Below are 106,555 nucleotides of genomic sequence, written 5' to 3' on the forward strand. Positions count from 1 at the left end.
GTCTCTCCTTTAGTTACGGCCCACTCGTCTCGCACACATGCAGGTGATGCACGCAAACAAAGACGCGCTAAAGTGTCATTCCGATCCTGGCTGGTATGTGGATTTTTATTTGATTGACAAAATATTTTAAAACCGTGGCTAAATAACTTACATTAACCAAAATGATTAAATACATTTCAATTACTTTTCCAAAACTTTTTGAATTTGATCATTTTCCAAATATTTTCCAGGCCTGTAAAACACCATTATAAAACTCCATGAGTTTTCCAGGATTTTCATGACCATATGAACCCAGTCTATATGTTGAAGCATGTTTATAAAAAAAACAAGAGTTGTGGGTTTGATTGTTGTATGGGCCACATTAAAGCTTTTTCCACATTTTGTTAGGTTTCGTGCTTATTCTAAAATGGACTAAATCGTTTCCCCCCCCTCAATCTACCCACAATACCTCATAATGACGAAGCAAAAACAGATTTTTTCGAATGTATTAAATATAAAAAAACATAAATATCACATCTACATAAGTATCAAGACCCTTCACTCAGTACTTTGTTGAAGCACCTTTGGCAGCAATTACATCCTCGAGTCTTCTTGGGTATGACACTACAAGCTTGGCACACCTGTATTTGGGGAGTTCCTCCCATTCTTCTCTGCAGATCCTCTCAAGCTCTGTCAGGTTGGATGGGGAGCGTCGCTACACAGCTATTTTCAGGTCTTTCCAGAGATGTTAGATCGGGTTCAAGTCCGGGCTCTGGCTGGGCCACTCAAGGACATTCAGAGACTTGTACCGAAGCCTCTCCTGCGTTTTCTTGGCTGTGTGCTTAGGGTCATTGTCCTGTCGAAAGGTGAACCTTCACTTTAGGCCAAAGTGTTGAATCGTGGTTTCACCAGACCAGATAATCTTGTTTCTCATGAGAGTCTAAGTGCCTTTTGGCAAATTCCAAACAGGCTACAGAGATGGTTGTCCTTCTGGAAGGTTCTCCCATCTCAACAAAGGAACTCCGGAGCTCTGTCAGAGTGACCATCGGGTTCTTGGTCACCTGACCAAGGCCCTTCTCCCCCGATTGCTCAGTTTGGCCGGGCTGCAGGCTCTACGAAGAGACTTGGTGGTTCCAAACTTATTCCATTTAAGAATGATGGACGCCACAGTGTTATTGAGGACCTTCAATGCTGCTGACATTTTTTGGTACCCTTCCCCCTTTTCTGTGCGACACAATGTTAGCTAGCAAGTCTGTCTACACAAATAGTGAGTTAATGTTACCTAGCTAGCTAGCTAAATATCCCTTCACTGGTGGGCTAAAGCTAGCATGTCACCATGTGAAAAGGTATGACTACACAAACTGTGAGCTAACGTTAACTAACTGGTTAGCTCACGAAAGACACAGATCTGGTATCCTTCCCCAGATCTGTGCCTCTATACAATATTGTCTCGGAGCTCTATGGACAATTCCTTATGATTTGACATGCACTGTCAACTGTGGGACCTTATATAGACAGGTGTGTGCCTTTCCAAATCATGTCCAATCAATTTAATTCAACACAGGTGGACTCCAATCAAGTTGTGGAAACATCTCAAGGATGATCAATGGAAACAGGAGTGCATCCTGAGCTCAATTTCGAGTCTAGCAAAGGGTCTGAATACTTGTAAATAAGGTCTCTTATTTAATTTGAATACATTTACAAAAATATTCTAAAAACCTGTTTTCACTTTCTCATTATGGAGTACAGTGTGTAGATTGCTGAGGATTTTTTTTTAAATTGAATCCATTTTTAAATAAGGCTCTAACATAACAAAATGTGGAAAAGGTCAAGGGGGTCTGAATGTTTCATATAAAGTGAATTTGTGGAGGGACTAGATACATAAAGTGCTTTCATTTCTAAGCTGTAAAACATATGTATGAAAATACCATTGAGTAAAAGGTGAAATTATGTACTGTCGCCTCGTATATAAAATGTTCTCAAATAAAAAAAATACTGGAGTATAGAGCTACATTGAACAAATGTAGCTTCACTGTCCAAATAAATACAACGGGGAGTGTGATGTAGAAAGCACTTGGAAATGTAGTGAAACATGCTATTAAATGTAATCTATTAAAGCAGGGGTTTTCAAACTTTTCTTGACCAGGGACCCCCACCCAGGCAAACCAGGGACACCCATATATGTCAGCAACAACAACAACAAAAATAACGTCTTATTATCAGGTGGATGGTAATGGCAAGTAATCAACATTTTAAAATGAATAGATTTGGTAGACTCGTTATGTTGACCTCACTACAGCTCTAACAACTAGAAAGGTATAAGAAGATTGTGCAGTTTTGAAGCCAATTTTGCAGACCCCCTGCCCTAAGGGGCCAGTGACCAGTTTGAAAACCCCTGCATTAAAGCGTGTGTGTGTTCACAGGCCAACTCACTTGATAAGTGCGGCGATGATCTGGACGTTCAGTGCTTGGCCACCTATGAAGCGATCGTGCAGTGTTTGAAACCCATTTAACGAGCCAAATTTGTTTATTAAATCCACCAACCAGCCCTGTAAACAAAGAGCAAAAAAGAACACACATGGTAAAGACACTCACCATCCGACCACTATTCACTCAAGTTGTTGAGCTATACAAATATATCCCTCTCGTCTCGCAGCTATTACACAGAAAGGCTTGGGTTGATTGAAGAGAAAATCAGAGGAGAACTGGTTGGCTTCTGATTCAACCCACATGCCCATAGAGGCTGCAAGCAGTGTTCATATTGGGCTGCCTGCCATCTACAGCAGACAGGCAGCTGCCGCCTTGGCTTCCCTCCGCAACAATGTTCACATTGACCACCCCGGCCCACGCTCCATTCATCGCACTTTTCATAGAAGAAATCACACTCTCCCTGGCATGGCTCACTCTCATTTAAACTCGAGTGCATCCTTTTATTGTATTTTCATCCCTCTTCCATTTTCTATGCAGTGCACGGAGGGATCCTCCTCTGTTTCTGTGCGCTGGCCCTAAGGCGGCAAGCCCAGAGCAAACAATACTGCTCTGTAGATTTGTTCCAAGAAAATAAATTGCAGGCCAACAGATGACTAAAAAGACTGTTCTCTGTTCCTATGGCAATCGCAGATATCCAGAGGATATTTTATTTAGTCTCAATTCAAAAAATGTATTCGGACATTTCTCATTGTGCAGATATGAAGAGATTAAGATGGGAGAAAAAGAGACATTCACACAGTATCCCCAATATCAGTCCCAGCACATAAGTTTATTAAAAAATCCTCATCATGTATTTTAGTTGATCCACCTGGCTACAGGTAATTTATGTTTTATTTCACCTTTATTTAACCAGGTAGGCCAGTTGAGAAAAAGTTCTCATTTACAACTGCGACTTGGCCAAGATAAAGCAAATCAGTGCAACACAAACAACCCAGAGTTACACATGGGATAAACAAACGTACAGTCAATAACACAATAGAAAAATCTAAATACAGTGTGTGCAAATGTAGTGAAGTGGTGTTTATTGGTGATTTTGGAAAAAGATCTTGGCTAACAGGAGTAAGTTGTAGTGGTAACAGTCCCTGGAACCAGAGATGGGCATTTGAAATGTTTGACTGTTCCAGTACCCACGTGATATTTATTTGGAGTAATTGAATGGAGAAATATATATATTTTTTTTTAGAACAAGGGCCGCACTGGTTTTGTACTTGCAAACAAATCGCAAAAATAGCAAATGTATCATAACCATTATAGATAAATCCTAATTGATAAATTTCCCCACATATAAATTCAGTCAATAAAAAAAGCAAGTGCCATTTAAGATTCATTTATTGAAACCGTAATATCAACTGGTTATATTATATTGTGGAACTCAAGCTTAAAAAGGCAGTAACCTCAGAAGCGGCTCTTGCTTCTAGAAGCCTATGGCTGTGTAATAGCATTGCTCTGTTAATTTAGCAGACAAGACGCTCATAACAGTAGAACCGCCTGGTCTTTCATCCTGCAAGTACCCGGTAGAGAACATTGCCGGGCATCCCTTTAGCATATGCATCAGATGCATATCAAGGAGTACTATGGGAGAACAACTTGGGTGAGAAATAAGAAATCTTTGGGAGGGGCTACCTTGAATTCGGACCCTACCTTGGGGGAGCGAGGGTCAGGGGGGCGGGCGAAGAGCTCGTCATCGGCCAGCTGCACCCCGGCAGGCACCGTCTCAGAGGGCCGTGTGCCGTTGTAGATGTGGAACTTGCAGTGAGGGTTGGTGGCCATGGCCAGCAGCTCCAGCAAGGGGAACCAGTCCTGAGAAAGCTTGGCCACACACAGCTCCACCAGCCGGTGTGTGTTGTTGATGATACACCTCTGGACAGGGAGAGAGAGCGAGAGAGCGTCAACAGCAGTTAGTTTAATAATTTCAAAACAATCAGTGAGGTGATTTGCACTCTAACAGCACAAGAGGTCTATTTCAATCTTAACATACAAATGTAAGCAGTAATAGTTCTCTGATACACAGAGAACATTTTGAAAAAGCCTTGAAGTATAGTCTGGTGCCCAGACAAAACCCAATCCCTACTATAGCCCCTAACCCTTCAAGTCTTTGTAGACCTGGAGGAATCAGTGGCACAGCGGTCTAAGGCACTGCATCTCTGTGCTAGAGGCGTCACTACAGACACCCTGGTTCGAATCCAGGCTGCATCACAGCCAGCCGTGATTGCGAGTCCCGTGTGGCGGCGCACAATTGGCCCAGCGTCATCCAGGTTTGGCCGGGGTAGGCAGTCATTGTAAATAAGAATTTCTTCTTAACCGACTTGCCTAGTTAAATAAAGGTTCAATAGAAAAATTTAGCTGTCAGCAACATGGTGACGGCTCCACATAGCCTGGTTGACACTAGTTACCACAGCCATAAAGTCAAATTGGATACACCACAAAAATTCATGAAAACAAAAATTATCTTTGGTCTTAATTTAATGTTAGGCATAAGGTTAGCAGCAGGGGTTGTAACCGGTTTAAGGAACAGAAAACCAGGATCTATTTTTTTGGAGGGAAGGAAATGAACAAAAGTGATCTCTAACGTTCCGGAAGATAACCATTATTGTAAAAGCACCCCCCCCCCCGATAAAAAACATCAAAGTGCCTATGCAAAGCACTCACTCTGGCACTCAGAAACCTATCCTTCCAATGTCTGCCGGCCAGCATGATTTCTAGGTTAAGGACACTATAGTTATCATGTTTCACATTAGATTTATTAACAACAACAAAAAAGGTATGACGTGTTTTGAAGTCTGGTGTCGCTGCACACACACACGAGCTTGTTAGCTAGCTCTGGTCCAAAGCATTGAGCCAGCCTCGGTGATGAGCCAACTATCAGACGTTCAGATGTCCTCCATATTAGCCGCACCTCCTCAGGTATCTAGCTAGTACTATGTAATTGATAGGCTTACTACTAATATCCTAAAAAACAGTCAAATGCACATTATATCACGATGCCCAGTTTTTCAAGCCAAGCCTCCATGTCATGTCAACCCCGCAAAACTTCTGCCAGATCTCGCACCCTACGCTGTCCAAGCATGTAAACTAGCTTGTCCGGTCCATAGCAAGCAGCTCTATCCTCAGTGATTGGTAGAGTTAATTAATGAGCTAAATGTAAAAACTCTGTTGATTTCACAGGTTTAAAAAGGTACAATATAAACAGGTACTTTTTTTTCGTTCAAACCAGTTCAGAACTTTATAATGCTGGTTGGAACAGAACAAAACAAATGTTTTTATTTTATTTAACTAGGCAAGCCAGTTAAGAACAAACTCCTATATACAATGACAGCCTACCCTGGCCAAACCCTAACCCGGACGGCGCTGAGCCAAATTGTGCGCCACCCTATGGGACTCCAAATCATGGCCAGATGAGATACAGAATAAAATCGAACCAGGGTCTGTAGTGACGCCCCTAGCGCTGAGATGCAGTGCCTTAGACCGCTGCGGTTCTGTTCAGAACAAAAACTAATGGGAAATCATTTTGGTTCCAAACCCTGGTTAGCAGGGTGGTTAGGTTTAAAAATCAGATTTTAAGAAGAGAGATTACAGAAAAGGGCAGGGTTTAGCGATAATTATAACTTTGTGGCTATAGTAACTAGTGCCAGAAACAATGTACACTGCTCAAAAAAATAAAGGCAACACTTAAACAACAATGTAACTCCAAGTCAATCACACTTCTGTGAAATCAAACTGTCCACTTTGGAAGCAACACTGATTGACAATACATTTCACATGCTGTTGTGCAAATGGAATAGACAACAGTTGGAAATTATAGGCAATTAGCAAGACAACCCCAATAAAGGAGTGGTTCTGCAGGTGGTGACCACAGACCACTTCTCAGTTCCTATGCTTCCTGGCTGATGTTTTGGTCACTTTTGAATGCTGGCGGTGCTTTCACTCTAGTGGTAGCATGAGACGGAGTCTACAACCCACACAAGTGCCTCAGGTAGTGCAGCTCATCCAGGATGGCACATCAATGCGAGCTGTGGCAAGAAGGTTTGCTATGTCTGTCAGCGTAGTGTCCAGAGCATGGAGGTGCTTCCAAGAGACAGGCCAGTACATCAGGAGACGTGGAGGAGGCCGTAGGAGGGCAACAACCCAGCAGCAGCACCGCTACCTCCGCCTTTGTGCAAGGAGGAGCAGGAGGAGCACTGCCAGAGCCCTGCAAAATGACCTCCAGCAGGCCACAAATGTGCATGTGTCTGCTCAAACGGTCAGAAACAGACTCCATGAGGGTGGTATGAGGGCCCGACGTACACAGGTGGGGGTTGTGCTTACAGCCCAACACCGTGCAGGACGTTTGGCATTTGCCAAAGAACACCAAGATTGGCAAATTCGCCACTGGCGCCCTGTGCTCTTCACAGATTAAAGCAGGTTCACACTGAGCACATGTGACAGACGTGACAGAGTCTGGAGATGCCGTGGAGAACGTTCTGCTGCCTGCAACATCCTCCAGCATGACCGGTTTGGCGGTGGGTCAGTCATGGTGTGGGGTGGCATGCTTCTGGTGATGTCACTCCCCTTAGCAAGGCCCTGTTTGAATACTTCTAAAGAAATGCATCCTTCCCTTCTTGAGTTAATCACAATTAACACAATTGGATTCAACACAATTGGATTGGTCAAAAAACAGGATTTCCACTGGATAGGTTTCACCAATCCAATCATGTCAAATTAGTGATTACCCTAAGGAAGGGACTGTGAGGAAGAAGGGTTTTCAAAGTTTTGGAAGAGGGTCCGTGACTTCTTAAAAAACAATGACCATTATCCTGATTAAATTATATACAATAAAGAAGAAGACTCACATGGATCTCAAACTTCCACCCGCTGACGGCCTCGTCTGTAAGGATCTTGGTGAAGGAGATGGTCAGGCCATCTCGGAAAAACCTCTGGCACGCCTCACACTTCACATCAAGTCCTAAACAGAGAGAAAAGAATTAGGTGCATGGAGATATTGTACTCCCACATCAGTGAAGGCTCCTCAGGAGGAAGGGAAGGACCATCCTCCTCAGTGAATTTCAAAAATGTAAATAGTTTAACTATACTTCATATATTCACATCACAAAATAATGTATTAAAACACACTGTTTTGCAATGAAGGTCTATAGGGTAGCACAATGACACTGTTTTGCAATGAAGGTCTATAGGGTAGCACAATGGTGTAGCCGGAGGACAGCTCGCTTCCATCCTCCTCTGGATTCAATGACTTCAATACAAAACCTAGGAGGCTCATGGTTCTCACCCTCTTCCATAGACTTACACAGCAATTACGACAACTTCCGGAGGGCGGCCGCCAGCCTATCCAAGCTCTTGCAGCATGAACTGACATGTTATCCACCCAAGGATCAGAGAATGAATCTATTACTGAAAGCATAAGCTACAGCTAGCTAGCACTGCAGTGCATAAAATGTGGTGAGTAGTTGACTGCAGCTAGCTAATTTAGCCTAATCAAACACCCGGCTCAAAAGAGAGAGGGATATTATGTTAGCTAGCAAGTCAGGGTAAGCTTTTGGTTTTATTAATTTATTGCCACAGGGGCCCTCCGGTGTAACTGCTAAACTGCTTGCTGACTGTATACTGTACTGCATGATTCTAGCCAGTTTACTAACCTGTTCTAGTAGTTATGTGGTCTATGAAGTGTGCTAATATGGTGTCATGACTTTACCTCCTTGGTGAGGATCAAAGGTGCCAGATCAACTGGCAATGGCAGACAGATAGCCAAATCCCTTTGTTACCGTGAGACTTTTTCCGCCCCGAACTTCAACATCAAACAATGGACACTGGGACCACATATTTCAACATCCGAATGTTGGGAATGATGAGAGATGGAATATGGAAAATGTATGTCTATTTTGTTGTCATTAAAATAGTTATGAAGACACTATAACAAAAACATTGCAACTTGAAGAGCTTTAACACTGTGTATATCAGGTTTACATTATTTATGTTGTGTAGAAAATATCAAGGATAAAGGGAATGTTTTTGTGACGATAGGATTGTTTTTAGTTCCCTAACAAGATCATAGTAATTATGATGCCTTGCTTCGTAACTAGCCATGCCTCAGGGAGCGTGTCACGTAAACGCCCCTTTCTACCCGAGGGTATAAAACAATTAAGTTCAGAATTAATATAATCAGACTAAATGGATCAAAAGCTGCAGCTTGGTCCACATTAGTCACGAACCCGAAAACTCCAACACTAGGTTGAAGAAGACAACGGAACCTCAACTTCTTAAGGTATAGGGGGCAGCATTTTCACTTTTGGATAAATAGCGTGCCCAATTTCAACTTCCTGCTACTCATGCCAAGAATATAAGATATGCATATTATTAGTAGATTTGGATAGAAAACACTCCGAAGTTTCTAAACCTGTTTGAATCATGTCTGTGAGTATAACATAATTTATGTAGCAGGCAAAACCCTGAGGACTAACCGTTCAGAATTTTTTTATTTTAGGTCTCGGCCTGTTCAGTGGGTTCTCATTGGGAAACAATATTTCTTAAGAACTTGTTTTCAGTTCCTACCGCTTCCACTGGATGTCACTAGTCTTTGGAATTTGGTTGAGGTTATTCCTTTGTGCAATGGAAGTAGTAAGGCCATCTAGGAACTGCATAACACTGTTGAGAGTTGCGCAAGACTTGAAAAGTAGCTTGGTTTGTTGTCTTCCTGTATTGAACACAGACAGACCAGTCTTCAATTTGATCGATTATTAACGTTTAAAAATACCTAAAGTTGTATTACAAAAGTAGTTTGAAATGTTTTGGCAAAGTTTACAGGCAACATTTGAAATATTTTGTAGTGACGTTGCGCAATTTGGAAGCTGTTTTTTTCTGGATCAAACGTGCCAAATAAATTTACATTTTGGATATATATGGACGGAATTAATCGAACAAAAGGACCAATTGTGATGTTTATGGGACATATTGGAGTGCCAACAAAAGAAGCTTGTCAAAGGTAAAGCATGTTTTATATTTTATTTCTGTGTTTTGTGTCGCGCCTGCAGGGTTGAAATATGCTACCCTCTTTGTTTACTGTTGTGCTATCATCAGATAATAGCTTCTTATGCTTTAGCCGAAAAGCCTTTTTACAATCTGACATGTTGGCTGGATTCACAACGAGTGTAGCTTTAATTTAGTATCTTATGTGTGTGATTTAATGAAAGTTAGATTTTTATATCATTTTATTTGAATTTGCCGTGCTGCATTTTCCCAGGCTTTTGGCCAAGTGGGACGCAAGCTTCCCCTATACCATAAGAAGTTAACAGTTAGTTGAGTAGCTGTATCTAAGAAGGTGAATTTAACCTCTAGCGACGAGCAATCCCGTATCCGGGAGCGTAATCATAGCCTCAAGTGCATTACCATAACGCAACTTTTCCTATACATGAAAATCACAAATTAAATGAAATAAATATATTCAAACACAAGCTTAGCCTTTTGTTAACAACACTGTCATCTCAGATTTTCAAAATATGCGTTATAGCCAACGCTAGACAAGCATTTGTGTAAGTTTATCATGGCATAATGCTATGCTAGGCTCTACTGGCAGCAGGCAACATTTTCACAAAAATAAGAAAAGCAACCAAATTAAATAATTTACCTTTGAAGAACTTCAGATGCTTTCACTCAGGAGACTCCCAGTTAGATAGCAAATGTTCCTTTTTTCTAAAAATAATATTTTTGTAGGCGAAAAACATCCCGTTTCTTCACCATGCTTGGCTGAGAAATCGACTGAAAAATGCTACAACTATAACGCCAAACTTTTTTCAAAATTTGCCCCATAATATCGACAGAAACACGGCAAACGTTGTTTAGGATTCATATGTATTCGATAATATATCCGTCGAGGCAGTTGGTTTCTCATAAGAAACGATTGGAAAAATGGCTACCTCAGTATTTTACGCAAGGTTTTCTCCGGGAGACACCATGCGACCACTCACCCTATATGGTCTCTTACAGCCATTCTCCAATGGAAATGCCTAAAAAGACATCACAATGCTGTAGACACCTTGGGGAAAACGTGGAAAACGTAAGCTGACTCCTAGCTCCTTCACAGCCATATAAGGAGTCATTGGCATGAGGCGGTTTCAAAAAATGCGGCACTTCCTGATTGGATTTTTATCTGGGTTTCGCCTGTAACATCAGTTCTGTGGCACTCACAGACAATATCTTTGCAGTTTTGGAAACGTCAGAGTGTTTTCTTTCCAAAGCCGTCAATTATATGCATAGTCGAGCATCTTTTCGTGACAAAATATCTTGTTTAAAACGGGAACGTTTTTCATCCAAAAATTAAAAGAGCGCCCCCTATATCCAACTGGTTAAGTAGGACCATCCGGTTATTCTCTTCAAATCATCGTTGCCTACACTGTTTTTATCACCACTCTGGGATCCTCGACACGGCTGATTAGCCGTCCTCAGGAGACCACTTCCAGAACGAATTCAAATAAACAGACAACTAAGAAGAAGGACATTGTGACCTCTGGTGGACAATCAGAGACACCCGCGAACGAAGGAGGCCATTCGAAGAACAGGCCCCCTTCTCACCAAGCGGAACCGTGCCCACGAAGGCCTGGGCCCAACAAGAGATACCCAGCGAAGACCTTCAACACAGAAATACATACATTACCTCTTAGCCAAAAGAGCGGCAGTTCGGGCAAGGTATTAGGGCTACTGTAAGGATAGCTTCTAACTGTATCCAAGTGTTGCTTCTCTTAATCGCTCTCTCTCTCTTTAACTCTCCATCTTGTGTAACAAGTGTCATAGTGTTAGTCCGCTACGGACTTGTTGTCATCATATTAAGTTTCTTATCAATAATCTATACAGTGTGTGTGTGTGTGTCTTATGTTATCATTTAGCTAATTAGTAAGTAAATAATCAAATCAATGTGTGGTACGGTATGATCAGAGAGACACGGGTTTGTGCAGATTTGCGAAGTCTGCGACATTCAGAACGAGATTGATGAGGTAATAATTAATAATTGACTGTTATTGATGTAAGAGATATTTATATATCTTTAGAGTTTAAATCGGGAGATAATAACTCAAACACATTTTCCTGTGGTGCCCCAAATTCCAAATAAGTTAATTGCTACATGATTAATTTAATCTTGTACCAATTAAACATAGTAGGAAATTATTCAATAAATAACAGTCATCACATTAATGATAGTCACGTCAATGGTGATAACGATATAGGCTATGTGCAGCAGTTAACGGTTATGATATGGTTTGGAAGTTTTTTTTTGCCTTGTCAGACAGCTGATGTGTTGTGCACTGAAGTCCACAAGCAATGGGAAAACTCGAGAGGAGGAGAATGTGAAAATGCGAAAAGTAATTATACAATGAGCAAAGTGAACTAATGATTACAACCTAGATCTGCTAGATGCAGGAAAGAGTGTGCAAGAGTGTGATGGGTTTGGGCTTGGCGGTATAGGTATAGGTATTGGACTATATACACAACGGCTATATCGCATGGACCAGTTTAAGTTTTGACTTGACCTTTAATAACAGTAATTCAATGTTTGGTTTGTTAAATGTGATACTCAACTCCGGCTTGTATAATGTTAGTTTTAATAGTTTACTCCATTTACTACTTGAGTCATCTCTCTCCCTCTCCTCCTGCTGCTAACCACACAAAGCCCTGCCCCATCACTCAAGGAGAGAGCATTTGTTCAACCACGGAGTCACGAGCCCTTTCTTGCCATTCACTCTGCATGGTCAGATGGGCGCAACAATATTGCTGACATGCTGATTACACAAGTATTCTATAATTACACTATTAGTTTGTGCACCTTACTGTCTGCTAGTTAGTATTTTCTTAGCTAGGTGTTGCTAAAATTATTTGTTAACGCTAAATCGCATTTAGCAAGCCAGCTAACAGTCAAAGCAAACATGGCTAGTTGGCTAATACTGCCTGGTACCAGTACTGGTGTAGGCCTAGATAAGCATGTTTGTGCAATGGTATCTTATCAGAGAGGAAGAGGTGAAGAATGAATATGTTGGCTAGCTAGCTACATGAAGTAAGAAAACATGTAATGTAACGTCTAATTAGGGTGACCTGGAAACATTGACCAACGCTTTGGTTCCTACCCTGTCAATAATTCCTCACTGGCTTATTCATTTGTTCGTTACCATGTCAAACAACAATGTATTCAAGGTGCTGCCCACTATATTCCAACTATAGGATTAGAAAAAACATATTTCCATGATTCCAACAGTTAACTAGACCTAGATTTTCTTGCCCATATCATGCTGTGTGGCACAGTTTAGAAATTATAATAAAAGATGCAGAATTTGACAAAAATCATTTGTTTGATGGATTCAACAATATAAAATGGAGAAAGTCCCATTGAAATCACAATTTATTGTGATAATGGGTATAGGGAAAATTTTAGTATCATGTAGTAGCCTAAATCTATCAATTTTACATGAATGGAATATAAATGACAGTCATCCAACATGCTGTAATAGAAGTAAGCCCATGCTCATAAAAAATAAAATCACCCTCCCTCATCTTAAAAGTCAACGACCGCCACTGTACCACAGATTTTTTGGGAAGGGCTGCAAGTCAAATATCAATCTAAAGAGAAACTAAGTGGAGTCATTGACAAAGCGAAAGTAGAGTGAGTCAGCTACCAAGCAAGTCTAAACACCATACACTGTGGGTGAAATACAGTGCAGTCATAATATTTCAAATGTGTACATAGCCAAGCTTGCTATACCATCTCGCTTGCCATAGTTCAAAGTATTGAGGAGTAATTTGAGGAATAGAATGAATCAACATTCTTACCTTTTTTACTAAGCTCTATAGCAGCTTCTAGAAGAACCTCTAACTCTCCCTTTGGAAGAACTGGAACCACCCAGCGGGGTCTGGAAACAAAACATCCACATGAATACAGATACACACTCATTCCTTCTCACAACCACACACACCTCCTTATATTAACACACCCACCCACATAACTCAATGCCAAACATGCATACACCTGTTGTGTTTGTACCTGTTGATCATGTCATCCAGCTTGGCCAGGTCTGTGTGAGGGAAGGCAGGCTCCTCCTCCTCCAGCTGGGGGGGGCCATCCCCCTGACCCTGCTCATCCGGGGGGCTCACTGGAGAGTTCTCATTGGTGGAGTTAGGGGACGCCGTCTGAAACACACCATCAAAAAACAGAATTTAGGGCAGAAATTCCCCGAATCCCAATTTCGCAATAACCCGCCTCGAAACTAGGGGAAACACTGACTCATATATAACAGGAGAGCCAGAGAGCCTAGTGACAGTCATCTGGACAGAACCAGTCTATTCCCAGTTCCCACCAACATTCACTCTTCAACACAAGCTCACATCATTCAGTCCTAACTTGGGATCTGCACCAGTCACTCAGACTTTCACTCAAAATCATGCATTGATGACATTGGGAGATTTGCATTAAAAAAAGAGGTCCAGCCCATAAAGAGCTGAGAGACGATTTCACAAGGAGGCACTGCTGTGATAGAAAGATCTTATCTGAGGCCCCTGTTGCAGCCAGGTCTCAAAACCCGTGACTGTACTCGAACAATCTACAACAAATATGGGATTTTTACAAACAGTAGCACTGTAGGATAGAAATGATCAGCTATAGAACTCCATCTCCCCGAAACATACCCATGTGTTTTGTTTTCCTAATGTAGCCTAAGCTAAAGCCAATTAGCCAAACCTTGAGGTACAAACAACATTATACACAAGCGTGCACAAAATGCACATTGCACACACACTAGGGGAGGCATGGAAAATACTTGACACCATGTAAGTGTGTGTGTGTGTGTGTGTGTGTAATATATTAATGTGGAATATGCAGTTGTTAAGGAGAAATGCAGCATGTCTCTTGAATCTTAAGGCTGTGAAAATCCACAGATAAATTATTCTTTATTCCCATCATGTCTTCAAGAACTGTGTGTGTGTGTCTGACATATGTTAATGACTGTTCGTATGTATGAGCAGCAGTGGTAGCAGCAAGTGTGTGTGTCTGATGCGGGTAGCGGAGCAGCAGAACTTGGGAAATGTGGGGGTGTGTGGAGAAGGCTCTTTCTGCTTGGTTGACCTACATAGCCAGCTTGCCTCTCACGTCTGGGTGCTACTCATCCCTAGCCCACACACTCTGTCCCTAGCACACACTCTGTCTTTATCTATTACTCTGGGGCTTGTGTTCGTTGATTCCTACCTCCTCCTTCCAAGTCTCCCTGCCTTCTTTCTCTCTCCTTCTGTGTGCCTAGGTGTGAGCACTGACTGTCACCCCCCACAGTTTGATTCAATTAGATGCGTCTCTGTGCTGCTGCTGTAACAATGTGGGCCACTGGTGCAGTATTTGTAACAGAACAACACTCAAGTCTAAACAATACACCAAAACAGCATCCATCAAACACACAACTTGTGTTATGGTTTCAAAGGCCAATACAGGTTTGATTTATAGTTACCGTTAAATGAATCAGGACAGCTTTATGCCCCACAGGGCACGAGGAGGACGTTCATGTCATGCTATGTGCTTTAGCACAAAGAGGAGCAGGAGGAGAGGATGGGGGCAACGAACGGCAGAGAGGAAAGGTGAAGCGGGGAGAGTGAAAGGCGAGAGATAGAAGAGGATGTTGAGACATGAAGAAGTGAGAGGATAGAGAAGTGAGAGGATGGGGCAGAGTAGAGGTAGAAAAGGGAAAGAGGACTAGAAGAGGACGGGGCAGAGTAGAGATAGAAAAGAGAAAGAGGACTAGAAGAGAACACAAGTCAAAAACAGGATGTTGAGGTGAAGGTCAGAAATTAAAGAAGAGGATGGGACAGAGAGGCTTCTGACCTGGTTCTGTGGCAGCGGGGGCTGGCTCTGACTCTGAGCGTCGGGCGCCTGGCCTGCCTGGTTGTCGTTTCCCCCAACAGGAGAGCCACGCGTGGTGGCCGTCATGCTCGCTACGGGGCAGATCTTGGCAATCTTGGCCTCTTTTAGGGAGCACTGGCCAGGAGGGAAATCACAGGAGGCGCCTCAGCAACCTCAGAGGCAGAGCAGAGGGAGGAGAGCAGCGGCCGTGGTACGAGAGAGAGGGACAGAACCACCTGGAGATCTGGACGGGCCGCTGAGACCATTGCATAACCTGGAGAGAAGAGGGTTATAAAGTGTATGGGTTTTGTTGACTGTAGACAAAGATGGTGGGCTCACTCACAAAAAAGTACAAACACGATAGGAGACATTTCATGGGTCCATTCAATCAATGGGATCACATCTCCGTTTAAGGTCCGTTTGTGTGTTATATACAAGGTACGTTTCTTTTTTTTAAGGCCATTATGCGTTGTCAAATCGAACCACAAGTAGCTTGTTTGGGGGTCTCAGTGACCAACTCTGTCAGGTGAGCCTGATCAAGTTTTTGGTACGCAAAATAATAAACATACACCGAATTAGAAATGTGAAGACGAGCAGGTTTCAATTCTGAACGGTTCTCTGGGACCCATCAGATTGGAAGGGAACAAACTTTTGTATTTTCCCCCGACATTTGCTTGATTGGGTTCCATTTTTGCAGTTTGGAAGCTTTATTGTAGAGACAATGTGCGGAAGTAAGAAATAAACGCTAAAGCGCTGACGTAATAACAGGGAACGGTACAGAGAAACCTGTTAAGCATGCACCCTATGACTGGGCTGCTCCTGAGTCTGGGTGTATCATTTCCAGTCAGATAAGCTGAGAGCTTGGCATGGATTGGCCAGGTTGTCAGTATGACCATTAGTGAAGCATAATATGACCTAGCTGCCAATCCAGTACTTGTTAGCACCACTAGACATCTTTGCAAATCCTACTTTTCTAGCATTCTGGCCTGGTCTTGTTTCGTGTAAACACCCAGACATAGCTAGGCAGGCAGTGGAATCAAATGTTTGTCAGAGGTTAAAATAAAGTGTAGATAATTTCCTACAATGATATTGCTAGCAACAAAGAGGGGTAAGACAGTGGGAAAGATAACAATCCTCAACAGATGGAAATAATCTCTCTGTTCATCAGTGAGGCTGCCAACTAGCACGTATCAAGGGCTAAAGTCGGAGAGAGCAGGCAGCAGCATCTCCGGTTAAAACAGCATGACATTGACACCATTGGCCTGACTCTGGAGAGGAAGAAGCCTGGAAGACCTCTGACTGCTCGTACCGCATGGATCCAATTAAGGTTAGTAGTGGAAATGCCACTACTATTGCATAAGGAAATCTACAAGTGCACATTTTAGTCCCTCACTTTGTTCGCAAGCAAAGTTGTAGGCTATTTTACACAAACAAGCAAGAGAACAAGACAAACAGTTGTGGTTCAAGTCTTACTATATGACTACAATGGAGTGGAGTGTTACCTAGGGATGGCACAATTATCGTATAAATCTTGTAGCCGACAATTATGGATAACAACCGTGAACAAACCAAACAAAAAACATAATCGTCATACTGTCATTCATTTCAGGAGAAAGGGGATTCAACTTCATATTTAAGTAAACATAGTTTATCAAACAGCATTTCATTTTTGAATTTATTATAACATATGAAGTGGGTAAAGTTGGTAATCATTTTACATGCAGAATAACACTTTGGTCAGAAGTTCCAGGTGAAAATCATTCATTTTTCAACAGGGTCGCCACCAAGGCTGGTTGTATTCATTAGGTACTGTATGTCACATCCAATTTTCAAAGATTAATTTCAAGTAAAACATTTTTATTTTTATAAATAACATTTCTATGACAATTAATCATAACCCAAAATTCCATAACAGCCCTAGTGTTATATAAACGTGCTCATTCAGACAGTATAACGATCATCATGCACGCAGCATAACCGACATGCCAGCAAGAAAAACTATCAATAGTCAAGTGGATCATTAGCAAGATGGAATTGCCTGTGTTTCATAGTGCTGTTATGTCACCTATGACCCTGTCCACATTGTTCAGATGTTGGAATCAAGTGGGCTACCTTTGAGTGCACAAAACATTAAGAACATTAAGTTCCTAATGTTTGGTATACTCAGTGTATATTTCCCAGAATGAGAACGAGTTGCAAAAATCCTTATATAAATGTTTCATGCTTATTGCACATTTATAAAACAGACTAGACAGCTAGTATAACAGTCTATGGCTAAAATGCTCCAAGCAGAACGTGACGCAACAAACTGAACATTCATTTTCCAGAATCATTGGTCATTGATATTCACATTTTAGCAGTGTCTGCTCTGCGCATAATTTGTGCAGTTGAAACATTAGAAAAGATCACTTCTCTACTACAGTAAAATAATGTCTCTGTGTGTTTCGGTGTCCACCGTGCATTTGGAAAGTATCCAGACCCCTTCCATTTTACCACATTTTGTTATGTTGCAGCCTTATTCTAAAATGTATCAAATTATATTTTTTTCCTCAATCTACACACAATATCCCATAATCAGAATGCAAAAACAGGTTTTTAGAATTTAAAAACCATATTTATATAACTATTCAGACCCTTTGCAATGAGATTCGAAATTGAGCTCAAGTGAATCCTGTTTCTGTTGATCAACCTTGAGATTTTTCACAGCAAAAATTGAATGGAAGAAGTTTGGAACCACCAAGACTCTTTCTAGAGCTGGCCGCCTGGCCAAACTGAGCAATCGGTTTGAAAGGCCTTGGTCAGGGAGGATGGTTACTGACAGAGCTCCTCTGTGGAGATGGGAGAACCTTCCAGAAGGACAACCATCTCTGCACCACTCCACCAATCAGGTCTTTATGGTAGAGTGGCCAGACGGAAGCCACTCCTCAGTATGTCACGACAGCCTGCTTGGAGTTTGCCAAAGGGCACCTGAAAGGTCTCTCAGACCATGAGAAACAAGATTCTCTGGTCTGATGAAACCGAGATTGAACTCTTTGGCCTGAATGCCAAGCATCACGTCTGGAGGAAACCTGGCACCATCCTTACAGTGAAGCATGGTGGTGGCAGCATCATGCTGTGAGGATGTTTTTCAGCGGTAGGGACTGGGAAACTGGTCAGGATCGAGGCAAAGATGAACGGAGAAAAGTACAGAGAGATCCTTGATGAAAACCTGCTCAGGACCACAGACTGGGGTCCAACAGGACAATGACCCAAAGCAAACAGCCAAGACATTGCAGGAGTGGCTTTGGTACAAGTCTCAATGTCCTTGAGTGGCCCAGCCAGAACCCGGACTTGAACCCGATCTAACATCTCTGGAGACCTGAAAATAGCTGTGTAGCGACACTCCCCATCCAACCTGACAGAGCTTGAGAGGATCTGCAGAGAAGAATGGTGGCATACAGGTGGCATACATACAGGTGTGCCAAGCTTGAGTGTCATACCCAATTAGACTCAAGGCTGTAATTGCTGCCAAATGTGCATCAACAAAGTACTGAGTGAAGGGTCTGAATATTTATGTAAATGTGCTGTTTATTTTTAATAAACTTGCAAACATTTCTAAAAACCTGTTTTTGCTTTGTCATTATTGGGTATTATGTGAAGGTTGAGGGGGGAAATGATTTAATCCAGTTTAGAATTAGGCTGTAACGTAACAAGATGTGGGAAAGTTAAAGGGTCTGAATACTTTCTAAATGCACAGTATGAACAATTCTGTTGGACCAAACCTCAAATGCTAATAGCAAGTTGAAACCACTTTTCAGAGAAGAAGTAGTGATCTCTCATCTTTGTTGTGTGAGTGGCATGGTGTGTGTGTGTGCAAACAGAGAGGAAGAGGTGAAGTGAGAGGTTTCACGCTCGCCAAGAAAAGCCCAATACGTTTCTATTTGCTTATTTTGGACCTAAACTTCTTGCCTGCCTTTTCCCACCTTTGGGACAATGACTCCCATTGTTACGGTGGAGACATGAGCATCTTGCTATAATATACAGATCTCTGGTGTAAATGGGAAGGTGCAAACAGCACACTAGGAGGATAGGAGACGAAACCAAAAAGACAACATGAGAGCAAGCGGACATAAATGCTCATAAAAACGATTCTTGTGATAAAGGCATCTGGAATATCGCGCAAAACCATTCATTCAATATAGTCGCCCTACACTCCACTTGGAATAATCACTGAACAAGGAATAAACCGCTTAGTGACCAAAAGCCACACGATGGAAACTCTTACAATGTGTGCTTAGCGTGCAAGACTCATTTAGACAGGTAGCCCAATTCTGATCTGATATTTTTTTCACTAAATTGGTATTTTGACCAATCAGATCAACTCTCAAAAATATCTGAGGTGAAAAGAATCTGTGATCAATACCAATTAGGTGGAAAGAATATCAGAATTGGGCTGCCTGTCTAAACGCAGCCAAAGGGTTATTCCTACAAGACCACTGCACTCAGTATTCTCCTCCAAAATCCCATACATTGGCCATCCAGACAGACCTCTCCTAATGTTTTAGATTGAGCAACAACAAAAGCCATTGTTCAGAAAAAAAATCCAATCCTCGGTTTAATATTCATCCGATTGAGATCAGAAGGAAAACAAAGGAATAGCCTAGGCCTAAGCACTCAAAAATATTGAACAAAAATAAAAAGATTTTACTGAGTTACAGTTCATATATAAGAAATCTGTCAATTGAAATTCATAGGGGCCTTAATCTATGGAAAATAATACAGATATGCATCTGTTGGTCACAGATAACTTTTTTTTAAAGTAGGGGCGTGGCTCAGAAAACCAGCCAGTATCTGGTGTGACCATTTGCCTCATATAGTGTGACATCCACGCATAGAGTTGATCAGGCTGTTGATTGTGGCCAGTGGAATGTTGTCCCACTCCTCTTCAACGGCTGTGCAAAGTTACTGGATATTGGCGGGAACTGGAACACAACGATCCAGAGCATCCCAAACATGCTCAATTGGTGGCATGTCGGGTGAGTATGCAGGCCATGGAACTGGGAGATTTTCAGCTTCCAAGAATTTTTGTGTAAAGAACGTTGAGACATGGGGCCGTGCACTATAATTCTGAAACATAAGTTGAAGGTGGTGGATGAATGACATGACAATGGGCCAGGATCTCATCACCGTATCGCTGTGCATTAAAATTGCCATTAAAAAATGATAAAATGCAATTGTGTATGTTGTCCGTAGCTTATGCCTGCCCGAACCATAACACCACCGCCACCCTGGGGCATTCTGTTCACAACTTTGACATCTGCAAACCGCTCGCCCACACGACACCATACACGTGCTCTGCGGTTGTGAGGCTGGTTGCACGTACTTCAAAATTCTATAAAACAAGGGGGCTTATGGTTGAGAAATGAACATTACATTCTCTGGCAACAGCTCTGATGGACATTCCTGCAGTCTGCATGCCAATTTCACGTTCCCTCAACTTGAGACAAATGTGGCATTGTGTGTGTTGTATGACAAAACTGCAGATTTTACAATGGCCTTTAATTGTCTCCAGCACAAGGTGCACCTGTGTAATGATCATGCTGTTTAATCAGCTTCTTGATATGCCACACCTGTCAGGTGGATGGATTATCTTGGCAAAGGAGAACCGCTCAAACAGTTATGCAAACAAATGTGCACAACATTCAATAGAATTTTTTTTTGGGGCACATATTGAACATTTCTGGGATCTTTTACATCAGCTCATGAAACCAGAGCGTTTATATTTTTGTTACGTGTAAATAAAATAAAAGCCTGATGCTGATATCATATGAAAACATTTAGGCCTAGATTAGATTGGGAGAAGACTGAAGTTCATACAGTGCATTTGGAAAGTATTCAGAACCCTTTACTTTTTCCAAATTGTGTATAGAATAAGGCAGTAATGTAACAATCAATACACAATACCCCATAAGAACAAAGCAAAAACAAAACTGCAAAACTTTAACACAATTTCAGACCTTTTACTCATTACTTTGATGAAGCATATTTGGCAGCGATTACAGCCTGCAGTCGTATTGGGTATGACCCTACAAGCTTGGCACATCTGTATTTGGGGAGTTTCTCCCATTGTTCTCTGCAGATCCTCTCAAGCTCTGTCAGGATGGATGGGGAGCGTCGCTGCACAGCTATTTTCTGGTCTCTCCAGAGATGTTCGATCGGGTTCAAGTCCGGGCTCTGGCTGGTTCACTCAAGGACATTCAGAGAAGTCATTGCTCCCGAAGCCACTCCTACATTGTCTTGGCTGCTTACTTAGGGTCGTTGTCCTTTTGGATGGTGAACCTTCGCTCACGTCTGAGGTCCTGAGCACTGTGTAGAAGGTTTTCATCAAGGATCTCTGTACTTTGCTCAGTTCATCTTTCCCTCGATCCTGACGAGTCTCCCAGTCCTTGCCGCAGAAAAACATCTCCCACAGCATGATACTGCCACCACCATGCTTCACTGTAGGGATGGTGCCAGGTTTCCTCCAGACACGGCGTCTGGCATGCAGGCCAAAGAGTTCAATCTTGGTTTCAGACCAGAGAATCTCATTTCTCATGGTCTGAGAATCGTTTCGGTGCCTTTTGGCAAACTCCAAGCGGGCTGTCATGTGCCATTTACTGAGGAGTGGCTTCCGTTTGGCCACTCTACCATAAACGCCTGATTGGTGGAGTGCTGCAGAGATGGTTGTCCTTCTGGAAGGATCCCCCATCTCCACAGATTAACTCTGGTGCTCGGTCAGAGTGACTATCAGGTTCTTGGTCACCTCCCTGACCAAGGCCCTTCTCTGCAGTTCGGCCAGGCAGCCAGCTCTAGGAAGAGTCTTGGTGGTTCCAAACTTCCTCCATTTAAGAACGATGGAGGCCACTGTGTTCCTGGCAATGCTGCAGAAATGTTGGTACCCTTCCCCAGATCTGTGCCTCAACACTATCCTGTCTCGGAGGTCTACGGACAATTCCTTTGACCTCATGGCTTGGTTTTTGCTCTGACATGCACTGTCAACTGTGGGACCTTATATAGACAGGTGTGCCTTTCCGAACCATATCTAATCAATTGATTTTAACACAGGTAGACTCCAATCAAGTTGTAGAAACATCAAGGATGATCAATGGAACAGGATGCACCTGAGCTCAATTTCAAGTCACATAGTAGAGGGTCTGAATACATGTAAATAAGGTATCTGTTTATTTGTAATACATTTGCAACATTTTCTAAAAACCTGTTTTCACTTTGTCATTATGCGGTATTGTGTGTAGATTGATGAGGACTTTTTTTTTATTTAGTCAATTTTAGAATAAGGCTGCAACGTAACAAAATGTGGGAATGTTCAAGGGGTATGAATACTTTCTGAATGCATTGTATGTCATGGAAATGTGTGACATACTGAACTTGCTGCCTGCTTTTCCTACTGCCATAAACCCTGACCAGAGGAAAACTTGTCAATTATTCTACAAAACCACATATTCTGGAAATGAGTCGTACATCATTTCTAGTTGAGTCTTATTCTAGACATGTAGGCCTAAAGTGATGGTGGTGCACATGGTGTTGGAACTCTGGGCACCATACAGCAAAGACAACATGTCTTTCTGAGTTTCAGACAAGAGAGGAAAGGATTTCCTTAAGTAACCATGGGATTGGTTGGCCAGGAAGCCGGAGGTCTTTCATCCCTTTCGCGCTCACTCTTCAAGTCATTCCACCTCAAAAAACACAAGTAAGAGGATTTACACCCACCATCTCAGATAGTTCCTGTAGTTATAAATATAAGAATGGCATTCCTGAAACATTATTTTGTATAGGATTGACTGACTGCATTGGTTCTTTTTATAAGAAACATTGTTCTGGGGCAGATTTGTACCTTGTCAGCTCAGGGATTTGAACTTGCAACCTTTCTGTTACTAGTCCAACGCTCTAACCACTAGGCTACCTCCTGCCTGCAATGGAGCTGCTGCTTGGAGTATTGCTTTTTCAACCTTTGTAATGCATTCCTTTGAATCTGGTGATGATTTTTTTGTCTCTTGTTCAGAGAAATTAGCCATTGAAGTCACTTGCAGTTTTTAACATAAATTAGTCTGAAAGTACCAAGTTTTGCCCACCGATGCCGCTGTCCCTGCTACTGCCACCACAACCTTTTATACATTTTTCTGGTCTCATGTTTATTCAATGGATCACATAATTTTCTTTGCAACTTTGGGTAGAAAACCAACAGCTTTTGCTCATAATGAAAATAGATTGTGTGGTCAAGCCAGTCCTCCAAGGACGCAATTCAGTTTGTATTTCTCTTAGCAACCTAATGCGTCAACCCAAGTCTCATTGAATAGTCCCCCCCAAAAATGGCAGCTCTGAGAGGGCTATCCGTATGGTGAAAGTATTTTCCTACAAGCACAAAACTTTGATAGAGAAATGGACTAGTGACAAATAAAATGTGACAACCCTAATAAAATACAATGTGTTTTTCAATAAAAATTATTAGAAAACGTCTCTATACGTACTGTGGTTAGTGATATTTTCCATTAAATCCAACATCATTGCGAAACACTACACAGTGTTTTTGGGCCTTTTTTGGGATTAATGTAATAAAACACAAGACACCATTAAAATGAATAAAAGGGTGTAGTGGCAGTAGCAGGAAAAGTGGCATCTAGTGGGCAAAACTTGGTACTTTGACTACTTTATGGCTAAAAATTACAAGCGACTTCAATGTCAAATCTCTCTGAACAGAGGACAAAAACCATCACCAGATTCAAAGGGAATGCGTTAAAGGTTGAAGAAGCAATACTCCAAGCAGCAGCTCCATACTACTTGTCAGACAGAGAGCTGATACAGTATACTGGTTATTGGGGTGGGGTGATGTTGGCTTTTTACCATTTTATTGGGTTCTTCACAATTATGGTCGAAATCAGATGTTAGGTGCTATATATTTACTGAAGGTTATATGAACCCTATGAATTTAAAAAATGGCCAATTTAGGTGTAATCAATTAGCTTAATTTCTCAGAGATCAAATTATATTTCATATTTCAGGAATGCTAATCTTATGTTTCTAACTACAGAAACGATTTCTGCTGAAATGACATGGAATGACCCCTTTACGATTCTGTTCCAGACCAGCACAGAACGTCTGGACGAGATACGCCTTTTTTCTCTGTCTTTGGGAGACCTGCTCAACCACTTCGCAAATCAAAATAAACTTCCTCAAAAATAAAGCCAAACTGCAGACAAATATAATTTCAATAACCAGCCTACAGAAAGACATAACTTTATCATAGCTTCAACTTCATAGAATGTCTAGCTCCATAACTTTTATTCTCCCTCCAGCTGGACCGTACAATCTGGTTTATAACCACACACACTGACCCTGTATGAGCCAACAAAGGCCAGCCACAGCTCCAGAGGACACATAAGGCCATGAGCCATAATGATGAGTATTGTTTACTCTCTCGGTCCTCTCCGCCCAGCTGGAAGCCTGGGCACTGGCTAGTGCTGAGTCTGGCACAACTCAAATATAAATATATTGATTAGAATAGACAGACATGCCTTTCTTTGACATGTCAAATACTGAATCATGTCTGATTATCTATTCATGGCATTTCGATCTGCAAAGTCCAGTATGTTGCATCCTCCTGAACACAGGGACGACACCAGTCCTGCCTGGAAAAGATAGACAATATGACTGGAAATCCAATCCACACAAGTATTGGAACATGAGGGTTTAATCATGTATTCTAACATGATATTTCCTTCATAAAGGCCACCCCTGCTAAGTCATTGTCAACATCCCCCAAAAAATATATTGACATTTTTTGTACATTTTCTGCCAAGACACCCTTTAAAAGGGACAGTGTGAGATTTTGGCATTTCGATCCCTTTTTTCGGTTTACCCAGAGTCAGATTAACTCATGGATACAATGTATTTTTACAGTTCTAAGTTGCCAACTAGTGTTAAAGCAATTGCTAACTAGGGTTAGCGCAATGACTGGAAGTCTATGGGAACAGTTCATGTTGACTTCCAGTCAATGGAACAACTAGCATGTTGGCTGTTCCTGTAGACCAGGGGTCAACAACATAAGGCACACGAGGGAATTTGCCTTGGCACGCCAATGCTTGGCAAGTCACCCCATCCCACCCCCAAAATAATACAAATAATTAAATGATATAGGCGGCACTGACGATGAGAATAGTTTTCACATGGCTAACAGCTAGCAAACCTTAATTATTATTTTATTTTTTAAGTTCAGGGCACAAAATGTCATCAGCAAAGAAAAATAAGGCAAACGTCCGCTCATTTATTGCCTTCGATTCCTTTTACTTCAGGGCCAGGCTGTTTGCGCTCTGTTGTAAAACTGCTGTTTGTCAGACATCAAGTGCACATTGCATTTTGAAACGAGACATGCGGACCAGGCAGAAGGAATCAAGAGGTCCGTGCCCAGGTAAGAAAAGCAAGGCACTGTGTTAACAAAAGTAAAAAATATATATTTTTTAAATTGTGCAGTGCATTGCTAAACAAGGAACCATTTATTGATGGGGAATATATCAAGGAGGCTTTCCTCAGTAGTTGACAGGCTTTATTTGAAGGATTGCCTAACAGACACAATCTTCTCAAAGATAAGACATGCACGTGTCTGCCAGAACTGTTGAAAGGCATGTTCTCAAAATAGCTGAAAAGGTAAAGGAGTTGCAAACTGTAGAGTTAAAAGATGCACCTGTGTTTAGCGTGGCTCTTGATGAGAGTGTGGATGTGAATGACATTACACATCTGGTAATTGTTGCAAGATACCGTGACAGAGCAGGTACGTAAGTAGCTGCTTTGTCTAAAACCCATACATGGTAACACTAAAGGGGAAGGTGTAGCAAAAAAAGCCTTCACGGGTCATTTTGAGGAGATGTGTCAATATTAAGAACATATTCACTATTACAACTAACTGTGCCCCCGTTATGGTGGGGAAACAGGATTTGTAAAGCTGATTTAAGATATGATTGGCCACCCGTGGTTAAATTTCACTATCATTCACCAAGAGAATCTGTGTTCCAAGAATTCAAAATCCGATGTAGGTACTGTAATGGCTACTCTAATTAAAATGGTCAATTCCCTTGTGCTCGCTCATATGTCACAGTGTCAGTCACTGCTGGAAGAGCTTGAACAAATCCACAAAGACTTTCCTCTCCACTGCAGTGTCAGGTGGTTAAGTGGAGGGAAGGTTCTGGAACGGTTCGTGGAGTGTTTGGATACAGTTGAAACCTTTCTGGCTACAAAAAGGGCCAAGACTACCCAGAGCTTGAGGATTGGCTTGTAAAACTGGATGTTTCTCACTGACATAACAGGTCACCTCAATGAGCTCAACCTGTGCCTGCAGGGTGCAGTGATGGATCTGTTCCATGCACGTAAGGCATTCCCTGCCAAGCGAGACGTCTACTTGCGGAATATTCAAAGTGGAAAGTTCCGCTACTTCAAGCAACTCAAAGGGCGGTCAACGCGGCACACTATCAGTACATGGGGATGCTGTACAAGGGGGTGCTGAAGTCCGAGTTCTCTGTCCGATTTTCATTCAACATATTTTTTGATGAAGCCAGAGAACTTTGAGGAGAGCAACTTGGGTCTGTCTGTGTTTCAGTGGATAGGGACCGAGGACTCTGAAATGCAGCTGTTCAAGCTCAAGGCAACCTCCCTTTGGTCATCAAAATTCACAGTGCTGCGCAATGAACATGAAGACAGAGAAACCAAGGGGCCTCCATTATCCACTGTTGGGAGAGCCTGCCAGTGAAAGATGACAGTCTGCAGAAGGTTGCATGTGTAATGCTTTCAGTATTTGGATCCATATATCTTTGTGAACATATCTTTTCACACATTAAGTAAATCCCTTCACGCAGCCGGCTGACAACAGACCACTCGGAAGCCTGTGTGCAGCTAAGTCTCCAAATATGGTGCAGATATGTGGCTCAGCAATGGGAAGCAGAGACAAGAATCACACTATAAAATACATTTTAAAAATCGGTACGATGGGATGTTCAGTACAAAATTATATAAGCTTGTGATGTTCATTGCAGTAAATTTCAGTAAGTAGTACGTGAACGTGTGTGTGTGTCGCAGAGGATTTGGAATAAGAGACTGGGGAGACAGGAGACTGAGTAGGCTACGATTCTCAGCAGCAGATATGGACTTGATAACACGGAAATAAATCCATTTTTATTACATTCAGTTATGTTTAGGGCTGTTGGTAGGCCTAACAGTAACCTCTGTCGTTTTTGTGAACTGAACCTTGTATTTTGCAATAAATTGTTATTTTTAAATCACATTTATTACATTTACATTTACATTTAAGTCATTTAGCAGACGCTCTTATCCAGAGCGACTTACAAATTGGTGCGTTCACCTTAAGACATCCAGTGGAACAGCCACTTTACAATAGTGCATCTAAATCTTTAAAGGGTGGGGGGGGGGGGGGCGAGAAGGATTACTTTATCCTATCCTAGGTATTCCTGAAAGAGGTGGGGTTTCAGGTGTCTCCGGAAGGTGGTGATTGACTCCGCTGTCCTGGCGTCGTGAGGGAGTTTGTTCCACCATTGGGGGGCAGAGCAGCGAACAGTTTTGACTGGGCTGCGCGGGAACTGTACTTCCTCAGTGGTAGGGAGGCGAGCAGGCCAGAGGTGGATGAACGCAGTGCCCTTGTTTGGGTGTAGGGCCTGATCAGAGCCTGGAGGTACTGAGGTGCCGTTCCCCTCACAGCTCCGTAGGCAAGCACCATGGTCTTGTAGCGGATGCGAGCTTCAACTGGAAGCCAGTGGAGAGAGCGGAGGAGCGGGGTGACGTGAGAGAACTTGGGAAGGTTGAATACCAGACGGGCTGCGGCGTTCTGGATGAGTTGTAGTTGTATTATTCAGCCTTTTAGTTCTGTAGCCTGTTTTAATGGAACGGTTCTACAAAAATGCAAGTAATAAGGTTCCATTTATACACATTAACAGACGTATAACTCACATTTCCAAGTGTTGTAACAAAATTTCCATAGAAAAACAATTGAAACGTCTGATAAATGCAATTGAAAACGGCAAGGAAGAGTCCCATAACAACGAAATGATGAATCCATCTTGATGAAAACGCAAAGGAATATTGTCCAGAAATCAAGACACTAAACATATTAAAGCCACTAAATTCAGGCCATCAAGTCAAAATAAGGACAACTTCAAATGCAGATATCAAAATGACCATTGCATTAACACTGCTAGCCACAACAGCATATTTCAGGCAGATAGATATACATAATGCACGAAGAGGCATAACATCAAAGGAATTGCTTACAATCATCAAGGATGCATGCCAAACAAATTCAACCAAACAATGGCAAAAATCACTAAGTACAATACAAAGATCTATAAATGCATTTTAAAGGAGTGAAGACCACGCTGGATTCAACACCTTGGACAAAGCCTTGGTGCGGCTTTGCTCATCTGGGCTCCCGAGCAGTCTAAGACACTGCATCTCAGTGCAAGAGGCGTCACTACAGTTCCTGGTTCAAATCCAGGCTGTATCACATCCGGCCGTGATTGAGAGTCCCAAAGGGCGGCACACAATTGGCCCAGAATCGTCCGGGTTTGGCCGTCATTGTAAATAAAAATTTGTTCTGAACTGACTTGCCTAGTTAAATTTTTTTAAATCTAATGTAGGGAGGCCTATAGTTGAGCTCTGTGGTGCTAATAGAAAGCTCCTCTGTTTAACAAGCTATGGAATTCTCCCGTTTCTGGGCAATTAGACATTCAATAGACAATTAGTTGTACTGCACATATCATAACTGGAATGCATATCAGTAGAAATGGTAGGATAAATTCTAAAATTGGCACTAGACACAAGAGGTTGCTGTAGATTTAGTCATTACACCAACGCTAGATAGTAACGGGTTGCAAAACTACCTACAACTTCCTTCAATCTGCACGCAGAGACATAAAAATAGTATCCATGAGTTCATCTGACTAAGATGAAAAAGGGTTAAGTTGCCAAAATCTCTTCAAGATAGGAGTGACAAGTTGCAACTTATGTATAGCAAACAGCAAGCAGTGGCACAAATGAGAGCCAGGAGCACACAGCTGTCAGCCCAGCCAGTAAGGACATTTTGAGGATACTGAAACATTTCCTGTGCTTTCTGCAGGTGGCCACTGACGTCAGAAACATATTTTAGTAGAAGCAGTTTAATGGTATATTTCCTAGCCTAGAAAGCCCAGCTCAAAACAACATTATGTAGGCTACATTGGATTACAATCAGTAACTATGTATTGAAAATGAAACCATACTGAATGGCATTGTTAGACACGGTGGTCATCCTCTGTTCAACATCCTTCAGTCTCTCACTGGAAGGCTAATAACACAGAAATGCTGTTGCGGCCTGTCGGGCTAGCTAGCACTCTAAACATCACTGGCTGGCTATGCCATGTTATGAAATGGGCCATTAACTACAGCTATATCACAGATGACATGGGCCAAGACAAGACAGTAATGGTCAAACTGACAGTCTACTCCTAAATCAACCTCGGATATTAGCTTTGTCCATGATGACATTGGAGGTAACAAATAAATAAATAAATGCTACTGATCTAGTTAGCTAGCTGATTAGCCATGTATGTCTTCCATCATTATGGTAAGATCACTAGCTACGAAAACAATCACTGGATAGGTAGTATAACTATACTTTTTCAAGGACGTTGACCAGTAATTGATAAGCTTGTTGACGCACTCGTTTACAAGTTACACAAATAAATATCACAATTGACCCTACACGTCCATGATTATGCTGCTTCATCTTTGCTAGCTAGCTATCTAGACACATAAAATACTTATTACACGATCAACATGTCAACTTACCTAGCTAGCGTTAGGTTGGCTCTGATCGGAGTTGATTCATAAAAGAAATAAATATCTTATTCTGAAGTCAGAAATGGCATATCTTTAAACAACGCAAATCGAAAACGTTGGTAAAACACAGCTAGCTAAATTAGGAAGCTAACAACACTCTTTACGGCTAATATGACTTACAGAAAGCCTGATATCGCAGTGCGAACTGCCCCTTGAAGGCCTAGTTTCCAATCGCAGTTTTCCGGGCCTTTGGCCTGACCAACTAGCGTTAACTAACCGTTGATGCAAGTTCTCTTGGGTACGTATAGGTAGCTAGATATCTGGCTAGATTTACAGACAAATTACGAACTGCTCGTTAAGAAACATTTGCATTCAGCAGAGAAGAGGCTAGTTAGCTAACTCGATAACGTGAGCTAGCTAGCTGAGCTAACTGTAGGTATGTAGCTAACGTTAGCTACTGTGGTTGTTTTGGAGTAGGCCACGCAACCAAGTCCATAGATAAATAATTTTATGCGATACTAGCTAACGTTAACTTGTCAATGTTGGCTTGGTGAGCTATCTTATGTCACTGTGCGACATTTCACGATTGAAACCATATTAAAACTCAGACATTAGGGTTCAGGGTGAGGAAACGCCTGCCATTACCTAGATAACTTAAACGTCAACTAACTAGTAAGCAAACGAACATTATCTGGCTGATATCGACCCGGCTTTCAACAACGTTAACTATTTTGATCGCTAAACAACTAACTAACTCCACATTGAAGACCCGTTTTCCCTGCTCTGACAGTGGGTGAGTCAGTAAACTTGGCTAACTAGCTAGCCAACGTTAGCTACCTTCTGCCAGAACCAACTAACGTAGCATGTTTCCAATCCAAGTTGAATTATTCAATGATTAAAGTCGAGTATCAATGTATCAGTACAATAAAATTTCAAACAAAATAAATAACTAGCTAATGTTACTGCCATACCCACACTACACCAGTTGACACTGTTAAGAGCGCAAGCTAAGTTAGCTAGCAAACTAGCTGCTAACAACTTACCAGGAATTTGATAGGACTTCTCTATTCACGAACTACTCCAGCCTTGACGATTGTGTCGTGGTTTATGACATAAATGTGTCCTATATACTGCAATTTCATAATAAGCTCAACTGTCTGTTAGAATAGCCTGTTTTTTGGTCATATCTTGGGTGTTTTTCCTGCGTCACCAGCGCGGTAGCAGCCCCCCCGACTCTATCTAGTCGGTCCTAGCCAGTCAGTCACAACTTGCTGCTAGCAGAGAGCCGCTTCAACATGGCGGAAGCACAGCCCTGAACAACGTCGATGGTGAAACAGATGCCGAACTCCAACCGTCAACAGTAGTTAGTGAGCCAACTACTAGCTCCTCTGTGTAGAATCGCTTTGCAAATGGAACCCGTGCTGAATGGTCAAAAATCCATACAATGTAGATGGTTGACTCTAACCCCGATGTTGGATTCGCTTATCCAGGATTTTATTTAAACCCCGATTTCAACGCTTGTTGAACCAAAAAGGGGTTTTGTAGGCCTATATATCGCCTCCTACTGTCATGGATCTGTTGTTGAGTCTGTTGGTCAGATATTCAACAACAAAAATCAGCGGACATTGAAAACATATAAATTGGTCAGAGATGAATATGATCTATCATAAATTGTGTATTATTGGGCTAATAAGACATTTCAATTGGCCCAAGGAGTAAAAACTAAGGCTCTGTTCAAATACCAGTAGGACACTTTGAAATACATCCCTTCCTTTATTCTTTCATGTGGGTGATTACTGATCTGACATGATTAGTGAAATCAATGCATTCTTCAATGAAGCAATTATTTTAATTTGAACAAGGCCCCCAAAAGGTGTCCCCTTCCAGGGGCAGCGGATCCCCTTGGCCCTTCCCAAGAGTGGGTGCCAGAAGATACCAAACCTACCTTTACTATTTTTTATACTGTGTTGCACTGAGGTTGGAACGCAATCATGGTTACATTAAGACACCGTTTGTAATGGCAGTGTCAGCTAATCAGCTCCTTTGTTGTTCAACACGACGTGCCATTCCATATTTGCTGCTGTGGCTACTGCTCGTTAGCGTGAGGACGAAAAGGTCAGTTTTCTGGGGAAACTAGCCGTATTTAAATCTTCTCGGTAGAGCAAGGTGGATAAAGGTCAAATTTGGAGTCCAGTGGCATATCCCACCTCTGCATTGAGGTACATTTTCTTACCCATATCTCGTTCCAACTCCACAGTGTCTTAATGTAACCATGATTGCATTCCAACCTCAGTGCAGTTCAGTGTAAACAGTCATAAAGGTAGGTTCGTTATCTTCTGGCAACCACTCTTGGGAAGGGCCAAGGGGTCCCGCTGCCCCTGGAATCATCTGGCAACAAGAGGGCTAGCCCTTCCAACACGTATCTGCAGAATGTGAGGAGGATGCAGGTACATCAGCTCATAGACAGATGAGGAGGGGTCAGGTTACTAAACTTTGTCTCTCACTCTGTGTGAAAAAGGCAAATGTTTAGATAGTGTTCACCTCATTTGCTTGATGTATTGAGCCCCTCTAAATTGCTGAAGATCCCTAAGTTACAGTTCATATAATGAAATCAGTCAATTTAAATCAATTAGGCTCTAATCTATGAATTTCACATTAATGGGAAAACAGATATGCATCTGTTGGTCATAGATACAGTACCTAGGGCGTAGATCATAAAACCAGTCCGTGTCTGGTGTGACCACCATTTGCCTCATGCAGCGCGACACATCTCCTTCACATAGAATTGATCAGGCTGTTGATTGTGGCCTGTGGAATGGCTGTGCGAGGTTGCTGGATATTGGCGGGAACTTGAACACTCTGTCGTACATGCCAATCCAGAGCATCCCAGACAAGCTCAATGGGTGACATGTCTGGTAAGTATGCAGGCATGAAAAAAATGGAAAAAATGTTGCTTCCAGAAATTGTGTACAGATCCTTGTGACATGGGGCCTTCCATGAAACATGAGGTGATGGCGGCAGATGAATGGCACGACAATGGGCCTCAGGATCTTGTCACGGTATCTCTGTGCATTGAAATTGTCATTGATAAAATGCAATTGTGTTTGTTGTCTTATAGCTTATGCCTTCCCACACCATAACCCCACCACCTCTATGGGCACTCTGTTCACAACGTTGACATCAGCAAACCGCTCGCCCACACAACGCCATACACGTACTCTGCGGTTGTGAGGCCGGTTGGACGTCCTGCAAAATTCACTAAAACGACGTTGGAGGCAGCTTATGATAGATAAATTAACATTAAATTATCTGGCAACAGCTCTGGTGGACATTCCTGCAGTCAGCATGCCAATTGCACATTCCCTCAAAACTTGAGACATTTTGTTGTGTGACAAAACTGCACATTTTACAGTGGCCTTTTGTTGTCCCCAGCACCAACTTCTTGATATGCAACACTTGTCAGGTGGATGGATTATCTATGCAAAGGATAAATATTCACTAACAGGGATGTAAACAAATTTGTGCACAATATTTGAGAGAAATAAGCTTTTTGTGCGTGTGAAACATTTCTGTGATCTTTCATTTCAGCTCATGAAACATGGGACCAACACTTTACACGTTGCATTTTTGTTCATTGTAGAAGAAGATGAAAGGAAACACTCAAAGACTTGAAGTCCAGTGTCCAACCTTTGGTTGGGATCAGAGACCTGCACAGCATGAATGAATGAACTATGAACTACTGTTGGGAGACAACAGCTAGAGAAAGCACTCAACTGCTGACTCACTGGACAGCCATAGTCCAGCGGCTAGAGCGGGATTAACCCCTACACACACATTTTCCCTCTACAGCTGGGTGTGTGGATAATTGTTTGTGTGTGTTCCAGCACTTTCCCTTTATCTCCTCCTTTGTGCATCGACCCTCATGCCTGTCCTCTGTCATGTCAGTGGGCTGAAATTTCAGCCAGGGCACAGTTGTTCTTGAAATGTACAAGTAGGTGAAGCAATCTGGTAAATCCATAATCTGCTTTCTCTGTTCTCCTCAGAGCTTCGTCACTTTTCCAGACAAGGCAGCCATGTAATGCAAGAGACTTTGATAGTTATTTGAAGAGTTTATTTCCAAAACACTATGTCCATTTTTAGTAGGTATAAAATAGTTGATTTGGCCACATACAATGTTTTTGCTATCTCTCTGATGGGTTTGTTTATATTTTTCAGCCTAATGATGGCTTGTTTCACTGGCAGTGACAGCTCTTCAGACTTCATGTTGAGGGTTAACAGCAACAGATTCCAAATGCAAATGCCACACTTGAAATCAACTCTAGACCTTGTAACTGCTTACTTGTAAATGAACTAATGAGGGAATGATACACAACTGGTCATGGAACAACTGAGCAGCCAATTGTCCCATTACTGTTGGTCCCTTAAAAAGGGGAGATCACAAATAAAATGTGCTGTAATTCCTACAATGTTCACCCGATTTGGATGTAAAATTGAAGTTGGAAGTTTATATACACTTAGGTTGGAGTCATTAAAACTAATTTTTTAACCACTCCACACATTTCTTGTTAACAAGCTATAGTTTTGGCAATTCAGTTAGGACATCTACTTTGTGCATTACACAAGTAATTTTTCCAACAATTGTTAACAGACAGATTATTTCACTTATAATTAATTGTATCACAATTCCAGTGGGTCAGAAGTTTACATACACTAAGTGCCTTTAAACAGCTTGGAAAATTCCAGAAAAATTATGTCATGGCTTTAGAAGCTTCTGATAGGCAAATTGACATAATTTGAGTCAATTGGAGGTGTACCTGTGGATGTATTTCAAGGCCTACCTTCAAACTTAGTGCCTCTTTGCTTGACATCATGGTAAAATCAAAATAAATCAGCCAAGACCTCAGAAAAAAACATTGTAGACCTCCACAAGTCTGGTTCATCCTTGGGAGCAATTTCCAAATACCTGAAGGTGCCACGTTCATCTGTACAAACAATAGTACGCAAGTATAAACACCATAAACACCACTCCAAAACTGTGATAAAAAAGCCAGATTACGGTTTGCAACTGCACATTGGGACAAAGATTGTACTTTTTGGAGAAATGTCCTCTGGTCTGATGAAACAAAAATAGAACTCTTTGGCCATAATGACCATCATTATGTTTGGAGGAAAAAGTGGGAAGCTTGCAAGCCGAAGAACACCATCCCAACCGTGAAGCACGGGGGTGGCAGCATCATGTTGTGGGGGTGCTTTGCTGCAGGAGGGACTGGTGCACTTCACAAAATAGATGGCATCTTGAGGAAGTAAAAGTCTGTGGATATATTGAAGCAACATCTCAAGACATAAGTCAGGAAGTTAAATCTTGGTCGCAAATGGGTCTTCCAAATGGACGATGACCCCAAGCATACTTCCAAAGTTGTGGCAAAATGGCTTAAGGACAACAATGTCAAGATATTGGAGTAGCCATCACAACGCCCTGACCTCAATCCTATAGAACATTTGTGGTCCGAGCTGAAAAAGCGCGTGCTAGCAAGGAGGCCTACTAACCTGACTCAGTTACACCAGCTCTGTCAGGAGGAGTGGGCCCAAACTCACCCAACTTATTGTGGTAAGTGGTAAGCTTGTGGAAGGCTACCCAAAATGTTTGACCCAAGTTAAACCATTTAAAGGCAATGCTACCAAATACTAATTGAGTGTATGTAAACTTCTGACCCACTGGGAGTGTGATGGAAAAATATACAATTGGAAATAAATCATTCTCTCTATTATTCTGAAATTTCATATTCTTAAAATAAAGTGGTGATCCTAACTGACCTAAGACAGTATTTTTACTAGGATTAAGTGTCAGGAATTGTGAAACTGAGTTTAAATGTATTTTGCTAAGGTTTATGTTAACTTCCAACTTCAACTGTAAATATCTTCAAATTAAACCTGAAAGTCTGCACTTTCAGCTCATATTAATTATTTAATTTGAACTCCAATATGCTGTGGTAGACAGCTAAAATGATAACTTGGTCAATGTCCAAATATTTATGGACTTGACTGTATATAGCATTTGTCAAAAAAAAAACACATTTTAATTCAACACTAAAATCAATTAATAAAGATTCTGAGAACAGTAATATTTTACACACACATGACGGTACCCATAAGAAATAGTTTCTGATGACAAAAAAACACAGAATGTTGAACAATTTGTGGATGTAGCGTTTTGGAAATAAACATATTTGTTTATGATTATCTTGTTTCACATTTAGATTGTGTTAATGTTTTGACTGCCGTGTCATTTGCAGCCATGTCATATTGACATAAAGCTATGTATCATCCTGTGAAAATGAAATGGAAGGGATTGGAAAAGTCATTCCTATTTCCTGCCTCTGGGAATTGAGGATTCAGCAGTCATTCAAATCAGAATTCAACCCTAATACCTTTACCACTGACCCTGCCACTGCCAACATAATCCATGTCTTGTCATGCTTTTCTTTATCACCAGCTAGTTTCCGGTCCATGAGGAATTGAAATTAATTGCATCACATATACATAACTTTTATTTCATTTATTTTTCATTTATTACATTTATTTTATAGGGACAATACACATCAATCTTCAAATATCTAACATTTATACCAAGTGTGTGTCTATTTGTTTTGTCCTGTATTTTGTTTTTTCTGTGTGTTCTCCTCGGGGACAAATAAGGTGTATCTGTTATATGATCTATTTTACTAAAATGTCATGCACAGTATCCAATACGAAATGACAGGGCATCTTATAAACAAACAAATACCTTAATTTTCGCTCACGAAAACACAGGCGCTGATCAGGGGCCAGTTTGATTGTTTATGGTCTAACCTAATTGACAAATCTAGTGAATGAATACTGATCTTGGAACAGCAGAGTAAACTCTTACGAGCGACTCCTTATATTGTTTCTTTAAAATCCGTATCCGGGTCTTCCTTTCCACCAAACCGTGATCACTTCCCGTCAGACTGCAAAGATGGCGGTTGAACAGCATTGAATCTGGTCTGTAATAAGCAATTAAAACGCGGGTATTTGCGACTTTTTTATGGGGCGAAGTCGCCGAGCCCCTACTAAATAACTATTTTGCGCGAAATGGTGTAGAATACGTGTAAGATTGGTACCAGTTCAAAGTTATTGCGAGTCGATAGTTTTACATTTTTTCGGTCTCCATCCGTGGAGCTTGCGTTATTTTAAAATGGCTCCGGTGCAGATTGGATCAGATGGGCAACTGGTCCCTATCGGGGGTCCCACCTCGGTCACCCAGCCGCCACCTCCCGGACCCCCGGCCACCCAAGGGGTCCGGCTGAGCCTGCTGATTGAGTTTCTCCTGCAGAGGACCTACCATGAAATCACCCTGTTGGGGGAACTGTAAGTCATGACGAGACCCCGTTCAATGCAATGGGTATTTATTAGTTGAGATTCCTTCATTTTCATAGTGATTTCATAAATTGTGGTAAAATTACGTAATACCTGAAAGTTACCAATACTGTTTCTGTCTTTCTTGCAGTCTCCCCAGAAAAACAGACATGGAAAGGTATGCTCGTCTCTTGGTTCACTGGGTGTACTCACTGATGAAATTGACTTGTCAAATTAGGAATGTTGTTGTATGTGACATCTATTTTTGCCTGTATTTTCTACTGTTTCTAACAGAAAAATCGAGATTGTCCAGTTTTCCAGTCGGACCAGACAGCTGTTTGTGCGTCTCCTTGCCCTAGTGAAATGGGCCAGCAATGCCGGGAAGGTGGAGAAGTGTGCGGTATGTGTCCTAGAATACAGTACTCTACACCAAACACTCTCAAAGTGGGCATAGACAACCAGATACTATCTTGAGTTATGCACATAACTCTTACCTTTTCACATAAAACTTTTCAGGATTTTCCACACTGACATCAGTGCAGTGTTTATGTTTATCTTTGAGTTAGGCCTTCTTGCACATAATTCAAAATCATACTGAGTACGGTCATAAGCTAACCTGACCTTTAATCCCTAACCTTCTGTTTTCACGGTCACAGATGATCTCCAGCTTTCTGGACCAGCAGGCCTTCCTATTTGTGGACACGGCTGATAGGCTGGCATCGCTAGCAAGGGACGCCCTGGTGCACGCCCGCCTGCCCAGCTTTGCCATCCCGTTCGCAATCGACGTGCTCACCACCGGGTCATACCCTCGCCTGCCCACCTGCATACGGGTAAGACACTCCTAACTGGTCTGTGTTCATTTTCATTTTTTTCTCGCAGTCTATTGTTTTGACCTCTTGACCTGGCCTCTCTTATTTTAATTGAAAGCTGGTTCTCAGTTGACTTGCCTGGTTAAATAATGGTCAAATAGAATGAGACACCTGATGCCTTTGTGTTCGTAAGCCACTAGGATTGAAGTAGCCTCGGTGCCTGTCTAGTTTGGCCAAAAATACTGTTCATGTATGTACTCTGTCAGCTATGTGCGATGTACATTATGTGCACAAACACAGAAGTATTTAGTAGTGCGTTACTGCCACCAACTGGACTGGAGTGTGGAATAGGGACGGAGAAATCTGAAGCCCTGTTTGGCCCAGTGCATTGACCGCTGTGTGTGTGTGTGTGTGTGTGTGTAGGACAAGATCATTCCTCCAGACCCCATCACTAAGGTGGAGAAGCAGACAACCCTGAACCAGCTCAATCAAATCCTTCGACATCGTCTTGTCACGACAGACCTACCACCCCAGCTAGCCAACCTCACCGTGGGTAAGGATCTCACACACACACACACATATATAATATAATATATATATATATATATATATATTAAAATAAAAGCTCGCCAACCTTACTGTGTGTCTCGTAGCTAATGGGCGTGTGAAGTTCCGTGTGGAGGGGGAGTTTGAGGCCACACTGACGGTGATGGGTGATGACCCAGATATTCCCTGGAGACTGTTGAAGCTGGAGATACTGGTGGAGGACAAGGAGACTGGAGGTAAGATACACAACACCTGCTTGACCAAACACACAGAACCCGCTACTAACGCACCAAACACACAGAACCCGCTACTAACGCACCAAACACACAGAACCCGCTACTAACGCACCAAACACACAGAACCCGCTACTAACGCACCAAACACACAGAACCCGCTACAATTAAAAAACATAATTGGGAGCACTGATACTACTAACTTAAAAAGTTACGAGCACCACATAACATTTAGCATCACCAGAAAAAAGAGAGCCTACATTGGGCATATATGAATCTTAATTATTTGAAGCACATCATCTGAGAATATATCCTTTTTTCGTTTCTTTGCCACCAAATGTTTGCATAATGGTAAAGTTACCAGGTTGTTAAGGCGATATGGGCAAAATCATAGAAATAGAATGATTATTCTAATTATGTGATTGGTGTTTGACATGACGTTAAATGATAAGCCAGGTAAGAGTTATGACATGGTAGGAACCAAAGTGCTGGTCAGTGTTTCCTAGGGGACCGTAATAGCATTTGAATAGATGCATAGAAGTTGCATTTAGAAAAATATTTTAGAGTAGGCTGATTCAGGTCATGCCGTTGCATGAACTGTAACACGGGTCAATTGTAAGGTAACTTGGGGTAAAACGCCACCATACCTCAATCTGTTTTTTGGCGTGACTTACATATTTTTGATGAGATGGATACAAATTTTAGTTGAGCAAGAGTAGTGGTAACCAGGGAACGGGTTGGGGGGGAAATTATGGCATTAAGTGGTTTCTGTGAGAAGTACAGGCAGTGTTAACCCTGGTGGCGGTTTACCACAAGTTACCCTAACATTATTTTTACTATGTTTATTCAAGTTTTTTTTAGACATAAAATTCATCAATAGGATGCTAACTAGTTAAAAGATCACATTTGGGATCTAACTAGTGATTAGCCCAACAGGGTAAATGCAGATAGGCAACTCCATGCTTCAGCTTATTTATTTATAGCCACTGTGCTGCATCAGTTGGGCTAAACACAGATCCCACTGCTGACGCGACACAAACACAGATCCCACTGCTGACGTGACACAAACACAGATCCCACTGCTGACGTGACACAAACACAGATCCCACTGCTGACGCGACACAAACACAGATCCCATTGCTGACGCGACACAAACACAGATCTCACTGCTGACGCGACACAAACACAGATCCCACTGCTGACGCGACACAAACACAGATCCCATTGCTGACGCGACACAAACATAGATCCCACTGCTGACGCGACACAAACACAGATCCCACTGCTGACGCGACACAAACACAGATCCCACTGCTGACGTGACACAAACACAGATCCCATTGCTGACGCGACACAAACACAGATCCCACTGCTGACGTGACACAAACACAGATCCCGCTGCTGACGCGACACAAACACAGATCCCATTGCTGACGCGACACAAACACAGATCCCACTGCTGACGCGACACAAACACAGATCCCATTGCTGACGCGACACAAACACAGATCCCACTGCTGACGTGACACAAACACAGATCCCGCTACTAACGCACTAAATAATCAAACGCAGATCCCGCTGCTGACGCGACACAAACGCACAGATCCCGCTGCTGACGCGACACAAACGCACAGATCCCGCTGCTGACGCGACACAAACGCACAGATCCCGCTGCTGACGCGACACAAACGCACAGATCCCGCTGCTGACGCGACACAAACGCACAGATCCCGCTGCTGACGCGACACAAACGCACAGATCCCGCTGCTGACGCGACACAAACGCACAGATCCCGCTGCTGACGCGACACAAACGCACAGATCCCGCTGCTGACGCGACACAAACGCACAGATCCCGCTGCTGACTGGTGAGATGTTTGAAAAGGAAAAGTCCAGTGTTCAATTCTTACAATATGTACAGCAAATTATAATGATTCTGGTCCTGATGCTCAGGAGTAATCCAACTTGAATGAAATACATACTAAATACTAAATTTTAAGATTGCATTATTATTATTATTATTTTTTGATAACTCCTTTTTCAATATTTTGCCCTCCGTCTTCCCCCCGCCCCCTCCTTCCAGATGGCAGAGCTCTGGTCCACAGTATGCAAGTGAACTTCATCCATGAGCTGGTGCAGTCACGCCTGTTTGCAGATGAGAAACCACTGCAGGATATGTACAGCTGCCTGCGTATCCTTTCACTGTGTGTGTGTACTGTTTCTGTGCAGACAGTGAGCTCAGGGCCATGTCTGGCTTGAGCTGCTGCAGTGAATGTAATTGTGTCTGTGTGTGGTCACATACAATATTGACCAACAGTGACCATGCGTACAGCAAGCCAAGGGACCAACAGCATTTCAATGAGTGCCACAGCCAACAGTCACACTGTCTTTCAGTTTATCAGTTTGTTTCCATGAACCAAGCAGAAATATTTACATTTCAAATAGTATTTAGTGGGAAATGAGTGATGCTACATGTATTTATAATACTGTTATGCTCAATAGAACGCCAAGGATTTGTTTCTCAGTCATTTGTTGTATGAACCTCATTGTGACTTCATAGCAAGTATAACTGCCAGGCGCAGTCTGGTTTCATGGCTGAAGTCTGTCACCACACGCCCACAGCCTGGGTGTGTATGTATCACGTGTGCCTGCATTTCTTTATCTGTGTGTATTGTGAGTAAGTGTATGCCATCTTCCTGGACCATCCCTTCCTTAACCCCGTCCCTTCTAGACTCATTCTGCCTGTCTCTTCAGCTGGAGGTCCTCCACTCCCAGACCCTCATGCTGGTCCGAGAGCGCTGGGGAGACCTGGTGCAGGTGGAGCGCTACATGCCTGCCAAGTGCCTCACACTGGCCGTCTGGAAGTAAGAAACACACAACTACTCACTAAGAAGTTACACATTAACAGGCCTGATTGATTGGTTTGTTGAATGCATATACTTTTGTCATTCATCACAAGGAAATTGGTCCATCATTTGACCTTTTTCTTTGTCTCCCCCCTCTCTCCCACTCTCCAGCCAACAGGTCCTGGGAAGGAAGACGGGCACTGCGTCGGTCCACAAAGTCACCATCAAGATTGACGAATCGGACTGCTCCAAGCCTCTGCAGATCTCCCATGATCCTCCGCTCCCTGCCTGCGACTCTAGACTGATGGAGAGAGCCATGAAGGTGTGCCAAAGTCAAGTTCCTCACAGATATGGTGCTATACAATTTTTGTTGTTGTGATGACCTAATTTCCTGTCTTTATTCCTGCCCCCTCCTGTAGATTGACCACTTGTCAGTGGAGAAGCTTTTGATTGACAGCGTGCACGCCCGCTCCCATCAGAAGCTGCAGGAGCTGAAAGCCATCTTGAAGAGCAGCAACCCCAGCGACAGCTGTGAGTCTGTCCTCTCTGACTTAGCTAGACACTGACTAATCCAACCACACTGACCCAGAATAAAATGAACAATGTTGCGGAGAGAAACAACCATGTTGTCAGTGTGTGATGTTGTTATTGTCCCTACCTGTGTTTCAGCGTTCATAGAGACAGCTCTGCCCACCCTGGTCATTCCAATCCTGGAGCCCTGTGGACGCTCCGAGTGCCTGCACATCTTTGTAGACCTGCACTCAGGGATGTTCCAGCCCATGTTGTATGGAATTGGTAAGCAGGGAGGTGCACATACACACATGTGCACACACTCATGCATACACACATACACCACATCGGTAAGCTGGGACACACATACACATACAACGTACTCACTTCCACTGTGCCTGTCTGTCTCCAGATCAGTCCATATTGGACGACATCGAGAAGACTATCAACGACGACATGAAGCGCATCATATCCTGGCTGCAGCAGCTCAAGTAAATCCACTTCCTGTCTCTGTGACAACTGCCTGTCATGTGTCACATCACTACTCCTCAGAAGGCCTTCATACCGCCAAATCCACACTAGCACACTTTAGTATGCTAAGTGCTTCACCCTAGTACCTTAGTAGTGTATACTTTGTATACTGAACAAAAATATAAATGCAACGTGTAAAATGTTGGTCCCATGTTTCATGAGCTTAAGTAAAAGATCCCAGAAATGTTCCAAATGCACAAAAGCGTATTTCTGTACAATGTTGTGCAAAAATTTGATTACATCCCTGTTAGCGAGCATTTCTCCTTTACCAAGATAATCCATCAACCTGACAGGTGTGGCATATCATGAAGCTGATTAAACGGCATGATCATTACACAGGTGCACCTTGTGCTGGGGTAAAATAAAAGGTCACTCTAAAATGTGCAGTTTTGTCACGCAACACAATGCCACAGATGTCTGAAGTTGAGGGAGCGTGTATTTAGCATGCTGATTGCAGGAATGTCCACCAGAGCTGTTGCCAGGTAATTTAATGTTAATTTCCCTACCATAAGCTGCCCCTAATGTTGTTTTAGAGTATTTGGCAGTACATCCAACTGGCCTTTCAACTGCAGACCACGTGTAACCTCGCCAGCCCATGACAACGAACACAATTACTTTTTATCAATGGCAATTTCAATGCAAAGAGACACCGTGACGAGATCCTGAGGCCCATTGTGGCGCCATTCATCCTCTGCCATCACCTTATGTTTCAGCATGATAATGCACAGCCGCATGCCTCAAGGATCTGTACACAACTGGAAGCTGAAACTGTTTTCATGACCTGTATACATACCAGACATGTCACCAATTGAGCATGTTTGGGATGGCAGCGTGTTCCAGTTCCCGCCAATATCTAGCAACTTCATACAGCCATTGAAGAGGAGTGGGACAACATTCCACAGGCCACAATCAACAGCCTGATCAACTCTATGTATGAGGCAAATGGTGATCACACCAGATACTGTCTAGTTTTCTGATCCACACCCCTACCTTTTTATTAAAGTATCTGTGACCAACAGATGCATACCTGTATTCCCAGTCATGTACATATGTTAAAATCGATAAAATTGTTGCGTGTTTATATTTATGCCCATACGGATATGAGAACAGATCTTGTGCCCTTCCATGGAAATGTGCTTCTATGCAGGTGAATCGTTTCTGAAATGGCTTAGGGTGTCTGTAAATTCCGTAGACCAGCACTCTACTGTGTGTGTGGTTGAGTATGTCATTGTCTGATATGCATAGAAATGTAATTACTGGAACAGGGATTGAAGTCAATGTTCTGTGAATTTATTTCTATGTTGTGATCTGGCCAGGAAATGGCTTGTTTGTCAGTCAGGGAAAGAGTGTTAGCAGAGTGATAATGATGTCTCACTGATGTGTGAATGTAGGACTGTGAAATAGCTGCTCATTGGCAGAGTCTGGTCTATTTGGAGAATGTCGAATTTCAGTTTACTTATGTTTTTCTCTCTCTCTCTCTCACCCCTCTCCATCTCTTTCCTCACCACTCTTCTTCCAGGTTTTGGTTAGGGGAGCAGAGGTGTAGACAGTCGGTGAAACACCTCCCCACTGTCTGCACAGACATACTACACCTCTCCAACTCCATCTCCCACCCTGCCGGCAGCCTATCAAAACACAGGCTCTTCATCCGGCTAACCCGCCTACCACAGTATTACATTGTAAGTGCCTCCCACCTTATCCCAATTATTTGTCCCCAAAAACTGTTTGTTTATTGCAAACACAAGAAAATATAAAACAATATGTTGCCCGAGATGGCATAGCAGTTCAGACGTCTTTTGTCCTCGTCTTGTCGTGTCGTGTATATATATATATTTACAACTTTTTTCACATACATTTTATTTTTATTTTCCATCAACTCATCTTCAATACACTCTCCTGCAACCTGCCTCACCAATTGATATGTATAAATACGTATTATTTACCTCAAATCTGCAATCCTCCAAGAAGCTAGCCAGAAGCTAGCCAGGAGCTAGCCAGAAGTTAATCAGAAGCTAGTTAGCTTCTTTACTGGCAACTCGTTAGTATTCAGCTAACCACGGTTTGTGGTCATCAGCTATCCTTTAACTCGAAAATCTATCGCCAGTTTTGTACGGCGCAGCGCGGCTCGGAACGGAACATACCGGACCGATTTTTCTCTCCATGTCCCTGGATTTCAACTGCTCTCTGGACATTCACTCCCGGATCTCACAGCTAGCTGGCTGCTATCCGTGTGTCTATCTGCTTTCGTCGATTCCGGAGCAAACATCAATTACTCCGGAGCTAGCCAGCTCCGTCAATCACTCCTGGGCTGCAGTCACCTATCCGGACCCGTTTTACTGCCTACGCGGAGCCCCACCAGGCCTTCACAACTGGACTGCCGACGTTATCTACCCGAAGGAGATCCGGCTGGCTCCTCCGTCGCGACGTTACCTGAACGCCCATCTGCGGCCTGCTAACCGTTAGCTGTCTTACCGGCTGCTCTCAGAATAGACAATCGGACAATTTATTTATTTTTATTATTATTATGTTTCTTCTTGGGCCTCTATAACTATATCTATTGTTTTTTTGTTGTTGTTGTTGTGTGATTTGGACTAATCCCCTCTACAACACGGAACTCCACTAATCTACTGACGGAACGCAAGAGGTGGCTAACAACAGACCTCCATCCTATGCTAGCTTGCTACCGATGTCCTGGCTAGCTGTCTAAATCGCCGTGACCCCCAAACCAACCTCTCCACTCCCTGGACCCTTTTGATCACTCGACTAAGGATGCCTCTCCTTAATGTCAATATGTCTTGTCCATTGCTGTTCTGGTTAGTGTTTATTGGCTTATTTCACTGTAGAGCCTCTAGTCCTGCTCACTATACCTTATCCAACTTATTAGTTCCACCACCCACACATGCAATGACATCTCCTGGTTTCAATGATGTTTCTAGAGACAATATATCTCTCTTCATCACTCAATACATAGGTTTACCTCCACTGTATTCACATCCTACCATACCTTTGTCTGTACATTATACCTTGATGCTATTTTATCGCCCCCAGAAACCTCCTTTTACTCTCTGTTCCAGACGTTCTAGACGACCAATTCTTATTGCTTTTAGCCGTACCCTTATTCTTCTCCTCCTATGTTCCTCTGGCGATGTAGAGGTGAATCCAGGCCCTGCAGTGCCTAGCTCCACTCCTATTCCCCAGGCGCTCTCTTTTGATGACTTCTGTAACCGTAATAGCCTTGGTTTCATGCATGTTAACATTAGAAGCCTCCTCCCTAAGTTTGTTCTTTTCACTGCTTTAGCACACTCTGCCAACCCGGATGTTCTAGCTGTGTCTGAATCCTGGCTTAGGAAGACCACCAAAAATTCAGAAATTTTAATTCCAAACTACAACATTTTCAGACAAGATAGAACTGCCAAAGGGGGCGGTGTTGCAATCTACTGCAAAGATAGCCTGCAGAGTTCTGTCCTACTATCCAGGTCTGTACCCAAACAATTTGAACTTCTACTTTTAAAAATCCACCTCTCTAAAAACAAGTCTCTCACCGTTGCCGCCTGCTATAGACCACCCTCTGCCCCCAGCTGTGCTCTGGACACCATATGTGAACTGATTGCCCCCATCTATCTTCAGAGCTCGTGCTGCTAGGCGACCTAAACTGGAACATGCTTAACACCCCAGCCATCCTACAATCTAAACTTGATGCCCTCAATCTCACACAAATTATCAATGAACCTACCAGGTACCCCCAAAGCCTTAAACACGGGCACCCTCATAGATATCATCCTAACCAACTTCCCCTCTAAATACACCTCTGCTGTCTTCAACCAAGATCTCAGCGATCACTGCCTCATTGCCTGCATCCGTAATGGGTCAGCGGTCAAACGACCTCCACTCATCACTGTAAAACGCTCCCTGAAACACTTCAGCGAGCAGGCCTTTCTAATCGACCTGGCCGGGGTGTCCTGGAAGGATATTGATCTCATCCCATCAGTAGAGGATGCCTGGATATTTTTTAAAAATGCCTTCCTAACAATCTTAAATAAACATGCCCCATTCAAGAAAATTAGAACCAGGAACAGATATAGCCCTTGGTTCTCCCCAGACCTGACTGCCCTTAACCAACACAAAAACATCCTATGGCGTTCTGCATTAGCATCGAACAGCCCCGTGATATGCAGCTGTTCAGGGAAGCTAGAAACCGTTATACACAGGCAGTTAGAAAAGCCAAGGCTAGCTTTTTCAAGCAGAAATTTGCTTCCTGCAACACTAACTCTAAAAAGTTCTGGGACACTGTAAAGTCCATGGAGAATAAGAACACCTCCTCTCAGCTGCCCACTGCACTGAAGATAGGAAACACTGTCGCCACTGATAAATCCACCATAATTGAGAATTTCAATAAGCATTTTTCTACGGCTGGCCATGCTTTCCACCTGGCAACTCCTACCCCGGTCAACAGCACTGCACCCCCAACAGCAACTCGCCCAAGCCTTCCCCATTTCTCCTTCTCCCAAATCCATTCAGCTGAAGTTCTGAAAGAGCTGAAAAATCTGGACCCCTACAAATCAGCCGGGCTAGACAATCTGGACCCTTTCTTTCTAAAATTATCTGCCGAAATTGTTGCCACCCCTATTACTAGCCTGTTCAACCTCTCTTTCGTGTCATCTGAGATTCCCAAAGATTGAAAGCAGCTGCGGTCATCCCCCTCTTCAAAGGGGGACACTCTTGACCCAAACTGCTACAGACCTATATCTATCCTACCATGCCTTTCTAAGGTCTTCAAAGCCAAGTCAACAAACAGATTACCGACCATTTCGAATCTCACCATACCTTCTCTGCTATGCAATCTGGTTTCAGAGCTGGTCATGGGTGCACCTCAGCCACGCTCAAGGTCCTAAACGATATCTTAACCGCCATTGATAAGAAACATTACTGTGCAGCCGTATTCATTGATCTGGCCAAGGCTTTCGACTCTGTCATCCACCGCATCCTCATCGGCAGACTCGACAGCCTTGGTTTCTCAAATGATTGCCTCGCCTGGTTCACCAACTACTTCTCTGATAGAGTTCAGTGTGTCAAATCGGAGGGTCTGCTGTCCGGACCTCTGGCAGTCTCTATGGGGGTGCCACAGGGTTCAATTCTTGGACCGACTCTCTTCTCTGTATACATCAATGAGGTCGCTCTTGCTGCTGGTGAGTCTCTGATCCACCTCTACGCAGACGACACCATTCTGTATACTTCCGGCCCTTCTTTGGACACTGTGTTAACAACCCTCCAGGCAAGCTTCAACGCCATACAACTCTCCTTCCGTGGCCTCCAATTGCTCTTAAATACAAGTAAAACTAAATGCATGCTCTTCAACCGATCGCTACCTGCACCTACCCGCCTGTCCAACATCACTACTCTGGACGGCTCTGACTTAGAATACGTGGACAACTACAAATACTTAGGTGTCTGGTTAGACTGTAAACTCTCCTTCCAGACCCATATCAAACATCTCCAATCCAAAGTTAAATCTAGAATTGGCTTCCTATTTCGCAACAAAGCATCCTTCACTCATGCTGCCAAACATACCCTTGTAAAATTGACCATCCTACCAATCCTCGACTTTGGCGATGTCATTTACAAAATAGCCTCCAATACCCTACTCAACAAATTGGATGCAGTCTATCACAGTGCAATCCGTTTTGTCACCAAAGCCCCATATACTACCCACCATTGCGACCTGTACGCTCTCGTTGGCTGGCCCTCGCTTCATACTCGTCGCCAAACCCACTGGCTCCATGTCATCTACAAGACCCTGCTAGGTAAAGTCCCCCTTATCTCAGCTCGCTGGTCACCATAGCATCTCCCACCTGTAGCACACGCTCCAGCAGGTATATCTCTCTAGTCACCCCCAAAACCAATTCTTTCTTTGGCCGCCTCTCCTTCCAGTTCTCTGCTGCCAATGACTGGAACGAACTACAAAAATCTCTTAAATTGGAAACACTTATCTCCCTCACTAGCTTTAAGCACCAACTGTCAGAGCATCTTACAGATTACTGCACCTGTACATAGCCCACCTATAATTTAGCCCAAACAACTACCTCTTTCCCAACTGTATTTAATTTATTTATTTATTTTGCTCCTTTGCACCCCATTATTTTTATTTCTACTTTGCACATTCTTCCATTGCAAAACTACCATTCCAGTGTTTTACTTGCTATATTGTATTTACTTTGCCACCATGGCCTTTTTTGCCTTTACCTCCCTTCTCACCTAATTTGCTCACATTGTATATAGACTTGTTTTTTTTACTGTATTATTGACTGTATGTTTGTTTTACTCCATGTGTAACTCTGTGTCGTTGTATGTGTCGAACTGCTTTGCTTTATCTTGGCCAGGTCGCAATTGTAAATGAGAACTTGTTCTCAACTTGCTTACCTGGTTAAATAAAGGTGAAATAAAAAAATAAAAAATACAGTACATTAACCATGCACAACTTTCCTACTCTTCCTCATTACTGTTTTCTCCCATCAATCTCTCTCTCCCTCCCTCTTCTCTCCCCTTCCCTGTCTCTCTAGGTGGTGGAGATGCTTGACGTGCCTGGCTGTCCCACGGAGCTCCAGTACAAGTACTCCTTCCTTTCTGTGTCTCAGTTGGAAGGTGAGGAGGGACCTCCATGCGCTCAGCTCCTTCAGCACTTCAAACCCAACCTGGAGCAGCTCGTCCTGGACAATTGCTCCAGCCGTGGGGCCCGCCATGGCTCTAAGAGAAAAGTAGGAATGGATTGCAGAACTGCTTGTACGGGTTACAATCAGGGCTGTTATGTGACCGTATTATCGCCACACCCGGCGGTCACGAGTCATGAAGGCAGTCAAATTCCACGTGACTGTTTAGTCACGGTAATTAGGCTTCTCCAAGCTCTGATGCTGCTGATGGTCATTAGTATCCTACCAAACTTGCTAACTGCCTGGTATTCAGCACTCCATTGTCCCTCTAATCACTCTGACATCTATTTAAAAAAAAAAAATAGATAATCAAATCAAAGATGTTGGTCGACATTTCAATAGGCTATGGCAGTATAATCCCGTACCTCTTCAAACATTCAACCTCCAGCTGCGTACCCCCTCTAGCACCAGGGTCAGCGCACTCTCGAATGTTGTTTTTTTCCGTCAATGTAAGCCTGCTACACTATACAATACATTGATTAAACATAAGAATGCGTGTGAGTTTTTGTCACAACCCGGCTCATGGGAAGTGACAGAGCTCCTATATGACCAGCCTGACCAGGGCACAAATAATATAATAATCAATATTTTTTTCTCTTTATTTAACCATCTTACGTATAAAACCTTATTTGTTCAGTGAAAATGGTGAATAACTCACCACAGGTTAATGAGAAGGGTGTGCTTGAAAGGATGCACATAACTCTGCAATGTTGGGTTGTAATTGGAGAGTCTCAAATCATTTTCCACACACAGTCTGTTCCTGTATTTAGTTTTTATGCTAGTGAGGGCTGAGAATCAACTCTTACATAGGTACGTGGTAGCAAAGGGCATCAGTGTTTTAACAGCGCGATATGCCAAGGCAGGATACTCTGAGCGCAGCCTAATCTGAGCGTAGCCTAATCCAGATATCTACCAGTGGCTTCTGATTAAATTACATTTTCACAGAACCGCTTTTTGCGTTTTCGATGAGGCTCAATTATTCAGATATCGGTAAGTAGACAGGAGGCAGGGCATGAAAGGGATAACGAATCCAGTTTGTGTCATCCGTTTCGGGAAAGTACCTGCGTAAATGCTCACCCAACTCACTTCGCTATATCACATTTGACATTGTCTGTAAGCTTGAGTTCATTTGCACACAAAAAAATCATACAATGATTGAAAGACCTGTGTGTTGTCCTTGTTAATGCAGACAGAAAAGCTTCAACTTCTTAATCATGGCGTCTCACACATTGAATATAGTTGCGGAGAGTTCCTATAATCCTAGATTCAGATCATTCAGGCGAGAAAAAACCATCACCCAGATAGGCCAGTCGTGTGAGAAACTCGTCATCATGCAAGCAGTCAGACAAGTGAAAATTATGGTCAGTAAAGAACTTTAAGCTCGTCTCTCAATTAAAAGAATACGTGTCAATACTTTGCCCATTGATAACCAGCGCACTTCTCTATGCTGTAAAAGCGTTACATGGTCACTGCCCATATCATTGCGTAGTGCAGAAAATACACGAGAGTTCAGGGTCCTTGCTTTAACAAAGTTAACCATTTTCACTGTAGTGTCTTTCAAGTTGTCAGGCATTCCCTTGGCAGCAAGAGCCTCTTGGTGGATGCTGTGGTGTACCCAAGTGCCGTCGGGAGCAACTGCTTACACACAAGTTACCACTCCACTATGTGTCCCTGTCATGGCTTTACAGATACCAACATGAGCAGCAGCTACATACGGTTCATTAGTGGAATTCCCGTGAGAGGGTAACAGTTAATGTGATTGGATGTTAATTATTAGACTAGGCTACCTGTATTTGACATTGTGGTGTTATTTCGCTGAACAGTAGATGGTTTAATTTTATTTTGGGCAGTAAAATGAGGGGGGAAAAACTCAAAAATGTATAGCCCCGTTGGAAAATAAAAGCGGACTGTTTGGATGTAATTTTCTTTTTTTTTACCCCTGACGGCAGGGGTACGCGCACCCCAGTTTGGGAATACCTGGGCTATGCAATTGTGAGAGAACAGAGTGATTGCCTCTACTGAAAAGAGGATGATCAGATTTCTATAGGCTAGGCCTACTATATTTATTTTTCAACTTTCCTAATATTAAGCACATTGCTACTCTTTACAACAGGGGTATAACCTACCTGTCTAGCATGAAAATAAACCATGGGGGAAAGCGTCCTCCATTTGCTATTTAAGTGCATAGATGACATGTATTTTTTCCCACTGCCCCTGTTTCGATACAGGTGCATGATAATGGTCCATTCTAAATCAAAACAAATTTCACACATTATTTAGTATATCTAAAGACTAGATTAAATCAAGAATAGTCTGATGGGTGACAATATTATTATATCATCACTTACATATATCATCACATGTGCCGGATACAACAGGTGTAGTAGACCTTACAGTGAAATTCTTACATATGAGCCCCTAACCAACAATGCAGTTTAAAAAAAATATGAATAAGAAATAAAAGTAACAAGTAATTTTAAATATCAGCAGTAAAATAATAGCGAGACTATATACAGGTGGGCACCGGTACAGAGTCACTGTGTGGGGGCACCAATGGTGTGTGGGGGCACCATCACGGGGGGTGATTTGACAAAAGCGCATTTGCGAAAAAAGCACAAACATTGCACGACTGTACCTAACCATAAACATCAATGCCTTTCTTAAAATCAATACACAGAAGTATATATTTTTAAACCTGCATATTTTGCCAAAAGAAATCCAGGTTAGCAGGCAATATTAACCAGGTGAAATTGTCACTTCTCTTGCGTTCATTGCACGCAGAGTCAGGGTACATGCAATAGTTTGGGCTGCCTAATTTGCCAGACTTTTACGGAATTATGACATAACATTGAAGGTTGTGCAATGTAACAGGAATATTTAGACTTGTGGATGCCACCCGTTAGATAAAATACGGAACCGTTCCGTATTTTATCTGAAAGAATAAATGTCTTGTTTTCAAGATAATAGTTTCCGGATTCTACCATATTAATGACCTACGGCTCGTATTTCTGTGTGTTATTATGTTATAATTAAGTCTATGATTTGATAGAGCAGTCTGACTGAGCGATGGTAGGCAGCAGCAGGCTCGTAAGCATTCATTCAAACAGCACTTTCGTGCGTTAACCAGTAGCTCTTCGCTGTGCTTCAAGCATTAAGCTGTTTATGACTTCAAGCCTATCAACTCCCGAGATTAGGCTAGTGTAACTGATGTGAAATGGCTAGCTAGTTAGTGGGGTGCGCGCTAATAGTGTTTCAATCGGTGACGTCACTTGCTCTAAGACCTTGAAGTAGTTGTTCCCCCTGCGCTGCAAGGGCTGCGGCTTTTGTGGAGCGATGGGTAAGGATGCTTCGAGGGTGGCGGTTGTCGATGTGTTCCTGGTTCGAGCACAGGTAGGGGCGAGGAGAGGGACGGAAGCTATACTGTTAAACTGGCAGGTATATGAAATACAAATTGTATTGAGAGAAATTGTCCTATAATAACTACAACCTAAAACTTCTTACCTGGGAATATTGAAGACTCATGTTAAAAGGAACCACCAGCTTTCATATGTTCTCATGTTCTGAACAAGGAACTGAAACGTTAGCTTTTTTACATAGCACATTCTTCTCCAACACTTTGTTTTTGCATTATTTAAACCAAATTGAACATGTTTCATTATTTATTTGAGGCTAAATTGATTTTTATTGATGTATTATATTAAGTTAAAATAAGTGTTCATTCAGTATTGTTGTAATTGTCATTATTACAAATTAAATAAAAATACTTTTTTTTTATTTTTATTGTCCGATTAATCGGTAGCGGCTTTTTTTTTTTGGTCCTCCAATAATCGGTATCGGCGTTGAAAAATCATAATCAGTCGACCTCTAGTATGTACGTGCGGTCACTGTGGGGACGACACCATCGATGCACATGTTGATGAAGCCAATGACTGATGTGGTGTACTCCTCAATGCCATCGGAGAAATCCCGATACATATTCCAGTCTGTGCTAGCAAAACAGTCCTGTAGCTTAGCATCTGCTTCACCTGACCACTTTTTTTTTTTTTTTTTTTGTATTTAGTTTTTCTACAAACGTTGGGCTATATGTTTTCCGATTTTTAATACATTGTAAGGCTGCACGATGCAACTAATGATGATTTTGAAAAGTTCTTTGAAGGGCTTGAGCTCTGCCTAATTATTTTGCACAGGCTGTAAACACTTCGTCAGTCTCTCATTCACCATTTGTGAAGCACTTGATAATGCCTCGAATTTCCTGGCGGCATCCCGTGTGGCCATAACGCACCCTAATATTATATATATTAATGCCAATGAATTCTAAGCTAATCTTGTCTGCTAAATGAACTAGTGTTGCCCACAGCGATATGACATTGCCAGATCAGGGCCTAACATACCGTAAGGACAACTCAGAGTATGCTTTTCTGTTCTTCTAAAATACACTACATTTTTTTCTTTAGACCTGTCTAAAATAAATAATGGACTTATTGTGAAGGTGTGTAGGCTATATTACATGGATTTATTGTGAAGGTGTGTAGGCTATATTACATGGATTTATTGTGAAGGTGTGTAGGCTATATTACATGGATTTATTGTGAAGGTGTGTAGGCTATATTACATGGATTTATTGTGAAGGTGTGTAGGCTATATTACATGGATTTATTGTGAAGGTGTGTAGGCTATATTACATGGATTTATTGTGAAGGTGTGTAGGCTATATTACATGGATTTATTGTGAAGGTGTGTAGGCTATATTACATGGATTTATTGTGAAGGTGTGTAGGCTATATTACATGGATTTATTGTGAAGGTGTGTAGGCTATATTACATGGATTTATTGTGAAGGTGTGTAGGCTATATTACATGGACTTATTGTGAAGGTGTGTAGGCTATATTACATGGACTTATTGTGAAGGTGTGTAGGCTATATTACATGGACTTATTGTGAAGGTGTGTAGGCTATATTACATGGATTTATTGTGAAGGTGTGTAGGCTATATTACATGGATTTATTGTGAAGGTGTGTAGGCTATATTACATGGATTTATTGTGAAGGTGTGTAGGCTATATTACATGGACTTATTGTGAAGGTGTGTAGGCTATATTAACATGGACTTATTGTGAAGGTGTGTAGGCTATATTACATGGATTTATTGTGAAGGTGTGTAGGCTATATTACATGGATTTATTGTGAAGGTGTGTAGGCTATATTACATGGACTTATTGTGAAGGTGTGTAGGCTATATTACATGGACTTATTGTGAAGGTGTGTAGGCTATATTACATGGACTTATTGTGAAGGTGTGTAGGCTATATTACATGGACTTATTGTGAAGGTGTGTAGGCTATATTACATGGACTTATTGTGAAGGTGTGTAGGCTATATTACATGGACTTATTGTGAAGGTGTGTAGGCTATATTACATGGATTTATTAGACGTTTTAAAATAATGTTCCAAAGGTCAGCATCAGCGTCTTGTGTGGAAGCCAGAAGATGCTACATGTGTTTGTTAATTAACGGTCAATTACCGTAAGACCGACAGTTATTTGCTTGACAATCACCGGCTGACTAAATTTTGTGACCGCCACAGTCCTAGTTGCAATGAATTCAAATATTGATGATCTGAAACCATGCCCTAAAAGGAGTAATTGAAGGAAAAATACTTACAATATACATATAAACCCTGATATTTTCCTGAATAATGAAATAAGAAGTGTTTATAAATTAAATGTATTATTTATTATCATTAGATGGTCAGTTATCTCACTGTATATCTCCTCTCTCTTCTCTGTCCTCCAGTTGTCAGGAGACCAAGGGGCTCTGGAGCCCAAGAAGCCAAAGCGCTCAGGGGAGATGTCTGCCTTCAACAAGGAGCTGGCTCACCTAGTGGCCATGTGTGACACCAACATGCCCTTCATAGGCCTCAGAGTGGAGGTATGGATGGAGGGAGTACCCACTTTTATTCTCTTTATCTTACAACTCTTACTCACTCTTTTCTACAATTTCCCATTCTACTATTAATATCTTTCTTCATCATTCCTCTTCCTATCCATCCCTCTCATCCTCCTTTCCCTCTCCTCATCTATCCTTCCACCTCTGTCCCTCCTCTATCCAGCTGTCACACATGGAGGTTCCTCACGTCTCCTCTTTTTCGTCCTCTCCTCATCCCTCGCTTTCTTCCCCTCCATTCCTCCTCTGTCTAACATGTCTCTCTCATGTCTTTCTCTAGTTATCTCAGATGGAGATTCCTCACCAGGGTGTGCAGGTGGAGGGAGACGGCTGCAGTCACGCCATCCGCATCCTCAAGTAAGGTCAAAAACTCCATCCCACCTGAACAGGCTGAAATTCCAGGCGTTTTTCTCTTTTTTTTTAAAGCTCTTGCACATAATTTTCACAATTTCAGTGTTATTTCGAATACAAAAAAACCAAGTAAATCACATTTGACCGCACTGCCCCTTTAACATTCCCATTGACTTCCATATTGTTAGACAGTGCCACTAACATAAATTGCATGCAATTATGTGCAAGAGCTTTAAAAAATGAAAAACGTCTGGAATTTCAGCCTGTTCAGGTGGGATGGAGTTTTTGGCCCACAGCATGACATCACAATCTGATCTGATTATTACCAATGACCAGTCATATTTTATTGGCTTATGTATCCTCCTACTTTAAAGGGGTTAGCAGGGTTTGCTTTAGAGTCTAGACCACACATGTCAAACTCATTCTACAGAGGGCCGAGTGTCTGCGGGTTTTCGCTCCTCCCTTGTACTTCATTGATGAATTAAGGTCACTAATTAGTAAGTAACTCTCCTCACCTGGTTGTCTATGGCTTAATTGAAAGGAAAAAAACAACCCTTAGACACCCCTGGTCTCGACGGTCCTATCCACCAAGTAGGGCTGTGTTTGTAATATATTAACATTTTATCAACATGCCCACCTGAACCGACTGAGCATTTCAATGGCAAAAGGAAGCTCAGGGGAAAAAATGATAAGAAAATATATTTGGAGTGATATTAGATACAGTGATAATATAAATGTTTTTATGAAAATGACTGCATGGGGGCTTTAAAGGTGATACTAAAGTCAGAATGTGTCTATGATTGCAATTTAGTTTCTACTGATTTGAACTGAAACGTTCTCGCAGCGCACTTGGACACATACCTACAAAAAAATATATATATAATAGATTTATTTTAAATGTTAGTTTATACCCATCATTTCAGTGATAGATATGTACCTAACCCCTTGTGGTCCTGTTCCTCTCCCTAGGATCCCTCCGAGTAAGGGTGTAGGGGAGGAGACGAGGCAGGCACTGGAGCGCTCTCTACTGGACTGCACCTTCCGTCTGCAGGGTCGGAACAACCGTACCTGGGTCGGGGAGCTGGTTCTGGCCAACTGCCCGCTCAACAGCACACACAGCAAGGAACAAGGTACATACAAACACACATGAGCACATAGAACACACACAGAAATGCACATGTTGTCACAAACACATACTACCCAAACTGAGTTTAATGTGCCCTTATCTCTCCCTTTTCTCTGTGTGTGTGTGTCCAGCCTCTACGCGCCACGTGTACCTAACCTATGAGAACCCTCTGTCTGAGCCTGTGGGAGGGAGGAAGGTGGTGGAGATGTTCCTCAACGACTGGAGCGCCATCAGCCAGCTTTACCAGTGTGTCCTGGTGTTCTCACGATCACTACCAGAGATGCCATCCTACCTGAGTCTGTTCAGTGAGATCCGTCTGTATAACTACCGCAAACTGGTTCTGTGCTACGGTAGCACCAAGGGTAGCTCGGTGAGTAACGTCTGAAATCTAACCTGCGTCTATTACCTCTCTAGACATTCCTTTCCACCTAGGGAGTGTTTGGTCCCTTGCAGGGGTTGACATTAACGGGGGAAGGTAAACTGAACAGTCGGGCAGGTGGAATCTGCTTTGTGGCTTCCTGAACAGGCAGGTGACATTCTGTCCCAAAGACAACCTTTAAGTCACGTTGACTATAGTGTTTTAATTTGTGCAAAAGTGACTCGTAACAAAAAATAAACTGAGCCAAGTGATCATAGTTATTCTCCCTACATTCTCGTTTCCCTCCGTTACGTGTCTGACTCAATTTCGCAAAACTTATTTGACACCTTTATGCTCATGAAAGAAGGCACGATTTTACATTTGTTCTGCCTGAGCAAGTCTGACCACAAATCAGAAACCACTATGATGAACCATCATATGCGTTTAATGGATTGAGGGAAAATAGCAGGAATATAGGCTTTTGTAGGCTACAGTCAAAGCTATGTCTTCCAATGATGTGACTACTATTGGCATCCAAAGATAATTCAATTTAAATAATGCTTGAAGATAAGGATGACAACAGTGGTACTGATATCACTTTTATTGAATCACACTGCTGCTCTTCCATTTATTTGAATCTTATGTCTTTGTTGTGGGTGGCTGTTTACAAATGTATATGTATTTTAACCCCATAATGGTTGAATTGAAGATGTTTAAGCTGCCTATCAATCATTGTTTCTGTGTTCAGGGCTGTGTTCATTAGAACCAAACGGACGCAAACAGAACGTTTCATTCTGTATATGAAACGTTTTAAAACAGAATTGGAGTAATGAATACGTCCTCCCTAACGGACTGACAACTACAAATATTACGCAAATTTTACACCTGTTTCAGTAGCGCGATTTGCGGGCCAAATTGTGCTTGCAGTCCATTTAGAAAATTCTCGCAACTCAAGTAGTCCTAAGTGTTTTTCAGTTTAGACAGAGAAGATAGGCTGAAACATCTGATTTAGTTGTCCCATAGTGTAGCCATTGTTAACGGTTTCATTAATTTGCCATGAGAAAAAGGCTTGTGGAAAATGCTACTCCCTTGCCGCCTCATCATTAAAAGGGAGAGTTCGTCAAAAATAAAATGTCTTCTTTGTTTTCCCCAGACATGGCTGGTTCCCCAAAAGTACTGTTCATGCCCATAAGTTACTGTTTTCTGTGATTATTACTTCCTTTCATATGTATAACTAGCGATGTGACAAATGTAATAAAAAATCTTAGGCTGACCAAAAAAAGTAACTACTGTCGACCTGTGGTATTTCGGATCCAGTAATTGCGGAATAACTGCAAAATTACTGCAGTAAAAAAAATGTTGGGACGCAGTATTTGCAATGTGCTCTGACTGCAATCTTTTTTCCTAAGGGCAACATTTAAACAACAAAAAATTCATAGTTTAAACGATACCATTTAAAAATGTTACATATAATTCAGATATGGTCCTTCATATGACTGCTAAGGAGCGATGCAGTTCAATCTACCACAGAGGTACTTGACATTTTACCATTTGTCTGTCTAACAGACCATTCCATTTCTTTTGGACGAGTGACCATGACAATTGCGCAAGAAAAACATGACATATTGATTTACAAGTGCCTTTGAGAGCTTAGTGTCAATCCCTGCCTTGTATGTTTCCTTACTGTTTGTAAAACGTACTATATAAATATATAAATATATATTATATATATTATTTATATATTATATAAATATATGTGATATGTGATTGATTGAGACTCTCTCTGCCGCCTCTCGTTCCCCTCTAGGTGACCATCCAGTGGAACAGTAGCACCCAGAGGTTTCATCTCTCTCTGGGGACAGTAGGACCCAACTCGGGCTGTAGTAACTGTCACAACATTATACTGCATCAACTGCAGGAGATGTTCAACAAGACCCCTACTGTGGTCCAGCTACTACAGGTACTGCACGCATACACACATACCTGGGCTTGAACCTAACTATGCAGGGGCAGAACACGCACATACTCTTACATACACTGGAACCCTCCACCAAAGTGGCACATTCGATTACATTTATTTTGTATTCATTGTCTAACTTCCCTCCCCCCCCAAGGTGCTGTCGGACACCCAGGCCCCTCTGAATGCCATCAACAAGCTGCCCACAGTGCCCATGCTGGGGCTAACGCAGCGCACCAACACAGCCTACCAGTGTTTCTCCATCCTACCCCAGTCACCCACACACATCCGCTTGGCCTTCCGCAACATGTACTGCATCGACATCTACTGCCGCAGCCGTGGGGTGGTGGCCATACGAGACGGGGCCTACAGCCTCTTTGACAACACCAAGATCGTGGAGGGCTTTTACCCTGCCCCGGGACTCAAGGTACAAGGGAGGAGAGGGCTTGGGTGGGTTTGTGTGATTGTATCAGGAATTTGAAAGTGCCTAGATTCTGTTGTCTAGTTCCCCTCAAGGATTCTCTCTCTCTACCAGACGTTCCTCAACATGTTTGTTGACAGTAACCAGGATGCTCGGCGACGCTCTGTCAACGAAGACGACAACCCGCCCTCGCCCGTGGGCGGTGACATAATGGACACCCTCATGAGCCAATTTCAGGCCCAGCAGCAGCAGCAGACAATGAGAGGGGGTCCTGGGGGGGTGTACCCTCCCTCACCTCCCCGCCCACCCCTTACCATCCCAACGTGGCACCCTCGCCATCCATGATGCCCACACAGTCCCCAGGTGAGAGGGATGTGTGTCCTGTGTGTTCCCTCTTTGTGCCACGTGTGCTTGGCAGCCCACTATGGAGCAGAGGAAAGAGACCAAATGCTATCTGGTCCTCTCCTCACCCATCATCCACCCGCTAAGTGATATCACTCTCTTTGTGTATGTGTTCATCCTGCCACTGCTGTCATGCACATGCTGAATGGCAAACTGTGTGTGCGAAAGTTGAGTCCAGAAGGGAGAAAGCATGCACCCAGTCCTGCTCACCCATCTCAGCCCTAGAGCCGCTGCCCAGCTTCAGCCTGTGTGTTTGCGTGTGATTGAATGTATGTGACAGGGTTTCTGTTGGGAAACCGTGGCGCCAGACAACATGACCGGGAAGATTTTAATTTACCGGCCATAAAACGTTTTTTCTTTTTGGGTGCATTGCCCGCTAGGGCGGCTACCCACGGGGCTCAGAACGAGTGAAATCACATTTAGAATGAGGTAATTCATTTTAAAACAAACTAAATGTAATCTATGTAATCTCCAAAAGTAATTATTTATCATCAACAATAACTAGTAATGCTGCATACTATAAGAAAGGTTCAAATCTCACCTTTCTGGTAAAAATAGTTATAAATTGCTGAGGTGTAATTACATTTGAGGATACAACCGGAAGTACACAGTACGAATATTATGACAATATTAAATATTTTATGATGTTCTTCCTATAAAAAAAACGATGAATAATACTTGAAATGACTTATACTTTCTAAATATAGTATAATCAAATTGTAGAATTACTAGCTATAAGAATTCACCTTCCTTATAACTGCAAAATATGCATTTGTATGTTTAGTGTGCGTATTTGCTTACGGTCTCGCTTGAGCCAAACCTCTGTCCCCATCGCTGTGAACGTCTCACAGAGCTCTAGCTTGGCTTCTTGAACACGTTAGGAACTCGCCTTTCATCTCATTCATCTTATCCGTCAATGACAGTGTTTCTTTAACATTTTAAATAAATAAATAATTTTATATGAATTGCTATAAATTGATGTCTGAATATATTAAAGAGATGAAACCACTCTCTCCTGCTACTATGTAATGATTGCAGGCATGTGCTTTGTAAGTGGCTGTTAACTGGAAATGACACAACGAGAAGGTTACAATTGAACAAAATGTACTATACTGTATGAACACAAGGTAGCCATTCCACTCAAGGCTAGGTCCATCAACAACCAAACCTCCTGCGCAGGCGCACTCTTGACAGAGTGATAGCCCCGTAATGACAGAAATATAGGGATACTTAAAACATGAACTTAACAGCTGTGACGCAGGGTTCAGCCAGGAGTTGATGGATAGTCGGAAGAGCGAAAGAAATGGTAGGAGGGACATCCCAGTGGTTTCAGATTTAACATTCTGTTACACAAATATACTACTGTTCCGTGGGAACCAGGGCTATCACTCAATGCAAGCCATTTCGATCTATGGTGTTCACAGATCGATTTATAAACAGGGGACTTTACATCTAAGAGTAAATTATTAACAGAACATGTAATGAAGCAGCCAATTAAACTTAATTTTCAAACATTTGCCAAAATGTAATTCGCGGGAACACCATTCTAAGCAGTGTCCCTGGGAAAGCACCATTCTAAGCAGTGTCCCTGGGAAAGCACCATTCTAAGCAGTGCCCCTGGGAAAACACCATTCTAAGCAGTGCCCCTGATAGCGGTTCCATATGTGACTGAGATGAAAATCTCTTTTAGACACTTAGAGGGGGGATCTAAAGATGCAACAACTAGGATGGGTTGCTAATATGATTAGGATTTACCAAAATACATTCACCAAAATTATATAATTACTCCTGTCTATACAGAAATAAATAAAATAATTCAAAATACTTCACCAGAAAGCATGACAGAGGAATCAAGGATCATTAGCTCGTAGTCTTATGCCTATTTGGGCAGCGCGCATAGCAGTAGGCCTTGTTGATTATTGACTTGCGTCTGTCAGTGAAAAGCATCTAAAATATGTATCTGAGTAAATTATTGAGTATAATTTTAAAATGTTGAGACAAGGAGAGAGGTGTGTGGCCAAGATATAGCCTAGTCTCTCTCTCTCTCCCGCTCAGCTGTCTCCCGACAATTCTTGTGCATTCATTGTGTGAATTGTTTGCCCTTGTGCGCAATGAGCATGTGTCTGGTTTAAGTTTGACGGAGTGCGTGCGACTGAGCACACATAGAAGTACCTGGCCTACTACGCAGAAATGTAGGAGTGTTTTTACTTTTTTAAACTTTTTTTTTTTTTACATCCATTGCACATGATAATTTATTAACTATAGTTCCACACAGTAAGCTATTTGAAAAATCAGTACAACAATCTCCGGTGTGAACGAGCAATGGGCCTAGAGCAATGGGCCTAGAGCAATGGGCCTAGAGCAATGGGCCTAGAGCAATGGGCCTAGAGCAATGGGCCTAGTGCTGCATTGGCCTATAGGCTCTGAGTTCCATGTGCTCATTTCTTTCGTCGCTAATGGATCACGTTGTATCAATGTGTCCGTATGGCAGGGGATGGTGATCTCCCTTTAGTTTACTTTTAACTTTGAGATTTTTATCATTTAATTCAGATTTTTATGATTAACCACGTGACAATGATTTTGAGAAATGTAAACTTGTATTTAATTAACAGTTCCATGAAAATGCTCATATGATAATCATAGATTGAAATGGTAGGATGAATTTCTAGGCTTCACCGAACTTGAAACTCACGCGCCGGCTATGAAGTCTTTATAAAATAATTGCCATTCGGGTTGTAAACAATGAAGTATGTTTTCAAAATTCATATGGCCTCCAGCTCATTTTGTGAAGTGGTGGGTGATGCGCTGATAGCATGTTGCCTGCACTTGAATGGTGAATGGGAGTCGTGCTTCAATTACCAGTTGAGAAATACAAAATAGTAGCTATTTTTAAACGTGCACCAAAACTGTTTTTAACACTCAATTACATTTAGAATTGTTGCGCAATGAATGGGTTTATTAAAGCACATGTTTTACTCCAGCAGCAACCAGCTGAGGAGCTACAGGAGAAATCTCCCTCAAAATAGGCTCTGTATGCTGCGCACATGTGATTAGTTGTGTTGGTATTTGCATAATAAGATACATGATGACTAACAAAAATGCACAGTCCAATTTAACGCCACTAAATTATGCAAATTAACCTATAGACCAGCAAGCATAACTGTCAAATGTATTTCCATCGACTTGTAATTCCATCAATGAATAAAAATAATTATTTTGTAATTGGTCATTTTGGCCGGCAACAGTTTTTTTTTAACTGGGGGGGGGGGGGGGGCAAAAGCCGGCAATTGCCGGCTAACGGAAATCCTGGTATGCGAGTGTGTGTGAGCTGATCTTATTGGCTCGTGTCTGACGAGCCTTATTGGTCGGTGTGGTGTGTGTGTGTGCGCAGGGACAATCCATGCGTCGGGCTCCCCTAGCGGAGCATTGAGGGCTCCCTCTCCCTTTGGGCCCACCCCTTCTCCCTCCTCTCTTGGCATAGCTATGGGCCCAACCAGCTTTGCCAGCCCGCATGGTAAGTGGCGCAACGCACTGACCACAGGGACAGACCGGGCTGGGTTAGAGGATGGGACTGGGCTGGGTTAGAGGATAGTAAGGATGAGGCTGGACTGGGGTAGAGGGGGCTGGGTTGTAGCAGGCTGGGCTGACTGGATGGGTCCTCCATGGAATATAACCATAGCCAGACCCTGGTGCAGGTTGAGAAAACGCTGTCTCTGGGTAGGCTGAGGATGGGACTGGGCAGGGCTGTAAAACCAACCTCCCAGCCCATGGACCGGGACTTGTCCCTGGGATGTTGCTCACCGGTCTCTCTGATAGTTCTGACACCTGTTTAGTCCGTCCCATGTTGACTGGGCAGTGGGTCACGTTGGTGGTTTAACTGTGGAGAGTTTTTAGAGTTAATGGGAGAGAGAAAGTTCTGTCAATCAGTGAGCGTTTGAGAGAGTAAAAAAATGTTGTCTGTGATTGTCTGAGTACACTGTAATGGGTTCATGACAATGAATTATAAGGATGATGATATCAGTGGACGCTACTGATGTTGATGATGTGCGTCTGGCTACGTGTCTGTTTCCCAGGTGCTCTGGACCCCAGCTCCCCTTATGCCATGGTGTCTCCCAGCCAGAGGGGCCAGTGGCCAGGCTCTCCCCAGGTATCAGGGCCATCTCCTGGTGCTCGTATCCATGGCATGTCCCCTGGAAACCCTTCACTCCACTCACCCATCCCCGACGCCTCACACTCCCCACGCACTGGCTCGAGTGAGTATCACATAACACTTGACTGACTGACAATCCACTCCACTGAAAATCTAATGTTTTTATAAAGATTGAAGGGATGTTAACCTCTAGGGGGTGTGGGACGCTACCGTCCCACGTGGTCAACATCCATAGAAATTGCAGAGTGCCAAGTTCTAATTAAATTACTATAAATATTTAACTTTCATGAAATCACAAGTGTAATACATCAAAATAAAGCTTATCTTGTTGTTAATCCAGCTGCCGTGTCAGATTTCAAAAAGGCTTTACGGCGAAAGCAAACCATGCGATTATCTGAGGACAGCACTCAGCACACAAAACATTACATACAGTTACCAGCCAAGTAGATTTGTCACGAAAGTCAGAAATAGCAATACAATTAATCACTTACCTTTGATCTTCGTATGGTTGCACTCACAAGACTCACAGTTACACAATAAATGTTTGTTTTGTTCGATAAAGTCCCTCTTTTTATCCAAAAACCTCAATTTTGTTGGCGCGTATTGTTCTGTAATCCAATGGCTCAAATGCGTCACAAGAGGCAGACAAATTCCAAATAGTATCCGTAACGTTTGTAGAAACATAGTCAAACAATGTTTATTAATAAATAATCGATCATATTTAAACCGGACAATAGCGTCGTCAATATAAAAGAAAAACAAGAAAGGCGCGCTCTCGGTCGGGCGCAGGAAACAGCTCTGGGGACATCCCACTATCCACTGGCTCAAAGTTGTCATTCTCCCTCATTTTTCAGAATAAAAGCCTGAAACAATGTCTAAAGACTGTTCACAACTAGTGGAAGCCACATGAAATGGAATCTGGGTCCTATCCCTTTAAATGGTGGATAGGCATTCATTGGAAAAACTGCCATTTCAAAGTAATTAAACTTCCTGGATGGATTTTCCTCAGGTCTACACCTGCCATTTCAGTTCTGTTATACTCACAGACATTATTTGAACAGTTTTAGAATTCTATGCTAATTAAACTAATTATATGCATATCATAGCTTCTGGGCCTGAGTAGCAGGCAGTTTACTTTGGGCATGCTTTTCATCCGGAGGGGAAAATAGTGCCCCCTACCCTAGTGAGGTTTTAAGACCGTTGCACGAATGTATATTAAAAAAGAATCATCTTTAAGGACGTGTTCAGTCTCATCATTCCCTAGGCTAACGGTACTGTCTGCTCCTCTCTCCAGGTTCCGGTGCCATACCCAGCAGTATGCCCCCGCCCCGTAAGCTACCTCAGCGTTCCTGGGCTGCCTCCATCCCCACCATCCTCACCCATAATGCCTTGCACGTGTTGCTGCTGCCCTCGCCCACACCCTGCCTGGTGCCGGGCCTGGCAGGAAGTTACCTCTGCTCGCCGCTGGAGCGCTTCCTGGGCTCGGTCATCATGAGACGCCACCTGCAGAGGATCATCCAACTAGAACCCAACGTGAGTGGTGGAGATCTGCGGTTGACTCATCTTGGTTTAGTCCATCTGTCTGTCTTGTTCAGTGTGTGTGTGTGTGTGTCTCTCTCTTTGTCCATCCCTTCCTCACTCTGGTTTTTGTTTTGAAGATATTTCTGGCTTTCCTCACACTTCTCTCCTTTTCATCCTTCCATTTCTCTGTCTCTCTTCATCTCATCCAGTTGGAGGTTAACGTGCGTGTTACCTTTGTAATCAAATGTTTGTTCATACCCCATCTCTTCAGCTTAACCAGCTCTCTCATCCAGTTCAAATTCATCTCTGTCATATTCCTCTGTAGAGGCTCTCAGCAGGGCTGTCCCTTATTCCAAAGCTTTTTTCCAACCTTGGATCTCTCAAACCCTCAACCCAAGCAGTCTGAGTTGAGGTTGAATGGCTTAGGGTTTTATGGCGGGAACCCATTTACCGAGATTTACCATCCAATACAACTCCCTTTTCCTGGGATAAATAAATCAGAGAAACCGGCGTGAAATCTCACTGTTAAATGATATGCGATGTGTAAATCTGGCTTCTCTACAGCCTCTGCATGATGAATCATCACCGCTCAGGTCTACATGCATTGTGAACTGCCTGTCCCAACCTATCTCATCATGGTAACTTTTTTTTTCTTCTTGTAAAAGTCTATGCTACAGTAATATAAAGACCGAAGGCATGTCTAATTTACCCATCTCAATCTGGCTTTCGGGGTCACCTTATTTTTTTTATTTGTACATCTTTTTTATTGCAGCTGCAGAGTTTTAAAACAGCCTGTCACTGGAATATCGTTGCTTTAAGTCAGTGCACGCTCTAGCAGTCTTTCTCTCTCTCTCCCCAACTCCATTCCAATTGCATCCAAAATAGATAATCCTGTTCTAGAATGATCTATAGCCCTATATATAGATGTCCTTGCCTAGAGTATGCACTTCTTATGTAATACATTCAATGCAGTATTAGCCTTATATTTGCTAATTAATGATGGATTATGCATAATAACCTGTCTTTTGCGTAATACGCACACACCTATGCTCCGCTGGCCTCTCTCCTTAAAAAACGCTCCTTAGCTCTTGGAGTCCCATGCAGGAAAAACTATTTAATTTAACTGTTGAATGTGAGGCAGGTATGAAGCAACAATAGAGAGAGAGAAAGGGGAGGTAGGCTAATAACATTAGAGGAAATATTATTAAAGGTATACACTATATATATGTGTGTGGACACCCCTTCAAATTAGTGGATTCGGCTATTTCAACCACACCCGTTGCTGACAGGTGTATAAAATCGAGCACACAGCCATGCAATCTCTATAGACAAACATTGGCAGTAGAATTGCATTACTGAAGAGCTCTGACATTCACCGTGGCACCGTCATAGGATGCCACCTTTCCAACAAGTCAGTTCGTGAAATTTCTGTCAACTGTAAGTGCTGTTATTGTGAAGTGGAAATGTCTAGGAGCAACAACGGCTCAGTTGCGAAGTGGTAGGCCACACAAGCTCACAGAACGGGACCGCCGAGTGCTGAAGCGCGTAGCACGTAAGAATCGCCTATCCTTGGTAGCAGCACTCAGTCCCGAGTTCCAAACTGCCTCTGGAAGCAACGTCAGCACAAGTTTGTCGGGAGCTCCATGAAATGGGTTTCCATGGCCGAGCAACCACACGCAAGCTTAAGATCACCATGCGCAAGACCAAGCGTCGGCTGGAGTGGTGTAAAGCTCGCCACCATTGGACTCTGGAGCAGTGGAAATGCGTTCTCTGGAGTGATGAATCGCACTTCACCATCAGGCAGTCTAACGGACAAATCTAGGTTTGCCGGATACCAGGAGTACGCTACCTTCCCGAATGCATAGCGCCAACTGTAAAGTTTGGTGGAGGATAAATAATGGTCTGGAGCTGTTTTTCATGGTTCGAGCTAGGCCCCTTAGTTCCAGTGAAGGTAAATCTTAACGCTACAGCATACAATGACATTCTAGACAATTCCGTGCTTCCAACTGTGGCAACAGTTTGGGGAAGGGCTTTTCCTGTTTCAGCATGACAACGCCCTTGTGCACAAAGCGAGGTCCATACAGAAATGGTTTGTCGAGATCAGTGTGGATGAACTGAAAGTGATAAATCACAAAAGTGATTTATTATCGGGATGGAACATTTGTAAAATACAGGGAAAATATGCAACCCAAGTCTCAGTAGATGGAGGCTAATATCCTACTCCATTATAATTTGACCTTTTGAAAAAGTCCATACCTCTTTGTAGATTGTTCCACATTGTTACTTTATGGAACTAAACTCTCCCTTGTATTTATCTTTAGTTTTTTTGTCTGTCGTTTTTTTTCTGTTATAATCATCTTTTCTCTCCTCTCCCTTTTCTCTCCTCCTTTTCTCTCCTCTCTCCCCCTCTCTCTCTTCAGCTGTCCATCGTGAACTCTAATGAGCCGGGTGTGATCATGTTCAAGACAGAGGTGTTGAAGTGTCGCGTGGCGCTCAACCCAAAGACCTACCAGACCTTGCAGCTCAAAGTCACCCCCGAGAACGCCGGGCCCTGGTCACAGGAGGAGCTACAGGTCTTGGAGAAGTTCTTCGAGACCCGGGTAAGACTAGTGACTTAGACTAGTGACTAGCATCTTTGGGTCCTTTAAGATTGCTATTTAAAAACCAAGTATTATTATTATTGTTGGGCAATTCCACGGTAAAAGAGGGACGTTGAGACTCACTACTTCACTTTAAAATGTATGCCAAACAACAATCATTGATTGCAAAATTTAACAAGCCATACACCTATATACAGAAGTCTACTTTTAACAATTTACATTTTTACTAAAACACGTTTTTGTTGAGGAACAGTGCAAACTTTAGTAAGAGATTTTACTTTAAAATCTTCCTCAGTTTTTTGTGACTATGTTTTCCAAAATATACTAATCAGAAAAACTACTCCGAATTAAGATTCAAAGATGACTGCAGAAATAATGAGGTGTCAGCTATGATATGACACCATGAGTTGGTAAGTGAAGTGGATCAACACCTGGTAACATAATGACAATTGTCCTTGATCTGTACTATACAGAAATGCATAATTATGAATGTCATTCTCTTCATGGTGATGTATCCTGAATAGGTACACAAAGGTAGAAAATATAATATCCTCAATTGCATATTATTCTAATGAGCTCCACCCCCAAACAAGACCAAATCTGGTTGGTCAAGAATGGACCAAATCTGTACCAATCAAAGACATCTGTTTCACAAGTTTGGATATCAAAATACAGCAGAGTACAGTAACGTTCAGAAATGTATAGTACAGTAAAAAAAAAAATACAATTTTTTTTTTAGTATTATACAGTCCATTAGAGTAAAGTATATTACATTACCTCTGCTGTACTGTGCTCTACTGCAACTGTGGTATGTGACTACTATGATTTCCCATTGTGGGAAAGTGACAAGTTTTAGTCACTTAACAATTTTGTTTATGAATTATTATCAATAAAAACAATTGGTAGGTCTACCTTTTATTTGTTACTTCTGTTAACTTTCAGATTCCTCCCTCATGAGGGAGAGAAATGAGAACATATATTAAAGATATGTGCGTTTTTGGTAACATAATGACAATATTTCTTAAACTTACAGAAAGCAGAATTATTTCCACAAAACTAAAAATGTACCTTTATTTTAAGAACAAATTCTTATTTTCAATGACGGCCTAGGAACAGTGGGTTAACTGCCTGTTCAGGGGCAGAACGACAGATTTGTACCTTGTCAGCTCGGGGATTTGAACTTGCAACCTTTCGGTTACTAGTCCAACACTCTAACCACTAGGCTACCCTGCCGCCCCAAATATAAATGTTAATATTAGTTGGCAGGGGCCTTTACTTCAACATTATTTCTAATACCTTAAGACTTTTTCTAGTAGATGTTGTTTAAGACCCCTTTTCCATCTTTGTGCCCAGAAATCAAACATGGATTTTTAAGATGGAAAATGGCTGGGAAAAACATATATATTTTGCGAAAATATAGACTCTTAGCTTTCATTTGACACTACATTTCATATGCTCCTATAAATGTCACGTTGGTGCTCATGGGTCCTTTTACATGGGAATGACTGTATACATACACACGCGCACACCCTTATTCAATAACCAATTTGCTAAGAAGTAACACCTTTCAGTATTTGTTGTAAGAACTGCTATTCCATAACGGAGAATTGTGAGGCTTTTTATTATGCTTATTTATCGGTTAGAACCATGTGGACTTTACATTGGGAAGAGCAGGAAGCCACTGAAGATGTTGTGGTTACTAGAATGATCATAGAGCATCCTGCCTGAGGGGAGACTCATGTATACCACATTTCCTTGCTCCAGCTCTAAAGTCAATACATTATAAATATACTGATGGTGGCCTTGATGGTGAATGTTTTACACATTATCCATAATTCTCTGCTCACTACTAAAGACAATATAAAATAAACATAGTGAACATCATATTGAGAGTTATGTAACATTTCTTCTATATGTGGGCCATTCCGCCGAATTGGTGCCATTTGCATGTAACTTTTCACAATGAAACTTAATTCTTTGTCTTTTTTCAGCACTGTATCTAATAACACACATGTTTAACTATTCAAAATGTGTAATGGTCAATCTCGGGCAATTAAAAAAAAATATATATATATATATGACTTTTGGTAACAGGACTGAGAAAAATGCAACCATCTTCCATTTAGGGGCGGCAGGGTAGCCTAGTGGTTAGAGCGTTGGACTAGTAACCGAAAGGTTGCAAGTTCCAATCCCCAAGCTGACGAGGTACAAATCTGTCGTTCTGCCCCTGAACAGGCAGTTAACCCACTGTTCCTAGGCCGTCATTGAAAATAAGAATTTGTTCTTAACTGACTTGCCTAGTTAAATAAAGGTCAAATAAAAAAATTAATTTAGAAAACAAGTTTTCTAAATGGAAGATGGTTGCATTTTTCTAAGTCCTGTTACCAAAAGTCCTACAACTGTTTAAATATCAACTAAAAGGCATGCCAACTTGTTTTTGTTTTTCCATAAATAAATTATTGGTTTCATTTTCAAAAAATATATCTGTAGCTAAAAAGTCACAACTTATGCAAGCAAAATGTAGTTTTTTTTTAACACCAATGATGTGTGCTGAGAGTCTGGAAGCAAGGGAGTGAATATTTAATTAATAAATTAAACTTAATACAAAACAAGAAACACGAACAACACACAGACAGGAAACTGAAACAGAAACAATAACGCCTGGGGAAGGAACCAAAGGGAGTGGCATAATCACGGAGGTGAAGGAGTCCAGGTTAGTGTCAATAAGCGCTGGTGTGCGTGACGATGGTGACAGGTGTGTGTAATAATCAGCAGTCTGGTGACCTAGAGACCAGAGGGAGTATACGTGACATTTTTTTTATTTTTAAGGGAGACCCCAACCTCAATTTGATCAAAAATCTATCATGTGATTTATCAAACAATTGTTTAAATGATGGACCAAACATAATTGAAAAATAATCATCTTTATTTTTTAAATAAAAAACAATTAAGTAACAGGAATGAGCGCTGAGTAACGACTGAGTGCTTGTGTGTAAGAGAAACTGGATGTCACAACTTCCTTCAATTAAACAAAGATAAAACAGAGGTCATTATATTTGGCAAAAAAAGATCTGAGTCTAAATAGCAACCTTTTATTTAACTAGGCAAGTCAATTAAGAACAAATTCTTATTTTCAAAGTGGGTTAAGTGCCTGTTCAGGGGCAGAAAGACAGTTTTGTACCTTGTCAGCTCGGGGGTTTGAACTTGCAACCTTCCGGTTACTAGTCCAACGCTCTAACCACTAGGCTACCATGCCGCCCCTGTAACATGAAAGCAGTAACAATTGTGTGCGCTAGAGGCGCCACTACAGACCCTGGTTCGATTCCAGGCTGTATCACAAATGGCTGTGATTGGCGAGTTCCATAGGGCGGAGCACAATTGGCCCAGCGTCTTCCAGGTTCGAGTTTGGCCGGGGTAGGCCGTCATTGTAAATAAGAATTTGTTCTTAACTGACTTGCCTAGTTAAATGAAAATATGGGGTATAGTGTGTAGATGGATGAGGAAATGTTTTTATTTAATCTATTTTAGAATAAGGCTGTAACGTAACAAAATGTGGAAAAAGTTGAGGGTTCTGAATACTTTCCGAATGCACTGTACAAACACACACAACTAAGTGAGTCATTGCATTGAAATACAACATATCTCTGGCAGAATAGGATCTGATTAACACTGGGTGAACTGACCTCATAGCAGGTCATTTGAATCTGAAGCTGGAAAAGGTGCAAGAATATACATGTGTAGTGACAGGCTTTGACTAAAAAGTCAGGTCTCCCCTCTTCATGTCCTTTTCCTTTCCCTCGCTTTGTCCCTTTATCCTCCCTCATCTTCTCTTCAGGTGGCAGGCCCTCCGTTCAAGTACAACACGTTGAATGCCTTCACCAAGCTGCTTGGGGCCCCCACCAACATCCTCAGGGACTGTGTCCGCATCATGAAGCTCGAACTGGTGAGGCCTTTACCTCTGGCTGTGGTTGTCACTGGGTGGGTCGTGCTGCTCCATAGATAACTTTGTGTCCGTTATGAATGAGGGGCAGGCGATATGTTTGTCTGTGTTTCTGCCTGTGTGTGAGAGACAAATATATGAGCGACCGCCTCGGCTCCATCTTATGTAGCAACATTTTTATATGAATGTTGAATGTTTTGGTACACCAACTGGAGGGCTCTTTGTCTACACCCATTCAGCATTGTTCACACCCTTAGCCCCACCCATCTCTTTAATGATTCACATGTGAGGTCATGTGGTAAACACAGGCTATATCAAATAAAATAAATACATAATTTATAAAGTATTTGTCACATGCACAGGATACAGAAGGTGTAAATGGTACAGTGAAGTGGTTACTTGCATATTTTTTATTTTTTTATTTTTTTTATTTCACCTTTATTTAACCAGGTAGGCTAGTTGAGAACAAGTTCTCATTTGCAACTGCGACCTGGCCAAGATAAAGCATAGCAGTGTGAACAGACAACACAGAGTTACACATGGAGTAAACAATTAACAAGTCAATAACACAGTAGAAAAAAGGGGGAGTCTATATACAATGTGTGCAAAAGGCATGAGGAGGTAGGCGAATAATTACAATTTTGCAGATTAACACTGGAGTGATAAATGATCAGATGGTCATGTACAGGTAGAGATATTGGTGTGCAAAAGAGCAAAAAAGTAAATAAATAAAAACAGTATAAAAACAGTATGGGAATGAGGTAGGTGAAAATGGGTGGGCTATTTACCAATAGACTATGTACAGCTGCAGCGATCGGTTAGCTGCTCAGATAGCTGATGTTTGAAGTTGGTGAGGGAGATAAAAGTCTCCAACTTCAGCGATTTTTGCAGTTCGTTCCAGTCACAGGCAGCAGAGTACTGGAACGAAAGGCGGCCAAATGAGGTGTTGGCTTTAGGGATGATCAGTGAGATACACCTGCTGGAGCGCGTGCTACGGATGGGTGTTGCCATCGTGACCAGTGAACTGAGATAAGGCGGAGCTTTACCTAGCATGGACTTGTAGATGACCTGGACCAGTGGGTCTGGCGACGAATATGTAGCGAGGGCCAGCCGACTAGAGCATACAAGTCGCAGTGGTGGGTGGTATAAGGTGCTTTAGTGATAAAACGGATGGCACTGTGATAGACTGCATCCAGTTTGCTGAGTAGAGTGTTGGAAGCCATTTTGTAGATGACATCGCCGAAGTCGAGGATCGGTAGGATAGTCAGTTTTACTAGGGTAAGCTTGGCGGCGTGAGTGAAGGAGGCTTAGTTGCGGAATAGAAAGCCAACTCTTGATTTGATTTTCGATTGGAGATGTTTGATATGAGTCTGGAAGGAGAGTTTGCAGTCTAGCCAGACACCTAGGTACTTATAGATGTCCACATATTCAAGGTCGGAACCATCCAGGGTGGTGATGCTAGTCGGGCATGCGGGTGCAGGCAGCGATCGGTTGAAAAGCATGCATTTGGTTTTACTAGCGTTTAAGAGCAGTTGGAGGCCACGGAAGGAGTGCTGTATGGCATTGAAGCTCGTTTGGAGGTTAGATAGCACAGTGTCCAATGACGGGCCGAAAGTATATAGAATGGTGTCGTCTGCGTAGAGGTGGATCAGGGAATCGCCCGCAGCAAGAGCAACATCATTGATATATGCAGAGAAAAGAGTCGGCCCGAGAATTGAACCCTGTGGCACCCCCATAGAGACTGCCAGAGGACCGGACAGCATGCCTTCCGATTTGACACACTGAACTCTGTCTGCAAAGTAATTGGTGAACCAGGCAAGGCAGTCATCCGAAAAACCGAGGCTACTGAGTCTGCCGATAAGAATATGGTGATTGACAGAGTCGAAAGCCTTGGCAAGGTCGATGAAGACGGCTGCTATCGTTTAGTACCTTGAGTGTGGCTGAGGTGCACCCGTGACCGGCTCGGAAACCAGATTGCACAGTGGAGAAGGTACGGTGGGATTCGAGATGGTCAGTGACCTGTTTGTTGACTTGGCTTTCGAAGACCTTCGATAGGCAGGGCAGGATGGATATAGGTCTATAACAGTTTGGGTCCAGGGTGTCTCCCCCTTTGAAGAGGGGGATGACTGCGGCAGCTTTCCAATCCTTGGGGATCTCAGACGATATGAAAGAGAGGTTGAACAGGCTGGTAATAGGGGTTGCGACAATGGCGGCGGATAGTTTCAGAAATAGAGGGTCCAGATTGTCAAGCCCAGCTGATTTATACGGGTCCAGGTTTTGCAGCTCTTTCAGAACATCTGCTATCTGGATTTGGGTAAAGGAGAACCTGGAGAGGCTTGGGCGAGGAGCTGCGGGGGGGCGGAGCTGTTGGCCGAGGTTGGAGTAGCCAGGCGGAAGGCATGGCCAGCCGTTGAGAAATGCTTATTGAAGTTTTCGATAATCATGGATTTATCGGTGGAGACCGTGTTACCTAGCCTCAGTGCAGTGGGCAGCTGGGAGGAGGTGCTCTTGTTCTCCATGGACTTCAGTGTCCCAGAACTTTTTGGAGTTGGAGCTACAGGATGCAAACTTCTGCCTGAAGAAGCTGGCCTTAGCTTTCCTGACTGACTGCGTGTATTGGTTCCTGACTTCCCTGAACAGTTGCATATCACGGGGACTATTCGATGCTATTGCAGTCCGCCACAGGATGTTTTTGTGCTGGTCGAGGGCAGTCAGGTCTGGAGTGAACCAAGGGCTGTATCTGTTCTTGGTTCTGCATTTTTTTAACGGAGCATGCTTATCTAAAATGGTGAGGAAGTTACTTTTAAAGAATGACCAGGCATCCTCAACTGACGGGATGAGGTCAATATCCTTCCAGGATACCCGGGCCAGGTCGATTAGAGAGGCCTGCTCACAGAAGTGTTTTAGGGAGCGGTTGACAGTGATGAGGGGTGGTCGTTTGACTGCGGCTCCGTGGCGGATACAGGCAATGAGGCAGTGATCGCTGAGATCCTGGTTGAAGACAGCGGAGGTGTATTTGGAGGGCCAGTTGGTCAGGATGACGTCTATGAGGGTGCCCTTGTTTACAGAGTTAGGGTTGTACCTGGTGGGTTCCTTGATGATTTGAGTGAGATTGAGGGCATCTAGCTTAGATTGTAGGACTGCCGGGGTGTTAAGCATATCCCAGTTTAGGTCACCTAACAGAACAAACTCTGAAGCTAGATGGGGGGCGATCAATTCACAAATGGTGTCCAGGGCACAGCTGGGAGCTGAGGGTGGTCGGTAGCAGGCGGCAACAGTGAGAGACTTATTTCTGGAGAGAGTAATTTTCAAAATTAGTAGTTCGAACTGTTTGGGTATGGACCTGGAAAGTATGGCATTACTTTGCAGGCTAACTCCTCCCCCTTTGGCAGTTCTATCTTGACGGAAGATGTTATAGTTGGGTATGGAAATCTCTGAATTTTTGGTGGCCTTCCTGAGCCAATATCAAAACCAGAAAGTGTCCATATAAAATATTTTTATCTTTATTAGATGATGCTTAACTGACACACTTGACTAAATTGATGGGTCATGTGGAGGAAATGCTATAACCACCCCACAGACACACCTGGCTAATTTTTAATGCGTCACGTAATAATCTGTCCGAAGTGGAGTCTTTGTTTAGACGTGTAGCTAGCTAGTTAGCTAAACAATGAACTGGCATAATCCCAACTCATACTACTACGAATACAAACACTGTCATCGTTGTAGTATTAATCTGCAGGTAGCTAAAGCTAACAAACTAGGTTCAATGTTAGCTAGCTAACATTAGGCTATAACTAGCAATGCAAATGGATTTTTGATTAGAATATTACTATACAGATCATACATGTAACGTTAGCTATCGAGCCAACGTTTGCTAGCAAACTAACAGTACGCGTTATTACCTTGCAATAAAAATGACTTTCTGACTAAATTTGAAATCTGAAAATGTAGATAGACTCTTACCTGTATACATGGATGAATGCTTCACGGCAGACTGGAACACTAACTGTGTTTTGTTTGTAGCTACGTCTTGTTGGCCAGCATTGCCAAGTCACTCCGATCCACAATGACCGTGGCGTGTGCAGAAAGTAGCCCATAACGTTTTCCAACTGATCTGTCGATAGTGCCTGCTAAATTCAGGGCATCAATGTTGTTGAGAAAAATAGCCAAACTTTTGTAGTTCTCGATGTCTAACGTTATATCTTTAGAAAGCGATTCGGTAGAAAAGACTATCAACACATACTGAGCAGCTCACATTTTAAACAGAAGCATGCTACATGGAAGACCAATCCAAACTCATCTCCCGGCATGTCCAGCCCATCCAATATCTCAACCAATCATGGCTAACGGGAAGGTTCCTTCCTTTTTCCATGGCTAATCCAACTAGGCTCATAATTTAACAATTGTATTATTCTTTATCGATGAAACAAGTTTGTTATTAAGGCAAATAAAAGTTCACGTTGCAGAAGGCATTTCTGCCAAAAAACATAATTATTTTTATGTTCAAATGCCGCTCCTGTGAAGTAGTGACGTGCGACATACGCTTAGTTTGCAGGAACGAGTCATGTGTTATGGTTGTGATGGTCTCTCTCACTTCTCTTCATCCTTTCCTCTTCAGTTCCCTGACCAGGCCACCCAGTTGAAGTGGAATGTCCAGTTCTGTCTGACCATCCCCCCCAGTGCCCCTCCCATCGCCCCTCCAGGAACTATTGCGGTGGTGCTCAAGTCCAAGATGCTCTTTTTCGTAAGTACTGACCTTTTGACAAGTGTTGTTACATTTACATTTAAGTCATTTAGCAGACGCTCTTATCCAGAGCGACTTACAAATTGGTGCGTTCACCTTAAGACATCCAGTGGAACAGCCACTTTACAATAGTGCATCTAAATCTTTTAAGGGGGGTGAGAAGGATTACTTTATCCTATCCTAGGTATTCCTGAAAGAGGTGGGGTTTCAGGTGTCTCCGGAAGGTGGTGATTGACTCCGCTGTCCTGGCGTCGTGAGGGAGTTTGTTCCACCATTGGGGGGCCAGAGCAGCAAACAGTTTTGACTGGGCTGCGTGGGAACTGTACTTCCTCAGTGGTAGGGAGGCGAGCAGGCCAGAGGTGGATGAACGCAGTGCCCTTGTTTGGGTGTAGGGCCTGATCAGAGCCTGGAGGTACTGAGGTGCCGTTCCCCTCACAGCTCCGTAGGCAAGCACCATGGTCTTGTAGCGGATGCGAGCTTCAACTGGAAGCCAGTGGAGAGAGCGGAGGAGCGGGTGACGTGAGAGAACTTGGGAAGGTTGAACACCAGACGGGCTGCGGCGTTCTGGATGAGTTGTAGGGGTTTAATGGCACAGGCAGGGAGCCCAGCCAACAGCGAGTTGCAGTAATCCAGACGGGAGATGACAAGTGCCTGGATTAGGACCTGCGCTGCTTCCTGTGTGAGGCAGGGTCGTACTCTGCGGATGTTGTAGAGCATGAACCTACAAGAACGGGCCACCGCCTTGATGTTAGTTGAGAACGACAGGGTGTTGTCCAGGATCACGCCAAGGTTCTTAGCGCTCTGGGAGGAGGACACAATGGAGTTGTCAACCGTGATGGCGAGATCATGGAACGGGCAGTCCTTCCCCGGGAGGAAGAGCAGCTCCGTCTTGCCGAGGTTCAGCTTGAGGTGGTGATCCGTCATCCACACTGATATGTCTGCCAGACATGCAGAGATGCGATTCGCCACCTGGTCATCAGAAGGGGAAAGGAGAAGATTAATTGTGTGTCGTCTGCATAGCAATGATAGGAGAGACCATGTGAGGTTATGACAGAGCCAAGTGACTTGGTGTATAGCGAGAATAGGAGAGGGCCTAGAACAGAGCCCTGGGGGACGCCAGTGGTGAGAGCGCGTGGTGAGGAGACAGATTCTCGCCACGCCACCTGGTAGGAGCGACCTGTCAGGTAGGACGCAATCCAAGTGTGGGCCGCGCCGGAGATGCCCAACTCGGAGAGGGTGGAGAGGAGGATCTGATGGTTCACAGTATCGAAGGCAGCTGATAGGTCTAGAAGGATGAGAGCAGAGGAGAGAGAGTTAGCTTTAGCAGTGCGGAGGGCCTCCGTGATACAGAGAAGAGCAGTCTCAGTTGAATGACTAGTCTTGAAACCTGACTGATTTGGATCAAGAAGGTCATTCTGAGAGCGATAGCGGGAGAGCTGGCCAAGGACGGCACGTTCAAGAGTTTTGGAGAGAAAAGAAAGAAGGGATACTGGTCTGTAGTTGTTGACATCGGAGGGATCGAGTGTAGGTTTTTTCAGAAGGGGTGCAACTCTCGCTCTCTTGAAGACAGAAGGGACATAGCCAGCGGTCAGGGATGAGTTGATGAGCGAGGTGAGGTAAGGGAGAAGGTCTCCGGAAATGGTCTGGAGAAGAGAGGAGGGAATAGGGTCAAGCGGGCAGGTTGTTGTTACATACAGTACCAGTCAAAAGTTTGGACACCTACTCATACAAGGATTTTTCTTTATTTTGACTATTTTCTACATTGTTGAATAATAGTGTACACATCAAAACTATGAAATAACCCATATGGAATCATGTGGTAACCAAAAAGTGTTCAACAAATCAAAATATATTTAAGATTTTAGATTCTTTAAAGTAGTCACCCTTTGCCTTGATGACAGCGTTGTACACGCTTGGCATTATTTTCCAACAGTCTTGAAGGAATTCCCACATATGCTGAGCACTTGTTGGCTGCTTTTCCTTCACTATGCGGTCCAACTCATCCCAAAACATCTCAATTGGGTTGAGGTCGGATGATTGTGGAGGCCAGGTCATCTGATGCAGCACTCATCACTCTCCTTGGTCAAATAGGCCTTACACAGCCTGACGGTGTGTTTTGGGTCTTTGTCCTGTTGAAAAACACATGATAGTCCCACTAAGCGCAAACCAGATGGGATGGCGTATCGCTGCAGAATGCTGTGGTAGCCATGCTGGTTAAGTGTGCCTTGAATTCTAAATAAATCACTGACCATGTCACCAGCAAAGCGCCCCTAACTCTTCAGACCAAAGGATAGATTTCCACCGGTCTAATGTCCAGTGCTCATGTTTCTTGCCCAGGCAAGTCTCTTCTTCTTATTGATGTCCTTTAGTAGTGGTTTCTTTGCAGCAATTTGACCATGAAGGCCTGATTCACGCAGTCTCTTCTGAGCAGTTGATGTTGAGATGTCTGTTGCTTGAAATCTGAAGCATTTATTTGGGCTGCAATTTCTGAGACTGGTGAACTAATGAACTTATCCTCTGCAACGGAGGTAACTCTGGGTCTTTTCTGTGGTGGTCCTCACGAGAGGCAGTTTCATCACAGCGCTTGATGGTTTTTGCAGCTGCACTTGAAGTAACTTCAAACTTCTTGAAATGTTCCACATTGACTGACCTTCATGTCTTAAAGTAATGATGGACTGTCGTTTCTCTTTGCTTATTTGAGCTGTTCTTGCCATAAAATGGACTTTGTCTTTTAGGAAATTTCAGGTGACTACCTCATGAAGCTGGTTGAGAGCTGTCATCAAGGCAATGGGTGGCCAATTTGAAAACTCTCACAAAATATTTTGATTTGTTTAACACTTTTGGTTACTACATGATTCCATATGTGTTATTTCATAGTTTTGATGTCTTCACTATTATTCTACAATGTAGAAAATAGTCAAAGTAAAGAAAAATCCTTGAATGAGTAGGTGTCCAAATGTTTGACTGGTACTGTAAGTCTTATAAAAAGAGGGTTTATGTTACCATATATTTGTTTTAATGCTTTACAATTGAATTCCAGTGAAGTGTACTGAAGTTGTGTAAAGTATAGCTAACCATGTTCTCTCCTCAGCTCCAGTTGACCCAGAGGCTGCCGGTGCCCCAGGAGCCGGTGAACATCATTGTTCCCATCGTATACGACATGGCCACGGGCCTGACCCAGCAGGCAGACATCCCGAGACAACACTCCTCCTCTGGGGCTGCAGCGCTCATGGTCTCCAACATCCTCAAGCGATTCAATGAGCTGCACCCCGCACGACAGGGTCAGTGAGATTATCGATACACAAAAAATAGAATATGAACAGGAAATAAGATGCACTGTGAAAGATTTGATTGGTTAGGAAAGCAAGAAAAACATTGTTTTTTTAATGGTATTATACTAACATTGGATGTGTTTTTGTCTCCTTTTAGGTGAGTGCACTATCTTTTCCTCAGTTCACGAGCTCATGGTCAACCTTAACCTGGCCCCCGGTGGTCGCCAGTAGCAGCCGCACCTCCCTGGTCAGAAATGGAACGAGAACCAGAACCCAACTCAATGCGGTTCCATTCTCGAACAGGGATACGTTCCTTTCCGGAGTCTAGTGAACTGGAGACGAAGTGTGCCCACTGGATTTCCTAATGCAACATATCTCCTCTCTGCCTCAGCCAACTGACTTAAAACTGATTTTTTTGTTTGTTGAAAAAAGGGAGCAGAATTATGCAGATTGTTTATTCTTGATAGAACACATGACTCCAATTAAGGAGCGTATCTTGAAAGAGAGAAGTTTGATATAAAAATAACTTCAAAGGCTGCTTTTACACATGCTGCCTAATTCTGATATTCTTTTCCAGTAATTGGTCTTTTGACCAATCACATCCGATCATTTTCAGAGCTGATCTGATTGGTCAAAAGACCAATTTGTGAAAAATATATAATAATTGGGCTGTGTGTAAATGCAGCCAAAAATAAATATTTTTGTCTTTCTCCAGATGCACTTCTTTTCAAGGGATTCAGAAATTAAGAATATGGGTGTTTACCTAAATATGTACATTGTTGTATATTTCAGCATTGAAAAGAATAATAAGCCAGTTGGATAAGTAAGACTTTTACTAGTGTGAGACTTCACAATCTTTCTTTTTTTATAATCCAAGATATCAATACTGTTGTGGTATTGGGGATGTATTCTTTCTTAATAAACTATTTAAATGTATTTTTCCCTGATTGATGTCAAGACCTAGTCCCTTTTTAGTTCAAATGTGTCACTTTGAAATACTGTTAAACTGTGACAAACTTTATAAGCCAGCTGTATTTTATTATGACTGATTTTGAGTCCCGAATGAAGAATCGAAGACCCATTGTCTGTCTTTGATCACTATTTAATAAACCAGTCAAAAACGTGAGTTGTCAATTTCTGTTTTGACCAGTCTCTGGTGATTCACAATAAAACGAAATAAAAACATCCACTTTCGCCTTGCGAAATCATCGATTTACGATGACATCATCCAGAAAGCAGACTGGTCTTCAATAGAGGTAGGTTCAAAACTTCAAAGCTGCTGTTCGATCTGAAATGGTAGGCTATATCTACTGTTCTGATGTATATTATATCAAGCGTTATTCTAGTTGTGTGTGTGCTGTATTTCCAATGCATACTTGCTTTTGCTAGTTTTCATTTCTCATGATGTACCTTATTTCACATTGCTGAATGTTTTCATGGATTGGATCTCAACGATGAATTGATCTTGAACCGTTCAAAAATACCTCAGTGATCTTGAACGCACCCCTTGTCAGACAAAAATAATTCCGATCGGCAATGAGCGCAAATGTTTTCCGCAGCGATACACGGCCACTAACACAAACCGTTATTTTTTTCTTGATGATAAAGGTCGGTTTGTCAGATAATAGGTTGATAACGCTAATCGAGATATGGCAGCAGTCAGCTTCTCCGAGGCGCTCTGTCAGCCGTGCGTTTATCACGAGAAATTCAAAGGTAAGTCGAGCATCATTGACACATTATTTAGTTCATTCATTACATGTGCGATTTAACACACGACGTACAATGGCGTATTGCTTTGATTTGAAATGAGTTATGTTGCATTGTACACAGATTGTCGCGTACAATAGGGATCCCTCAATTCTACAAATTGCATTCCTAGCTATCTGTTCTGATCTAAACGTTGCAACCCTCTTGGGGGGGAACCTTATGTGCTGAAACCCCTGTGGTCAGTTGAGCTGAATGTAAAGAGACCCCTGATGCCTGTCCACCTGAGTCCAGAGCAGGTGGGGCTGGAGATGCTGTATCTCTGTGGACAACTGGACCTTCTCATCAGGGCACAGGTACACCAGGTGAGAACTCATGCATCCCATCTGAGTATACCCTTCCTCACCAGAACTTACTGACACTTGAGTATGAGAGTACTGTAATGGAGAACTTGAGACATTTTGATATTGTGTATTTGGAAATAAACTGTATTATGTTTAGTAGACCTACTCTATTTGTGCACATCCTCTTTTGAAATGTATTTTCACTCCCATTCCCCTGTATTACAGTTCCAGGAGCAGCTGAGACAGGACTGTAGCCCTGAGGAGTCAGACACTTTCCAGGAGCAAGGTGATTCTCAATCAGAACAGAACAGATGCTCTGAAGTAGGCCTAACCCTAACTGCAGCTCTTGTCACCTTGCCTATTGCACCACAGACCTGTGATTCCTACCCTGAGTGTCTAATGTCCATTTTGTATTTACCCAGGAGCAGAGATTATTGATCAGATGCTCCAATGCTTAGAACACCTGCCAAAACCTATGCCGCACCTGGAGGTAGTACCACATCAACTTATAACAACATATACAGTTGAAGTCGGAAGTTTACATACACTTAGGTTGAAGTCATTAAAACTTGTTTTACAACCACTACACACATTTATTGTTAACAAACTATTTTACTATTACTATACTACTATGACTAGTTTTGGGAAGTCGGTTAGGACATCTACTTTGTGCATGACACAAGTCATTTTTCCAACAATTGTTTACAGACAGATTATTTCATTTATAATTCACTGTATCACAATTCCAGTGGGTCAGAAGTTTACATACACTGAGTTGACTATGCCTTTAAACAGCTTGGAAAATTCCAGAAAATTATGTCATGGCTTTAGAAGCTTCTGATAGGCTAATTGACATAATTTGAGTCAATTGGAGGTGTACCCGTGGATGTATTTCAAGGCCTTCAAACTCAGTGCCTCTTTGCTTGACATCATGGGAAAATCTTTAAAAAATCAGTCAAGTCCTCAGAAAAATAATTGTAGACCTCCACAAGTCTGATTCATCCTTGGGAGCAATTTCCAAACGCCTGAAGGTACCACGTTCATCTGTACAAACAATAGTATGCAAGTATAAACACCATGGGAACAGGCAGCTGTCATACTGCTCAGGAAGTAGACGCTTTCTGTCTCGTAGAGATGAATGTACTTTGGTGCGAAAAGTGTAAATCAATCCCAGAACAACAGCAAAGGACCTGGTGAAGATTCTGGAGGAAACGGGTACAAAAGTATAAATATCCACAGTAAAACGTGTCCTATATCGACATAACCCGAAAGGCCGCTCAGCAAGGAAGAAGCCACTGCTCCAAAACCGCCATAAAAAAAGCCAGACTACGGTTTGCAACTGCACATGGGGACAAAGATCGTACTTTTTGGAGAAATGTCTTCTGATATGATGAAACAAAAATAGAACTGTTTGGCCATAATGATCATCGTCACGTTTGGAGGAAAAAGGGGGATGCTTGCAAGCCGAAGAACACCATCCCAACCGTGAAGCACGTGGTGGCAGCATCATGCTGTGGGGGTGCTTTTTTGCAGGGGGGACTGGTGCACTTCACAAAATAGATGGCATCATGAGGAAGTAAAATTATGTGGATATATTGAAGCAACATCAAGACATCAGTCAGGAAGTTAAAGCTTGGTCACAAATGGATCTTCCAAATGGACAATGACCCCAAGCATACTTCCAAAGTTGTGGCAAAATGGCTTAGGACAACAAAGTCAAGGTATTGGAGTGGCCATCACAGCGCCCTGACCTCAATCCCATAGAAACATTGTGGGTAGAACAGAAAAGCATGTGCGAGCAAGGAGGCCTACAAACCTGACTCAGTTACACCAGCTCTGTCAGGAGGAATTGTGGGAAGATTGTGGAAGGCTACCCGAAAACTTTTGATCCAAGTTAAACAATTTAAAGGCAATGCTACCAACTACTAATTGAGTGTATGTCAATTTCTGACCCACTGGGAATGAGATGAAAGAAATAAAAGCTGAAATAAATAATTCTCTACTATTATTCTGACATTTCACATTCTTAAAATAAAGTGGTGATCCTAACTGACCTAAAAACAGGGATTTTTACTAGGATTAAATCTCAGGAATTGTGAAAAACTGCGTTTTAAATGTATTTGGCTGAGGAGTATGTAAACTTTCAACTGTAAATATAGCTGCATGCAGCAAGTTTCAAGTTTTATTAGTTGTAGGTAAGGGATACACAGTCCAATGAAATACTTACTTGCAGGTTCCTTCTCAACAATGCTACCACAATAAGAAATAATTAAATATAAGAATACAAACATGAAGTAAAGGTCTCAGCAGAATAGAATGAACATTTTAGCATAAGAATATGACAGGAAGGCACAATTTATAGTCCAATATTTACACACGTTTTGGGGAAGGGCAGGGTTCAAGCTATGGCCATACAGTGCAACCATCTGGACAAATTGGACACGTCATTTTAGGATTAGCTATTTCTGTACTACTTACCACGCTTGCCAAATATCAGAACTCAAAATCAAACAGGTCGTGCAATATGCTTTTGATGTTGTTGACTTTTAACGTCTCCAGAACCGCTAGACCGATCGGCAAGCCTCTAGCTCAATTAATATGGCCGCTATAAGCCAATAAGCGTCTATGAATGGCTTTTCCTGTCCAACAGTGCCCGCATGCGGCCAAACAGTACCATACTATACAGGTTAGCTAGACTCACATCCCTGAGCATCAGGGATGTAGTGCTGCCGGAGTGCAACTTTTTTTGATTTGATAGTACATGGAGCTGGTAAAAAATATTTTGGGAAAATAATTTCTGAAGCTGAACAATTGAATTGATTAATGATTATTTTACATAACAGAACCAAATCTAATATCATAGCATAGTTAGGCCTATAACGTTACACTAAAAACACCTAATTTCTAGTGAGATTTTAAGAGCTGAAGCTAAATAGTCACATTGCTTTTCGCATGCGGCCAAAACTCAACAGCGCACGCCACTCGGCAGGATATATGCTTTGATTGAATCAAAATACAACAAAGGCTAATAGTTTGTTAACACCATCTGCTCACGAAACAGTAATTTAATATTTAAATGCATATTCCCATGAAGACCAAATAATTGGCATGCAGACACAGTTTGGACATTTCACCGGTAAAATGTGAAGAATTATCATTCATGATTGTCAGTGATGAATGCCTATTTTTGAAATTCAGTATTGCCAACTTGGTGTTTGAGGGTATCAAAAATATAAAATTTTCCTGAGATGAAATGTGTGGGCATAGACAGACATTGAAATTGTAGGATGCATTTTATGCACATTCTATACAAATATTCAGTAGACTACATCTGTCTGTACAAACTTTGATTGAGAAATAATGATGTAACAAAAAAATAAATTATCTCCTGTACTTAAAGAAATGGCACTACACCACTGCATGTGGGCCAAATTTCAGGACTGTGGGTCAAACAGATCTAGAGATAAATATGTGCCCATTATAGCACCACAATATGGTCGATCTGCCTGCGCTTGCATATGTTTAGTCTTTACAGTGTTTAACATGTACATCAAGTTATATGAATAACCATGCATGATTTACATGCATTTGTCTTAAATCACACCCACTTGAATATTTATTGGTCCATAGTGGCCATGTTTGAGATATTAGCCTGGAAAATATTGCATTGAGAGACATTGGTTCATAGATGCTAAATATCAAGTTTCATGACAATTGGTCATTTGGTGCCAGAGTAGCGTTGTGTTTTTCACAAAATTCAAAATGGCAGACATTATGGTTCCTTGAGGCAAATGTGTTTTTTGTGAGGAGTGTAACTTATTTGCTGACTTGCACTCTAGGTCACACCGGGTGAGGGGGGTAAGCTTTCAAAGTTAGCATTTTCAATCACTTGTTATAGCGCCACCATGTGGCCAATTGGCATGGCATTGCATTAGAGGCTGTGGCCCTTTGCCCTTTACCATCATGCAAGGTTATATCCTCCTCAGCCTTCTAATCTCACATTAAGTTTTTTCACCAAATCTGTGGAGAACCTGAATAATGAACGCCAACAAATTCAACAGGGTTTCACCCAGCTTTGCTGCTTGAACCCCTAAGAAGTATTTAAATCATCAGTTGAGCTCCTATGCCAAATATATTCTCAAGTATTTTTAAGGGGATGTTACATTTTTTCATTCATGTGATTTGTCATAATTGTGAAAGATGTGGGGGTTTTTCAGGACTATCTTGACATGGTGGGTCTGTCGACCATGTACCCTCGCGTGGAGGTGTTCCTCATCCAGGGCAGTCCAGTAGACATGCTGGAGAAACCCCCAATGGATGGTAAGATCAGGGGTTAAAGCAGCCCAGTAGACATGCTGGAGAAACCCCCAATGGATGGTAAGATCAGGGGTTAGAGCAGCCCAGTAGACATGCTGGAGAAACCCCCAATGGATGGTAAGATCAGGGGTTAAAGCAGCCCAGTAGACATGCTGGAGAAACCCCCAATGGATGGTAAGATCGGGGGTTAGAGCAGCCCAGTAGACATGCTGGAGAAACCCCCAATGGATGGTAAGATCAGGGGTTAAAGCAGCCCAGTAGACATGCTGGAGAAACCCCCAATGGATGGTAAGATCAGGGGTTAGAGCAGCCCAGTAGACATGCTGGAGAAACCCCCAATGGATGGTATGATCAGGGGTTAGAGCAGCCCAGTAGACATGCTGGAGAAACCCCCAATGGATGGTAAGATCAGGGGTTAGAGCAGCCCAGTAGACATGCTGGAGAAACCCAAAATGGATGGTAAGATCAGGGGTTAGAGCAGCCCAGTAGACATGCTGGAGAAACCCAAAATGGATGGTAAGATCAAGGGTTAGAGCAGCCCAGTAGACATGCTGGAGAAACCCAAAATGGATGATAAGATCAGGGGTTAGAGCAGCCCAGTAGACATGCTGGAGAAACCCAAAATGGATGATAAGATCAGGGGTTAGAGCAGCCCAGTAGACATGCTGGAGAAACCCAAAATGGATGGTAAGATCAGGGGTTAGAGCAGCCCAGTAGACATGCTGGAGAAACCCAAAATGGATGGTAAGATCAGGGGTTAGAGCAGCCCAGTGGAGACACCCCTATTGATGGTATTGAGTTAGGGTTTAAGAGGTCAGTTCACTTCATCTTTATTTAAACAGGATAGTCCACTCAGCAATAATTTTTGTACCAGTTGGGGGTTAGGGAGACCAAGCACTGACACCTGATTCAACCTATCATGTGTTTGTTTTTTTGTTAAATAAAGGTTAAGTAAAAATAAAATAAATCATGGTCTTGAATTTAAACTACAGTTATTTGAACCAGGTGTGTAAAAACTGGTCTCGAACAAAAACCTGCCCTTCAGAACTAGAATTACCCACACTAGACACATATCTACACTGAACAAAAATATGAACGCAATATGTAAGTGTTGGTTTCATGAGCTGAAATAAAAGATCCCAGAAATGTTCAATACGCACAAAAAGCGTTATTTTATCAAAGATCATCCATCCACCTGACAGGTATGACATATCATGAAGCTGATTAAACAGCATGATCATTACACAAGACAATAAAAGGCCACTCTAAAATATGCGGTTTTGTCACACAACACAATGCCACAGATGTCTCAAGTTTTAAGGGAGCGTGCAATTGGCATGCTAATTGCAGGCATGTCCATCAGATGCCTCCAACATCATTTTACAGAATTTGGCAGTACGTCCAAACGGCCTCACAACCGCAGACCACGTGTAATCCCCATCCCAGGACCTCCACATCCGGCTTCTTCACCTCCCGGACAGCTGATGAAACTTTGGGTTTGCACAACTGAAGAAGTTTTGCACAAACTGTCAGGAACCGTCTCAGGGAAGCTCATCTGCGTGCTAGATGTCCTCACTAGGGTCTTGACCTGACTACAGTTTGGAGTCGTAAACGACGTCAGTGGGCAAATGCTCACCTTTGATGGCCCCTGGCAGTGTGCTCTTCACGGATTAATCCTGGTTTCAACTGTACTGGGCAGATGGTGTGTGGGTGAACAGTTTGCTGATGTCAACGTTGTGAACAGAGTGCCACATGGTGGGGTTATGGTATGGGCAGGGATAAGCAACGGACACAATTGCAATTTATTAATGGAAATTTGAATGCACAGAGATACCGTGACGAGATCCTGAGGCCCATTGTTGTGCCATTCATTCAAAATGTCCCGGTTCTTCCATTGCCTGCATACTCAACAGACATGTCACCCATTGAGCATGTTTGGGATGCTCTGTTCGATTTCCCGCCAATATCCAGCAACTTCACACAGGCATTGAAGAAGAGTGGGACAACATTCCACCAGCCACAATCAACAGCCTGATCAACTCTATGCAAAGGAGATGTCATGCTGCATGTCACAGGATGTCATGCTGCATGTCACGCTGCATAAGGCAAATGGTGGTCACACCAGGTACTGACTGGTTTTCTGATCCACACCCCTACTTAAAAAAATATATATATGGTATCTGTGACCAACATATGCATATATGTATTCCCAGTCATGTGAAATCCATAGATTTGGGCCTAATGCATTTATTTAAATTGACTGATTTCCTTATATGAACCATGGCCAGCGAAGAGCCCGGATCTCCATCCCATTGAGCACGTCTGGGACCTGTTGGAACGGAGGGTGAGGGCTAGGACCATTCCCCCCAGAAATGTCCTGGAACTTGCAGGTGCCTTGGTGGAGGAGTAGGGTAACATCTCACAGGAAAAACTGGCAAATCTGGTGCAGTCCACAAGGAGGAGATGCACTGCATTACTTAATGCAGCTGGTGGCCACACAAGATACTGACTATTACTTTTGATTTTGACCCTCCCTTTGTTCAGGGACACAATATTCCATTTCTGTTAGTCTGTGGAACTTGTTCAGTTTATGCCTCAGTTGTTGAATCTTATATTCATAAAAATATTTACACATGTTAAGTTTGCTGAAAATAAATGCAGTTGACAATGAGAAAATGTTTCTTTTTTTGCTGAGTTTATAACTCAGTAAAAAAATGTAATTGTTTTTGTTCAGTGTAATATGCAATGATTATAAGCAGTTTATAAAGACACTTCACCTTTATAACCGCTTATACCTAAGATTGTGTCTCTGTTGCAGAATACTTCTCACACATCGGGAGGCTCAATCAGCTACTAGTACTTAGTCAGCAGCTAGAGGAGGATGTAAAACATCTCGGGAGCCACAAATACATCGCCCACCAGCTGTCAGTTATATATGTAAGTGGTCTACTCATTTCTATTTTGTATACTCTATTCTATTGGTAGCCGAGTAGTCTGCTCTCTATGTTTATTATATTCATAGGTCAAACTCGACGGTACAATAATAATTTTCCCCATTGCACATTAACGGTTTCACAGTGATTTACAAACTTTATCTTACCTTCATGTGTTGTAGCAAGTGCTCAGCTCATTCCGAGGTATCCAGCCACTGTCGGTCCTGAAGAAAGAGATTGAGGCCAACTTCAGACAGATGAAGACATCTTTGCTGACAGAGGAGGGCTCCAGGCAGGAGCCTCAGCTCCCAGCACACTACATCAGCTGGTGAGAGCAGGAGCTACTGCTTTAAATTATGGACTGAATTCAATTATCACACTTTCCTTGCAGTGCAGTGAATGCCCCATGTTTCACTATCAGGCTAACCTAATCCCAACCTAACTCCAAACCCAGTTAGTATTCATTGGTTTAATGTGATAACTTTACGGTTACAATCATAGTCTACTCTTTTGGAATGTGTGTCCCTGCAGGATATTGGAGCTGACTCTTAGTATAACGTCAACAGTCTCCTCGCTACCAGAGGAACTCACTGAAGACCTGAGTCCAGCCATGACCTTTGTGTCCCAGCTATGACATCACACCTGACATTGGGCCCGTGTTACATTTTACCAACCCGTGGAGCTGAGGGTCAACAACATTTTTATTTTATTTTTTATTAATGTCCGACAGACCAACCAACCCGGTGATTCAAGAATGATGTTTTGACATGTCACTGTCATTTTATTGAATAGGGTCCTGAGCTCTCATTGGTTAAGTGGATGAATGTTAATGAATGTGTTAGGCCAAATGTCTAAAAAGAGGTGCTAAATAATGTTACTGTATGAAATTGCATTTGAACAAATTGTTTACATTGGCCAATAAATTAAATTGAGAGATAAGCCTATAGACTGAAAATCTTCTGAATTTCTATAACAGAGATTGACCACGAGTCATAGATTTGAAAGAGAACAGGCTAATCAGACAAAATGGCCACAGAAGTTCAAGGCTGACCGTGGTAGAGCATACATTGTTAGCGGAAAACAGGATAGTGAATGGAAAAATGGAAATCCTCATGGTCAATCATCGTCTTAATAAATACACATTTGAAAGAAAACCATTGTACTAATACTTGCTTCTAATACACCAGATATATGTCATTGAACCGATTATTTGGTTCGATTATTTTATTGGCTATCAACTTGTGTTACTCAGCTAGCCTGCACTGTCACGCAGTGTTGCCAACTCCTCATTAAGGAAAGTAGCTATATTGTGATGGACGCTGTAGGAGAGAGGAATAACCTCGTGGGAGAGACAAAAAAGTGAGTAACAAACATCCTAAATATGTTTAGAACTACAAATGAACTTTCTTCTGTTGATTCTTGTTTTTTTTTATGTCACAATTCCAACCATCCTCCAATTTGTGACTTCAAAGTATTTTAGTGATTGGGACTGGGAAAAGTGACCCAAAAGAGACACTCCAGCAGAGTTACTTTGTTTTTTAGTTTAGTTTTTTAATTTGGTTTGGTTTTTAACCTTATGGTCCACTTAGGAGCCTACAACAAGTCACAGTAAAACATGAACATTTTTAACCATAACAAAAAAAAGTGTATACATTCTACATTAACAATCTAAATGGACCTAAAAGAGAGACAATAGAGAAAACTGTCAATGGCAATGTGAGAAAATTATGGTAACTAGTCTGGCCCTAATTCAGGTTCGTTTTAAAAAAAATGTAAACCAGGGCGGGATCAGCCAGCGGCAGCTTCCCGCATGCACGATTCATTTGCAGTCTGGACGCGGAGTGGTGAACATCTGCTCTGACTGCAGTTGAAAGGGGGTGGGGCCCCAAGAGTAAGAACGATACGTGCTTTCACGTCTGTGTCTCCAATAACACCAGAAAAAGTCGCTAGATTTGTTGCGAGTCGCTTTTTTAAAAATGTGTCGCTAAAGGGGTCTGAATACTCGTTAAATATAGCGACAAATGTCCGCGTCTTCTTCGGTGGGGTTTATCGGCGGGTGGCATCCAACGTTATGGTGCATTACGTCCACCTACTGTACTGGAGTGTAGGCCAGAGAAAGCGAGAAACCTAATCCTACCTGCCAGCCCCGTTGCTTAAAAAAGCTATCAAAATATTTGGGACTATATCTAATGACGTTATACTCAATATACTCTTTAAACTAATTTCCTGTATCCCCTTCTCCCTCATACTAGATCTCATCCTCTCTCTTTCCCTCCAATAATGACCACACTGTATCAATACATGCTCCACGGTCTCTGTTTCCTGGCAATACTCACATTTTCCTGTTGGATGCTTTCCTATCACATGTAAGGTCTTATTCAACTGGCTGTGTCCCACCCTTAATCGTGTAAATATAGCCTCCTGTCGTCTGTCCCTTCCTGCCATTCTCCCCTCCCCAACTTTCCTCTGTACTTGAAATAAATACCTGCCCTTAGTATCTCTATTCCACTGCTCCTGCCATTTCTCCTCCATCACTCTCCATATCATGCTTTTTGCCTCTGCCTTGCTCATTGAAACTAGCACATCAACATCCCCACTACTTAGTGCTTGTTTAGCCAGTATATCAACTGCCTTGTTCCCCTCCACTGTATGACATCTAGCCTTTCCATGGTTCGGCAGCCCGTACAACAATACGCTATCCTTCCGTAGTCTATTACAGATCTGACCAATGCAACATATATGGTCTTCAATGAGGCACGCCCAGCCCCCCACTCCTTCCCTGTCAGACAGCACAAATAACGACCTCCCAATATCTGTCGGTACCTGAGAGTAAACATCATTAATCATGATTGAGGACAACAGATGACTAATCACGCTCCCCTGTGGTGTACCATTATCCACCATGTAGCTACCTGAAAGAGACTTCCTCACCTGGACAGACCTTCCAAACAGGAAATCCTTTATCCAGTTGTATGTTCCTCCTCCAACCCCCATAATATCAAGCTTGATTAACAACCCCTCCTTCCACATCATACGCCTTCTCCACATCAAAAAATGCAGCTTCAACAGTCTCCTTGTTCACCTGAGCCTTCCTGTTCTCTGCTTCTAAGCAGAGCACTGGGTCCATTGTTCCCCTACCCTTCCTGAATCCGCTCTGATGTGGCGATACTAACCCACTGCTCTCCAGGAAGGAAGTTAGCCTCTCCGTTATCATACACTCCATAATCTTACATACATGTGATGTTAAGGCCATTGCCCGATAGCTTGTTGGCCTCGTTGGGTCCTTTCCTGGCTTCCGGATTGGTACCACTACTGCCTCCTTCCAGCTGCCTGGTAGTTTCCCCTCCCACACTCTATTGTACAACACCAATACATTATCCAGTGCCTAATCACTAAAATGGGCCCTCATAACAAAGCACACCTCATCTTTCCCAGATGAAGTTAACCCAGCCTTACCTATTGCCCTTTTCACCTCTGCCATGGTAAATGGTGCATTCAATGCATAATTTACATCCTCCCTCCTATCCAGCAATCCAGGATGTTCCTCTCTTGTTCTCTCTCTCTCCCTCTGCCCCTCTGACAAATGTACAGAGCTATGCACTTGGACAAACGCTTTGGCCATCATCTCTGCCTTCTCATCTGTTACTGCCACATCCTCCCCACTCATCAACACTGGATAATCCGACTCCCTTCTGACCCCACTCATTCTGGTAATCATCCCCCACACTTTTCCCACTGGTGTCGTCCTTCCAATGGTGTCACAGAACCAACGCCAACATGACCTCTTTGCCTGACGGATAGTTCTCCTCAGAGCCTGGGCCTGCTTATACTGAATCAGATGTTGGAAGTTGTGTCCTTTTCAGTACTGTAAATGCGCTGTTCCTACTCCTCACCATTGCCCCACACGCCTCCGTCCACCACGGGACTGCTTTCCTCCTCCTCCTCCTCCTCCCTGAACTCTTAGGTACTTCTGAGTCTTTCTTTTCCCAAATGCAGTTAAGCCAAAACCACACCCCGTTATTCAGAGGGGCGTTCTACTATGCTTCCATTGGCTAGTTTGCTCGTCACAGGTCTCGCGGCAGCTGTTGGCTCGTCACAGGGCTCGCGGCAGCTGTTGGCTCGTCACAGGGCTCGCGACAGCTGGTGGCTCGTCACAGGGCTCGCGACAGCTGGTGGCTCGTCACAGGGCTCGCGACAGCTGGTGGCTCGTCACAGGGCTCGCGACAGCTTTTGGCTCGTCACAGGGCTCGCGGCAGCTGTTGGCTCGTCACAGGGCTCGCGGCAGCTGTTGGCTCGTCACAGGGCTCGCGGCAGCTGTTGGCTCGTCACAGGGCTCGCGGCAGCTGTTGGCTCGTCACAGGGCTCGCGACAGCTGTTGGCTCGTCACAGGGCTCGCGACAGCTGGTGGCTCGTCACAGGGCTCGCGACAGCTGGTGGCTCGTCACAGGGCTCGCGACAGCTGTTGGCTCGTCACAGGGCTCGCGACAGCTGTTGGCTCGTCACAGGGCTCGCGACAGCTGGTGGCTCGTCACAGGGCTCGCGACAGCTGTTGCCTCACAGCATGTTGCTTGAGAGACTATCCTGAGGTCCAAACACTTAAAATACGCACCCTATCCCCACAGCCCTCAAATGAAGTGGACACTCCTGATGCCGTATCATGACGTCTGATGAGTATACACTTGCAGGGCGAGGGGCGAGGGAGGAAGGAATGATTTTTAAATGGACCACACTTGGCCGGAAATTTGTCACTCGTTCATCCCGCGATGATTGGTTTTTCAGTCACCGGTGGCTTGTGGGTGCTTTATATGTGCTACATTCAATTATGAGTGCATGTCTACTTATATTAAATATATAATTATTAATATAAGCCTACTGTATGATAGCTAGCAAATTAATTAGCTAACTAATGTTAGAGTGCCTAGCTGGAACTTCTGAAGAAGCAAAAATTTTTATTTCTACAATTTCCAAAAGATAACCAAGCAAAAACATATTTACTTTTTACGTAGTAGCAAAATGTCTAACTTATTTGCATTCGTTTTTACTCACATTTGTATGTTGACTTCTCCATTGATGTTGTTTTTAAGTTTTCGAAGACTTTTCTTAGCGGATGTACAATCGTCGCGAATTGAATTATGGGGAGTTTCAGGTCCCGGAGTGAACATAATTGTACACTCGCAACGAGGGCTGAGGGGCTTACATTGCAAACTTCCTTGCTTGGCTAATCATTTGGACCATCCTCCAAGATGGCGACGGGGATTCCCCCAAGGGCATAAGGCGAGGGTGTGTCTTTTAAGTGTTTAGACAACAACCTCATGGGATGACCACACACCCCTGAATGACAGTGACCTTCTAAAGTAAGGATGGAAAGCGTCATTTAACAATTAGCTGCCTACCGTAATGCAGACCTATTATTATCATGTTTGGTAACATTTGCCCATATATTTACTTCAGAGTTTCAATGAGTTGTAAAAATGTCTCAGAGAACTCTGCTGAATTCCCTCAATTGAAGGTCAGCAAAGCTAACCTTGGCTACTTAACATTACTAGGTCAATATTTAAAGTTGTTATATTATCATTAGTTGTCTATCAGGTAAAAGCACATGCTTATTATTCATAATTTCTCAATGACCTATTAGCTAATCATTTCTTTATTTACTATATATTTACTATATATATATTTATCATTTCTATACATTTCTATTTAGAGTTGGCTACCCCCCAGGTACACATATCATATTTGTTCACTTGTGGAGAGACCTACCCATAGAGAACACTCAACTTTTGAATGAAGCCTATGCCTAGGCGTGAACTCTGTTGAAGAGTTACAAGAGTGGCTTCTAAAGACTAGAGACACTGGAGTGCCATTGAGGGTCAGCATAACAACACCCAGGAAAGGACATACAATTATTCTCAAGGTAATGATTGAAGTTTGTAAAATGAGATTTTATCAGTGGGATAGAGCAAATGTAAGGCATGCAGACATTCAGATAATTAATACAATACACCTTCTGTTTAGGCTGATTACAGATGCCGTCACAAGATTTATAGTAGATCCCCCACTTGGACAACAAGAGAACATCAAAAAACACTTGCTGGCCCCCCAAAATGAGTATCACTCTGATACGCTGTGTCACCGGAAAGGGGAGGCTGAGCAGGTGCGTGAATGGTTTATTTACATATACAAGCCTGCCCATTGTGGTTAATCATTCTCTAACTTTGATTTAGCTGAACACAATCAAATGTTTGTTCTTGGAGCAAGGACCCACATCTTCCTATGTATCCAGCCATGGTGTGTGTATCCAATGTCCACAACCACAATCTCTTTGTGGCTGATGCACTTAAACACCGGGATGTTGAGGCCAAAGCCACAGAGACCGTGTCAAGGCTATTTGAGATTGGGCACTCCCTTTCATCAGCTTTGGATGTGCTAAAAAGTGATCTGCAGATGAAAAGTTCTGTTACCGGTACATATGTCTTATACCCAACACCTTCTCTCTTTCTTTAACATATTTAAGGTAATTCAGATGTACTCTGTACTCTGATTGGTCTCACCCACATACATCTCATATGTACTGCTCAAAAAAATTAAGGGAACACTAAAATAACACATCCTAGATCTGAATGAATGAAATATTCTTATTAAATACTTTTTTCTTTACATAGTTGATTGTGCTGACAACAAAATCACACAGAAATTATCAATGGAAATCAAATGTATCAACCCATGGAGGTCTGGATTTGGAGTCACACTCAAAATTAAAGTGGAAAACCACACTACAGGCTGATTCAACTTTGATGTAATGTCCTTAAAACAAGTCAAAAGGAGGCTCAGTAGTGTGTGTGGCCTCCACGTGCCTGTATGACCTCCCTACAATGCCTGGGCATGCTCCTGATGAGGTGGCAGATGGTCTCCTGAGGGATCTCCTCCCAGACCTGGACTAAAGCATCTGCCAACTCCTGGACAGTCTGTGGTGCAACGTGGCATTAGTGGATGGAGCGAGACATGATGTCCTAGATGTGCTCAATTGGATTCAGGTCTGGGGAACGGGGCCAGTCCATAGCATCAATGCCTTCCTCTTGCAGGAACTGCTGACACACTCCAGCCACATGAGGTCTAGCATTGTCTTGCATTAGGAGGAACCCAGGGCCAACTGCACCAGCATATGGTCTCACAAGGGGTCTGAGGATCTCATCTCGGTACCTAATGGCAGTCAGGCTACCTCTGGCGAGCACATAGAGGGCTGTGCGGCCCCCCAAAGAAATGCCACCCCACACCATGTCTGACCCACCGCCAAACCGGTCATGCTGAAAGATGTTCACGTGCTCAGTGTGAACCTGCTTTCATCCGTGAAAGCACAGGGCGCCAGTGGCAAATTTGCCAATCTTGGTGTTCTCTTGCAAATGAAAAACATCCTGCACGGTGTTGGGCTGTAAGCACAACCCCCACCTATGGACGTCGGGCCCTCATACCACCCTCATGGAGTCTGTTTCTGACCGTTTGAGCAGACACATGCACATTTGTGGCCTGCTGGAGGTAATTTTGCAGGGCTCTGGCAGTGCTCCTCCGGCTCCTCCTTGCACAAAGGCGGAGGTAGCGGTCCTGCTGCTGGGTTGTTGCCCTCCTACACGTCTCCTGATGTACTGACCTGTCTCCTGGTAGCGCCTCCATGCTCTGGACACTACGCTGACAGACACAGCAAACCTTCTTGCCACAGCTCGCATTGATGTGCCATCCTGGATGAGCTGCACTACCTGAGCCACTTGTGTGGGTTGTAGACTTCGTCTCATGCTACCACTAGAGTGAAAGCACCGCCAGCATTCAAAAGTGACCAAAACATCAGCCAGGAAGTATAGGAACTGAGAAGTGGTCTGTGGTCCCCACCTGCAGAACCACTCCTTTATTGGGGGTGTCTTGCTAATTGTCTATAATTTCCACCTGTTGTCTATTCCATTTGCACAACAGCATGTGACATTTATTGACAATCAGTGTTGCTTCCTAAGAGGACAGCTTGATTTCACAGAAGTGTGATTGACTTGGAGTTACATTGTGTTGTTTAAGTGTTCCCTTTATTTGTTTGAGCAGTGTATTATCTGTGTTTAAGAAAATGGCTATAACAGTGCATTTTCATATCATATGCATTGTAAGATAGCAAATCTTGTGAGACTACAGAGCCAAAATAAAATTGAAAAAATATACTTTTCTTTTCTGAGACAAAGTTTATTTGACATGTATTTGGCACAGATTGTATCAGAAAGACTTTAGGAAAGAGTATGGAGTGCAGAGTGGGCCTTCCATGGTGTCAGCACTAGAGAGGGAGAGAGTACAATCTCAAATGCAGAAACACCAGGCTGTAGTGGTGCAGAACTTTGGATGCTTCTCCAGCAACTTCCTTCCCACAACACCAGAGATGCGGGCTCAGCTCTTTAAAATAACATCAAGAGGTAATACAGTGCAAACAAAACATTATAAAACCCAACATGAAATGAATGTACTGTTAATGTACATAAATACATGCATCAGTGTTCATTGTATGTACTTTGAATACCTGTTGTAGCTAACATTTCATTTACATTTACATTTACATTTAAGTCATTTAGCAGACGCTCTTATCCAGAGCGACTTACAAATTGGTGCATTCACCTTATGACCTCCAGTGGAACAGTAGTGCATCTAAATCTTTTCAGGGGGTTCCTGCAACCCCTGAGGGACAAAGGTCAGCCAAGAGTAAGTCAGACACAGGTAACATGCCTGTACTCAACAAATACTTACACTGTTTCACAGACATAATAAAACCACTAAAATAGATTGTCATATCATTCACCAGTATGATTCTATTAGCTACAGCTCATTCCAATCAACAACTTGGGGATCCAAGCTCACCAGTAAAAGGTATAAAGCTTAAACATCAATGTTCAGTACATCCACACTTCATGAATGAATACAGTAAAATTATTTAGACTGGCACTTGTATTCTGTTTGGGTCATCGTTTTCCATTGTTGTTTTCAAATAATGGTATGCGGTATTGTCATTCATATTGAGTGCAGTTGAACAATCCAAATATACAACCTTCATTGTACCTTAGTCGTCGTATCTTAGTAGTTTCTATGTTCACTTACAGACAGGGCCACCTGCTTGGAGGAACAGACAGTGTACTCCTCACCAACAGCCTGTGCCCAGTGACAATGATGAGAATTGTACTTCTAAGCAGTTCACATTCAGCACTGACATTATTTTGACAGTGACACATTTTCTGTAATTTTAGTTGTCTGTCACCTAATAATGGGATGAATTACTATACTTTTACATTGCACAAAAAATATGTTTACAGACATATCCTCTGAATTATCACCAATTGACCTGGTTGCTGGAATGCTGGATGACCTCAAAGTGCTGAGTATTGATGACAACTTTAGTGAGGAAATTTAATGCAATTAAAGGCAATCCATCAAGGCTTGTGTCAGCCATCCATTGCTTTGGGAAGTCTCACATCAGCCCAATGGCTAACAGCACAGCAGCACTCCAAAAAGCTGCCAGACGACCAGGCCCTATGATTCCCTGATAGCCTACAGCTGCTGCCCGTCGTTCCAACAAGGCTGGTACAAAACGGCGTCTCACGACTGGACGACCAAAAGGCCAGAACAGTGGCGCCGAACACCCATACTGTTCACATGCTAAAAGGATAAAGCCATCAGAAATTAGACATCACAAGTTGTCTGACTCAGTGTATGCAAATAGTTCTCACACAGTGAATAAAGCACATGTGAAGTAAAATGTTCCCTTTGAAGTTCCTACTGTGTGTTTTAAGGTTTTAGCGAATATGATGTAAAACATAACTAATCAGTCGAATATGCTATGCTACAGCCAAGGGCAAATGTTATTAATCAGTGTGCAATGTGTGTGCAATGATCTGTCACATGATATCAGTATATATACACCTGTTCTGAAAGGCCCCAGAGTCTGTAACACCACTAAGCAAGGGGCATCACCAAGCAAGGGGCATCATGAAGACCAAGGAGCTCCCCAAACAGGTCAGGGACAAAGTTGTGGAGAAGTACAGATCAGGGATGGGTTATAAAAAAAATATCAGAAACTTTGAAAATACCATGGAGCACCATTAAATCCATTATTTAAAAATGGAAAGAATATGGCACCACAACAAACCTGCCAAGAGAGGGCCGCCCACCAAAACTCACGGACTAGGCAAGGAGTGCAACACAAAGAGACCAAAGATAACCCTGAACGAGCTGCAAAGCTCCACAGCGGAGATTGGAGTAACTGTCCATGGGACCACTTTAAGCCGTACATTCCACAGAGCTGGGCAGTACAGAAGAGTGACCAGAAAAAAAGCCATTGCTTAAAGAATAAAATAAGCAAACACGTTAGGTGTTTGCCAAAAGGCACGTGGGAGACTCCCTAAACATATGGAAGAAGGTACTCTGGTCAGATGAGACTTCAAATTTAGCTTTTTGGTCATCAAGGAAAACGCTACGTCTGGCGCAGACCCAACACCTATCATCACCCCGAGAACATCAGCCCACAGTGAAGCATGGTGGTGGCAGCATCATGCTGTGGGGATGTTTTTCATCGGCATTGTCTGGGAAATTGGTCAGAATTGAAGGAATGATGGATGGCTCTATATACAGTGAAATTCCTGAGGGAAACTGTTTTCAGTCTTCCAGAGATTTGAGACTGGGACGGAGGTTCACCTTCCAGCAGGACAATGACCCTAAGCATACTGCGAAAGCAACACTCGAGTGGTTTTAAGGGAAACATTTAAATGTCTTGGAATGGCCTAGTCAATGCCCAGATCTCAATCCAATTGAGAATCTGTGGTATGACTTAAAGATTGCTGTACACCAGCAGAACTCATCCAACTTGAAGGAGCTGGAGCAGTTTTGCCTTGAATAATGGGCAAAAATCCCAGTGGCTAGATGTACCAAGCTTACAGAGACATACCCCAAGAGACTTGCAGCTGTAATTGCTGCAAAAGGTGGCTCTACAAAGTATTGACATTGGGGGGTGAATAGTTCTGTTTTTTTGTCTTATTTCTTGTTTGTTCTTCAAAGTGGTAGGCATGTTGTGTAAATCAAATGATACAACCCCCCCCCGCCAAAAAAATAATAATTCCAGGTTGTATTCTTTCGCAAGCTACTGTAAATGCTTCACAGAGTTCAAGTAACACATCCCTGCTGCAAAGAAACCACTACTAAAGGACACCAATAAGAAGAGACTTGCTTTGGCCAAGAAACACAAGCAATGAACATTAGACGGGTGGAATTCTGTCCTTTTGGTCTGATGAATCTGAATTTGAGCTTTTTTTGTTCTAACCTCCATGTGTTTGTGAGACGCAGATTAGGTGAACGAACGATCTCCTCGTGTGGTTCTTGCCGTGAAGCATGGAGGAGGAGGTGTGATGGTGCTTTGCATTTTTATTTGACCTTTATTTAACTAGGCAAGTCAGTTAAGAACAAATTCTTATTTTCAATGATGGCCTAGGAACAGTGGGTTAACTGCCTGTTCAGGGGCAGAACGACAGATTTGTACCTTGTCAGCTCAGGGGATTGAACTTGCAACCATCCGCCCCTTTGCTTGTGACACTGTCTGTAATTTATTTAGAATTCAAGGTAAACTTAACCAGCAAGGCTACCACAACATTCTGCAGTGATACGCCATCCCATCTGGTTTGGGTTTAGTGGGACTATCATTTGTTTTTCAACAGGACAATGACCCAACACACCTCCAGGCTGTGTAAGGGCTATTTGACCAAGAAGGAGAGTGATGGAGTGCTGCATCTACAATCACGCGACATCAACCCAATTGAGATGTTTTGGGATGAGTTGGACCGCAGAGTGAAGGAAAAGTAGCCAACCAGTGCTCAGCATATTTGGGAACTCCTTCAAGACTGTTGGAAAAGCATTCCTCATGAAGCTAGTTGAGAGAATGTCAAGAGTGTGCAAAGCTGCCATCAAGGCATAGGGTGCTACTTTGAATATTCTCAAATATTAAATATATTTTGATTTGTTTAACTCTTTTTTGGTTACTACATGATTCCATATGTGTTATTTCATAGTTTTGATGTCTTCACTATTATTCTACAATGTAGGAAATACTAAATATAAAGAGAAACCCTAGAATGAGTAGGTGTATCCAAACTTTTGACTGGTAGTGTATATCTATATGTTTTTATCGCTAAACAAATGGGGCTCAAAACAGGTGGGACTCTGCCCCACCTGCCCTGAATGACGGGTCATCACTGAATATTGGAACATTTATTTAAATATACTTCCCTAACCTATTCGACACACCGCCTATGAAAGACTTTCTCCCCTGCCATTTCTCCCCTGTTCTATTAGTTTTCATATCAACTTTCTTTTGTTGTCCAGTAGCCAAAGGTATAATCCTAGTCATATCAGCAACCCATCCTAGTTGTTGCATCTTTTTATTTTATTACCCCTCTTTTCAACTTTCATATGCTTTAGAATGGAGTTTTCCTGCTAATTGCATTTTTAGCAAATGTTTGAAAATTATGTGAGAGAGAATACAGTATTCGGCATGTGTCCGAAAGTGATTGATTGACCTATTTTATGTGTCACGTGGTTATGCCCATATATGTACATCCTGTCCGGATGTTCTCACACTATCGAGTCAGTGTTTATGTAACCTGATAGTGCAGCTGTTCCTTTGAAGTAAAGCATGTGTTTGCACTAAAGCTGTCATGGTGATGGATGTGTAGTGACCTTGTTGAACTGTGGAATGTGTTTGAATATTTGAAAGAGTAGGGAAATGTTGTAGTGAACTTATGGCTCTGCTGTTTAGGGATCTTGTATATGAAACAGTAATTTCCAGGGTAGGTCAGCCGGAGTATAAGTAAGATCTGTGAACACCACGAGCGCCAAGAAACCTCAAGAGAGCTAAACCACAGAAGACTAAAGAAGGAAGAAATAAAACATGGATTTTTTTATTACTGACACGCCCGTGGCGACCTTAACATTGGAAGCTGGACCCTGGTTAAAACAGAGAAGGGGATGAGTTTAAATCAGAAATACATGATGCGGTAAAAAAAAAAAATCCAAATTTGTATAGAACCCAAATACCTCCCGTAAATGTGCTGAAGGATCAAGTGTTGATGTCTAATGGACAACTATGGGGGTATATGTTTGATACCCGGCCTGTAGAGTGAAACTCTATACCATAGCCAAAGGGGAAGATTATACAGACCAGACATTAGGAGTGGACTACAGGCTTGAAGACTGGCATGTGTTTCTCAAGGTGGTGTGTCCTGAACTGAGAGTTATCACAAAGGGGTATAGCTTCTTCATGGGCTACGAGGCCCGTTGGGAAGGTGCCCCTGACTCCTCAGGAAGAATGTTTCATAGGGTGAAAATACAAAGAAAGAATGGACTTCCATGTAGGTGTGTGGAGTTCTATATCAGCAATGAGAAAATCCTCAACCGCAACATCCATGATGGTGGACTGACCGGGGATTTTAAGTTGCGTATGCTTATTCCTTTTAAAAGTTGGGATATAATGGAATTGAAAATGTTAGTTAGTGGATGCTCTCTTTGTACAGAGCCAAAACTGGCAGTGTATTGTTAAACTAAGGCAGTGCATTATACATATGAATCCTAAGGATGTGGTTCAAAGGAACCCCCAGAAGGGTCATCCCCTAAAAAAAACGAAGTACGTGGCTGTTACGTTAACCACGCCCCGATACCAAAGGAATGGTTCAACAATAAAAGGGTTCAACAACATAACTCCTATGGTTTTTCATTTCAGCATATACCATGGATATTCATATACCATAAGAGGACTCCAATATGTCATGGTATCCGCAGGGAGTGGAAATATTTTATCTTTTACATGCCCATATATTGGGATTCATCCCCAACATGTAGGCTAAGTTACCACTTGTCCTTATAGCTCCCTCATCATCCCCGGAGATTTGCACACGTTTCTGAATCGGGATGTATTTCAATACTTTTTTCATTTGGTTCAGGGGTAGGAGCCTGTTCAACTCAAAGTTGATCCTCTCTACAGTTCTATAGAATCCTTTTTTAATCTTTATGGGTTTAGGGTGTTCAGATGTCCTTTAAAAATACAAATCACGGTCCTTATCCTTGATATTATACCAACTATGTGGGTTAATCTTGCTGAGACCTACTTCCCAGGCCTCTGATAACTCTATAGGCTTTGGAAAATTGGTTGTATAATTCAAACTTTTGTTATTCCTATATATATCTGCAGACGCATTACTGGGGTAAAATCCACTGTGCTCCATGATGCACTCCAGTGTACACTCGAATGGAGCTGTTTTTATCATGCATGAGGGTTTAAGTTAACCCACACTGCCTCCACCACCTCTTCCTCCAATACCCAACTGTTGAACTTTTGATCCAGAATCTCCTCCACGTGAAAGACTGTCTTTACCCATCTTTACCTTCTGGAGTTCCTTCTCATAAAAAGAACCCTCTATAAGCTCACCATCATAATCTTTTAACTTGTAGACTGGAGGTATACGTGGTAGACATTCAGTAACTGTGAACAGCTCATCGCTGTAACCTTGCTCATATTTTTTGTCGAAAACACCCATCAGCTTGGAGATACGTACCAAGTCCTCCACTATGAATTTAAATAAAAATTAAAAATTCTTACGGCGAAGGTGGAACAAACCATACAGATTTTTAAAGACTCTAAAAGAGTTTTCAGAAGAGACCTCGGAGGGTTTCATACGTATACTCTTATGGTAGCTGTAGTTATAACCCTTTACTAAATCTTGAACTATATTTACATTTACATTTACATTTAAGTCATTTAGCAGACGCTCTTATCCAGAGCGACTTACAAATTGGTGCATTCACCTTATGACCTCCAGTGGAACAGTAGTGCATCTAAATCTTTTCAGGGGAGGGGGTGAGAGGGATTACTTTATCCTATCCTAGGTATTCCTTAAAGAGGTGGGGTTTCAGGTGTCTCCGGAAGGTGGTGATTGACTCCGCTGTCCTGGCGTCGTGAGGGAGTTTGTTCCACCATTGGGTGGATATCTATGGGTGTTGTGAGCTGTAAAGTATTTTCGCATCCTCTCCTTCAAAGTCCTGTTAAAGCGTTCAACAACTGAAGCTTTCAAATCCAAACCTGTAGCAAAATGTATGATATTGTGCTTCTTCATGAGTTTCTGAAAATTATTATTAAAAAATTCTTTACCGTTGTCAGTCTGCACTTTCTTGGGTGCTCCTCCTTCCTCCAAGATAGAGTCAAAGGGCCGGGCCACCTCTTTTTATTTATTTATTTCAACTTTATTTAACCAGGTAGGCAAGTTGAGAACAAGTTCTCATTTACAATTGCGACCTGGCCAAGATAAAGCAAAGCAGTTCGAAAGATACAACAACACAGAGTTACACATGGAGTAAAACAAACATACAGTCAATAATACAGTATAAACAAGTCTATATACAATGTGAGCAAATGAGGTGAGAAGGGAGGTAAAGGCAAAAAAGGCCATGGTGGCAAAGTAAATACAATATATCAAATCAAATCAAATTAATTTATATAGCCCTTCGTACATCAGCTGATATCTCAAAGTGCTGTACAGAAACCCAGCCTAAAACCCCAAACAGCAAGCAATGCAGGTGTAGAAGCACGGTGGCTAGGAAAAACTCCCTAGAAAGGCCAAAACCTAGGAAGAAACCTAGAGAGGAACCAGGCTATGTGGGGTGGCCAGTCCTCTTCTGGCTGTGCCGGGTGGAGATTATAACAGAACATGGCCAAGATGTTCAAATGTTCATAAATGACCAGCATGGTCGAATAATAGTAAGGCAGAACAGTTGAAACTGGAGCAGCAGCATGGCCAGGTGGACTGGGGACAGCAAGGAGTCATCATGTCAGGTAGTCCTGGGGCATGGTCCTAGGGCTCAGGTCAGTTGAAACTGGAACAGCAGCATGGCCAGGTGGACTGGGGACAGCAAGGAGTCATCATGTCAGGTAGTCCTGGGGCATGGTCCTAGGGCTCAGGTCCTCCGAGAGAGAGAAAGAAAGAAAGAGAGAAGGAGATAATTAGAGAACGCACACTTAAATTCACACAGGACACCGAATAGGACAGGAGAAGTACTCCAGATATAACAAACTGACCCCAGCCCCCCGACACATAAACTACTGCAGCATAAATACTGGAGGCTGAGACAGGAGGGGTCAGGAGACACTGTGGCCCCATCCGAGGACACCCCCAGACAGGGCCAAACAGGAAGGATATAACCCCACCCACTTTGCCAAAGCACAGCCCCCACACCACTAGAGGGATATCTTCAACCACCAACTTACCATCCTGAGACAAGGCTGAGTATAGCCCACAAAGATCTCCGCCACGGCACAACCCAAGGGGGGCCAACCCAGACAGGATGACCACAACAGTGAATCAACCCACTCAGGTGACGCACCCCCTCCAGGGACGGCATGAGAGAGCCCCAGTAAGCCAGTGACTCAGCCCCTGTAATAGGGTTAGAGGCAGAGAATCCCAGTGGAAAGAGGGGAACCGGCCAGGCAGAGACAGCAAGGGCGGTTCGTTGCTCCAGAGCCTTTCCGTTCACCTTCCCACTCCTGGGCCAGACTACACTCAATCATATGACCCACTGAAGAGATGAGTCTTCAGTAAAGACTTAAAGGTTGAGACCGAGTTTGCGTCTCTGACATGGGTAGGCAGACCGTTCCATAAAAATGGAGCTCTATAGGAGAAAGCCCTGCCTCCAG

General features: G+C 42.7%; 3 protein-coding genes across 10 annotated transcripts in view; 2 read left to right on the top strand and 1 right to left on the bottom strand.

The window, feature by feature from the left end:
- The window catches only part of LOC115114054 (probable ubiquitin carboxyl-terminal hydrolase FAF-X), an 87,376-nt gene extending 55,692 nt beyond the window's left edge, over window positions 1–31,684 (bottom strand). For all 7 annotated transcript variants that reach the window (XM_065014112.1, XM_065014039.1, XM_065014077.1 and 4 more), the window contains exons 1-7: window positions 31,219–31,684; window positions 15,308–15,599; window positions 13,487–13,632; window positions 13,276–13,355; window positions 7,299–7,411; window positions 4,111–4,329; window positions 2,413–2,528 (exon numbers count right to left, since the gene is read on the bottom strand). In XM_065014112.1, the coding sequence (XP_064870184.1) occupies window positions 2,413–2,528; window positions 4,111–4,329; window positions 7,299–7,411; window positions 13,276–13,355; window positions 13,487–13,632; window positions 15,308–15,412 (779 nt within the window). In that variant the 5' untranslated portion in view covers window positions 15,413–15,599; window positions 31,219–31,684. The remainder of the gene's footprint in view (window positions 1–2,412; window positions 2,529–4,110; window positions 4,330–7,298; window positions 7,412–13,275; window positions 13,356–13,486; window positions 13,633–15,307; window positions 15,600–31,218) is intronic.
- Window positions 31,685–37,136: 5,452 nt separating this feature from the next.
- Window positions 37,137–81,642, top strand: LOC115114117 (mediator of RNA polymerase II transcription subunit 14-like). Its single transcript, XM_029642149.2, is given in 30 exon segments — window positions 37,137–37,561; window positions 37,701–37,727; window positions 37,844–37,949; window positions 38,206–38,379; window positions 38,782–38,911; window positions 39,012–39,140; window positions 41,220–41,327; window positions 41,868–42,000; window positions 42,154–42,304; window positions 42,402–42,513; window positions 42,652–42,777; window positions 42,905–42,983; window positions 44,543–44,702; window positions 49,581–49,775; window positions 55,522–55,656; window positions 55,952–56,028; window positions 56,992–57,152; window positions 57,280–57,518; window positions 59,314–59,466; window positions 59,621–59,890; window positions 59,999–60,173; window positions 60,176–60,247; window positions 63,678–63,800; window positions 64,360–64,539; window positions 65,731–65,969; window positions 68,378–68,557; window positions 72,393–72,500; window positions 77,119–77,244; window positions 80,336–80,525; window positions 80,674–81,642. Coding segments are annotated over 30 exon segments (4,305 nt in total). The 5' UTR covers window positions 37,137–37,388; the 3' UTR covers window positions 80,748–81,642.
- Window positions 81,643–81,971: 329 nt separating this feature from the next.
- On the top strand, window positions 81,972–90,950 carry si:ch211-218d20.15 (uncharacterized). Of its 2 annotated transcripts, none has more exons than XM_029642348.2 (8): window positions 81,972–82,229; window positions 82,467–82,585; window positions 82,790–82,850; window positions 82,987–83,054; window positions 86,782–86,884; window positions 89,700–89,818; window positions 89,997–90,142; window positions 90,346–90,950. In XM_029642348.2, the coding sequence occupies exons 1-8, from the start codon at window positions 82,166–82,168 to the stop codon at window positions 90,446–90,448; spliced, it is 783 nt and encodes a 260-aa protein (XP_029498208.1). In that variant the 5' UTR covers window positions 81,972–82,165; the 3' UTR covers window positions 90,449–90,950. The 2 variants fall into 2 exon arrangements, with proteins under 2 accessions (XP_029498208.1, XP_029498285.1); XM_029642425.2 differs by having other exon boundaries at window positions 82,993–83,054.
- The last annotated feature ends 15,605 nt before the right edge of the window (window positions 90,951–106,555 follow it).

This window comes from Oncorhynchus nerka, linkage group LG1 (assembly GCF_034236695.1).
Source record: "Oncorhynchus nerka isolate Pitt River linkage group LG1, Oner_Uvic_2.0, whole genome shotgun sequence".
NCBI classification, from domain to species: domain Eukaryota; kingdom Metazoa; phylum Chordata; class Actinopteri; order Salmoniformes; family Salmonidae; genus Oncorhynchus; species Oncorhynchus nerka.

What these genes read in the sequence shown, in the direction of transcription:
- si:ch211-218d20.15 (XM_029642348.2), top strand. Translation starts at nt 82,166, where the DNA reads ATGGCAGCAGTCAGCTTCTCCGAGGCGCTCTGTCAGCCGTGCGTTTAT. An exon ending in AGACACTTTCCAGGAGCAAG is followed by an intron (nt 82,851 to 82,986) that starts GTGATTCTCAAT and finishes GTATTTACCCAG; the next exon opens with GAGCAGAGATTATTGATCAG. An exon ending in ACCAGCTGTCAGTTATATAT is followed by an intron (nt 89,819 to 89,996) that starts GTAAGTGGTCTA and finishes CATGTGTTGTAG; the next exon opens with CAAGTGCTCAGCTCATTCCG.